The sequence below is a fragment of the Gasterosteus aculeatus genome, chromosome 18 (assembly GCF_964276395.1).
Source record: "Gasterosteus aculeatus chromosome 18, fGasAcu3.hap1.1, whole genome shotgun sequence".
In the NCBI taxonomy this organism is placed as follows: Eukaryota; Metazoa; Chordata; class Actinopteri; order Perciformes; family Gasterosteidae; genus Gasterosteus; species Gasterosteus aculeatus.
Window position 1 is genome coordinate 6,771 of NC_135706.1, and position 142,430 is coordinate 149,200.

General features: G+C 44.8%; 4 protein-coding genes and 3 long non-coding RNA genes across 10 annotated transcripts; 4 read left to right on the forward strand and 3 right to left on the reverse strand.

The window, feature by feature from the left end:
* Positions 1–45,933: 45,933 nt before the first annotated feature.
* Positions 45,934–47,206, reverse strand: LOC120814174 (uncharacterized). Its single transcript, XR_005711210.2, has 4 exons — positions 46,971–47,206; positions 46,609–46,724; positions 46,255–46,327; positions 45,934–46,037 (listed from the first exon to the last, which is right to left on the reverse strand). It is a non-coding gene; the product is annotated as an uncharacterized LOC120814174 (long non-coding RNA).
* Positions 47,207–52,936: 5,730 nt separating this feature from the next.
* Positions 52,937–59,943, forward strand: nus1 (NUS1 dehydrodolichyl diphosphate synthase subunit). Of its 3 annotated transcripts, none has more exons than XM_040160782.2 (5): positions 52,937–53,756; positions 54,398–54,523; positions 56,421–56,573; positions 57,722–57,821; positions 58,461–59,943. In XM_040160782.2, the coding sequence occupies exons 1-5, from the start codon at positions 53,357–53,359 to the stop codon at positions 58,549–58,551; spliced, it is 870 nt and encodes a 289-aa protein (XP_040016716.1). In that variant the 5' UTR covers positions 52,937–53,356; the 3' UTR covers positions 58,552–59,943. The 3 variants fall into 3 exon arrangements, 2 of the variants coding, with proteins under 2 accessions (XP_040016716.1, XP_077950171.1); XR_013453509.1 differs by having other exon boundaries at positions 52,941–53,756; positions 54,667–56,573; XM_078094045.1 differs by lacking the exons at positions 56,421–56,573; positions 57,722–57,821; positions 58,461–59,943 and adding an exon at positions 54,664–56,414 and having other exon boundaries at positions 52,941–53,756.
* Positions 59,944–60,472: 529 nt separating this feature from the next.
* Positions 60,473–83,417, forward strand: slc35f1 (solute carrier family 35 member F1). Of its 2 annotated transcripts, none has more exons than XM_040160897.2 (8): positions 60,473–60,869; positions 64,242–64,417; positions 65,054–65,181; positions 67,314–67,473; positions 67,614–67,770; positions 68,640–68,692; positions 68,791–68,945; positions 80,918–83,417. In XM_040160897.2, exons 1-8 carry the CDS (start codon positions 60,778–60,780, stop codon positions 81,149–81,151), a joined length of 1,155 nt encoding a protein of 384 aa, XP_040016831.1. In that variant the 5' UTR covers positions 60,473–60,777; the 3' UTR covers positions 81,152–83,417. The 2 variants fall into 2 exon arrangements, with proteins under 2 accessions (XP_040016831.1, XP_077950172.1); XM_078094046.1 differs by having other exon boundaries at positions 60,646–60,869; positions 68,640–68,736; positions 68,837–68,945.
* Positions 83,258–84,812, reverse strand: LOC144389441 (uncharacterized). The gene is made up of 2 exons (XR_013453511.1): positions 84,539–84,812; positions 83,258–83,969 (listed from the first exon to the last, which is right to left on the reverse strand). It is a non-coding gene; the product is annotated as an uncharacterized LOC144389441 (long non-coding RNA).
* Positions 83,884–93,672, forward strand: serinc1 (serine incorporator 1). Its single transcript, XM_040160896.2, has 10 exons — positions 83,884–84,036; positions 84,776–84,937; positions 89,239–89,432; positions 89,675–89,754; positions 90,346–90,483; positions 90,767–90,936; positions 91,083–91,173; positions 91,557–91,698; positions 91,806–92,036; positions 92,684–93,672. The coding sequence occupies exons 1-10, from the start codon at positions 83,998–84,000 to the stop codon at positions 92,820–92,822; spliced, it is 1,386 nt and encodes a 461-aa protein (XP_040016830.2). The 5' UTR covers positions 83,884–83,997; the 3' UTR covers positions 92,823–93,672.
* A 907-nt stretch (positions 93,673–94,579) lies between these two features.
* On the reverse strand, positions 94,580–114,754 carry hsf2 (heat shock transcription factor 2). Its single transcript, XM_040160894.2, has 12 exons — positions 114,305–114,754; positions 113,825–113,933; positions 111,136–111,263; positions 110,673–110,797; positions 110,408–110,483; positions 106,005–106,066; positions 105,840–105,918; positions 105,561–105,694; positions 100,252–100,491; positions 99,193–99,295; positions 98,178–98,244; positions 94,580–96,156 (listed from the first exon to the last, which is right to left on the reverse strand). The coding sequence occupies exons 1-12, from the start codon at positions 114,395–114,397 to the stop codon at positions 95,837–95,839; spliced, it is 1,536 nt and encodes a 511-aa protein (XP_040016828.1). The 5' UTR covers positions 114,398–114,754; the 3' UTR covers positions 94,580–95,836.
* A 13,392-nt stretch (positions 114,755–128,146) lies between these two features.
* LOC120807641 (uncharacterized) lies at positions 128,147–135,956 on the forward strand. The gene is made up of 2 exons (XR_005709857.2): positions 128,147–128,313; positions 135,393–135,956. It is a non-coding gene; the product is annotated as an uncharacterized LOC120807641 (long non-coding RNA).
* The last annotated feature ends 6,474 nt before the right edge of the window (positions 135,957–142,430 follow it).

Below are 142,430 nucleotides of genomic sequence, written 5' to 3' on the forward strand. Positions count from 1 at the left end.
TCCGATATCACTGCGCCGCCGACTCACGTCATTTTCGCCAGCGTGTCCGGAGGGAAAGGAGTCCCCGGCACGAGCTCCGCTGTTTTGTTAAATGCACACTTTTTAAACCTGCCTGAAGAAGGTCTAGTTGAGACCGAAACGTTGCGGTGTTGTTTTGTGCCTGTTCCCATGTTCCTGCTGGAGAAAATAAACGGTAAAGAAAACCTTTTCGCCGATTTTTTTCTAAGCTAAGTGCTTTTGTGGCTAAGTTAGCCCAAAGCTAATGAGGCTAATCGAGCCCAACATGCGGTGAAATGCTAACAAAGATGGCGGAGCAACGAGTGAGCAGATTATGGACGTGAGCGAGCCGGGTGCCATGGGTGACTGCGAGGCTGCTGATGCTGAGGTGAGGAGCGCAGTTCTTCCGGTCCACATCACGGAGGGAGAAGGCACCTGCACCAGCACCACGGCTAAGGCGAGCAGAGGTACCCGGACCCGGACGGAGGTGATGACGCGACATCAAAGTGATGGAGAAAGCGGAGGCGCCATGTCTGTGGGTAACTGGGACTAAGGGAAACTTGATTCTGTGTTTACTTTTGGGTCCTCGGAGCCGGGCCTGACGATGGACCGTGCACTGACAGTGGTCTTAGGACCGCTGTCCCAACCCCTTAACCCCTAACCAGCCTGTGCCTCTTGGGTCTAGCCCCGGGGGTTCCCCCATTTGTTTATGCAGTCTCTCCATCACCTAGCCCTAAACACAACCACACAGTTTTCTATTGTTGGAGCGAGGCTGTGACCTAATCAGGTCCCCTTCTCCTAAACACAACCACACAGTTTTCTATTGTTGGAGGGAGGCTGTGACCTAACCTGGTCCCCTTTTCCTAAACACAACATTAGTACATGTATTATTTGCAAACCTAATCTGGCCCTTTAATGCATGGAGAGAATAAAACAACACATTTTATAGCGGATCTATGACATCTCACTCCTTCACAAATCTTAATAGTCAAGTTATAATTTACTGACATGCATAGAATACCTACCTGGTGTCATGCTATTATATTCCATCACTTGTGTGTACAGGATTACAATCTTTTAAACAATGCTGACTCTTAGAAATGTATGCACTATTCTTTAAGGACGACGCTCTATTGAAGCACAATTACGGATCCACAGAAAGAAGCACGATTGAGAGTACGGCCAATATATTGTTTTATGATGTTTTGCACTGTGAACACAATAAGAGGATGTGAAATTTCAGTTTAATATTACTGACAGGCATTGAATACTAACTTTGTGTCATGCTTTGAAGGATTCCACCACTCATGTGTACAGGATTGTGATCGTTTTTATTTAAACAATGCTTATTCTTGACAATGTATACATAATTATGAATCCACGGGGATATGGACGGTCGAGAATAGGGCGGATATATTGTTTTAATGATACAATACCTGCTAACGCTAAATATCATGATGTGTTGTGTTGAGTTTGAGATAAAATAGATCCAGCGGTGCCGGATCACGCCGGTCCGCACCTCCGATATCACTGCGCCGCCGACTCACGTCATTTTCGCCAGCGTGTCCGGAGGGAAAGGAGTCCCCGGCACGAGCTCCGCTGTTTTGTTAAATGCACACTTTTTAAACCTGCCTGAAGAAGGTCTAGTTGAGACCGAAACGTTGCGGTGTTGTTTTGTGCCTGTTCCCATGTTCCTGCTGGAGAAAATAAACGGTAAAGAAAACCTTTTCGCCGATTTTTTTCTAAGCTAAGTGCTTTTGTGGCTAAGTTAGCCCAAAGCTAATGAGGCTAATCGAGCCCAACATGCGGTGAAATGCTAACAAAGATGGCGGAGCAACGAGTGAGCAGATTATGGACGTGAGCGAGCCGGGTGCCATGGGTGACTGCGAGGCTGCTGATGCTGAGGTGAGGAGCGCAGTTCTTCCGGTCCACATCACGGAGGGAGAAGGCACCTGCACCAGCACCACGGCTAAGGCGAGCAGAGGTACCCGGACCCGGACGGAGGTGATGACGCGACATCAAAGTGATGGAGAAAGCGGAGGCGCCATGTCTGTGGGTAACTGGGACTAAGGGAAACTTGATTCTGTGTTTACTTTTGGGTCCTCGGAGCCGGGCCTGACGATGGACCGTGCACTGACAGTGGTCTTAGGACCGCTGTCCCAACCCCTTAACCCCTAACCAGCCTGTGCCTCTTGGGTCTAGCCCCGGGGGTTCCCCCATTTGTTTATGCAGTCTCTCCATCACCTAGCCCTAAACACAACCACACAGTTTTCTATTGTTGGAGCGAGGCTGTGACCTAATCAGGTCCCCTTCTCCTAAACACAACCACACAGTTTTCTATTGTTGGAGGGAGGCTGTGACCTAACCTGGTCCCCTTTTCCTAAACACAACATTAGTACATGTATTATTTGCAAACCTAATCTGGCCCTTTAATGCATGGAGAGAATAAAACAACACATTTTATAGCGGATCTATGACATCTCACTCCTTCACAAATCTTAATAGTCAAGTTATAATTTACTGACATGCATAGAATACCTACCTGGTGTCATGCTATTATATTCCATCACTTGTGTGTACAGGATTACAATCTTTTAAACAATGCTGACTCTTAGAAATGTATGCACTATTCTTTAAGGACGACGCTCTATTGAAGCACAATTACGGATCCACAGAAAGAAGCACGATTGAGAGTACGGCCAATATATTGTTTTATGATGTTTTGCACTGTGAACACAATAAGAGGATGTGAAATTTCAGTTTAATATTACTGACAGGCATTGAATACTAACTTTGTGTCATGCTTTGAAGGATTCCACCACTCATGTGTACAGGATTGTGATCGTTTTTATTTAAACAATGCTTATTCTTGACAATGTATACATAATTATGAATCCACGGGGATATGGACGGTCGAGAATAGGGCGGATATATTGTTTTAATGATACAATACCTGCTAACGCTAAATATCATGATGTGTTGTGTTGAGTTTGAGATAAAATAGATCCAGCGGTGCCGGATCACGCCGGTCCGCACCTCCGATATCACTGCGCCGCCGACTCACGTCATTTTCGCCAGCGTGTCCGGAGGGAAAGGAGTCCCCGGCACGAGCTCCGCTGTTTTGTTAAATGCACACTTTTTAAACCTGCCTGAAGAAGGTCTAGTTGAGACCGAAACGTTGCGGTGTTGTTTTGTGCCTGTTCCCATGTTCCTGCTGGAGAAAATAAACGGTAAAGAAAACCTTTTCGCCGATTTTTTTCTAAGCTAAGTGCTTTTGTGGCTAAGTTAGCCCAAAGCTAATGAGGCTAATCGAGCCCAACATGCGGTGAAATGCTAACAAAGATGGCGGAGCAACGAGTGAGCAGATTATGGACGTGAGCGAGCCGGGTGCCATGGGTGACTGCGAGGCTGCTGATGCTGAGGTGAGGAGCGCAGTTCTTCCGGTCCACATCACGGAGGGAGAAGGCACCTGCACCAGCACCACGGCTAAGGCGAGCAGAGGTACCCGGACCCGGACGGAGGTGATGACGCGACATCAAAGTGATGGAGAAAGCGGAGGCGCCATGTCTGTGGGTAACTGGGACTAAGGGAAACTTGATTCTGTGTTTACTTTTGGGTCCTCGGAGCCGGGCCTGACGATGGACCGTGCACTGACAGTGGTCTTAGGACCGCTGTCCCAACCCCTTAACCCCTAACCAGCCTGTGCCTCTTGGGTCTAGCCCCGGGGGTTCCCCCATTTGTTTATGCAGTCTCTCCATCACCTAGCCCTAAACACAACCACACAGTTTTCTATTGTTGGAGCGAGGCTGTGACCTAATCAGGTCCCCTTCTCCTAAACACAACCACACAGTTTTCTATTGTTGGAGGGAGGCTGTGACCTAACCTGGTCCCCTTTTCCTAAACACAACATTAGTACATGTATTATTTGCAAACCTAATCTGGCCCTTTAATGCATGGAGAGAATAAAACAACACATTTTATAGCGGATCTATGACATCTCACTCCTTCACAAATCTTAATAGTCAAGTTATAATTTACTGACATGCATAGAATACCTACCTGGTGTCATGCTATTATATTCCATCACTTGTGTGTACAGGATTACAATCTTTTAAACAATGCTGACTCTTAGAAATGTATGCACTATTCTTTAAGGACGACGCTCTATTGAAGCACAATTACGGATCCACAGAAAGAAGCACGATTGAGAGTACGGCCAATATATTGTTTTATGATGTTTTGCACTGTGAACACAATAAGAGGATGTGAAATTTCAGTTTAATATTACTGACAGGCATTGAATACTAACTTTGTGTCATGCTTTGAAGGATTCCACCACTCATGTGTACAGGATTGTGATCGTTTTTATTTAAACAATGCTTATTCTTGACAATGTATACATAATTATGAATCCACGGGGATATGGACGGTCGAGAATAGGGCGGATATATTGTTTTAATGATACAATACCTGCTAACGCTAAATATCATGATGTGTTGTGTTGAGTTTGAGATAAAATAGATCCAGCGGTGCCGGATCACGCCGGTCCGCACCTCCGATATCACTGCGCCGCCGACTCACGTCATTTTCGCCAGCGTGTCCGGAGGGAAAGGAGTCCCCGGCACGAGCTCCGCTGTTTTGTTAAATGCACACTTTTTAAACCTGCCTGAAGAAGGTCTAGTTGAGACCGAAACGTTGCGGTGTTGTTTTGTGCCTGTTCCCATGTTCCTGCTGGAGAAAATAAACGGTAAAGAAAACCTTTTCGCCGATTTTTTTCTAAGCTAAGTGCTTTTGTGGCTAAGTTAGCCCAAAGCTAATGAGGCTAATCGAGCCCAACATGCGGTGAAATGCTAACAAAGATGGCGGAGCAACGAGTGAGCAGATTATGGACGTGAGCGAGCCGGGTGCCATGGGTGACTGCGAGGCTGCTGATGCTGAGGTGAGGAGCGCAGTTCTTCCGGTCCACATCACGGAGGGAGAAGGCACCTGCACCAGCACCACGGCTAAGGCGAGCAGAGGTACCCGGACCCGGACGGAGGTGATGACGCGACATCAAAGTGATGGAGAAAGCGGAGGCGCCATGTCTGTGGGTAACTGGGACTAAGGGAAACTTGATTCTGTGTTTACTTTTGGGTCCTCGGAGCCGGGCCTGACGATGGACCGTGCACTGACAGTGGTCTTAGGACCGCTGTCCCAACCCCTTAACCCCTAACCAGCCTGTGCCTCTTGGGTCTAGCCCCGGGGGTTCCCCCATTTGTTTATGCAGTCTCTCCATCACCTAGCCCTAAACACAACCACACAGTTTTCTATTGTTGGAGCGAGGCTGTGACCTAATCAGGTCCCCTTCTCCTAAACACAACCACACAGTTTTCTATTGTTGGAGGGAGGCTGTGACCTAACCTGGTCCCCTTTTCCTAAACACAACATTAGTACATGTATTATTTGCAAACCTAATCTGGCCCTTTAATGCATGGAGAGAATAAAACAACACATTTTATAGCGGATCTATGACATCTCACTCCTTCACAAATCTTAATAGTCAAGTTATAATTTACTGACATGCATAGAATACCTACCTGGTGTCATGCTATTATATTCCATCACTTGTGTGTACAGGATTACAATCTTTTAAACAATGCTGACTCTTAGAAATGTATGCACTATTCTTTAAGGACGACGCTCTATTGAAGCACAATTACGGATCCACAGAAAGAAGCACGATTGAGAGTACGGCCAATATATTGTTTTATGATGTTTTGCACTGTGAACACAATAAGAGGATGTGAAATTTCAGTTTAATATTACTGACAGGCATTGAATACTAACTTTGTGTCATGCTTTGAAGGATTCCACCACTCATGTGTACAGGATTGTGATCGTTTTTATTTAAACAATGCTTATTCTTGACAATGTATACATAATTATGAATCCACGGGGATATGGACGGTCGAGAATAGGGCGGATATATTGTTTTAATGATACAATACCTGCTAACGCTAAATATCATGATGTGTTGTGTTGAGTTTGAGATAAAATAGATCCAGCGGTGCCGGATCACGCCGGTCCGCACCTCCGATATCACTGCGCCGCCGACTCACGTCATTTTCGCCAGCGTGTCCGGAGGGAAAGGAGTCCCCGGCACGAGCTCCGCTGTTTTGTTAAATGCACACTTTTTAAACCTGCCTGAAGAAGGTCTAGTTGAGACCGAAACGTTGCGGTGTTGTTTTGTGCCTGTTCCCATGTTCCTGCTGGAGAAAATAAACGGTAAAGAAAACCTTTTCGCCGATTTTTTTCTAAGCTAAGTGCTTTTGTGGCTAAGTTAGCCCAAAGCTAATGAGGCTAATCGAGCCCAACATGCGGTGAAATGCTAACAAAGATGGCGGAGCAACGAGTGAGCAGATTATGGACGTGAGCGAGCCGGGTGCCATGGGTGACTGCGAGGCTGCTGATGCTGAGGTGAGGAGCGCAGTTCTTCCGGTCCACATCACGGAGGGAGAAGGCACCTGCACCAGCACCACGGCTAAGGCGAGCAGAGGTACCCGGACCCGGACGGAGGTGATGACGCGACATCAAAGTGATGGAGAAAGCGGAGGCGCCATGTCTGTGGGTAACTGGGACTAAGGGAAACTTGATTCTGTGTTTACTTTTGGGTCCTCGGAGCCGGGCCTGACGATGGACCGTGCACTGACAGTGGTCTTAGGACCGCTGTCCCAACCCCTTAACCCCTAACCAGCCTGTGCCTCTTGGGTCTAGCCCCGGGGGTTCCCCCATTTGTTTATGCAGTCTCTCCATCACCTAGCCCTAAACACAACCACACAGTTTTCTATTGTTGGAGCGAGGCTGTGACCTAATCAGGTCCCCTTCTCCTAAACACAACCACACAGTTTTCTATTGTTGGAGGGAGGCTGTGACCTAACCTGGTCCCCTTTTCCTAAACACAACATTAGTACATGTATTATTTGCAAACCTAATCTGGCCCTTTAATGCATGGAGAGAATAAAACAACACATTTTATAGCGGATCTATGACATCTCACTCCTTCACAAATCTTAATAGTCAAGTTATAATTTACTGACATGCATAGAATACCTACCTGGTGTCATGCTATTATATTCCATCACTTGTGTGTACAGGATTACAATCTTTTAAACAATGCTGACTCTTAGAAATGTATGCACTATTCTTTAAGGACGACGCTCTATTGAAGCACAATTACGGATCCACAGAAAGAAGCACGATTGAGAGTACGGCCAATATATTGTTTTATGATGTTTTGCACTGTGAACACAATAAGAGGATGTGAAATTTCAGTTTAATATTACTGACAGGCATTGAATACTAACTTTGTGTCATGCTTTGAAGGATTCCACCACTCATGTGTACAGGATTGTGATCGTTTTTATTTAAACAATGCTTATTCTTGACAATGTATACATAATTATGAATCCACGGGGATATGGACGGTCGAGAATAGGGCGGATATATTGTTTTAATGATACAATACCTGCTAACGCTAAATATCATGATGTGTTGTGTTGAGTTTGAGATAAAATAGATCCAGCGGTGCCGGATCACGCCGGTCCGCACCTCCGATATCACTGCGCCGCCGACTCACGTCATTTTCGCCAGCGTGTCCGGAGGGAAAGGAGTCCCCGGCACGAGCTCCGCTGTTTTGTTAAATGCACACTTTTTAAACCTGCCTGAAGAAGGTCTAGTTGAGACCGAAACGTTGCGGTGTTGTTTTGTGCCTGTTCCCATGTTCCTGCTGGAGAAAATAAACGGTAAAGAAAACCTTTTCGCCGATTTTTTTCTAAGCTAAGTGCTTTTGTGGCTAAGTTAGCCCAAAGCTAATGAGGCTAATCGAGCCCAACATGCGGTGAAATGCTAACAAAGATGGCGGAGCAACGAGTGAGCAGATTATGGACGTGAGCGAGCCGGGTGCCATGGGTGACTGCGAGGCTGCTGATGCTGAGGTGAGGAGCGCAGTTCTTCCGGTCCACATCACGGAGGGAGAAGGCACCTGCACCAGCACCACGGCTAAGGCGAGCAGAGGTACCCGGACCCGGACGGAGGTGATGACGCGACATCAAAGTGATGGAGAAAGCGGAGGCGCCATGTCTGTGGGTAACTGGGACTAAGGGAAACTTGATTCTGTGTTTACTTTTGGGTCCTCGGAGCCGGGCCTGACGATGGACCGTGCACTGACAGTGGTCTTAGGACCGCTGTCCCAACCCCTTAACCCCTAACCAGCCTGTGCCTCTTGGGTCTAGCCCCGGGGGTTCCCCCATTTGTTTATGCAGTCTCTCCATCACCTAGCCCTAAACACAACCACACAGTTTTCTATTGTTGGAGCGAGGCTGTGACCTAATCAGGTCCCCTTCTCCTAAACACAACCACACAGTTTTCTATTGTTGGAGGGAGGCTGTGACCTAACCTGGTCCCCTTTTCCTAAACACAACATTAGTACATGTATTATTTGCAAACCTAATCTGGCCCTTTAATGCATGGAGAGAATAAAACAACACATTTTATAGCGGATCTATGACATCTCACTCCTTCACAAATCTTAATAGTCAAGTTATAATTTACTGACATGCATAGAATACCTACCTGGTGTCATGCTATTATATTCCATCACTTGTGTGTACAGGATTACAATCTTTTAAACAATGCTGACTCTTAGAAATGTATGCACTATTCTTTAAGGACGACGCTCTATTGAAGCACAATTACGGATCCACAGAAAGAAGCACGATTGAGAGTACGGCCAATATATTGTTTTATGATGTTTTGCACTGTGAACACAATAAGAGGATGTGAAATTTCAGTTTAATATTACTGACAGGCATTGAATACTAACTTTGTGTCATGCTTTGAAGGATTCCACCACTCATGTGTACAGGATTGTGATCGTTTTTATTTAAACAATGCTTATTCTTGACAATGTATACATAATTATGAATCCACGGGGATATGGACGGTCGAGAATAGGGCGGATATATTGTTTTAATGATACAATACCTGCTAACGCTAAATATCATGATGTGTTGTGTTGAGTTTGAGATAAAATAGATCCAGCGGTGCCGGATCACGCCGGTCCGCACCTCCGATATCACTGCGCCGCCGACTCACGTCATTTTCGCCAGCGTGTCCGGAGGGAAAGGAGTCCCCGGCACGAGCTCCGCTGTTTTGTTAAATGCACACTTTTTAAACCTGCCTGAAGAAGGTCTAGTTGAGACCGAAACGTTGCGGTGTTGTTTTGTGCCTGTTCCCATGTTCCTGCTGGAGAAAATAAACGGTAAAGAAAACCTTTTCGCCGATTTTTTTCTAAGCTAAGTGCTTTTGTGGCTAAGTTAGCCCAAAGCTAATGAGGCTAATCGAGCCCAACATGCGGTGAAATGCTAACAAAGATGGCGGAGCAACGAGTGAGCAGATTATGGACGTGAGCGAGCCGGGTGCCATGGGTGACTGCGAGGCTGCTGATGCTGAGGTGAGGAGCGCAGTTCTTCCGGTCCACATCACGGAGGGAGAAGGCACCTGCACCAGCACCACGGCTAAGGCGAGCAGAGGTACCCGGACCCGGACGGAGGTGATGACGCGACATCAAAGTGATGGAGAAAGCGGAGGCGCCATGTCTGTGGGTAACTGGGACTAAGGGAAACTTGATTCTGTGTTTACTTTTGGGTCCTCGGAGCCGGGCCTGACGATGGACCGTGCACTGACAGTGGTCTTAGGACCGCTGTCCCAACCCCTTAACCCCTAACCAGCCTGTGCCTCTTGGGTCTAGCCCCGGGGGTTCCCCCATTTGTTTATGCAGTCTCTCCATCACCTAGCCCTAAACACAACCACACAGTTTTCTATTGTTGGAGCGAGGCTGTGACCTAATCAGGTCCCCTTCTCCTAAACACAACCACACAGTTTTCTATTGTTGGAGGGAGGCTGTGACCTAACCTGGTCCCCTTTTCCTAAACACAACATTAGTACATGTATTATTTGCAAACCTAATCTGGCCCTTTAATGCATGGAGAGAATAAAACAACACATTTTATAGCGGATCTATGACATCTCACTCCTTCACAAATCTTAATAGTCAAGTTATAATTTACTGACATGCATAGAATACCTACCTGGTGTCATGCTATTATATTCCATCACTTGTGTGTACAGGATTACAATCTTTTAAACAATGCTGACTCTTAGAAATGTATGCACTATTCTTTAAGGACGACGCTCTATTGAAGCACAATTACGGATCCACAGAAAGAAGCACGATTGAGAGTACGGCCAATATATTGTTTTATGATGTTTTGCACTGTGAACACAATAAGAGGATGTGAAATTTCAGTTTAATATTACTGACAGGCATTGAATACTAACTTTGTGTCATGCTTTGAAGGATTCCACCACTCATGTGTACAGGATTGTGATCGTTTTTATTTAAACAATGCTTATTCTTGACAATGTATACATAATTATGAATCCACGGGGATATGGACGGTCGAGAATAGGGCGGATATATTGTTTTAATGATACAATACCTGCTAACGCTAAATATCATGATGTGTTGTGTTGAGTTTGAGATAAAATAGATCCAGCGGTGCCGGATCACGCCGGTCCGCACCTCCGATATCACTGCGCCGCCGACTCACGTCATTTTCGCCAGCGTGTCCGGAGGGAAAGGAGTCCCCGGCACGAGCTCCGCTGTTTTGTTAAATGCACACTTTTTAAACCTGCCTGAAGAAGGTCTAGTTGAGACCGAAACGTTGCGGTGTTGTTTTGTGCCTGTTCCCATGTTCCTGCTGGAGAAAATAAACGGTAAAGAAAACCTTTTCGCCGATTTTTTTCTAAGCTAAGTGCTTTTGTGGCTAAGTTAGCCCAAAGCTAATGAGGCTAATCGAGCCCAACATGCGGTGAAATGCTAACAAAGATGGCGGAGCAACGAGTGAGCAGATTATGGACGTGAGCGAGCCGGGTGCCATGGGTGACTGCGAGGCTGCTGATGCTGAGGTGAGGAGCGCAGTTCTTCCGGTCCACATCACGGAGGGAGAAGGCACCTGCACCAGCACCACGGCTAAGGCGAGCAGAGGTACCCGGACCCGGACGGAGGTGATGACGCGACATCAAAGTGATGGAGAAAGCGGAGGCGCCATGTCTGTGGGTAACTGGGACTAAGGGAAACTTGATTCTGTGTTTACTTTTGGGTCCTCGGAGCCGGGCCTGACGATGGACCGTGCACTGACAGTGGTCTTAGGACCGCTGTCCCAACCCCTTAACCCCTAACCAGCCTGTGCCTCTTGGGTCTAGCCCCGGGGGTTCCCCCATTTGTTTATGCAGTCTCTCCATCACCTAGCCCTAAACACAACCACACAGTTTTCTATTGTTGGAGCGAGGCTGTGACCTAATCAGGTCCCCTTCTCCTAAACACAACCACACAGTTTTCTATTGTTGGAGGGAGGCTGTGACCTAACCTGGTCCCCTTTTCCTAAACACAACATTAGTACATGTATTATTTGCAAACCTAATCTGGCCCTTTAATGCATGGAGAGAATAAAACAACACATTTTATAGCGGATCTATGACATCTCACTCCTTCACAAATCTTAATAGTCAAGTTATAATTTACTGACATGCATAGAATACCTACCTGGTGTCATGCTATTATATTCCATCACTTGTGTGTACAGGATTACAATCTTTTAAACAATGCTGACTCTTAGAAATGTATGCACTATTCTTTAAGGACGACGCTCTATTGAAGCACAATTACGGATCCACAGAAAGAAGCACGATTGAGAGTACGGCCAATATATTGTTTTATGATGTTTTGCACTGTGAACACAATAAGAGGATGTGAAATTTCAGTTTAATATTACTGACAGGCATTGAATACTAACTTTGTGTCATGCTTTGAAGGATTCCACCACTCATGTGTACAGGATTGTGATCGTTTTTATTTAAACAATGCTTATTCTTGACAATGTATACATAATTATGAATCCACGGGGATATGGACGGTCGAGAATAGGGCGGATATATTGTTTTAATGATACAATACCTGCTAACGCTAAATATCATGATGTGTTGTGTTGAGTTTGAGATAAAATAGATCCAGCGGTGCCGGATCACGCCGGTCCGCACCTCCGATATCACTGCGCCGCCGACTCACGTCATTTTCGCCAGCGTGTCCGGAGGGAAAGGAGTCCCCGGCACGAGCTCCGCTGTTTTGTTAAATGCACACTTTTTAAACCTGCCTGAAGAAGGTCTAGTTGAGACCGAAACGTTGCGGTGTTGTTTTGTGCCTGTTCCCATGTTCCTGCTGGAGAAAATAAACGGTAAAGAAAACCTTTTCGCCGATTTTTTTCTAAGCTAAGTGCTTTTGTGGCTAAGTTAGCCCAAAGCTAATGAGGCTAATCGAGCCCAACATGCGGTGAAATGCTAACAAAGATGGCGGAGCAACGAGTGAGCAGATTATGGACGTGAGCGAGCCGGGTGCCATGGGTGACTGCGAGGCTGCTGATGCTGAGGTGAGGAGCGCAGTTCTTCCGGTCCACATCACGGAGGGAGAAGGCACCTGCACCAGCACCACGGCTAAGGCGAGCAGAGGTACCCGGACCCGGACGGAGGTGATGACGCGACATCAAAGTGATGGAGAAAGCGGAGGCGCCATGTCTGTGGGTAACTGGGACTAAGGGAAACTTGATTCTGTGTTTACTTTTGGGTCCTCGGAGCCGGGCCTGACGATGGACCGTGCACTGACAGTGGTCTTAGGACCGCTGTCCCAACCCCTTAACCCCTAACCAGCCTGTGCCTCTTGGGTCTAGCCCCGGGGGTTCCCCCATTTGTTTATGCAGTCTCTCCATCACCTAGCCCTAAACACAACCACACAGTTTTCTATTGTTGGAGCGAGGCTGTGACCTAATCAGGTCCCCTTCTCCTAAACACAACCACACAGTTTTCTATTGTTGGAGGGAGGCTGTGACCTAACCTGGTCCCCTTTTCCTAAACACAACATTAGTACATGTATTATTTGCAAACCTAATCTGGCCCTTTAATGCATGGAGAGAATAAAACAACACATTTTATAGCGGATCTATGACATCTCACTCCTTCACAAATCTTAATAGTCAAGTTATAATTTACTGACATGCATAGAATACCTACCTGGTGTCATGCTATTATATTCCATCACTTGTGTGTACAGGATTACAATCTTTTAAACAATGCTGACTCTTAGAAATGTATGCACTATTCTTTAAGGACGACGCTCTATTGAAGCACAATTACGGATCCACAGAAAGAAGCACGATTGAGAGTACGGCCAATATATTGTTTTATGATGTTTTGCACTGTGAACACAATAAGAGGATGTGAAATTTCAGTTTAATATTACTGACAGGCATTGAATACTAACTTTGTGTCATGCTTTGAAGGATTCCACCACTCATGTGTACAGGATTGTGATCGTTTTTATTTAAACAATGCTTATTCTTGACAATGTATACATAATTATGAATCCACGGGGATATGGACGGTCGAGAATAGGGCGGATATATTGTTTTAATGATACAATACCTGCTAACGCTAAATATCATGATGTGTTGTGTTGAGTTTGAGATAAAATAGATCCAGCGGTGCCGGATCACGCCGGTCCGCACCTCCGATATCACTGCGCCGCCGACTCACGTCATTTTCGCCAGCGTGTCCGGAGGGAAAGGAGTCCCCGGCACGAGCTCCGCTGTTTTGTTAAATGCACACTTTTTAAACCTGCCTGAAGAAGGTCTAGTTGAGACCGAAACGTTGCGGTGTTGTTTTGTGCCTGTTCCCATGTTCCTGCTGGAGAAAATAAACGGTAAAGAAAACCTTTTCGCCGATTTTTTTCTAAGCTAAGTGCTTTTGTGGCTAAGTTAGCCCAAAGCTAATGAGGCTAATCGAGCCCAACATGCGGTGAAATGCTAACAAAGATGGCGGAGCAACGAGTGAGCAGATTATGGACGTGAGCGAGCCGGGTGCCATGGGTGACTGCGAGGCTGCTGATGCTGAGGTGAGGAGCGCAGTTCTTCCGGTCCACATCACGGAGGGAGAAGGCACCTGCACCAGCACCACGGCTAAGGCGAGCAGAGGTACCCGGACCCGGACGGAGGTGATGACGCGACATCAAAGTGATGGAGAAAGCGGAGGCGCCATGTCTGTGGGTAACTGGGACTAAGGGAAACTTGATTCTGTGTTTACTTTTGGGTCCTCGGAGCCGGGCCTGACGATGGACCGTGCACTGACAGTGGTCTTAGGACCGCTGTCCCAACCCCTTAACCCCTAACCAGCCTGTGCCTCTTGGGTCTAGCCCCGGGGGTTCCCCCATTTGTTTATGCAGTCTCTCCATCACCTAGCCCTAAACACAACCACACAGTTTTCTATTGTTGGAGCGAGGCTGTGACCTAATCAGGTCCCCTTCTCCTAAACACAACCACACAGTTTTCTATTGTTGGAGGGAGGCTGTGACCTAACCTGGTCCCCTTTTCCTAAACACAACATTAGTACATGTATTATTTGCAAACCTAATCTGGCCCTTTAATGCATGGAGAGAATAAAACAACACATTTTATAGCGGATCTATGACATCTCACTCCTTCACAAATCTTAATAGTCAAGTTATAATTTACTGACATGCATAGAATACCTACCTGGTGTCATGCTATTATATTCCATCACTTGTGTGTACAGGATTACAATCTTTTAAACAATGCTGACTCTTAGAAATGTATGCACTATTCTTTAAGGACGACGCTCTATTGAAGCACAATTACGGATCCACAGAAAGAAGCACGATTGAGAGTACGGCCAATATATTGTTTTATGATGTTTTGCACTGTGAACACAATAAGAGGATGTGAAATTTCAGTTTAATATTACTGACAGGCATTGAATACTAACTTTGTGTCATGCTTTGAAGGATTCCACCACTCATGTGTACAGGATTGTGATCGTTTTTATTTAAACAATGCTTATTCTTGACAATGTATACATAATTATGAATCCACGGGGATATGGACGGTCGAGAATAGGGCGGATATATTGTTTTAATGATACAATACCTGCTAACGCTAAATATCATGATGTGTTGTGTTGAGTTTGAGATAAAATAGATCCAGCGGTGCCGGATCACGCCGGTCCGCACCTCCGATATCACTGCGCCGCCGACTCACGTCATTTTCGCCAGCGTGTCCGGAGGGAAAGGAGTCCCCGGCACGAGCTCCGCTGTTTTGTTAAATGCACACTTTTTAAACCTGCCTGAAGAAGGTCTAGTTGAGACCGAAACGTTGCGGTGTTGTTTTGTGCCTGTTCCCATGTTCCTGCTGGAGAAAATAAACGGTAAAGAAAACCTTTTCGCCGATTTTTTTCTAAGCTAAGTGCTTTTGTGGCTAAGTTAGCCCAAAGCTAATGAGGCTAATCGAGCCCAACATGCGGTGAAATGCTAACAAAGATGGCGGAGCAACGAGTGAGCAGATTATGGACGTGAGCGAGCCGGGTGCCATGGGTGACTGCGAGGCTGCTGATGCTGAGGTGAGGAGCGCAGTTCTTCCGGTCCACATCACGGAGGGAGAAGGCACCTGCACCAGCACCACGGCTAAGGCGAGCAGAGGTACCCGGACCCGGACGGAGGTGATGACGCGACATCAAAGTGATGGAGAAAGCGGAGGCGCCATGTCTGTGGGTAACTGGGACTAAGGGAAACTTGATTCTGTGTTTACTTTTGGGTCCTCGGAGCCGGGCCTGACGATGGACCGTGCACTGACAGTGGTCTTAGGACCGCTGTCCCAACCCCTTAACCCCAAACCCTAACCCTAACCCTAACCCTAACCCTAACCCTAACCCTAACCCTAACCCTGGGACTAAGGGAAACTTGATTCTGTGTTTACTTTTGGGTCCTCGGAGCCGGGCCTGACGATGGACCGTGCACTGACAGTGGTCTTAGGACCGCTGTCCCAACCCTTTAACCCCTAACCAGCCTGTGCCTCTTGGGTCTAGCCCCGGGGGTTCCCCCAATTGTTTATGCAGTCTCTCCATCACCTAGCCCTAAACACAACCACACAGTTTTCTATTGTGGGAGCGAGGCTGTGACCTAGTCAGGTCCCCTTCTCCTAAACACAACCACACAGTTTTCTATTGTTGGAGGGAGGCTGTGACCTAACCTGGTCCCCTTTTCCTAAACACAACATTAGTAAATGTATTATTTGCAAGCCTAATCTGGCCCTTTAATGCATGGATATAATAAAACAACACATTTTACAGCGGATTTATGACATCTCACTCCTTCACAAACCTTTATAGTTAAGTTATAATTTACTGACATGCATAGAATGCCTACCTGGTGTCATGCTATTATAATTCCATCACTTGTGTGTACAGGATTACAATCTGTTAAACAATGCTGACTCTTAGAAATGTATGCACTATTCTTTAAGGACGACGCTCTATTGAAGCACAATTACGGATCCACAGAAAGAAGCACGATTGAGAGTACGGCCAATATATTGTTTTATGATGTTTTGCACTGTGAACACAATAAGATGATGTGATATTTCAGTTTAATATTACTGACAGGCATTGAATACTAACTTTGTGTCATGCTTTGAAGGATTCCACCACTCATGTGTACAGGATTGTGATCGTTTTTATTTAAACAATGCTTATTCTTGACAATGTATACATAATTATAAATCCACGGGGATATGGACGGTCGAGAATAGGGCGAATATATTGTTTTAATGATGCAATACCTGCTAACGCTAAATATCACGATGTGGTGTGTTGAATGTGAGGTAAAATAGATCCAGCTGTGCCGGTCCGCACCTCCGATATCACTACGCCGCCGACTCACGTCATTTTCGCCAGCGTGTCCGGAGGGAAAGGAGTCCCCGGCACGAGCTCCGCTGTTTTGTTAAATGCACACTTTTTAAACCTGCCTGAAGAAGGTCTAGTTGAGACCGAAACGTTGCGGTGTTGTTTTGTGCTTGTTCCCATGTTCCTGCTGGAGAAAATAAACGGTAAAGAAAACCTTTTCGCCGATTTTTTTCTAAGCTAAGTGCTGTTGTGGCTAAGTTAGCCCAAAGCTAATGAGGCTAATCGAGCCCAACATGCGGTGAAATGCTAACAAAGATGGCGGAGCAACGAGTGAGCAGATTATGGACGTGAGCGAGCCGGGTGCCATGGGTGACTGCGAGGCTGCTGATGCTGAGGTGAGGAGCGCAGTTCTTCCGGTCCACATCACGGAGGGAGAAGGCACCTGCACCAGCACCACGGCTAAGGCGAGCAGAGGGACCCGGACGGAGGTGATGACGCGACATCAAAGTGATGGAGAAAGCGGAGGCGCCATGTTTGTGGGTAACTGGGACTAAGGGAAACTTGATTCTGTGTTTACTTTTGGGTCCTCGGAGCCGGGCCTGACGATGGACCGTGCACTGACAGTGGTCTTAGGACCGCTGTCCCAACCCTTTAACCCCTAACCCTAACCCTAACCCTAACCCTAACCCCTAACCCTAACCCTAACCCTAACCCTAACCCTAACCCTAACCCTAACCCTAACCCTAACCCTAACCCTAACCCTAACCCTAACCCTAACCCTAACCCTAACCCTAACCCTAACCCTAACCCTAACCCTAACCCTAACCCTAACCCTAACCCTAACCCCTAACCCTAACCCTAACCCTAACCCTAACCCTAACCCTAACCCTAACCCTAACCCTAACCCTAACCCTAACCCTAACCCTAACCCTAACCCTAACCCTAACCCTAACCCTAACCCCTAACCCCTAACCCTAACCCTAACCCTAACCCTAACCCCCTAACCCTAACCCTAACCCTAACCCTAACCCTAACCCTAACCCTAACCCTAACCCTAACCCTAACCCTATCCCAGAACGTGGTTCGAGAGCAACCACGGGAGCAGAGAACCCCACAGAGGCGACTTTCCTCTGGCCAGGGCAACACGAGCCAGTCACCTACCACCCGCACAACCCTCCTTGATGAGGAACTCAGGGTGAGCGGTGGCCAACCACGGCGTGAGGGTCCGATCATCCTGACCCCGAGGGCGAACACCAGAGTGGCCCCCTTGTTCTCCGCCTTAACAGAAGGTATTTGTCGACCGATGGGGCATGCTGACACGACCAGAAAAATTAAAGACTGGCACCTGAACATTAGAAAAAAATGGGCGGTCATCGGGGATTCTAATATTCATAGAATGCCACGCCATAGCATCACTGACTTACAAATGGACTCTTTCCCGGGTGCCACTTTTAGACACGCTCAGGGCATCCTGGAGAACACTACGGCGTCCTGTGCAGTGGAGAAGATCATATTGTCTTTTGGTTTGTGCAATAAAGATCAGAAAGCTAAGGAAACAGCTGTTAAACAACTGCAAGGTCTCCTGAGAATGGCTAAACTTCGCTTTCCTCGTGCAGAAATATTTGTTCCTCAGGTGAACTTCTCAGACGACCTGCCCATCAGAGAGAAGGCCAACCTAACGCAGCTGAACGAATACATCGGGTCCATTGGTGAGTGCATTCCCAGTTTACCTGAAGCTGCATTCCAGACACAGGCGGATGGGGTCCACTGGACGTCAGAGACGGCGAAGGCCATGTTTGAACACTGGAAGGTTTATTTAAATTAAATGTCCCCACAAGCCTGCCTACGCAGGAGGGGAATAAATCTGTTATTAATCTTACAGAACGCTTTAAACTCACCTTGGCACAAGCATCTCTGCTGTCCAAGGGACTCAATTTTATTCCCACTCAGGGTACAAATAAGGACGTTATCCCCAGAACAAAATTTGACCTCCAACAATACCATAGAAAACTCAAACTGGCCTCCTACTACGAGCATGCTCCAACTACGAAAAAGCTCCCTTTTATTCACAAGTCAGGATGGACTCCACCACAATCCTCAGTACCGGAGGAGGTGGCCAGTCTCATTAGAGCAGATCAGCGATACTTTGACGAGCACTTCAGGACACACCGAGTGTCACCTAATCTCAGCTCAGCAGAAACAAAAGCTCTCCAGGAACTGAGAAATAATAAATTTATTGTTATTAAACCGGCGGATAAGGGAAGTGCAGTAGTTCTCATGGACAAAGAACAGTATCTATGGGAGGGGTACAGACAATTAAACAACCCAAGTTATTATATTAAACTACAGCGGCCCATTTATCCAGAGACTATCCCCGTGGTGACTAAAATACTTCAATCCTTATATGAAAAGAAATTTATTAATGCGAAACAGAGGAACTATTTAATGGGGGACGGTACGCCTAGAGGGAGACTATTCTATATGCTCCCTAAGATCCATAAAGACCCGGAAAAATGGAGTATGCCGCACAAAATTCCCCCGGGTCGACCAATTGTTTCGGACTGTAGCAGTGAAACCTACTACACGGCTGAATACATCGACTATTTCCTCAACCCACTTTCCACGGTTCACCCCAGCTACATAAAAGATACTTATCATTTTGTAGAAATAATCAATAGCATCAAAATTCCGGAAACAGCCATCCTCTTCACTATAGATATAGATAGTTTATACACTAACATAGACACCAAAGAAGGTTTACGGGCAGTAAAAAATGTCTTTCAAAACAATAAGGATAAAAATAGACCAGACAAGGAACTACTACAATTATTAGAAATTAATTTGACCAAAAATGACTTTGAGTTCAACGAAGAGTGGTTCCTACAAATCAAAGGAACAGCTATGGGAAAGAAATTTGCTCCGGCGTATGCCAACATTTTCATGGCAGAGTGGGAGGCCTCTGCACTACAAGCCTGCATCAAAAGACCGTTGCATTATTATAGATTTCTAGATGATATCTGGGGTGTGTGGACCCACGGCCAAGATGAGTTTAATGTTTTTCTAAACACCCTAAACACCCACAGGGACTCAATTAAAATTAAAAGTACAAGCAGCCCAGATTCGGTAGATTTCTTGGACACGACAACGTTTAAGGGAGAGGATTTTATAAACACAAACATCCTGAGCATCAGGGTGTTTTTTAAGGAGACGGACACACATGCTCTTCTCCATAAATCTAGTTTTCATCCTAGACATACGTATGCGGGCCTTGTAAAGTCACAATTACTCAGATTTCACCGAATATGCTCCAAACAAAGTGATTTTAACAAAGCAGTTAAAACGTTATTTCACGCATTAGCCACTAGAGGGTACTCCAGGTCTTTCTGTAGGAAGATCCTCAAATCTTTTCTGGAGGAGAAGCCCATCGTAGTGACGGACGGCTTGCCCCTCATCACGACCTATTCACCATCCACCAAAATACTGGCTCACAAAATTAGGACCAATTTTGATAGATTTATAGAGGGGACCTTGGTTCTCCAAAATTTTAGGATTATTCCGGCCTTTAGAAGAAACAAAAACATCAAGGACCTCTTAGTGACAGCGAAAATCCGGCCCACAACAAAACCAAAATCTAGAAAAGCCGAGGACTATTTTAAACATAAAAACTGGTTATTTAACAAGAGAACGCAGGAGGTATTTAGATCTCTAACTCGGGGAGACGTTAACACAAAGAATTGTGTTTATTTAATATCCTGTGAGTGGTGTGACATGCAGTATGTTGGGGAGACTGGGAATGCACTCTCCATCAGATTTACGCAACACAAACACAACATCCTCAACCACAAGAAAACATACACACCATTGGTAAAGCATTTTATTGAACACAAATGGAGGTCATTGTCAGTAACAATTGTTGAGTCTCAAGCCAGGTGGACCATAATCCAGAGACGAACTGCAGAGAGGAAATGGATCGCGAAGCTTGACACCAAGCAGCCACATGGGCTGAACGAACATTGAGGGTCCTGGAGTTGGGCCTAGCGATGGACAGTACACTGGGAGCGGTGTTGCCCCGGCAACACGGCTGCCCCAAACCCCAACCCACCCTAACCCTAACCCTAACCCTAACCCTAACCCTAACCCTAACCCTAACCCTAACCCTAACCCCTAACCCTAACCCTAACCCTAACCCTAACCCTAACCCTAACCCTAACCCTAACCCTAACCCTAACCCTAACCCTAACCCTAACCCTAACCCTAACCCTAACCCCTAACCCTAACCCTAACCCTAACCCTGTCCGGAGGGAAAGGAGTCCCCGGCACGAGCTCCGCTGTTTTGTTAAATGCACACTTTTTAAACCTGCCTGAAGAAGGTCTAGTTGAGACCGAAACGTTGCGGTGTTGTTTTGTGCCTGTTCCCATGTTCCTGCTGGAGAAAATAAACGGTAAAGAAAACCTTTTCGCCGATTTTTTTCTAAGCTAAGTGCTTTTGTGGCTAAGTTAGCCCAAAGCTAATGAGGCTAATCGAGCCCAACATGCGGTGAAATGCTAACAAAGATGGCGGAGCAACGAGTGAGCAGATTATGGACGTGAGCGAGCCGGGTGCCATGGGTGACTGCGAGGCTGCTGATGCTGAGGTGAGGAGCGCAGTTCTTCCGGTCCACATCACGGAGGGAGAAGGCACCTGCACCAGCACCACGGCTAAGGCGAGCAGAGGTACCCGGACCCGGACGGAGGTGATGACGCGACATCAAAGTGATGGAGAAAGCGGAGGCGCCATGTCTGTGGGTAACTGGGACTAAGGGAAACTTGATTCTGTGTTTACTTTTGGGTCCTCGGAGCCGGGCCTGACGATGGACCGTGCACTGACAGTGGTCTTAGGACCGCTGTCCCAACCCCTTAACCCCTAACCAGCCTGTGCCTCTTGGGTCTAGCCCCGGGGGTTCCCCCATTTGTTTATGCAGTCTCTCCATCACCTAGCCCTAAACACAACCACACAGTTTTCTATTGTTGGAGCGAGGCTGTGACCTAATCAGGTCCCCTTCTCCTAAACACAACCACACAGTTTTCTATTGTTGGAGGGAGGCTGTGACCTAACCTGGTCCCCTTTTCCTAAACACAACATTAGTACATGTATTATTTGCAAACCTAATCTGGCCCTTTAATGCATGGAGAGAATAAAACAACACATTTTATAGCGGATCTATGACATCTCACTCCTTCACAAATCTTAATAGTCAAGTTATAATTTACTGACATGCATAGAATACCTACCTGGTGTCATGCTATTATATTCCATCACTTGTGTGTACAGGATTACAATCTTTTAAACAATGCTGACTCTTAGAAATGTATGCACTATTCTTTAAGGACGACGCTCTATTGAAGCACAATTACGGATCCACAGAAAGAAGCACGATTGAGAGTACGGCCAATATATTGTTTTATGATGTTTTGCACTGTGAACACAATAAGAGGATGTGAAATTTCAGTTTAATATTACTGACAGGCATTGAATACTAACTTTGTGTCATGCTTTGAAGGATTCCACCACTCATGTGTACAGGATTGTGATCGTTTTTATTTAAACAATGCTTATTCTTGACAATGTATACATAATTATGAATCCACGGGGATATGGACGGTCGAGAATAGGGCGGATATATTGTTTTAATGATACAATACCTGCTAACGCTAAATATCATGATGTGTTGTGTTGAGTTTGAGATAAAATAGATCCAGCGGTGCCGGATCACGCCGGTCCGCACCTCCGATATCACTGCGCCGCCGACTCACGTCATTTTCGCCAGCGTGTCCGGAGGGAAAGGAGTCCCCGGCACGAGCTCCGCTGTTTTGTTAAATGCACACTTTTTAAACCTGCCTGAAGAAGGTCTAGTTGAGACCGAAACGTTGCGGTGTTGTTTTGTGCCTGTTCCCATGTTCCTGCTGGAGAAAATAAACGGTAAAGAAAACCTTTTCGCCGATTTTTTTCTAAGCTAAGTGCTTTTGTGGCTAAGTTAGCCCAAAGCTAATGAGGCTAATCGAGCCCAACATGCGGTGAAATGCTAACAAAGATGGCGGAGCAACGAGTGAGCAGATTATGGACGTGAGCGAGCCGGGTGCCATGGGTGACTGCGAGGCTGCTGATGCTGAGGTGAGGAGCGCAGTTCTTCCGGTCCACATCACGGAGGGAGAAGGCACCTGCACCAGCACCACGGCTAAGGCGAGCAGAGGTACCCGGACCCGGACGGAGGTGATGACGCGACATCAAAGTGATGGAGAAAGCGGAGGCGCCATGTCTGTGGGTAACTGGGACTAAGGGAAACTTGATTCTGTGTTTACTTTTGGGTCCTCGGAGCCGGGCCTGACGATGGACCGTGCACTGACAGTGGTCTTAGGACCGCTGTCCCAACCCCTTAACCCCTAACCAGCCTGTGCCTCTTGGGTCTAGCCCCGGGGGTTCCCCCATTTGTTTATGCAGTCTCTCCATCACCTAGCCCTAAACACAACCACACAGTTTTCTATTGTTGGAGCGAGGCTGTGACCTAATCAGGTCCCCTTCTCCTAAACACAACCACACAGTTTTCTATTGTTGGAGGGAGGCTGTGACCTAACCTGGTCCCCTTTTCCTAAACACAACATTAGTACATGTATTATTTGCAAACCTAATCTGGCCCTTTAATGCATGGAGAGAATAAAACAACACATTTTATAGCGGATCTATGACATCTCACTCCTTCACAAATCTTAATAGTCAAGTTATAATTTACTGACATGCATAGAATACCTACCTGGTGTCATGCTATTATATTCCATCACTTGTGTGTACAGGATTACAATCTTTTAAACAATGCTGACTCTTAGAAATGTATGCACTATTCTTTAAGGACGACGCTCTATTGAAGCACAATTACGGATCCACAGAAAGAAGCACGATTGAGAGTACGGCCAATATATTGTTTTATGATGTTTTGCACTGTGAACACAATAAGAGGATGTGAAATTTCAGTTTAATATTACTGACAGGCATTGAATACTAACTTTGTGTCATGCTTTGAAGGATTCCACCACTCATGTGTACAGGATTGTGATCGTTTTTATTTAAACAATGCTTATTCTTGACAATGTATACATAATTATGAATCCACGGGGATATGGACGGTCGAGAATAGGGCGGATATATTGTTTTAATGATACAATACCTGCTAACGCTAAATATCATGATGTGTTGTGTTGAGTTTGAGATAAAATAGATCCAGCGGTGCCGGATCACGCCGGTCCGCACCTCCGATATCACTGCGCCGCCGACTCACGTCATTTTCGCCAGCGTGTCCGGAGGGAAAGGAGTCCCCGGCACGAGCTCCGCTGTTTTGTTAAATGCACACTTTTTAAACCTGCCTGAAGAAGGTCTAGTTGAGACCGAAACGTTGCGGTGTTGTTTTGTGCCTGTTCCCATGTTCCTGCTGGAGAAAATAAACGGTAAAGAAAACCTTTTCGCCGATTTTTTTCTAAGCTAAGTGCTTTTGTGGCTAAGTTAGCCCAAAGCTAATGAGGCTAATCGAGCCCAACATGCGGTGAAATGCTAACAAAGATGGCGGAGCAACGAGTGAGCAGATTATGGACGTGAGCGAGCCGGGTGCCATGGGTGACTGCGAGGCTGCTGATGCTGAGGTGAGGAGCGCAGTTCTTCCGGTCCACATCACGGAGGGAGAAGGCACCTGCACCAGCACCACGGCTAAGGCGAGCAGAGGTACCCGGACCCGGACGGAGGTGATGACGCGACATCAAAGTGATGGAGAAAGCGGAGGCGCCATGTCTGTGGGTAACTGGGACTAAGGGAAACTTGATTCTGTGTTTACTTTTGGGTCCTCGGAGCCGGGCCTGACGATGGACCGTGCACTGACAGTGGTCTTAGGACCGCTGTCCCAACCCCTTAACCCCTAACCAGCCTGTGCCTCTTGGGTCTAGCCCCGGGGGTTCCCCCATTTGTTTATGCAGTCTCTCCATCACCTAGCCCTAAACACAACCACACAGTTTTCTATTGTTGGAGCGAGGCTGTGACCTAATCAGGTCCCCTTCTCCTAAACACAACCACACAGTTTTCTATTGTTGGAGGGAGGCTGTGACCTAACCTGGTCCCCTTTTCCTAAACACAACATTAGTACATGTATTATTTGCAAACCTAATCTGGCCCTTTAATGCATGGAGAGAATAAAACAACACATTTTATAGCGGATCTATGACATCTCACTCCTTCACAAATCTTAATAGTCAAGTTATAATTTACTGACATGCATAGAATACCTACCTGGTGTCATGCTATTATATTCCATCACTTGTGTGTACAGGATTACAATCTTTTAAACAATGCTGACTCTTAGAAATGTATGCACTATTCTTTAAGGACGACGCTCTATTGAAGCACAATTACGGATCCACAGAAAGAAGCACGATTGAGAGTACGGCCAATATATTGTTTTATGATGTTTTGCACTGTGAACACAATAAGAGGATGTGAAATTTCAGTTTAATATTACTGACAGGCATTGAATACTAACTTTGTGTCATGCTTTGAAGGATTCCACCACTCATGTGTACAGGATTGTGATCGTTTTTATTTAAACAATGCTTATTCTTGACAATGTATACATAATTATGAATCCACGGGGATATGGACGGTCGAGAATAGGGCGGATATATTGTTTTAATGATACAATACCTGCTAACGCTAAATATCATGATGTGTTGTGTTGAGTTTGAGATAAAATAGATCCAGCGGTGCCGGATCACGCCGGTCCGCACCTCCGATATCACTGCGCCGCCGACTCACGTCATTTTCGCCAGCGTGTCCGGAGGGAAAGGAGTCCCCGGCACGAGCTCCGCTGTTTTGTTAAATGCACACTTTTTAAACCTGCCTGAAGAAGGTCTAGTTGAGACCGAAACGTTGCGGTGTTGTTTTGTGCCTGTTCCCATGTTCCTGCTGGAGAAAATAAACGGTAAAGAAAACCTTTTCGCCGATTTTTTTCTAAGCTAAGTGCTTTTGTGGCTAAGTTAGCCCAAAGCTAATGAGGCTAATCGAGCCCAACATGCGGTGAAATGCTAACAAAGATGGCGGAGCAACGAGTGAGCAGATTATGGACGTGAGCGAGCCGGGTGCCATGGGTGACTGCGAGGCTGCTGATGCTGAGGTGAGGAGCGCAGTTCTTCCGGTCCACATCACGGAGGGAGAAGGCACCTGCACCAGCACCACGGCTAAGGCGAGCAGAGGTACCCGGACCCGGACGGAGGTGATGACGCGACATCAAAGTGATGGAGAAAGCGGAGGCGCCATGTCTGTGGGTAACTGGGACTAAGGGAAACTTGATTCTGTGTTTACTTTTGGGTCCTCGGAGCCGGGCCTGACGATGGACCGTGCACTGACAGTGGTCTTAGGACCGCTGTCCCAACCCCTTAACCCCTAACCAGCCTGTGCCTCTTGGGTCTAGCCCCGGGGGTTCCCCCATTTGTTTATGCAGTCTCTCCATCACCTAGCCCTAAACACAACCACACAGTTTTCTATTGTTGGAGCGAGGCTGTGACCTAATCAGGTCCCCTTCTCCTAAACACAACCACACAGTTTTCTATTGTTGGAGGGAGGCTGTGACCTAACCTGGTCCCCTTTTCCTAAACACAACATTAGTACATGTATTATTTGCAAACCTAATCTGGCCCTTTAATGCATGGAGAGAATAAAACAACACATTTTATAGCGGATCTATGACATCTCACTCCTTCACAAATCTTAATAGTCAAGTTATAATTTACTGACATGCATAGAATACCTACCTGGTGTCATGCTATTATATTCCATCACTTGTGTGTACAGGATTACAATCTTTTAAACAATGCTGACTCTTAGAAATGTATGCACTATTCTTTAAGGACGACGCTCTATTGAAGCACAATTACGGATCCACAGAAAGAAGCACGATTGAGAGTACGGCCAATATATTGTTTTATGATGTTTTGCACTGTGAACACAATAAGAGGATGTGAAATTTCAGTTTAATATTACTGACAGGCATTGAATACTAACTTTGTGTCATGCTTTGAAGGATTCCACCACTCATGTGTACAGGATTGTGATCGTTTTTATTTAAACAATGCTTATTCTTGACAATGTATACATAATTATGAATCCACGGGGATATGGACGGTCGAGAATAGGGCGGATATATTGTTTTAATGATACAATACCTGCTAACGCTAAATATCATGATGTGTTGTGTTGAGTTTGAGATAAAATAGATCCAGCGGTGCCGGATCACGCCGGTCCGCACCTCCGATATCACTGCGCCGCCGACTCACGTCATTTTCGCCAGCGTGTCCGGAGGGAAAGGAGTCCCCGGCACGAGCTCCGCTGTTTTGTTAAATGCACACTTTTTAAACCTGCCTGAAGAAGGTCTAGTTGAGACCGAAACGTTGCGGTGTTGTTTTGTGCCTGTTCCCATGTTCCTGCTGGAGAAAATAAACGGTAAAGAAAACCTTTTCGCCGATTTTTTTCTAAGCTAAGTGCTTTTGTGGCTAAGTTAGCCCAAAGCTAATGAGGCTAATCGAGCCCAACATGCGGTGAAATGCTAACAAAGATGGCGGAGCAACGAGTGAGCAGATTATGGACGTGAGCGAGCCGGGTGCCATGGGTGACTGCGAGGCTGCTGATGCTGAGGTGAGGAGCGCAGTTCTTCCGGTCCACATCACGGAGGGAGAAGGCACCTGCACCAGCACCACGGCTAAGGCGAGCAGAGGTACCCGGACCCGGACGGAGGTGATGACGCGACATCAAAGTGATGGAGAAAGCGGAGGCGCCATGTCTGTGGGTAACTGGGACTAAGGGAAACTTGATTCTGTGTTTACTTTTGGGTCCTCGGAGCCGGGCCTGACGATGGACCGTGCACTGACAGTGGTCTTAGGACCGCTGTCCCAACCCCTTAACCCCTAACCAGCCTGTGCCTCTTGGGTCTAGCCCCGGGGGTTCCCCCATTTGTTTATGCAGTCTCTCCATCACCTAGCCCTAAACACAACCACACAGTTTTCTATTGTTGGAGCGAGGCTGTGACCTAATCAGGTCCCCTTCTCCTAAACACAACCACACAGTTTTCTATTGTTGGAGGGAGGCTGTGACCTAACCTGGTCCCCTTTTCCTAAACACAACATTAGTACATGTATTATTTGCAAACCTAATCTGGCCCTTTAATGCATGGAGAGAATAAAACAACACATTTTATAGCGGATCTATGACATCTCACTCCTTCACAAATCTTAATAGTCAAGTTATAATTTACTGACATGCATAGAATACCTACCTGGTGTCATGCTATTATATTCCATCACTTGTGTGTACAGGATTACAATCTTTTAAACAATGCTGACTCTTAGAAATGTATGCACTATTCTTTAAGGACGACGCTCTATTGAAGCACAATTACGGATCCACAGAAAGAAGCACGATTGAGAGTACGGCCAATATATTGTTTTATGATGTTTTGCACTGTGAACACAATAAGAGGATGTGAAATTTCAGTTTAATATTACTGACAGGCATTGAATACTAACTTTGTGTCATGCTTTGAAGGATTCCACCACTCATGTGTACAGGATTGTGATCGTTTTTATTTAAACAATGCTTATTCTTGACAATGTATACATAATTATGAATCCACGGGGATATGGACGGTCGAGAATAGGGCGGATATATTGTTTTAATGATACAATACCTGCTAACGCTAAATATCATGATGTGTTGTGTTGAGTTTGAGATAAAATAGATCCAGCGGTGCCGGATCACGCCGGTCCGCACCTCCGATATCACTGCGCCGCCGACTCACGTCATTTTCGCCAGCGTGTCCGGAGGGAAAGGAGTCCCCGGCACGAGCTCCGCTGTTTTGTTAAATGCACACTTTTTAAACCTGCCTGAAGAAGGTCTAGTTGAGACCGAAACGTTGCGGTGTTGTTTTGTGCCTGTTCCCATGTTCCTGCTGGAGAAAATAAACGGTAAAGAAAACCTTTTCGCCGATTTTTTTCTAAGCTAAGTGCTTTTGTGGCTAAGTTAGCCCAAAGCTAATGAGGCTAATCGAGCCCAACATGCGGTGAAATGCTAACAAAGATGGCGGAGCAACGAGTGAGCAGATTATGGACGTGAGCGAGCCGGGTGCCATGGGTGACTGCGAGGCTGCTGATGCTGAGGTGAGGAGCGCAGTTCTTCCGGTCCACATCACGGAGGGAGAAGGCACCTGCACCAGCACCACGGCTAAGGCGAGCAGAGGTACCCGGACCCGGACGGAGGTGATGACGCGACATCAAAGTGATGGAGAAAGCGGAGGCGCCATGTCTGTGGGTAACTGGGACTAAGGGAAACTTGATTCTGTGTTTACTTTTGGGTCCTCGGAGCCGGGCCTGACGATGGACCGTGCACTGACAGTGGTCTTAGGACCGCTGTCCCAACCCCTTAACCCCTAACCAGCCTGTGCCTCTTGGGTCTAGCCCCGGGGGTTCCCCCATTTGTTTATGCAGTCTCTCCATCACCTAGCCCTAAACACAACCACACAGTTTTCTATTGTTGGAGCGAGGCTGTGACCTAATCAGGTCCCCTTCTCCTAAACACAACCACACAGTTTTCTATTGTTGGAGGGAGGCTGTGACCTAACCTGGTCCCCTTTTCCTAAACACAACATTAGTACATGTATTATTTGCAAACCTAATCTGGCCCTTTAATGCATGGAGAGAATAAAACAACACATTTTATAGCGGATCTATGACATCTCACTCCTTCACAAATCTTAATAGTCAAGTTATAATTTACTGACATGCATAGAATACCTACCTGGTGTCATGCTATTATATTCCATCACTTGTGTGTACAGGATTACAATCTTTTAAACAATGCTGACTCTTAGAAATGTATGCACTATTCTTTAAGGACGACGCTCTATTGAAGCACAATTACGGATCCACAGAAAGAAGCACGATTGAGAGTACGGCCAATATATTGTTTTATGATGTTTTGCACTGTGAACACAATAAGAGGATGTGAAATTTCAGTTTAATATTACTGACAGGCATTGAATACTAACTTTGTGTCATGCTTTGAAGGATTCCACCACTCATGTGTACAGGATTGTGATCGTTTTTATTTAAACAATGCTTATTCTTGACAATGTATACATAATTATGAATCCACGGGGATATGGACGGTCGAGAATAGGGCGGATATATTGTTTTAATGATACAATACCTGCTAACGCTAAATATCATGATGTGTTGTGTTGAGTTTGAGATAAAATAGATCCAGCGGTGCCGGATCACGCCGGTCCGCACCTCCGATATCACTGCGCCGCCGACTCACGTCATTTTCGCCAGCGTGTCCGGAGGGAAAGGAGTCCCCGGCACGAGCTCCGCTGTTTTGTTAAATGCACACTTTTTAAACCTGCCTGAAGAAGGTCTAGTTGAGACCGAAACGTTGCGGTGTTGTTTTGTGCCTGTTCCCATGTTCCTGCTGGAGAAAATAAACGGTAAAGAAAACCTTTTCGCCGATTTTTTTCTAAGCTAAGTGCTTTTGTGGCTAAGTTAGCCCAAAGCTAATGAGGCTAATCGAGCCCAACATGCGGTGAAATGCTAACAAAGATGGCGGAGCAACGAGTGAGCAGATTATGGACGTGAGCGAGCCGGGTGCCATGGGTGACTGCGAGGCTGCTGATGCTGAGGTGAGGAGCGCAGTTCTTCCGGTCCACATCACGGAGGGAGAAGGCACCTGCACCAGCACCACGGCTAAGGCGAGCAGAGGTACCCGGACCCGGACGGAGGTGATGACGCGACATCAAAGTGATGGAGAAAGCGGAGGCGCCATGTCTGTGGGTAACTGGGACTAAGGGAAACTTGATTCTGTGTTTACTTTTGGGTCCTCGGAGCCGGGCCTGACGATGGACCGTGCACTGACAGTGGTCTTAGGACCGCTGTCCCAACCCCTTAACCCCTAACCAGCCTGTGCCTCTTGGGTCTAGCCCCGGGGGTTCCCCCATTTGTTTATGCAGTCTCTCCATCACCTAGCCCTAAACACAACCACACAGTTTTCTATTGTTGGAGCGAGGCTGTGACCTAATCAGGTCCCCTTCTCCTAAACACAACCACACAGTTTTCTATTGTTGGAGGGAGGCTGTGACCTAACCTGGTCCCCTTTTCCTAAACACAACATTAGTACATGTATTATTTGCAAACCTAATCTGGCCCTTTAATGCATGGAGAGAATAAAACAACACATTTTATAGCGGATCTATGACATCTCACTCCTTCACAAATCTTAATAGTCAAGTTATAATTTACTGACATGCATAGAATACCTACCTGGTGTCATGCTATTATATTCCATCACTTGTGTGTACAGGATTACAATCTTTTAAACAATGCTGACTCTTAGAAATGTATGCACTATTCTTTAAGGACGACGCTCTATTGAAGCACAATTACGGATCCACAGAAAGAAGCACGATTGAGAGTACGGCCAATATATTGTTTTATGATGTTTTGCACTGTGAACACAATAAGAGGATGTGAAATTTCAGTTTAATATTACTGACAGGCATTGAATACTAACTTTGTGTCATGCTTTGAAGGATTCCACCACTCATGTGTACAGGATTGTGATCGTTTTTATTTAAACAATGCTTATTCTTGACAATGTATACATAATTATGAATCCACGGGGATATGGACGGTCGAGAATAGGGCGGATATATTGTTTTAATGATACAATACCTGCTAACGCTAAATATCATGATGTGTTGTGTTGAGTTTGAGATAAAATAGATCCAGCGGTGCCGGATCACGCCGGTCCGCACCTCCGATATCACTGCGCCGCCGACTCACGTCATTTTCGCCAGCGTGTCCGGAGGGAAAGGAGTCCCCGGCACGAGCTCCGCTGTTTTGTTAAATGCACACTTTTTAAACCTGCCTGAAGAAGGTCTAGTTGAGACCGAAACGTTGCGGTGTTGTTTTGTGCCTGTTCCCATGTTCCTGCTGGAGAAAATAAACGGTAAAGAAAACCTTTTCGCCGATTTTTTTCTAAGCTAAGTGCTTTTGTGGCTAAGTTAGCCCAAAGCTAATGAGGCTAATCGAGCCCAACATGCGGTGAAATGCTAACAAAGATGGCGGAGCAACGAGTGAGCAGATTATGGACGTGAGCGAGCCGGGTGCCATGGGTGACTGCGAGGCTGCTGATGCTGAGGTGAGGAGCGCAGTTCTTCCGGTCCACATCACGGAGGGAGAAGGCACCTGCACCAGCACCACGGCTAAGGCGAGCAGAGGTACCCGGACCCGGACGGAGGTGATGACGCGACATCAAAGTGATGGAGAAAGCGGAGGCGCCATGTCTGTGGGTAACTGGGACTAAGGGAAACTTGATTCTGTGTTTACTTTTGGGTCCTCGGAGCCGGGCCTGACGATGGACCGTGCACTGACAGTGGTCTTAGGACCGCTGTCCCAACCCCTTAACCCCTAACCCTAACCCTAACCCTAACCCTAACCCTAACCCTAACCCTAACCCTAACCCTAACCCTAACCCTAACCCTAACCCTAACCCTAACCCCTAACCCTAACCCTAACCCTAACCCTGTCCGGAGGGAAAGGAGTCCCCGGCACGAGCTCCGCTGTTTTGTTAAATGCACACTTTTTAAACCTGCCTGAAGAAGGTCTAGTTGAGACCGAAACGTTGCGGTGTTGTTTTGTGCCTGTTCCCATGTTCCTGCTGGAGAAAATAAACGGTAAAGAAAACCTTTTCGCCGATTTTTTTCTAAGCTAAGTGCTTTTGTGGCTAAGTTAGCCCAAAGCTAATGAGGCTAATCGAGCCCAACATGCGGTGAAATGCTAACAAAGATGGCGGAGCAACGAGTGAGCAGATTATGGACGTGAGCGAGCCGGGTGCCATGGGTGACTGCGAGGCTGCTGATGCTGAGGTGAGGAGCGCAGTTCTTCCGGTCCACATCACGGAGGGAGAAGGCACCTGCACCAGCACCACGGCTAAGGCGAGCAGAGGTACCCGGACCCGGACGGAGGTGATGACGCGACATCAAAGTGATGGAGAAAGCGGAGGCGCCATGTCTGTGGGTAACTGGGACTAAGGGAAACTTGATTCTGTGTTTACTTTTGGGTCCTCGGAGCCGGGCCTGACGATGGACCGTGCACTGACAGTGGTCTTAGGACCGCTGTCCCAACCCTTTAACCCCTAACCAGCCTGTGCCTCTTGGGTCTAGCCCCGGGGGTTCCCCCATTTGTTTATGCAGTCTCTCCATCACCTAGCCCTAAACACAACCACACAGTTTTCTATTGTTGGAGCGAGGCTGTGACCTAATCAGGTCCCCTTCTCCTAAACACAACCACACAGTTTTCTATTGTTGGAGGGAGGCTGTGACCTAACCTGGTCCCCTTTTCCTAAACACAACATTAGTACATGTATTATTTGCAAGCCTAATCTGGCCCTTTAATGCATGGACAGAATAAAACAACACATTTTATAGCGGATCTATGACATCTCACTCCTTCACAAATCTTAATAGTCAAGTTATAATTTACTGACATGCATAGAATGCCTACCTGGTGTCATGCTATTATATTCCATCACTTGTGTGTACAGGATTACAATCTGTTAAACAATGCTGACTCTTAGAAATGTATGCACTATTCTTTAAGGACGACGCTCTATTGAAGCACAATTACGGATCCACAGAAAGAAGCACGATTGAGAGTACGGCCAATATATTGTTTTATGATGTTTTGCACTGTGAACACAATAAGAGGATGTGAAATTTCAGTTTAATATTACTGACAGGCATTGAATACTAACTTTGTGTCATGCTTTGAAGGATTCCACCACTCATGTGTACAGGATTGTGATCGTTTTTATTTAAACAATGCTTATTCTTGACAATGTATACATAATTATGAATCCACGGGGATATGGACGGTCGAGAATAGGGCGGATATATTGTTTTAATGATACAATACCTGCTAACGCTAAATATCATGATGTGTTGTGTTGAGTTTGAGATAAAATAGATCCAGCGGTGCCGGATCACGCCGGTCCGCACCTCCGATATCACTGCGCCGCCGACTCACGTCATTTTCGCCAGCGTGTCCGGAGGGAAAGGAGTCCCCGGCACGAGCTCCGCTGTTTTGTTAAATGCACACTTTTTAAACCTGCCTGAAGAAGGTCCAGTTGAGACCGAAACGTTGCGGTGTTGTTTTGTGCCTGTTCCCATGTTCCTGCTGGAGAAAATAAACGGTAAAGAAAACCTTTTCGCCGATTTTTTTCTAAGCTAAGTGCTTTTGTGGCTAAGTTAGCCCAAAGCTAATGAGGCTAATCGAGCCCAACATGCGGTGAAATGCTAACAAAGATGGCGGAGCAACGAGTGAGCAGATTATGGACGTGAGCGAGCCGGGTGCCATGGGTGACTGCGAGGCTGCTGATGCTGAGGTGAGGAGCGCAGTTCTTCCGGTCCACATCACGGAGGGAGAAGGCACCTGCACCAGCACCACGGCTAAGGCGAGCAGAGGTACCCGGACCCGGACGGAGGTGATGACGCGACATCAAAGTGATGGAGAAAGCGGAGGCGCCATGTCTGTGGGTAACTGGGACTAAGGGAAACTTGATTCTGTGTTTACTTTTGGGTCCTCGGAGCCGGGCCTGACGATGGACCGTGCACTGACAGTGGTCTTAGGACCGCTGTCCCAACCCTTTAACCCCTAACCCTAACCCTAACCCCCTAACCCTAACCCTAACCCTAACCCTAACCCTAACCCTAACCCCTAACCCTAACCCTAACCCTAACCCTAACCCTAACCCTAACCCTAACCCTAACCCTAACCCTAACCCTAACCCTAACCCTAATATTGCTAAAATGACGCAACAATTAGCCGCTTTCATCAAGCCTGCAATCCCCAACGCAGCCACACAGGCCCTCTTAGGGGGCAACGCCCAAAACTGGGAGCACACCACAATGGTGATCCTCCAAGATCATTATGAGACTATTATGAAAAGTGAGATTCTCAATCTCTATCGGCTTAACAGTCCCGTGTGGGATGCCCCTTTTGAGGTGGCCTCAGCCTGGGCCAGAAAAGACTTTGGTCGCAGACTGAACCCGCAGACGCTGTCGGAGGCTAAGGAGGCTATTGCTGACTGGATGGCCGTGCTGTTGGTGGAGGAACCGCAACCGCCCCCCCCTGTGGTGGCAGCGCCAGCTGCCGTGGTGGTCCAGCCCGATCCGGTAACACACCCCCTGAGGCGCCTGAGACCCGGGGACACAACACGGCCGGCGGGGGCGTCGCCCACATCCGCCGCTGAGGTTCAGCGAGACCCACAACCAGGGCAACCCACCGCTGCAGCACCACAAACACCACGTGCCGCTGTCACCCAGTCCCAGAGGGAGCCGACGCAGCTCCGCGCAGCAGCCGAGGAGCCATTGGGGCCCCCTGCAGCTGCCACGAGACCTCCACAGCCGCGCAGAGCAGCGCCGACGACAACGGCGACCCAGACCGAGGTGGCCCAAATCCACTCGGCACCGGCGGAGGCAGACCTGATTTTGGTGACGCCCTCTTCCTCGTCTGCATCACTGCCTCCGCCCCCCAGCACTCCAGAGAGAGCCTCCAACATCATGGACTCCATCATCGATCCGTGTTTCAGCCTGGGCACCCTCTCCCCTCTCTCTCCGCTTCAAGGTGAGGGCTCACAACGGGGGTCCCCACACGCCCCTGACACACAATTGCCTGCACCACTGCCACAGAGGGATCAGAGACTACGTGGTAGCAGACGTGATCCTGTGTCGAGCTCGGCTTCAGTGGCCTCATCAGAGTCCTCTCCAGCGCTCGCAACGACCCCACACCCCACTGCTTGGTCCCTCAGGCGTCACAACCCAGCTGTGGCCCCTAACGATGATGTTGTGATGGAGCTCTCTCAACAGAACGTGACTCAACTATTGCAGCAGGAGAAGCCGCGATCACTGTCCCGGATGCAGGAGGAGCTGAGCCGTGTCCCCCTGACGCCCGTCCGCAGACTTCGTGCTGCGGTGCAGACCCACCTGCTGCACACGTCGTCCACTCCGGCTCCCGGTCCGGACGCACCGACCCGGCGCCGACTACAACGGCCCACCAGGCACCAGACGACCCTGAGAAAGGCCCAGGAGTGGAGTCTCCATGTAACCAGGAAATGGTTAATCATTGGAGACTCCAATGTCTGCAAACTGCCTGCATATACAAACGAGCACCTGCAAATCGACGGCTTTCCTGGTGCTACGTTCCGGAACGTGGAGCTGCTGATGGACAAAACCACCGCTCAGGTAGACGTTGAAAAAGTTATTGTGGCTGTGGGCCTTAATAACCGGGTCCAAAAGACCCGGGAGACTGCTTTAAAACAGCTGCAAAGTGCCATGAACAATGTGAGGCGCACTTTTCCTTCTGCTGAGATTTTTGTGTCGCAGATAAACTTCTCCAGTGGTCTTCCTCAGAAGGAGAAACTGCGGCTCACACACTTGAACTCGGCCATATCCAGCAGGTATGAGTACATTCCGGCCCTGCCTACGAGTCTTTTCAGCACAGGTGGGGACAATATTCATTGGTCTCGGGGCACAGCCAGTCGCATTTTTGATCACTGGGTTCACTACCTAAACTAATAGTCCCCACAAGCCTGCCTACTCAGGAGGGGGATAAGACGGTTCTAAACCTCACCAAAGATTTCAAACTCACTGACACGCAGTTTGCTCTACTCAGCAGGGGTTTAAATTTTATTCCTACAAAAGGAATTAACAAAAATCTTTTACCACAGAGTCGTTTTGATCTACAACAATATCATCGAAAACTTAAGTTGGCGGCTTATTTCGAGCTCTCTAAGGAGTCGGAACCCCTGCCGTTTATCAATAAATCTACCTGGTCTCCTCCACTGACACATATCCCCATAATTATTCGTGACCTCATTCAAGCCGACATCACACATTTCGATAAACATTTCAGGGGTCGCCAGGTGCCTCCTAACCTCAGTAGGGAGGAAGTGAGTGCACTTGAGCACCTGTCTAATAACAAACACATAGTCATCAAGCCAGCAGACAAGGGCAGCGCCATAGTTATTCTGGACAGAGAACAATACTTATGGGAGGGTTATAGACAATTGAACGACACAAAATATTACACCAAATTGGCCGAACCCATCTATTTAAACACTATTCCAAAAGTGATCACGATAATAAACACCCTACATGAGAAAAAATTCGTCACCTTAAAACAAAAACATTATCTCATGGGGGACACGGTACCGAGGCCCAGACTCTTTTATATGTTGCCCAAGATCCACAAAGACCCTGCTAAGTGGAGCAAACCGTATGTGATCCCCCCCGGTCGTCCTATTGTCTCCGACTGTAGCAGCGAGACCTACCGTACGGCTGAGTACATCGACCACTTTCTTAATCCTCTCTCGACCACACATCCTAGTTACATTAAGGACACGTACCACTTCGTGGACATAATCAGAGGACTCCAAATTTCGGATAACTCCATTTTATTTACCATTGATATTGATAGTCTTTACACTAATATTGACATTAAAGAAGGCATACAGGCCGTTAAAAATGCATTTCGGAAACACCCCAACAAAAAGAGACCAGAGAAAGAGCTCCTACAGCTACTGGAAATTAATCTGACCCAAAATGATTTTGAATTTAATGGGGAATTTTTTCTGCAAATTAAGGGTACAGCGATGGGGAAGAAGTTTGCCCCCGCATACGCCAATATTTTTATGGCTGAGTGGGAGGACTCAGTCCTGAAAATGTGTCCCAAAAAACCGTCACAATACTACAGATATTTGGACGACATCTGGGGTGTGTGGCCTCACTCGCGAGAGGATTTTGACATCTTTCTTGGAATCCTCAACAGCTTTAATCCATCCATCACCATTAAATCCACTAGCAGCCCCACATCAGTTGATTTTTTGGACACTACAACATTTAAAGACACTACATTCAAGGAAACCCATAGACTGGACATTAAAGTTTTCTTTAAAGAAACAGACACCCATGCACTTCTTTTTAAAACCAGCTTTCATCCCGGACACACTTACGCTGGTTTAATCAAATCTCAGCTGTTGAGGTTCCATAGAATTTGCAGCAGAGAGGTGGACTTTTATTCTGCTGTCAAAGTGTTGTTTCGCGCTCTGTCCAGCAGAGGGTACTCTCGCTCTTTCCTTAGAAAGTGCCAGAGGAATTTCCTTGTTAAAAAGCCCATCATGGTTGGTTCAAGCCTCACCTTTGTGACCACATACTCACCGTCCACCAGAGACTTGGTTAGAGGCTGCAGGGAAAGATTCCTTCACCACACCAGAGACAAGGACGTCCTGCAGGATTTTAGAATTATTCCGGCTTTCCGGAGAAATAGAAATCTGCAGGATTTTTTGGTTAAAGCTAAAATAAGACCTCTATATATTCCACAAGTCAGGAACCCGGTGGACTATTTTAAGCAGCGGACATGGCTCCAGAGCCATAGCACAAAAGAGGTCTTCCACATTATGGTTCGGGGTCATGTCAAATGTAAAAATTGTGTTTATCTTATTATGTGCCAGACTTGTGGCCTGCAGTATGTGGGGGAGACGGGCAACAGCATCGCCACCAGGATGGCACAACACAAATATAACATCACAAACAGAAAAAAAGTACAGACGCCATTAGTGGCTCATTTCACAGTACATGGATGGAAATCCTTATCCACTAGCATTCTCCAGTGCAACCCCAGGTGGAGTGCTCCCCTGAGGAGGAGAGCTGAGAGGCTGTGGATCAACAAGCTGGACACCTTGCATCCTAAAGGCCTCAATGAGGGTTGAGAGGTGCAGACAGTGGGGTGGTGCTGGACTGTGCATCGATGGTCCTGTTCGCAGGACTTTCACAATCTTTTAATCCCTAACCCTAACCCTAACCCTAACCCTAACCCTAACCCTAACCCTAACCCAACCCTAACCCTAACCCTAACCCTAACCCTAACCTTAACCACTTATCTCCCACGCCTAACCCTAACCAGGGAACCCATCCCCTATTGAAAGCTCTTCATTACGGGTGATCAGAGATTTTTCTTGTGGTTTCTTTGGTAATGGCGTGAGTTTGATTTACAGCTAGTTATAACAGGTCACATTATTCCTTTTTGATTTATGACTGCCAACGTCAACAACATGTGTAAATATGCTTTTTGCTCTATAATGGGTTATTATGTACGGTTTATTTGCATAACACATGTTCCTTGTATATTATGTGTTCCTCTCCGAATACATCTTTCATGTTTGTGGGCGTTCTTGATGTGACCACTCATCTTTATATTTACATATATATATGAATAATTATTCAGTTATTTAAGTGTGGTTTTGAGAATTCTTAGTATGTACAGTTTTTCTTGAAGGGACTGAGGCCCTATTTTGTTACATACTACTCCATTCGAAATTCTAAGGGATATTTTATTTCTCAATGCTTTTATTCTGTTATGCAATGCCATTTGAGTTTATTCCTTGTTTACCACTGTGTATTTCTTAGTTCTGTTTTATGGGACGGTTCTATATTTTTATATATAATATATTATATTATATCGGGACGAGTGCTTATTACTGCGTGATAAGCGGAGGGCACCCTGGTATCCCGCCGCCTGTTTTCGCGGAGTGATTGGTCGGTAGGACCATATAAGGCAAAGTTCACGGCCGCCATGTTGGCTAACGCTAAAGGGAGCCGGACTTTGTTTTTAGCGAGAGGTCCTTAGGAGTAACACTTGCTCCCGTCATTGCCTCTCTGAACAAGCACCTTATAACAAGCCTGAAGAAGAATACTTTCGTATTCGAAACGTCGCTATTTCTATAGTTCTATTTAGACTTGTTCCGTTTGTTGTTTTATTTTTGTTACCACTTTGTTCGAGAATAATAAAAGGTAAAAAGACACCTTTTCTCTTGCCGTTTTTTTTCGTGCTAAGTTAGCCACCACGAGGCTGCTAGCTTAAACATGTACGAAGACGAGTATGATGACGAGGGGGATTGGACGGTGGTTCGCTACGGGAGACGTCGCGGAGGTAATAACCGCTTCCGTACGCAAGCACAGCGGGGACCTCCACCAGCCCAGCCACGACCGCGGGCTCAACAGCCTCCGCAGTACCGCCAGCCTCCGCATCCACAACATCGGCAGCAGAGGCCCCGTTTCCAGCGCGCTTCGTACGCAGATGCTACTCGGCCAGCGCAACAGTGGAGAGGAGGTCCTCAACGGCGCTACGACTACGGCCATAACACAAGGTACGCGGGTCGCCCCAACAACCCGGGACCCCGCCAGAGACCCCCCCAACCCCGTCTTTTTGCCTCCCGTTTCCAACGGCCCAGAGACAATGGTAACGATTTTAATTACAACGTTAGTAACTACCGTCCCGTTCAGAATCAGAACATTCAGGGCGCTCCGGAGCGACCCATGTCGGATGACCCGCTATTTACACACAAGTGTAGAATTCTGCACAAGATTATTAAAGTGGCCCATCATTTCACAAACACTGCCGGAAAAAACCCTCCGGCTAATATTGCTAAAATGACGCAACAATTAGCCGCTTTCATCAAGCCTGCAATCCCCAACGCAGCCACACAGGCCCTCTTAGGGGGCAACGCCCAAAACTGGGAGCACACCACATTGGTGATCCTCCAAGATCATTATGAGACTATTATGAAAAGTGAGATTCTCAATCTCTATCGGCTTAACAGCCCCGTGTGGGATGCCCCTTTTGAGGTGGCCTCAGCCTGGGCCAGAAAAGACTTTGGTCGCAGACTGAACCCGCAGACGCTGTCGGAGGCTAAGGAGGCTGTTGCTGACTGGATGGCCGTGCTGTTGGTGGAGGAACCGCAACCGCCCCCCCCTGTGGTGGCAGCGCCAGCTGCCGTGGTGGTCCAGCCCGATCCGGTAACACACCCCCTGAGGCGCCTGAGACCCGGGGACACAACACGGCCGGCGGGGGCGTCGCCCACACCCGCCGCTGAGGTTCAGCGAGACCCACAACCAGGGCAACCCACCGCTGCAGCACCACAAACACCACGTGCCGCTGTCACCCAGTCCCAGAGGGAGCCGACGCAGCTCCGCGCAGCAGCCGAGGAGCCATTGGGGCCCCCTGCAGCTGCCACGAGACCTCCACAGCCGCGCAGAGCAGCGCCGACGACAACGGCGACCCAGACCGAGGTGGCCCAAATCCACTCGGCACCGGCGGAGGCAGACCTGATTTTGGTGACGCCCTCTTCCTCGTCTGCATCACTGCCTCCGCCCCCCAGCACTCCAGAGAGAGCCTCCAACATCATGGACTCCATCATCGATCCGTGTTTCAGCCTGGGCACCCTCTCCCCTCTCTCTCCGCTTCAAGGTGAGGGCTCACAACGGGGGTCCCCACACGCCCCTGACACACAATTGCCTGCACCACTGCCACAGAGGGATCAGAGACTACGTGGTAGCAGACGTGATCCTGTGTCGAGCTCGGCTTCAGTGGCCTCATCAGAGTCCTCTCCAGCGCTCGCAACGACCCCACACCCCACTGCTTGGTCCCTCAGGCGTCACAACCCAGCTGTGGCCCCTAACGATGATGTTGTGATGGAGCTCTCTCAACAGAACGTGACTCAACTATTGCAGCAGGAGAAGCCGCGATCACTGTCCCGGATGCAGGAGGAGCTGAGCCGTGTCCCCCTGACGCCCGTCCGCAGACTTCGTGCTGCGGTGCAGACCCACCTGCTGCACACGTCGTCCACTCCGGCTCCCGGTCCGGACGCACCGACCCGGCGCCGACTACAACGGCCCACCAGGCACCAGACGACCCTGAGAAAGGCCCAGGAGTGGAGTCTCCATGTAACCAGGAAATGGTTAATCATTGGAGACTCCAATGTCTGCAAACTGCCTGCATATACAAACGAGCACCTGCAAATCGACGGCTTTCCTGGTGCTACGTTCCGGAACGTGGAGCTGCTGATGGACAAAACCACCGCTCAGGTAGACGTTGAAAAAGTTATTGTGGCTGTGGGCCTTAATAACCGGGTCCAAAAGACCCGTGAGACTGCTTTAAAACAGCTGCAAAGTGCCATGAACAATGTGAGGCGCACTTTTCCTTCTGCTGAGATTTTTGTGTCGCAGATAAACTTCTCCAGTGGTCTTCCTCAGAAGGAGAAACTGCGGCTCACACACTTGAACTCGGCCATATCCAGCAGGTATGAGTACATTCCGGCCCTGCCTACGAGTCTTTTCAGCACAGGTGGGGACAATATTCATTGGTCTCGGGGCACAGCCAGTCGCATTTTTGATCACTGGGTTCACTACCTAAACTAATAGTCCCCACAAGCCTGCCTACTCAGGAGGGGGATAAGACGGTTCTAAACCTCACCAAAGATTTCAAACTCACTGACACGCAGTTTGCTCTACTCAGCAGGGGTTTAAATTTTATTCCTACAAAAGGAATTAACAAAAATCTTTTACCACAGAGTCGTTTTGATCTACAACAATATCATCGAAAACTTAAGTTGGCGGCTTATTTCGAGCTCTCTAAGGAGTCGGAACCCCTGCCGTTTATCAATAAATCTACCTGGTCTCCTCCACTGACACATATCCCCATAATTATTCGTGACCTCATTCAAGCCGACATCACACATTTCGATAAACATTTCAGGGGTCGCCAGGTGCCTCCTAACCTCAGTAGGGAGGAAGTGAGTGCACTTGAGCACCTGTCTAATAACAAACACATAGTCATCAAGCCAGCAGACAAGGGCAGCGCCATAGTTATTCTGGACAGAGAACAATACTTATGGGAGGGTTATAGACAATTGAACGACACAAAATATTACACCAAATTGGCCGAACCCATCTATTTAAACACTATTCCAAAAGTGATCACGATAATAAACACCCTACATGAGAAAAAATTCGTCACCTTAAAACAAAAACATTATCTCATGGGGGACACGGTACCGAGGCCCAGACTCTTTTATATGTTGCCCAAGATCCACAAAGACCCTGCTAAGTGGAGCAAACCGTATGTGATCCCCCCCGGTCGTCCTATTGTCTCCGACTGTAGCAGCGAGACCTACCGTACGGCTGAGTACATCGACCACTTTCTTAATCCTCTCTCGACCACACATCCTAGTTACATTAAGGACACGTACCACTTCGTGGACATAATCAGAGGACTCCAAATTTCGGATAACTCCATTTTATTTACCATTGATATTGATAGTCTTTACACTAATATTGACATTAAAGAAGGCATACAGGCCGTTAAAAATGCATTTCGGAAACACCCCAACAAAAAGAGACCAGAGAAAGAGCTCCTACAGCTACTGGAAATTAATCTGACCCAAAATGATTTTGAATTTAATGGGGAATTTTTTCTGCAAATTAAGGGTACAGCGATGGGGAAGAAGTTTGCCCCCGCATACGCCAATATTTTTATGGCTGAGTGGGAGGACTCAGTCCTGAAAATGTGTCCCAAAAAACCGTCACAATACTACAGATATTTGGACGACATCTGGGGTGTGTGGCCTCACTCGCGAGAGGATTTTGACGTCTTTCTTGGAATCCTCAACAGCTTTAATCCATCCATCACCATTAAATCCACTAGCAGCCCCACATCAGTTGATTTTTTGGACACTACAACATTTAAAGACACTACATTCAAGGAAACCCATAGACTGGACATTAAAGTTTTCTTTAAAGAAACAGACACCCATGCACTTCTTTTTAAAACCAGCTTTCATCCCGGACACACTTACGCTGGTTTAATCAAATCTCAGCTGTTGAGGTTCCATAGAATTTGCAGCAGAGAGGTGGACTTTTATTCTGCTGTCAAAGTGTTGTTTCGCGCTCTGTCCAGCAGAGGGTACTCTCGCTCTTTCCTTAGAAAGTGCCAGAGGAATTTCCTTGTTAAAAAGCCCATCATGGTTGGTTCAAGCCTCACCTTTGTGACCACATACTCACCGTCCACCAGAGACTTGGTTAGAGGCTGCAGGGAAAGATTCCTTCACCACACCAGAGACAAGGACGTCCTGCAGGATTTTAGAATTATTCCGGCTTTCCGGAGAAATAGAAATCTGCAGGATTTTTTGGTTAAAGCTAAAATAAGACCTCTATATATTCCACAAGTCAGGAACCCGGTGGACTATTTTAAGCAGCGGACATGGCTCCAGAGCCATAGCACAAAAGAGGTCTTCCACATTATGGTTCGGGGTCATGTCAAATGTAAAAATTGTGTTTATCTTATTATGTGCCAGACTTGTGGCCTGCAGTATGTGGGGGAGACGGGCAACAGCATCGCCACCAGGATGGCACAACACAAATATAACATCACAAACAGAAAAAAAGTACAGACGCCATTAGTGGCTCATTTCACAGTACATGGATGGAAATCCTTATCCACTAGCATTCTCCAGTGCAACCCCAGGTGGAGTGCTCCCCTGAGGAGGAGAGCTGAGAGGCTGTGGATCAACAAGCTGGACACCTTGCATCCTAAAGGCCTCAATGAGGGTTGAGAGGTGCAGACAGTGGGGTGGTGCTGGACTGTGCATCGATGGTCCTGTTCGCAGGACTTTCACAATCTTTTAATCCCTAACCCTAACCCTAACCCTAGCCCACACTTAGCCCCCGCTAACCCTAGCCCACACTTAGCCCCCGCTAACCCTAGCCCACACTTAGCCCCCGCTAACCCTAGCCCACACTTAGCCCCCGCTAACCCTAGCCCACACTTAGCCCCCGCTAACCCTAGCCCACACTTAGCCCCCGCTAACCCTAGCCCACACTTAGCCCCCGCTAACCCTAGCCCACACTTAGCCCCCGCTAACCCTAGCCCACACTTAGCCCCCGCTAACCCTAGCCCACACTTAGCCCCCGCTAACCCTAGCCCACACTTAGCCCCCGCTAACCCTAGCCCACACTTAGCCCCCGCTAACCCTAGCCCACACTTAGCCCCCGCTAACCCTAGCCCACACTTAGCCCCCGCTAACCCTAGCCCACACTTAGCCCCCGCTAACCCTAGCCCACACTTAGCCCCCGCTAACCCTAGCCCACACTTAGCCCCCGCTAACCCTAGCCCACACTTAGCCCCCGCTAACCCTAGCCCACACTTAGCCCCCGCTAACCCTAGCCCACACTTAGCCCCCGCTAACCCTAGCCCACACTTAGCCCCCGCTAACCCTAGCCCACACTTAGCCCCCGCTAACCCTAGCCCACACTTAGCCCCCGCTAACCCTAGCCCACACTTAGCCCCCGCTAACCCTAGCCCACACTTAGCCCCCGCTAACCCTAGCCCACACTTAGCCCCCGCTAACCCTAGCCCACACTTAGCCCCCGCTAACCCTAGCCCACACTTAGCCCCCGCTAACCCTAGCCCACACTTAGCCCCCGCTAACCCTAGCCCACACTTAGCCCCCGCTAACCCTAGCCCACACTTAGCCCCCGCTAACCCTAGCCCACACTTAGCCCCCGCTAACCCTAGCCCACACTTAGCCCCCGCTAACCCTAGCCCACACTTAGCCCCCGCTAACCCTAGCCCACACTTAGCCCCCGCTAACCCTAGCCCACACTTAGCCCCCGCTAACCCTAGCCCACACTTAGCCCCCGCTAACCCTAGCCCACACTTAGCCCCCGCTAACCCTAGCCCACACTTAGCCCCCGCTAACCCTAGCCCACACTTAGCCCCCGCTAACCCTAGCCCACACTTAGCCCCCGCTAACCCTAGCCCACACTTAGCCCCCGCTGGGCACACAAAACCCCCAATAAAAAAAAAAATTCTTACCTTCTGGCAAAGCCTGTAGAGAGTTGGATTCTATCTTCCTGCAAGAAATAAGACTACATTACCCAACTCGTCTTGAAACACTGACAATGTTTTTGCACTGATAGGTTTACATGTATCAATAAAAACACATTCCTAAAACATTGGAAAATAGTTAAGGGCATACAACCAAAGACAAGAAGCACCGCAAGTTGACCCATTATGCAATCACACCACTTCAAACATTTTTCTAGACCTGTCACACAGCCTGCATTACCATTACTGGGGAAAAAAGTCTTACCGTCAGTCAAATCGCTAATTTGGCAGGAGCATACGGCATTTTCCACAGGAGGCTAAAGCTGCCTGCCCCTGAAGCAGGAGCCTGTTGTGTTCTCTGAATAGTCCTGTGTGGTAGCACAACAGTACTTTAGCAAACAAGAAATATTTAAACACTGACAAGAATGCATCTTTTTACACACTGGGAAAGCGCAGATAAAGACTGGATCAGTTCAGTACATATTAGGAGCATATACAGTTAACCAACAGTCAGGCATTCTAACAGAACATTGTATTAGACTTTCACAGCATTACATGAAAAGCACTACTGAGAAAGGGTCTCACCTCTCAATTTTCACAGGAGGCTGAAGTTGCTTGGGAGCCCGAGGCAGGACCCTGTGGTCTTCTCTGGACCGTCCTGCGTGGAATCACAGAACTACTTTACCCAACCGGAATGTTTTCCGAACATTGATTGCAGTTTCCCTGTATGAGCAAAAAGCTGCCAAATTTAAATTAAGCAGCTAAATGAGGGTGGCATAGTTCAGGACATCCAACCACATTTTAGAAGATACAGTTAACACATTATGCAACAGTCAGGCTCTTGACAGTTTGAAAACGAATGTTTTATTAGACCCGTCACACAGCCTGCATGACAAGCATTACATATCAAAAACTACTGTTACTAACTCTAACTCTTACCGTTCACTCAAATCACTAAAGACTGCGGGTAATTTCCACCGTCACAGGAGGTTGAAACTCCTCGACCACTTCTGGGGATCCTCAAGGCAGGAGCCTGTTGTATTCTCTGGACCGTCCTGTGTGGAATCACAACCCATTCTGAAAAATCTTTGAAACAGACAAGATGGCATCTTCTTGCCCATAGTATTGCTAAATAACATTAGCCTAACACATTGGCCAACAGCAAATAGTTAAACCGCAGCTAAAGGATCCAAATAGTTCTTCATGACAGGCCACAACACTCAGGCATTCTTTACAGTTAGAAAGACCTTTTATTAGGGCCATTACAGCTTGTACGACAAGAATTACATAAAAAAAAATACCTTGACGAAGAGCCCAGGCCTCACCCATCTTCTCCCTCTCCTCTAGAATACATTGACATTCTATCAATTCACTGCCAAGATTACATTCCAGGTACACAGTAAATTTGACTGAAATTGGAGTACGTTGCAACACTAAGCCAGTAAACATAAGGTCTTAACCTACAGTGTTGGGGTTACAATGAAGTGTACAGCACTATGGGCGGCTGTGGGTGAGTGGGGAGCAGGTAGTCCTCCAATCAGAGGGGTTGTGGGTTTGATCCCAGTCCTGGCTAACCCGCATGTCGATGTGTCCTTGGGCAAGACACTTAACCCAACATTGCTCCTGTAGCTGCGATTACAGCGTATGAATGTTACTGATGGGCAGGTGTCACTGTATGGTTTTCCTGTCATCAGTGTATGAATGGGTGAATGAGGTCATGTAGTGTTAAAGCGCTTTGAGTGGTCGGAAGACTAGAAAAGCGCTATATACACACACAAGTACAGTCCATTTACCATTTATGAGGTTGACTCTTTAAATAAAAATGTAAAATTACAGTTTTAATTACCGTCACAGAAATGTATTTAAAGTGCATTTTTACAGGGTACACACATAAGATTCACTTGCACTATGGAACAAACGTCACAATCACCATAAATCACCAAGCAAGTCAAACAGTTAAAACATTGTGAAAAATGCGTGCAGTTAAATATGAGTAGTGGCTCGTTAGTAGGGTACTTGTTAACAACCCAAGTCAGTCATACCTTTTGTTTGCACTCATGGCACCACAGTCTCCACCAGGTTTCTTGCCCAACGCATATTGAACCAACTGAAATGAGTAAATGACAATACAATATTTAAAAAAAAATGAAATTATCTGCAACAATTTATAAAACAGTGTTACGAAATATCCCACGGGCAATACAGAGGTAGGTCAAACATTTTACACATCAACTAACCCTCCTACTTGTCCCTGAAATTCAGTGGTAAAGTTGAGATTAAAAAGGAATTGTCAAAATCTTGGTCCATATATTGAAGTGAGGTTGCCCTTTAACCTAAAAGGTTCTCTTCATCTTGCAGTAGATATATCTGGTGACTCTGGCAAGCAATTTGGAAGTTTTAGTTTTTCCATTGGCCAGCTTGATTCTGCAGGTGTAGAACCAGCCACAGCAGTCTGAGAAGAGATCACAATCAATTAGTAAATTTCAACGTGCAAGTAAATCCCCTCTAGGGGTACCATTGGCCGATTTCCATTTGGGCTGTCGACACAGATACAAGAGAATGAGGGAGAAATTGTTATAGGGCTGTTGTATTAGAATGCATTAGTTTTAGCTGATTCATAGTGTGTAGATAAAGTCATGGGAAGTTGAGCAAATGGAAGAAAGACATTTGTAACCACCGGTAGCACAGGGTTAATATATTTCCTCATAAATTATCCAACAACCACGGATCAACAGGAAAAAGTATTCCCAGATTTCAAAATTTAGTTCAAATATAGAAAGCATACAAAACAATTAAACCAATTTCCATCAGCTGTAGGAATAACCAAATGCACCTCTACAAACAAATTAAGTGCTAAGGGTGACTAGGCTGCACCGGGGCAGGGACAGGCTCTGGCAGAGGGCACTCACCGACTCAGTTTCTCCACACAAACAATATAAAACAGGCATGCTATGTAAAAAGAAAATACAGACAAACACAACGGAAAATGGGATGAGCAGGTGAAAGGCCCAGCCACCAGACCCACCATCTGGGATGTTACTCTGCAGACAACCTCAAACACAAAAATAAACAAATTACTTACCAAAAGTCATCAGCAAACTAACATTACCAACATGAAGAAACTCCAGAGAGGAACTGAATAAGCAATACAAAATAGCAGTGGCTTCGAATGCCAGCCTGGAGTTACTTTAAGGCTCCTCCACCTGGTCCGGCTCACACATGGTTTGGGCCTCCATGACAAGCTGGGAAATACAAACAGAAAGTTAACCAATGGCCAAATCAGTTTCCTAAGAATTGAGACTAAAAACACCCACCAGCTCAGTGGATTCACCTGCCAGCCTCCAACACAGAAAGGGACAAGCGTGGTGACACTAGCTTCATTATGTGCAGCTTTTATACCCTTTCTAATAGGTGAACCAGGAAGTGGGCGGTACCAAGGCCTGCCTGAATCTACAGTAGCTCAGGAAGGACATTTTCTCACTTGCTACACATTGAAAAAGATTATTTAGTATTCAAATTATTAATTTATAATCTTACAGAGAACGAAGATGAAGTTGTCTTGCAGTATCACCATTTAGATGATTTCATCAAACTCTGGCTGTGCACCCAGCAAGCCATGGATCAAAATCATCACACACTTGTAGTTTAGTCCGTTATATGCCACACTTTTGGCCAAGCTTGCAGTATCCTTAGTTGAAGACTTGTTTTAGAGAATTGGAGATCTGGTAAAGCCACATGCATGCAAATGATTTGCAATCTGAAATTGATGTCTCAGAAAGGGGAAGAAGCACATTTGCAGAATGCTGAATTCAAAGCAAAGACTTTAAATATATATGAAATATATAGGAATGACTTACTATTATTTTGGTTGAGTATTTATTCTACTGGTGAAGCACTTTGAATTGCCTTTGAATTTGAATTGAAATGTGCTATACAAATAAAATTGCCTTGCCTTGACTTGCCTTGACAGGTTCCACTACATCAAAGTGGGTCTCAAAGTTCAATTCAATTCAATTAATTTTATTTTGTATAGCCCAAAATTGCAAATTACAAATTTGCCTCAGATGGCTTTACAGTCTGTACACATACAACATCCTCTCTGAGAGGGTGCGCTGGGAACTGCAGGGTTGGTGATTCAAGTCCCGGCTGCCCCGTGTCCCAAGTTGAACTGTCCCTGAGCAAGACACAAACCTCCTAATTGCCTCATTCCTTGATACAGTTTCTCACATTATTATATAATACATGTGTTGGTCGTTGAATTTGTTAATGTTCAGCAGCCAGTTAGTTGGAAAAATTTAAGCTAGGCAGAAGAAGCAACATGGCACACTTCAAACACATGCACCTGGGTGTTAGTAACACAGCAGATTCACATTATATACATATATATACACACACACACACACACACACACACACACTTGTCTCTTTTCATGCATAGAAGAAGACTGGTACGTACCCTCATCGTGGCTGGTATCAATTCATAGTCACTGGGACAACATCGAAGCAACCAAACATAAAGAACCAGGGACCGGAACATGGTCAACGTGAGACAGAATAGTTCATGCTTCATGTGGGACAAGAACTCACGGTCCCAGTGGTGTCCGCTGGCTGCAGGACGTTTCAGCTAAAAAAACTTGTTTTGTTTCTGGAACCTGTTGTCATCCCATGGCAGTTGATGATGATGATGATGATGCAGAAACAGCTGTTTAACACAAACAATATATTATATTTACTGAACAGAATAAACAGTTTACAGCAAATGTTTACTCACAACTCTGCACCTGTTGCTTTGCAGGAGAAATGCTCAGCATCAGCCTCTCCAGCTCCTCATCTTCATCCATCACTTTAATGTAGACAGGCAATTAGATAATTGTCATTAAATGAGCATCTTCTGCAATGATGAAGTGTGTCTCTTTCTGTGTATACAAGAGTGTATACCCACCCATGCTTTCAGCAGGAGCAGAGGAGGAGGAGGTCTGTGTGGTTGGTGAGGAGACAGAGGGAGGAGGCTGCTTTTTCTGCAGGTACATCTTGAGTTTGTACATTTTTGTACCTGGAGCACAGCTCTTCTTGAAGATGAAGGGTGCATAGCGATCCACTCTGCTGTCCCAGATTTCTCGCCAGGTGCTGTTAGCACGAGCACCAAAACCAACCAAGAGGTCATCCTCTGATGCTGCTGCTGCGATCACTGGTGGCTTCTGTTCCTCGTAGTTGACTAAAGACTGGATGTCTTTAAAGCCCAGTGAATAATTTACAAATGACAGTAGGCTGTCTTTGTTGTGCCCCGCTGCCATGAACACTCCTGCAGCCTGCTCCTTCTGCTGGTTCCTGATCCGGTAGATGGTGTACCCGATATCATTCTCCAGCAGCCAGCGGAAGGACTTCCCCTTATACTTCCTAATACTACCAAACTGCAGGATGTATTCTCCAGTCACCTCAGTGTTATCTGAAGAATCCCCCCCTCTCATGCGGACCACATGCAAAGCATTCAGCCTGACCAGCTTCTCCTTCATAGGTGCAGACTTGTCCTGCAGAGCTGGGTTGTCTTTGAGGACTTTGGCTGCATCAGTGGGATCCTGAGGAAGAAATCCCAGCGTTCCCTTCTGGAAGTTAACCGCCATCCTCCCAGGGTAAAAAAGCCATTTGCGCATTTTACCTGTTTTGACAAACAGCAGGACATATTAATAATGGTAAATGGACAGTACTTGTATAGCGCTTTTCTAGTCTTCTGACCACTCAAAGCGCTTTAACACTGCATGACATCATTCACCCATTCACACCTATTCATACACTGATGACAGGAGAACCATACACACGACACCTGCACATCAATAACTAACATTCACGCACTGTAGTCACAGTTACAGGAGCAATGTTGGGTTAAGTGTCTTGCCCAAGACACATCAAAATGAGGGTTAGCAGAGCCTGGGATCGAACCGAGTGTTAATTATGATATGTCCTTTGCATGAATCCCAGAATTGTATTTAATTTCACCCAGCATTTGGGTAGAATATATAACAACTATATGTAGTTGAAACAACTCAGAATTGTAGTTAATTTGACCCAGCATTTGGGTAGAATATATAACAACTATATGTAGCTGAAACAACTCAGAATTGTAGTTAATTTGACCCAGCATTTGGGTAGAATATTTAACTCATGTTGGGTTAAAATGGCCAACCCATAGTGCTGGGTCAAATTAACTACTGCTAGGTTGGTGCAATGGTGACCCAGCGGTTGAGTTATAAAACAACCCAAATTGGGTTATTTTTAACCCAACCTTTTTTAGTGTGTAGTTAAGCTGCTATAGGCTTAGGCTGCCGGGGGACTTCTTAGGACACACAGTGCTCCTCTCTCACTCTCACTCTATCCTTCTACAATAACCCAGGTTTTATTAATGCATATCACTAATTCAGCTTCTTCCCCCAAGTTTGTTGTGCTTTTCTCGCAGGTCTTCGTAGATCGTGGTTCCGTCTGGACCCTGGTCCTAACTCCTGCCTGGTCCGTGGACATCTACAGCTTCTAACACCATTGATGTTCCCATTTCTATCACTGTAAACATTAATGCGCATTCCTAACTGTGTGTCTTCCAAGAATTTGTGTTTTCTCGCCTCACAAGTTTCCATGGATCATGGTTCAATCTGGACCCTGTTACTGCCTCTTGTCGTGGCCCTGCTGATACCTTCTACTGCCATCATCATCATTATTACTATTTGAAATATTAATCACATTACTATTACCGTCATCATAAACCAACATTACCCTTTCCTAAAGTCTTTGTGCTTTCCCTCCCCACAGGCTTCTGTGGATGGTGGTTCTATGGGATGATGGTTCTATCTGATGGTGGTTGTCCCTGCAGTGGTCCTGCCGTACACCTACTTACTACGCGCAATTATTAGAATCATTTCTGTGTAGGAATTGAATGTATTGTAGATCTTTTACATTGTTCATTCTGTACACTTGACATCCATTGTAGTCTGTCCATCCCGGGAGAGGGATCCTCCTCTGACGTTCTCACTAAGGTTTCTTCCCCTTTATCCCCATGGAAGGGTTTTCATTTTTGGGGGAGTTTTTCCTGTGCCAATGTGAGGGTTTCGGGACAGAGGATGTTGCATATGTACAGACTGTGAAGCCCTCTGATGCAAATTAGTGATTTGTGATTTTGGGCTAAACAAAATAAAATGAATTGGATTGAAAAAATGTGATAATAGTGTAAGATTTTAGTTCCGGTGTAGGTGCTTTTATTGTGAAGGGGGAGATGGAAGGAGAGGAAAGAGAAGAAGTGTTCAGCTGGGGGTTTATTTTTTGGAGTGGAAATAAAGTTGCTGCCAGTTTGTCGAGGAAACGGAGCACCGTGTTATTGTTTTATTATCAACCCGAAGTATGGGCGCACCGTAAACCCATATGCATAAACCCTCGGCTGCAATAGTAAACCGGGGTTTGACAGTCGGAAGGCGGCTCCTCCTACTGCGTCACTCCTATCTCATCCAATCAGGTAGCTACGTGTATCGCAGTGAGGGTTCATAGGTCAGGGGTTGACAAAGAGGAGGAAAATGGCGGCGGGCGAACCGACCCGCTGGCTCCGATGAAACAGGTTTAGCAGGCAGCCCATACTTAAAGCGTAAAACGCATGAATCGCACATTCGCACCACTATCATTTAAGGCGCTTTCAAGGAATACGGACACAAATGGCACTGCTCTATGGCTTGTTATGGCGGCTACTCCTGCTTCTCGTGCACATCAACAGAGCGCTAGTCGTCTGGCTCCGTGTCCGGCTTCGGGGCTGGAAGAGGCGAGTGTGGGAGCGGGCGATGGCCGGGCTGCTGCTGCCGGTAGCCCTGGCCGGATTCCCGGACCACCAGAAGACAACGAATCAAAACCCCGATGCTAACACCAGTCCGGGGACGGTAAAGCGCCTCGCGTGTCGCCGCTCGCGGTTGCTCTCTGACGGCAGGTCTCTGGAAAAGCTGCCTGTGCACATCGGCCTTCTGGTGACCGAAGAAGAGCCCAGCTATACGGACATCGCGAACCTGGTGGTGTGGTGTATGGCTGTGGGCATTTCTTATGTCAGCGTCTATGATAATCACGGTAAACATCTTTGCTTTGACTTTTCGACTCTTCGCTTTCATCTGCTAGTTATTGTTCCTACAACAATTTGTGCAACGTAACTCCTGCCAACTAACGTGTTCAATCTTCGTTCGGCGTAATTAAAACATTTCTATTTGTATATATTAACAAATTCATAGTACACCGAAGCTGTTCTCACGCCCCCACCCCTCTTCTTTCTGTAATGTCATGTGATTTTAGAAGTTTGTTTCACTTTATGATCTTCAGTGGTAAACTTTTGCAGAGACGGTTCTCCCTACAGGATATCTGCGCAAACAGAGATGACTTCATTAATCCGTTTACTATTTGAGTGAAAATTACAATCCAGGTTTACTTTACTGAACATCACAGAATCATTAGCACTGTGACATACATTCATGCACCAGGACCAGAGGTGTTTACTATTTGCTTAAGAAAGCTCAAATTTAGAATGTGACAAATGAAGTAAATGGGTCGTGTGAAAGCCTTTATGACTTTGCACATTTACATATCTACATTCCCTGCATGCTCACCTCTTCAGAGTGAAAGGCTCCTCTGTAACTGATTCATCTCACTAGCAACAGTCTTTGATTATGTGATCGAGCAAATCAACGAAAAATATTTCAACGAAAAATGTTTCTCAGGGATGTTTCGCAAGAACAACTCCCGTCTGCTGGAGGAGATCGTAAGGCAGCAGCAGGACTTGCTGGGTGGGGATGGATCCAAATGCAATGTGGAGTTCCTTAGCAACGGTGCTGACAAACACCACGGTAAGGATTCAGCACAGCTGACTCTGCTGCTGCTTTGCTGTTTGCACACACGTTGGTAAAATTGAGGGTTCTCCGGTAAACTAATTCTGTATTGGAGAGAGATGTTAACCAGCTCTTTAAAAGACAAAACTCCCATAAAGCAGCTGGCCTGGACTCCGTCTCTCACCGCACCCTGAAGCATTGTGCTGACCAGCTGTCTCCGGTGTTCACTGACATCTTCAACACCTCCCTGGAGACATGCTACGTACCAGCCTGCGTCAAGGCCTCCACCATCATCCCTGTTCCCAAGAAGCCCAGGATCACAGGACTATATGACTACAGGCCCGTCGCCCTGACCTCTGTAGCCATGAAGTCTTTTGAACGGCTAGTCCTGACCCACCTGAAGACCCTCACCGACCCCCTCCTGGACCCCCTGCAGTTCAGATGCTGTCAGCATCTGGACTCCCCAGGAACCTACGCCAGGATCCTGTTTGTGGACTTCAGCTCTGCTTTCAACACCATCATCTCGTCCCTGCTGCAGGACAAACTCTCAGCTGCACGTGCCCGACTCCACCTGCAAGTGGATCACAGACTTCCTGTCTGACAGGAAGCAGCATGTAAAGCTGGGGAAACATGCAGGGAAACCCCTCTCAACCCGCAAAAACTGTTTGTGCCCCTTCCATCTGGCAGGAGGCTGAGGTCCATCAGGACTAAGACCTCCCGCCACACCAACAGTCGGCAGTCCCGTCGGCAGTCAGGCTCATCAAGAGCCCGGTCCCCCACTGTCTGATTCTGTCATTCCACCAGTCGCTTTCTTTCTCACTGCACACGTCACTTTCACTTCAGTATTTCTTTCTGTATTTTTATGTTCTCAAATTCAGTTTATTATCCAAGAATTAATATTGTGGGGAAACCAGGTAAAGTAGCACTCTCCTCTCCATCAAAAAAAGAACAGTGCCCTCTGAAGAACAACATTGTTATTATTATGGTGAACTAGTTAAAGCAATAACATACGAGAGGCTGTACTTTATCGTCCAATAATGTACCAGTTCGGGGGTGTTGTTAGGCAACCCTCACACTGTTACATGATTGAAGATAAAGTACTGCCTCAAGTACCTTATTGCTTTTATAATATACCAGCGAAATTCTAAATAGTAAGTAAATAGCTGCCTTTTTGTAGCCACGAAACGTTTTGTATTGCATTTCAGTAGTCTAGAGAAAAATAGTCCCCGTATGTGCATGTAAACAGCATTGGGTCTCCTCGCACGATCTCATTCATTCACATCACTCATAGTGTCCACTTTAATTGTCCGGTTGAGAAATCTCTCATTGCCCCAAACCGATCATTCGTGGTGTTTCTGGGTCTTTTTTCGGGGATCGCCACCGAGCTAAAAGCTGAAATGTCAAATAGCGGTCACGCAAAACCGGTGAATGAGCCAGTATGTCGACTTTATTTAAAAACAGTGGGAACGAAAAGAGGCAACACAACTAACTTAAGACACTAGCATCCCACAAGGCTTTCAACCTGGAAACAACTGTCTGTTCCTCCGGACTGCGGGTCCGCCTCTCTGGCCGGAAGGGATATGCGCTGCGTTCCTCCCGAGCCGGCTGATTGGTAGCGGGACTGAGAAGCCCCGTCTCCCCGCCGCCCTGTCCCGGGCGGTTGAAGCCCCCGGGCCAACCTCCCCGGCTAGAGCGGCACACCTTCCCAGTGAACACATTTTCTTTTACCCTCCTGCGTCGCACTAAGCCGACGATTCTAATGTCTAAAAATTGAGGAATAGAATGTTCTTTGAAAGAGCGTACTTGTGTAAAAATATAGTAGCATAAGAACACAACTAGCAGTACTGGTTACTGTGATGGTCTATAATGCTCTGACCAAGGGGCCGTGGAAGTTGATTCTGTTTGTCTCTCTTAGTGATTTCCTGCAGGCCCACTGTGAAGGTCTTGTCTCCAGAGGATGGGAAGCAGAGCATCGTCCAGGCGGCGCGGCAGCTGTGTCGCTCTGTGGAGAACAAAGAGAAGGGCTCCAAAGACATCAGCGTCTCAATGTTGGACGTCCTGCTCAGAGGTACTAGTTCTTATATGCTCATCTGCCAAACGTGGTTAGAGGCAGTCTGTGAAAACGGTGTGATCATATTCCTACCTAACCCAACACCTTCACTCTCTGTCCCTGAAAACATCAAATAAAGCCAGAAATCTGGGGGTTATTATGGATTCAGATTTACACTTGGAGAGTCACATCAAATCAGTAACAAAATCGGCCTACTACCACCTCAAAAATGTAGCACGACTTAGAGGGCTCATGTCAGCTCAAGACTTAGAAACACTTGTACATGCCTTTATAACTAGTAGGCTAGACTATTGTAATGGTCTCCTTGCAGGTCTTCCAAAAAAAATTGTCAGGCAGCTCCAGCTTGTTCAGAAAGCTGCTGCTAGAGTTCTAACAAAGACCAAAAATGTGAGCACATTACACCAATTCTTAAATCCCTACATTGGCTCCCAGTATGTCAGAGAATTAATTTCAAAATCCTACTGCTCACATATAAATCACTACATGGTTTAGGGCCAAAGTATATCACTGATGTGCTTCCACTACATAAGCCTTAAAGATCACTAAGATCTTCTGACACCAATCTGTTAGTGATTCCCAGAGTAAATACAAATCATGGCAAAGCATCATTTAGTTACTACGCAACAAACAGCTGGAATAAACTTCCTGAAGATTTAAGACTTGCCCCAACTCTGACCACGTTTGAAACAAGACTGAAAACTTTTATGTTCAGCTTCGCCTTCTGCTAAATTTGACCTACATTGCACTTTTAACCTCTGCTTTTAATTAAATAATTTAAATAAGATTTTAATTTATAATTTTATTTGCTGTTTTTAATTGTCTTTTAATTCCTGCATTTTATTTCACTTTATTGTATAAAATGTTATAATGTGAAGCACTTTGAGTCTGCCTTGTGTATGAAAAGTGCTATACAAATAAAATTGCCTTGCCTCGCCTCGCCTACCTCCAGAGGGCGCTCACGAATGTATTTCACACTGGAATGTCGCTGTGTATCCTGGTGTAAGGGTAAACACAAAGCGGTTCTTAATTCAGCCTCCACAGTGGAAGCACTGGAGAGACTCTGTCAACATGCTTTATAAAATAAAAAGGGGTGCCGATGGCTTGTGCTGATGGCGTGCTGTTCCCCTTGCTGCCGTTTGTTTCAGAGTCAAGGAACGTCCCGGACCCTGAACTGGTGGTGAAGTTTGGTCCTGTGGACAGCACGCTGGGCTTCCTCCCCTGGCACATCAGACTCACTGAGTTCATGTAAGCAGCTATTTGTTTCTACATGTTACACTCTTTTAGCATCGTGGAGCAGAACATTCAGGTTTTATGTTTTTGTTCCATTAAAGCTACTGCAGGGATCTGTTGACGGAAACGTTAGGGTTTTCGTTGTCTGCTTGGCTCAGTCCTGGGGGCTATTGGACAAAAGTAGAATAAAGAAATCCAGGACAAGTGAAAGCGCAACGATCGGCTCATCGCGGCTTAATCGATTTGCACGTTTGCTGAGCCAGGATGAGGAGGGGGAGCTAAGTCAAGTTTCAGAAATGGGCATGCCATGGTGCAGGAACACGGGAGCTCCCCCGTTGGATCGGTCGACCTGCAACGACTACTTTCCTGGTCTGGAGCAGACTAACATTCATCCTGGATAAATTGAATATCCCGGCTTTATCCCTTATCCTGGTTTCGTGCCAATGGCCCTCTGGTTTTCCCGTGTTACCCTCCTCCCTCCACCGAACCAACAGCGGGGATTCTGTGTTGTCTCGTTTACTTATGTAGGTCATACGGAGACGTTGGCATAGTTCCAGCCAGTAACATTAATATTACAAAATGAAGGCAAAAGATGCCATCTTTAACATGACCCTGATTTGTTCAAAGTGTGTGTGTGCTGCTGTGTGTCCTCAGGTCCTTGCCCTCCCACAGAAATGTCTCCTATGAGGACCTGCTGGGTGTCCTTCAGCAGTTTGACTCTTGTCAGCAGCGGCTTGGTCAGTGATATGCCGCCCCCTCCCTCTGTCAGGCGCTTGGAACAGAAATATAAGAGGTGTAGGGGTGCACATAGTCAAGACGAGAGTTTGGCCAGGCGGTGCCTCCCTCAACTCCCCCGCTTTACCTCACTCTGTCCATCTCTTGGGTCTTTGACAGACTCAAAAGACAAGCTCTAGCAGGGTCTGGTCCCGCTCACTTCTTGCCACCACTCTCGACTCCCATTCCAGGACTTCGGCAACACACTGACTCGAGCGGACCGGCCTGTTTCCTGTTTTCCAATTTGCTCACTGTTTGCCATTCAGTATCCAGCTGCTGTTGTCTGCCGTGGTTCAGAACATTTACCCCCGCCCCCTTCACCCGGCCAGACGACAGAGGAAGAAACAAGGCTTTGTTCTCGTCTTTGCACGGGAAATATGTTTGGGTCTTGGAGAAAGACGCTCGATTCCACCAACCACACAAGAGGCGCTGCTTGAGCTTGGGGACGGAGGGGTTAATAATGTGTTAATATGAGAAGTGCGTGTTTGTGTTTGTTGTCCGGGTAGCGTGTTGCTTCAGACACACAGACGTTTGTCGAAGGCCAGTCGGCCTGACCAAACTGCAATACAGAAATGCTGCCTTCAGTCCCATTCTACGCCACTTTACAGTCCCTGACAAAACTTATCTGAACTGACGGGGTTTACTTAAATGAGTTGCCACTCAAAACGGGCTCATGTTTTCATGAAAATCAATAACAACTTTTATTTTCCACCTCAAGTTGACATCAATTTGTCAAACTTATATTTGAGCTATAAGTTATACGTTCCTCTAGTTCAAACTGCTAGACAACAAAAGGCTGACACATTTCTACTTCCATCTTGTTTTTATTTTTTTATTTCTCTTGCGATAGTGCCCCTCCCCCTTGCCTGATGGAGGGGAGGTGTTCATGTATTTTTTTGTGAACGTAATTAACGCCTAAAAGGTTTTTTTTTCCCCCAAGTTTGCTGCAAACGATCAACTTGGATTCAAAGATGACTGATTAACTGATAATTTGTAGGTCACCGTGGCTTCAGTCTGTCCCATTCTTGTGTCTATAATCATTTGGAAAGGACCGGCTTCAAATATCTAATTAAAATTTTCAGCAATTTGGCACAATCGTTCACCTGGACCCAAGGTCAACTTATTAGAATTTTTCAGCATAAAGATCACTAACTTCACTTTTTCAAGCCATAATTCAAGGATGTGCTAATTGTGACAATTTCACATAAATGTCTAATGCATATTGAAGGGGCTGACCATTTTGGAATAGCCTGGATGTGAATTTCAACATGACTGGTTGGCGGAAGCATACATCTGCAAGGTGATTATTGTAGTTAATTTGCCCGAAGAAAATAAATGAGAAACATGTTGATGCTCTACATAATGCTTGACTCCTTCAGTTATTGGTTTCTGTAGTATGTATGTATTTACACACACACACATTTTATATATATTTTTTTTATATATATATATATATATTCAGACTGCATATATATATATATTATATATATATTATATATTACATATATATTATATATATATTATATATATATTACATATATATATATATATATACGTGTGTGTAGTTGTGGAATGGAATGCCGTGTGCGTGTTACATTTTATGTTGAGTAATGTGAAAGGGTTTGGGGGTTTGGATCATGCACACATGGACACTTATTTGATCGTCATATGTACTTACCTTTTAATTTGTATCATATATACTTTGCTATACGTTTGTTACATTTTAAACAAATCAAATAAATACTACTATAAAATATAGAGCAACATTATACAAGTAAATGTATCAAAAAGGAATCTGAACTAATACTATTATTCAATTATGACACTGGCCTTTCACACACACACCATTTTGATGGTTCTGAAGGTAGTTCATTCCTGACGTCGATACACCTGCTGAGGTATTACGTCGTCATCCCGGGAGGGGGGCTGGCTGAGAAGGACGCCACCCTGTGGTCCAACAAGCGCAGAACGTGGTCCTGGATCCCGTGGCTTCTCTGCAAGGGGGCGGTGCATCCACGCCGGGGGGGGTCAGAGCAACATGAACAGCACAGTGTTGCCTCCCACTGCCGTGTAGGGTCCGCAACACGGAGACCCAGGAGTGTCCGCTGAGGTGTGCCCGCTCCCAAATCTCCTCCTCCGGTCCTCCCCAGGAGAACAACGCCGATCTCTGCCGCTCACTCTCGGGTAAAGAAGCACGATGCCTGTCGTCTCCACTGTGGAGAGCGTCCCTAGAGTTACGGGCACCCCCGTGCCGAGTCTTTACCAGCGGATAAGAAGGCGCCTAACCAGGTACGACGATGACGGCGCTGATCCGTGCCAAGCATCCCCTTTTTCCTGCGTTCAGCCCGCGCGCCACACGCGGTCATCACTGCGGACACCTTTTGTTTCAACCTCTAAGATCATATTTAGTGTGGAGCTGTTGCGGGGAGCAGAAGCAGCAGCACGCTGCGCAACAGATGTGTCAACGTAACCATGCAGCGTGTATCTGTACGAGAATGACACCATGCGTGTTGCTGTTTCGGTGCCCGCTGGCTGCTATGGAGGACTGGGAGTGGGGGGGTCGGTGGCAGGTTCCTTTGTCATAACGGCAGGTAGCGGTGGTCGGATCATTTTTCAGAACGGCATAATCCGATCTCAGTTGGGTATTTGGCGACATGCAAATACTATGTAGCGTTAAATGAGTATCTTCGTGACCGTATAGCATTATTTTAGAGGTTTAAAAAGAAACTGCGTCCACATTTGTAAGTTTACCACAGATAAGTATAAACATGAACGTCTTTAAAAAAAACTTTAAAACCAATTTGCAACCTCTTTTCAAGATCGGGCCATAGACGTCTTTTAAACGTCTTTTCAACGGATAAATTGCTCGCTGGAAAGTTACATACTTAATCACACTTATGTTAACAGCCCTTAAAAAGGACAAACACATTATTAGTTTGTATTTATTATAAATATGACACATACATATAACAACACTTTTCCTAAGTGAAAACAATCCAAAAATCAAATATATTGTCTAAGAACTTGCGCATTTATTTCACTCTGGGGGGGGGGCATTTGGTTGGGATAATATAGCTGACAGGGTGGATAGAAGGGATTTTCGGGGCGGGGAGAAATGGGGGGGGGGGCTTATTTGAGGGGGATGGATAGAAGGGATTTTTTGGGGGGGGCTGGTTGAAAAAAGAAGGGTTAGAAAGGGGGGGGTAGCAGGATGGGGGGCATGTCAACAATTTGTCAACATTTTAAAGTTTAAATGGTGTCTGTAGCTGAAAGATTGGTGAAGCAGAGAAATGTTAAAGTTGATTGATGAAGTTTGAGAGGATTTTAAAATTGTAGTATTAATCATAATCAGCATAAATACTAGTACCTTTTGTTGCAGTAGTGTGACCCGGTGATATTCTACGCACAAGAGCCAGAATAAACTGGAGCCAGATACTACTATTGTCACGACCAGACAATGGCCCTGAACCCAAATTCATAACTCTGGAGACAATGTTCAAAATCAAGTTTATTAGTAAAAAGGCAGCTGAAAATCACTCTTGGTAAAGGAAAAAGGCCCAAGAAAGGATACTCAACTGAATCAACTGGAGAGGCTTAAGAGATTTACAAGAGCAGCCCGATAACAAAGAATTACAGTAGTCCGGTCTGGAAGTGACAAATGCAGTTGTATGGCTCTGGGGATGAATGATTTATACAGTCTATCAGTCCTACATGGCAGCGAGCGCAGTCTCCTACTGATAAGACTCTTCTGTCGACTGATAGTGCTGTGGAGAGGATGGTTTCCATTGTCCATGATGGTGAGCAGTTTGGTGAGGGTCCTTTTGTCGGCGACTGAAGTGATGCACTACAGTTCAGCACCAACCACAGAGCCAGCCTTCTTCACCAGCCTATTCAGTCGCCCTGCATCCTTCTACTTAGTGCTTCCTCCCCAGCACACCACCGCGTAGAAGAGGACGCTGGCGACGACAGACTGGTAAAACATCTGGAGGAGTTTGCTGCAGACGTTGAATGACCGAAGCCTCCTCAGAAAGTACAGCCGGCTCTGCCCTTTCTTGTAGATTGCGTCAGTGTTGGCAGACCAATCCAGTTTATTGTCCAGGGTTACCCTAAGATACTTGTATGTGCCTACCACCTCCACATTGACCCCCTCAATGGAAACTGCTGGCATGGTGGGCTTAGACCTGCGGAAATCCACCACCATTTCCTTGGCCTTAGCAGTGTTCAGTTGTAATTGGTTGTGCTTGCCCCATTGCACAAAGTCCCCCACCAGGCTCACATACTCCCCTCCCTGGCCATCCCTGATACACCCCACTATTGCAGTGTCGTCTGAAAACGTCTGCATGTGGCAAGACTCTGTATTGTAACAGAAGTCAGAAGTGTACAGGGTGAACAGAGCAGGAGAGAGCACAGTTCCCTGTGGTGCTCCGGTGCTGCAGACCACAGTGTCAGACAGGCAGTCCTTGAGTCTGACAAACTGTGGCCGCCCTGTCAGGTAGTTCGTAATCCATGATACGAGGCGATCGTCCACGCCCATCTGCATTCGTGTGGAATGACTGACGGTTTTTGCCAAAAATCGTAAAAACCCGAGCCAAAAAGCTCCATTGGAATGAATAGAGTTAAAAAAGAGGCAAAAAACACTCAAATTTGCAGCCCCACTGCCTTGCTATACTTAGCAAACGTAGGAAATGGTCTTGACTTTATTATGCTAATACGGCATATGCATACCTCCAACGGCTTTCTTGTAATCATAGTGCAAGTTCTTGGAAAATGGAGAGCCCGTTTCTGCGTTTACAGTGTGTGTGTGTGGGGGGGGGGGGGAATAAGTGGGCAGAGCTGGATTGTTAGAGGGTGAAACAGCGTCAGAATCTGGTACAAAAATAATTTATACTTTGCCACAATTTCCACAATATTCACTTTTCAGGCTTCATTTGTGGACAAAATGTTGGGCATGTCTGTGGTGTTCATACTCCTGTGTCTATAGAATCCCAAAGATGTTTACTTTTGGTGCTCGACCACCGAGAGCAACACAAAGTCTGTCATAGGGTCCAATGCTGACTTATATCTTTGAAAAAAGGTACACGTTTTGTAAACTGCCATTAGAGCCGTATTTATTACCGCAGCGATATAAATTGCATGCATTGTTCGTCAGAGTCTCGCAACATGTCCTTATTTTTTGGATTGGTACTGAAGTTTTGCGGTTACTTTTTTGAGGTGGGAGTGGGGGACGGGATGATACGGCCAGCGGCGTGGGGGGCGCGCACATTGTTGGCTAGCCTTTGTGGCTAGCCTTCACTTTTGTGGCTAGCCTTCACTTGCCTGCTTGGCCGAAAAAAGGAACAGGCATCTGCGGGCAGTCTAGGCCCCACTTAAAATTTCTGTGGAATTTTCTAGTTGAGTGTGGCCTGCGAAGCTGAGCCAATTTATCTCACATACTTCTTAATCGCCTTATTCTCTTTTGTACAAAAGTTTGGCACGCTTCTCCCGCAGCGTTGCTCGCACATGTCTCAAAACTTCAAGTGTCGGGACCCATCGGGAATGTGAAACGTTTGGCACTTGACCACAGAGAGTGAGACAATGACTGGCTCAATATCGCCTCAGGTTTAAAGTATTTTTCCCGTGTAAAATCCTTCTTGGTACACTGACGACCCTTTGCCCCTGCAGGGACCTGCTGGTGACCCTCGCTCTGGGTCAGGTCCTGTCCCTGTTAATCTGTGCGATCAGTCTGACCAGCAAATACCTGGCTGATGACTTTCACGCCAACACGCCGGTGTTCCAGAGCTTTCTCAACTACATCCTGCTGTTTCTGGTTTACACCACCACACTGGCGGTCAGGCAAGGTACAGTACCCACTAAACCTGAGCGGAAAAGTGTGTGGTACCGGGGTCCAATTTAAAAATATAAATTTTGCTGATGGTACCAAGTAACAATTATTATTATTATTAAAATAATTAAGTTGATGGGCGCGAACATGTTGTATGAATTTAATGTATTGTACATCTATTACGCTGTTCATTCTGTACACAAGACATCCCTTGCAGTCGGTCCATCCTGTGAGAGGAAAGATTACGATCGCATTTCCGTCTGCATTTCGGGAAGTGGATCTGCAATAGTCACACGTTGGTGCAAAACTTTAGCCTTTTTTATGGCTATTTTAACATGTTGACTTTAATATGCAATTTGTTAAATCAACAGGGATTTTGACAATGATCTTTTACCAACTAAAGTAATATGCAATTGATATACTCTCCTCACTCCACTAAAAGTGTTTATCAGCCTGATGTCTGAAGCTAAAAACTATTTTAAAAAAGCACATAGATGTTCAAGAACAGGTGGAGTCTTGTCGGGCCACTGGTTTCCTTCCGCTGGTGGTTTTCTGTAATAAACGGGGTCGTCCTCGCCTCTCTTTGCATACTGTGTCTGTTTATTTATTCTTTGACTTTCCAATAGTGTGGCCTGTTTCTCTGTCGTACCAGGGGATGGGAACCTGCTGGCCATCCTGAAGCAGCGCTGGTGGAAATACATGATTCTGGGTTTGATAGACATCGAGGCCAACTATCTGGTGCTCAAAGCTTACCAGTACACCACACTCTCCAGTGTACAGGTGAGTTTGTGTGTGTGAAAAACATTTTGTTAAGTCTGACCAAATAACCGCGATGATATCTGCGATAAAAACTCAGTGTGGAAACTCAGCAGTGGATTTGTATTGTGACTGGCGGAAGTGTGCTCACTTGTAAATGGTAAATGGACTGCACTTGTATAGCGCTTTTCTAGTCTTCTGACCACTCAAAGCGCTTTAACACTACATGACATCATTCACCCATTCATACACTGATGACAGGAGAACCATACACAGTGACACCTGCACAACAGTAACTAACATTCACACATTGTAGTCACAGCTACAGGAGAAATGTTGTGTTAAGTGTTTTGCCCAAGGACACATCGACATGCGGGTTAGCAGAGCCTGGGATCGAACTGACAACCCTCTGATTGGAGGACGACTGTGCTCCCCACTCACCCACAGTCGCCCAGACTTGTGTGTTTTTTGTGTGCTCTTCTGGGCGGAACTCCGTGGAGGACTTTAAACGTGCAACCATGTAGAGACAGAAACAACAGGCAATTGTGTAAAGAAGATCAATAACAGATATATTGACAAAATAATAGATGGTGACATCCATAAAATCACAATACTTCATTTACTATTACAATACACCATACTGTATTCAGGCTGGATGCTGGGAGTGATTGGAAGGAAGGAATCAGCTCACATTCGTGGATCAAAATTGGAAAGAAATGAATAGACCTGAAAATGTATCAGGACTGTGTGGATCTGACCGCATCCCTGTAGGACTGGGAGACCAGGCACAAGGCACTAGAGTGGATATAAACATGGCTATCAGGAACACAGGGAGATGATACTGTTTCACTAAGTTCATCTACAGGGAGTTCTTTCAACATTTTATATAAAAATCTGCACCAAAAGTCCCTTTCCTTATTTAGGACAATCCAAATGGTATGTTCAGATCTTCATCATTCCCAGTTATCCTTCATGTCCATGTTAATCTTAATCTATGGTGTTAATCATAAACCTAAAATGTCTACCTGCCCTCTTGTGGGTTTGGGGTAAGGTTGAGAGGTGAATGATTGTATTAGATTTGTAAATTAAAGTTGGAGCGTAAAAGGTAAAATCGCTCTCGCCTCTGTTCGATGTTGGGCATGGGGTTGGGGGATTGTTTTGGTTAATAGCTAGTGTGAAATTAAATCATCGATAGAATTATTTATAATCACTAAGGTAATTCCTAAAATAAATATTAGGGCACCACTCTAAAAAGGGCTGACTAACCAACGATAAATCAAGTCTCATAATTGATATTCACTCCTTGAGACGAAGGAAATGAAGATTGCAGCTCGTACACTGGCTATGTTTCCAGCCAGCACTGCAGTACACATATGCACAGAGAAATGTGTGGCTACAAGCTGGCAGAGGTGTTTGTACACCACGTGTGGTCCTTGCATAGTTAACCCTCTGTCTGTATGTAAAACTGTGTGGAGGGACAGGTGTATTGGTTGGTAAATGACAAATCAAAGGAAAGACTCAAAGCAGATCTTATGCAGTCAGACACGATAGCAGTTAACTTCATCACACAGTTCATAAACATACACCATCGCTCACAATGCAGTAAACATCATCATCATCAACAAAAATAACAACACATGCTGATCTAACTTCTGCCCAGACATAGCCTTAGTGTGCGTTGATAGGGTTTGCTGTGTTTCCTCGAGTCTTGTTTAACTCTGTGTCCGCTCTGCCCTTTGGTGAGGGATTGAGGTTTTTATGAACAACAGAGGAGGTTGTCCTCTTTGGTGAGCTGCTTGGGCCTGGATTGAGGACTGGGGGAGCCGGAGTTCTTTGGAACAGCTAGAAAATGGGTCCCACCGACGAGGTTTGGTCCATTGGTGCGTTGGAGAGGCCTCAGGGAAATATCTCGCGGGGGTGTTTTGTATCCTGTGTCGCGCCATAATGCGGGCCTACTTCAGCTGTTCTGTTTTCCCACTGAAATATGTCACAATACAGAAGTTAACTACGCCCTGCCCACTGCTGCTACTGTTTAAAGTGAACATGGTCTGAAGAGATGGACCCACCCAGGGGGAAGAATCTTACTGAAAGCATAACCAAATATAACTCTCCATGTATGTATGTGTTTGTCTCTGTGTGTCTGTCCTTCCGCTCAGCTGTTGGACTGTTTTGTCATCCCAGTGGTCCTGCTGCTGTCTTGGTTCTTTCTTTTGGTGAGGTACAAGGCCGTCCACTTTGTCGGGGCGGGACTGTGTCTGCTGGGTGTTGGCTGCATGGTGGGAGCTGACATCCTGCTCGGTCGACAGCAAGGCCTTGGTGAGTGCCCCAACGTGCTCCTGATCCACGCACAGCAAGCCAGGTTGCGAGTACATGTGGAGGTTGCCAGCTTTGTTCGACTTGCAGTCTTCCCTACCCTTTTATCATTTCCCACCTATGTTCTCCTTCATCTGTATCAGGAGAGCAGAAGCTCTTTGGGGACCTCTTGGTCGTGGGTGGAGCGACGCTCTACGCGATCTCCAACGTCTGTGAGGAGTTCATTGTGAAGAACCTGAGCCGTGTGGAGTTCCTTGGCATGATGGGACTATTTGGATCCTTCTTCAGTGGCATCCAGGTGTAAGTCTATGAGCTACGAGTTATGGAGAGAGATACGCCTTGTAACTGCAGGGAATTGGTGGAAAGTAACAATACTCTAGTACTGTACGGAAATACAATATTAAGGTACTGGACACTCCGTATTTGATTCATTGTCTACAGAATAATGTTTGAAATATGTTTAATACAAACAGATCTTTAGATATCAGTCGAACAAGGACAACGTCACTGTCTTACAGATGATTTAGCATGCTCAGTTTTAAAGTTAGATGTCATGTGAACTTCATAATGGCCAATGTTGGTTAGGGAAACACTGGCACGGCCATATTGAAATAGAAACCTGTGGATTCCATCGGTACTCCCGATGTCCCATGTTTGCATGCAGTGTAAATACTTTTCTAAAAAAAGGGGGGCATTTGAACATATCTGCACACTAGAGTCCCTAAACATAGACTAGAAAGCGGAGACCCTTGTCGATCCAATGAGTCCATCGTTTGAAGATTTAAGTCCCCCTAGTAACCATTTTAATTTTGCAAGACCATAGTTTGAAATTTGACTTCACAGTGTAAAACAACCTTTTGTGCTTTGTATGGTACTCAGAGGATGTATGGCTTTCCTAGGTTCATCGACAGAGAGGCAGTTTCTTGCCATTCAATTGCCCTTTTGTTCGGGCAGGAATCTTCGAATGTCAAAATTTTTAGACGCAAATATACCGATTGGGATTTTTTATGAAGTTCCTTGAGTTCTTGGTGTATCAGTGCAGTGGAGGTTTTGTTTTGTTTTTCTTTTTTTATGAAGGTTTTAAACCCCAAGAATTGCTGCAAGATGTTGTGAGAAACAATTGGAAATGGCCATCAGAGGTTGAGCTCTGCATTTGTGCTCTGTTGCAGGGCCATCATGGAGCACAAGGAGCTGCTGAAGGTACCCTGGGACTGGCAGATAGGTGAGAATGCACTTGCACCCAGAAACTTGGATTCATACACACAAGTAAGTAAGGGAAATGTGACTAGTTCAATCATTGGCTCGCTCGTGTGTCTGCAGGTCTTCTGTATATCGGTTTCAGTGCCTTCATGTTCTGCCTGTACAGCTTCATGCCGGTGGTGTTAAAGAGAACAAGCGCCACCTCAGTCAATCTGTCTCTGCTCACAGCAGACATGTACAGCTTCTTCTGTGGCCTCTTCCTCTTTCACTACAAGGTAAGAACAAAATGCCAGGAAGCTTTCATTTGGATACATCCAAAGATGCCTCAGACACCCAAACCTCAGACCATATCACCATATCATTCTGCTTCATCGATTTTTCTCTCTGACACATACAGTATTTGTTATCTAGAGGGTCTGTCGACCGGAGACAGACACTGACAGTCCCTATAATGTTATAGTGAAATATGGTCAAAGTTTATCGCAGTGATAAAAAGGCTATTAATGGCCCGTCTTTCAAGTCTTTACTTTAATTTAGTAAAGTGATTTATATGTGACCATCTATCTCATCAACCGCTTATCCACGGTCGGATCGCGAGGGCAACAGTTCAAGCAGGGGACCCCAAACTTCCCTTTCCTGGGGCACATCTACCAGCTCTGACTGGATGATCCCAAGGCGTTCACAGACCAGTGCAGAGATATCTATTTATTTATTTTTCAGGGACAATGTACACTAATCAACAGGTGTACTGTAAGTGAGCCAGAGAGGCTAATTTCCATCTGCTGTCCCTGGCCAGACACCCTAAAATAAAAAAAACTCAAAAAGAAATGTAATTAAAAATCATAGACAAATGGACACAATGTATGCACAAAACCAATACACAGGAACCATGCTGCAACCATAACAGGCTGCAGCAAGCGTCAGGCAGAACACACACACCTACAGTGGAAGCACATATACAGTATACCGCTGAAGCAGATCTCATACACAGAGAGAAAAAAAGAACAAGAGCAACACTGAGCAAGACAAATGCACATAGAGGTGAATCAAGCAGGCAGAACAGACAACACATCAATGCTTGCAAACCCGATTAGCAACAAGCCAATCCTTAAGGTTGTATTCGAAGGTGTTCTATGTGTTTTGTGCACGAATGTGTTGCGTCAGAGCATTCCACAAGCTGCCTTCACAGAGAATATAGATTTTCTAAAGGAGCTTGACCTGTGTGAAATAACACAATCACCTCTTGAAGCAGATCTATTTGGTCTGCTGCTTTGGCTTATTTGTTTAGCGGGACAATTCCATGTAAAATTAAAAAAAACAGACACTCATCAGTGAATTTAATGCGGTTCTCCCAACTCAGGATATGGTGTTTGGTGACAATATTTCAGTGATGGTGACTTCTGTTTGTTTAGGGATTTTTTATGGAGGATGTGAATACAGTTTAATGTTGTGCTGCTGTCTTATGCCCAGCTGGTTAAGCAGTAGGTCAGATGGGGGACAGTCATTGCATTAAAATACAATTTTGCAGCCCACTTGGTAAAACAATGTCTTACATATCTAAAATATCTAATCTCTTCAGCTAATGATAGTCTCATAATTGATATTCACTCATTAAGAGCAAGGAATTGGAGCTTTGAGTTTGTACCCCGGCTATGTTTCCAGCCAGCATTACAGTACACATATGCACAAAGAAATCACAGAAAACTCCTCCCTAGCGTACAACAGAGTTTATTGCCTTCCAATAATACTAATCAGATCAATACCATGTAAAATCAACATGTGTGTGTGTGTGTGTGAGAGATAAGGGTGAATAAGGCAATGAGACTTTTGACTGTGGTGCATGGAATAGAGACGGTGCGCCGGCAAACGCAAGGTTGGCGGTTCAAGCCCTGGCTGCACCATGTCGCATGTCGAAGTGTCCCTGCCCAGTGAGCGTTTTTTCATGGAAAAGACGTCTATACCCGACCTTGAAAAGATGTTGCAAAATGGTTTTAAAGTTTTTTCAACGTCTATTTGTAGACGTCGAAAAGACGTCTATGTTTAGACCACATTTCAACGTGATTTTTTATACGGTAATATTTCGTCCTCTACTTTGTGCTATATCAGTATTTTAGAGGTTTAAAATGAAACTACATCCACATTTGTGAGTTTACCACCGATATTATAAATCACGTTGAAAACGGGTGTGAGGTCTCAACCCCAGCGTGACGGCAGGAGGCCACTAGGGGGAGCCAAAGAACGCGTCCTCCGGAGTCAATCACCGGAATTCTAAACACCTGCGAGAGAATTCCGGTGATTGACTCCGGAGGACGCGTTCTTTGGCTCCCCCTAGTGGCCTCCTGCCGTCACGCTGGGGTTGAGACCTCACAACGGGTCTAAACGTGAACGTCTTTTCAACCTCCACGAATAGACGTTGAAATTTGCAACGTCTTTTCAACGTCCGGCCATAGACGTCTTTTAAACGTGGTTTCAACGGATAAATTGCTCGCTGGAAAGTTACAAGTAACAAGTTACATAGTTAGTCACAGTTCTCATGTTAACAGCCCTTAACAAGGACAAACACATTAATTTGTATTTATTATAAATAAATAATACTTTTATAAAATATATTTCAGGGAAATAAACTATGGTATTAAAAGTGCGGAAACATCATAGACAAGTTAGTATTTTCAGATTCTGTAACCAGATCTGGCTCTGAGTCACTTGAGTTGGGATAGTATACCTGAAATCAGCTGCATCTCCCTCATCCTCACTTGATGATTCCTTGTGTAAAGGGAGTCAGTGCACAGAACACCCCTCAATTGCAGATTTCTCTGGTCAACGTGTTTATTCAATTCAAATCATTTTATTTTGTTCAGCTTTGAAATCTGTAAACATGCAACACCCTGTCCCCAAATGCCTAAAATGTAAAAACCTTCACCTTGGATAAACCTGAGGGGAAAACAGCAGAGAAGTAGATGTGTAGAGTATGAACAACTTAAAGCTGTACGGTGCATTCAAATTATTATTCTAATATTCACACTGCAGGCACAACCACCATCAGATGTAACCTCTATCCACAGAAACCAGTGAGGGAAAGCACAAAGACTTCAGGGAAAAGGCAAAGTTGGTGATTTGGGTTCATGGTGACAGTAATAATAAAGTGACTAATAATAATAATAATGATGATAACAGCAGCAGGTGTGTTATAACCCTCATGTATAGATGTCTCAGAACCCTTGTGTGTAAAAGATCCTTCGGGTCATCAGTTGTGATCAAAGTAGCTACAGCATTAAGCTCACTCCATCTTTAAGTCCTAATATTGTTTACTCATAACATTATAAACAATGTAACAATTCATCTGCTACTTATTACATTTCTGGAGTAACATTTCCAGGTATATTACACAGTATCATGCTAAAGCACACCGTAACTTACAATGTTTTGGCCCTCTTGTTTACAGACCACAACTTGTTGAATTCAGCCCTTCACCCGTGCAATCTGTATTTACAGAGCTGCCAACTTTTCAAAAAACCTTGGAGTGAGATTTTGTCGGGGGTGACCAAAATTTTGCCGCGCACGCAGCCACACACGTTGGTGGCTCAAATATCAGGAAATTGGAATTCATTTGGCGTAGTACCCATGTTGTACCCTGCATTCTGGTGGTTTGTGGGGCCCAAAGTCGTTGATAGGGGCGGCCTACTGGAGATGGACAACATTGGTTACATTCTGTGAAGCAAAGACATAGCTGATGGTCCACCCCCAGGACATTTTGGTTTAAGTAGATGTTATTTCATGCATTCTCGTGGATTTTTGGGTGGTATGCCTGAACTTATTCTGATTTATGTTCATCTGCTCATGACTTGTTGGGCCTTCTAGACTTGAGCTGAACATTCAACCAGAAAACTATTGCTGTGCCTCAATGACTGTCTATGTACCACAATATAGCCTAATTAATAGACCTGTGTTTAAGATTAGATTAGCAGCAGTGCTGCTTGTTATGACAGCTGAGTTTACATTCACCACTCAAAATCACACGCACAAACACAACAAATAATTTCTTTCAAGATTTAAAGTTTAAGAGAGTGAGTACTTAATTGAACCACATGTCATTAACGTACCTTAGTCTTTGCTCCTCCTCAGTTTCTCCCGCGGTTGTGTCTGTTTGAAAATCTTCTTCTGTTGCTAACTTCGGGACTCTTTGGGGTAAATAGGATGTCTATGCAGCGAATGGGTTTACAGATGCGCTCCTTAGCGCCATCTATTGTCGGGGAGTTTGAAAAGGAACGAACGCGCTTCGGCCCAAAATCAGATTTTTTTTTTTGCCGTGAGAAATTGGTTGTGTGGCGTGAGTGCGTGTGAAAACATGCAAAAGCGTGTGTCACACGGCGAAACCGTGAGAGTTGGTAGATCTGGTATTTAGCCCCCAGTGCTTTAAAAACGTGCATTTTGAATAGGAAAGGCAATAATACGTTATGGGTACAGCAACAACCTAACGCATTAGCAACACCAAACACACACAAAATATTCTGGGATGTTTACTTTTGGTCCAGGTCATCATGCTGAACATGCTAGCATGCTCCAAGCTAGCATGCTAACTAGCAAACTACCTGCGCTAATGCTAACTAGCTTACCAAAAAGGACAGTCTTTCCCGTATCGAGTGGGCAGCACAAGTAAAACAACTGGTTATAGTTCCAGGTGTGCTTCATTCAAACACTCCCGTACTTACAGAGTAGTGGAGCCGGTAGTCGTGGTTCTATCAGCCCGTTCATGTCGCTCTGCTGCGTACAAACTTCGCCTCGTGCTGCATCCGGTTGAAGCTCTGCAAGCGACTAAGAACTTGCGCGTTACAGATGTGAGCGGAGTTACGTGTTTACAAGTAATGTTTGAAACTGCCCACATTACTAGGTCTTAAAAGCATCTTATTAACAGCACGCAGTCTGTAGTTTCATATTTATGACATTTTAAGTGCAATATTAAATACGTTGAAATCACGTCTTCGCATAGACCAAATTTCGCTGACCAGTTCATTAATTATTATGAAAATCTTAACGTTAATATCGTGTCCCTTTCTGCCTTACGTTACAACGTGACACATTTATCAACAAATTGACATTTTCTGGCACGCTGATGTTTCATCCAATTTTTAGCCAGTTGAAAATACGAGGTCTTAGACATTCAGACCTCATTTCAACCCGATTTCAACCATATTGCAACGTTGAAATTTTTCCGCTTTTTAGGTAACCTCAAATAACGTTACTTTCTTTGCTCTCAACTGACTGACGAAAAAGTGATAGGTAACCCTGAGAACGTAGAACGACGCAGTGTACAATTAGGGGGGAGGGGGGATCACACACATGTTTTTCTTAACAAACCAAAATAAGTTTAAAATAAATAAGACATAACAAGACACCGATCCATTGACAGGGTTCATAAAAGGAGAACATATATTTTACATATTTTCTGCTGTATATTGGGGGGCAGGGGGGGTCAGATTGGTATTTTCTCAATATATGGGGGGGACACGATCCCCACGGCCAGTTCGGAAAGAAAGTTTGCAGAGGAGGAGCGCACAGAACATAGCAGAGACCCCTGTGGTGTCTGTGGCTTGGCCAATCACATCTCAGCAGAAATGCATTCGAAAGTCAGGTTTTACGCTATGGTGGAGCCCAACAGGAGCTTCGTTGTTTTTTATATCCACTCGTTTTTTAGTTCATGGCCAAATGGAACAGCGCTGTTAGGGTTACACCACCCATCTCCCGTCGGCCTCGGAGTGGGGGTTGTAAATCGCCATTACTTAGTCAGTTGAAAAGCAGCTGGAAAAGTGTGGGCACCCCTGAGGTTCTTCTTCTTCTATTTAATGGCGGACTGCAACCACCATTTAGGTGCATGCCGCCACCTACTGTACTGGAGTGTGTATAGTCATGTCATTTAAATTCTACTCCATATCCCTGAGTCTTTTAAAAAGGTAATTAGAGCTTTCCTTGTAGTTCTTATTCCTTCTTCTGATCCCAGTATCCCTACCAGATTCCACTCCCTCCATGCCTCCTGAACCTCACTTTTAAGCACCTGCCTTTCCACTTCATTCAATTTACAGTTCAGTATTACATGTTCAGCATTTTCTTTAACCCCAGTTTTCACAGTTCTCACTATTCCTTTTCCCCATTAAAAATAATGTGCCTTTCAGCCCTGTGTGATCCACTTTGTCTTGTCATTGCAATTTCCTCACGCCTGGTATTTTCCATGTAGTTCTTTATACTGACACTTTTTTGTATTTTATAGGATCTCCTGGCAGAAACGATGGGAGGAAGACAGGAAAGTCTTCCTCCCATCGTTTCTGCCATATTTCAAGACCTTTCCTTTTAACCACTGCTTTACCTTTTCCTTTTCCTAGTGGGATTGTAATTATAATTGCTTTAAGCAGTGCCCTTTGGCCAGTCTATCTGCCATCTCGTTCCCTTTAACTCCCTCATGTGCTGGTACCCAACAAAACTGAATCTCTATGCCACTTATCATTGAAGAAGTTCATGAAGTCGTTACTAGTGAGGTCCAAAGGAATACACGGCTCGACAGAGCTGTGACTCTCTGTCAGTCGGGCTACAGTGCTGAAGAGAAACCTGGAGTTGTTTTTATTTTTCTCTATTAATGATGAGTAATAAAATGCTCTTACGTTATGCAGAGCCTTCTTATATGTTTTAAGGCTGTCTTGGCAAACTAGCCTAGATCCTTCTGATTTGGTGGAACGTTCACAGACTTCCTTCTTGTTGCTATTCTTCTTTCCAGAGGAGCAATAGCGTCCAGCGCCACTCTCAAAGAGCCTGTATCAGTATCGACAAAATTATCGATCTGGGACAGACTGAGGTTCTCACAGGAGTCTTCTTGTATCTTGAGGCAGGGCACTGAACTTAGAGCAGAAGGAATGGCTTCTTTAAATGAGGTTACAGCGGTATCCGATAAGCGTCGACTGTAGAAACCCTTGGCAGGAGGAGGTGGTTCTGATAGTAGAAATTCAAAGGTTATCAGACAATGGTCCGACAGGAGAGGGTTCTGTGGAAAAATTGTTAAATGTTCAATCTCAATCCCATACACAAGAACCAAGTCGAGAGTGTGGTTAAAACAGTGAGTTGGTTTATTTACACACTGACAGAAACCAATTGAATCTAACAATGAAAGGAATGCAGTACTAAGGCTGTCGTTGTCGACATCCACATGAATGTTAAAGTCACCCACAATAATTACCTTGTCCGTTTTAAGGACCAAACTCGTTAAGAACTGTGAAAATTCAGAAAGAAATTCTGAATAGGGACCTGGGGCCCTGTACACTATTACAAAGAGAACCAGCTGGATTATTTTCCAGGTCTGTTGCGAAAGACTGAAAACCAGGCTTTCAAATGAGTTATAATCCACCTTAGGTTTAAAGTTTATTAAAAGGCAGGAGTATAAATAGCTGCCACCCCCCCTCGGCCTGTGCCTCGGGGAATATGAGTATTAACATGACTCGGAGGAGTCGCTTCATTTAAACAGAAATATTCCCCATTCAACAACCACGTTTCAGTAAGACAAAATACATCAACATGGTGATCTGATATTAGTTCATTTACCAAAACCGCTTTAGATGACAGGTCTGATATTCAAAAGACCCCCTTTAATTCTCCTATTTTGTTGCACTATTGCATTATTAGTTTTAACTTTAAGTTATTTACTACAACTCCTGTGTGTTGTTTACCTTTAACTTAGATAAGTGTGTCCGTGGGGCAGACAAGGTCTCTATAGGGTTCATTATGCTGAGTGACTGCTCAGATGGAAGCGCAGAGAAGTGTGTAAGACTGCGACTCTGCTCCCTGGTCTGAACTCTGGGTCATGGATTAAGTCCACTAAGAAACTGGGTCAGGTTCTTAGAAAGAAGTTCAGCTCCGTCCAAAGTGGGATGGATGCCGTCCCTCCTAATCAGACCAGGCTCTCCCCAAAACGTCTTCCAGTGATCAACGAAGCCCACATTATTTACTGGGCACCACCTCGACAACCAGCGGCGGAATGACGACATGCGGCTGTACATGACGTCACGGGTCCAGTTTGGGAGGGCCAGAGAAAACTACGGTGTCCGACATTGTTTTAGCGTATGTACACACCGATTCCACATTAACTTTAGTGACCTCCGAGCAACGTAATCGGGAGTCATTGCCGCCGACATACATTACAATCTTACTGTATTTACGTTTATCCTTAGCCAGCAGTTAAAGATAAGACTCAATGTCGCCCGCTCTGGCCCCCGGTATACACGTAACTATGGTCCCTGGTTTCTCTTCACGTTCCTCAGAATGGAGCTACCGATCACCAGAGTTGGCTTCTCAGCGGGTGTGTCGCTGAGTGGGGAGAAGCGGTTTGAAACGTGAAGTGGTTGGTGGTTAACCGTGTGCTTGGACTTAGACTTATGCTTACTCCGGACAGTCACCCAGCCTCCCGGCTGCTCGGGGGTTGCCGGGGGACGGCTAGCAGGAGCGAACGCTACGTCTATGTGGGCCGCACCGGCTACGGGGGTGGGCTGGGTAACTACAGCGGCTAACGACTGAGCTTCCATGGTGCGGAGCCGTGCTTCTAGCTCACTAAGCCTCGCCTCCAATTTATCAAATACACTACACTTCTTACATGTACCGTTATCCGTAGGGGAGGCAGAGGAATAGCTAAACATGTGACACACCGAGCAAGAAAGAGCAGGAGAGGTAGGGAGGGAAGACATCGCCAGGTTAGCTGCTAAGCTAATGCTAACGCTAATAGAAGTAACGTTGACGCTAAATAACGTCTAAGCAACTATTCGATGGAGCGAAAATTTGCTAGACGGTGAGGTGTTTAACAAAGCCTCACATAAATAAGAATTCACTGTTTGTGATGAAAATTATCACGCTACAGTCAACTCAGTATAGCTAGAGCTGTGAAAAGTTCGATGACATCAAACACGCTGGCAACAGGAAGTGACGCAACACGCTTACCGTCAGCTGATCGATACAGAGACAGACAACGCACAGCTGCTCTACTTCCCTGATTGCTTTCCTTATGTTACCTAATACGTATGACACATTCCTTCCTCTCATCCAAATGGCCCCATCATCCGCATATAGTGCTGTTTTTATGCGTCCATCCATTTTTGAAAAAATATCATTAATCATTATGTTAAACAGTATCGGACTAATTGCACTCCCTCGGGAATACCATTGTCTACATCAAATTCTGTAGATACCTCTGATCCAACTTTAACTTTAATTTTCCTACCTGTTAAAAAGTCCATAACCCAATTATATAACCTTCCTCCTATACCCATACTACTTATCTTAATAAGCAAACCTTCCCTCCACATGGTATCATATGCCTTTTCTCTGTCAAAATATACAATTGTCATTAGTTCTTTGATTTTAAATGCCTTTTCCACATCATTACTTACTCTAACTAGAGCATCTTTTGTGGAGCGCCCTTTTCTAAATCCACTTTGTATATTGGTCAGTAATTCTCTCTGTTCCAATATATGTGATAATCTACGAACTATGATCCTCTCCATCCATTTGCACAAGTGGGATGTCAATGCTATGGGCCTATAGTTATCGGGATTAGCTGGGTCCTTACCAGGCTTGTTGAATGGTAATATTACTGCACTTTTCCAACTGTGTGGTATTATTCCATCCCGCCAAATTTTATTGAACAGTCTTAATATTAACTTAAATGATTCGCCTGGTAACTGTCTGAACATGGCATAACATAATTGCTCTTGCCTGGGTGCTGTATATCCAGTGCCCAGCAGAGCTATGTTGAGTTCTGATGTCGTAAAATCCACATCTAGTATTGACATGCCATCCTCCTTTTTTAACTTCACTTCCTTATTCTCTCTTAATGCCCGTTCTTTCTGCTGTTTATGTATGTCACTAAGGTTTTCACAACTATGTACTGCCACAAAGGCCCTCCCTAGCACTTATGCCTTTCCTTTATCTGATTCTATTATCTTCTCTCTATCAAAGCTGGAATTTTACCAGACGTCCTTTTCCCATTCATTCTCTTGAACATAGACCATATATCCCCTAATTTTACTCCTCTGCCTATGGTGGAACAGAATTCTCTCCAGTTTCTCTTTTTGTTATACTTTATTGTCCTACGTAGTTGTTAGGCCTATCATATCTAATAGAACTAAACCCTGGTATAACAAAGTCCAAATGTGGTTGTAACCAAGCTTCTTGTACACATACTACATCTGGAACAACATCTAATTCATACATATATTTTTTTAATTCTTGACCATTAGCTATGAGACTTCTGGCGTTCCACTGTGGTATGTGCATTACCATAATTAGTCTTCTAACCCTCACTTTGTGTATTTTCCCCGTTTCCAAGTGCTGTTAACAATTCATGTATCTGGTCTGCTTTAACATCTATATCAAGAATTCTTTCTGCTGCCTCCACAATAGCCTTGATTCTATCACTTTTCTTTTTCAACTGTGGCGTAACATTGATAGTGTGACAAATGAAAACCACAAAGTTTATCTTCTTAACTACCAATGTTTCCTTATCAACTTCACATTTGTGCTCACATGTAACCTGAGTATGAACAGGAGTCTGCCTTTGTGTTTGGGTAACTGCTACCATATTTCTTTCTATCTCTTTGTACTTCACATCCTCCAAGCTCAGCACTATGCTCACCACCACAGTTACAGCATTTAATCTTCGTATCCTTTTCACATTTACCGTACTCATGCTGACCACCACATCTAGCGCACCTCATCTCTCCTTTGCATTGCTGTGCTGTATGTCCCATTCTTTGACATTTATAGCATCGAATGGGTTTGGGAATATACTCTCTCACACTGTAACTCATGTATCCTATTTGCACTGATTTAGGTAGAGTTTTCTCAAATTGCACTACAACCGATCCATCTCATTTGCTTTTAATCCGTGTGGCTTCAATCACTTTACCTCCCTGAATCTCATTTTTGACATCTTCCATTGACATACTCACTGGTACACCGGAGATCACTCCTCTCACTTTTGTCATTGCTCCTGGTATATGTGCTTTCATTCTTTCCCCTTGAAGTGAGGACATTTTCATTATCTTTTCTTGTTGTTGTTTGCTAGTTGCATGTATCAGTATTCTTTTATTGCTCATAAACCTAGCAAATATGATTTTACCAATCTCTTTCTCAATCGCCTTAGTAAGTTTCGGGTGGTAATGTCCACCATCCTGTTTAAACTCAATAATAACTTTCCATACGATTCCTTGCCCAATCTCCATGTTGTCAGTTTTCTGTTTCTCCGACTGATTAGATTTCAATTTCTTGCTCGTACTTCCCTCGCCAGTCTCGCTGTACTCTGACCAACTTTTCCCTCTATTTCTTGTTTATAAAGCCCTTTTCAATCTGTTTTGGGTATCGTCCAATCCATTTCATCTCCATCTGAACTAGTTGACATGATATACAGTCACAGTACAGTTTATGCAGATCCGCCAGATAACTTGCTCAACCAGTGATCCTACCGCATTTCCACTTCCGCTTTTCCCAGTCCTTCCCGGAACAGCTGAAAAAACCACAGAGCGCTACGACAACCTGCAAACTTCTGTCCTGAGGTGGGAGGTCTGAGATAGGATACAATTTGTCTTTGTGGTGGCGGGCGTGGTTTGGCTCAGCTGCAGAGGGGACGGAGAAGGGATAAACGGTGGGTTCGGGGAACGGTGCCGGGGAGGCATAATTGGCCTCAGGTGGGAGTAATCAGGGTGTGTGTGTGTGTGTGTGATCCTTAAGAAGGAGACAGCGGGGAGACTGAGGCAGGCAGGCAAGGAAGCTGGAGCCGGACGCTTGTGTGATTAAAACGGACAATAAAAGACTGTTGGCAGAAACCCATTGCTGTATCCTCGTTATTCCACGTTCCCCCCAAGGACTGCACTTCACAGTCTTGTCTTTGAAACTTAAGTCAAGAGCTTTTCTGTAATGAGGCCTCATGTTTAAACCGCTCCCAAAGGCTAGGACAGATCTGTTTAATTTGCATGCTTACTTTGGGGTTTTTAAAGCAGAGAGACAAGATTATAGTATAGTTGAACATCGTTCACAATAGATGCTATTGGAACATCATGAATGCATTCCGAAATAGGACCCTGAATTGATCCCTTGAGGACACCGATATCACATCTTTATGTCATTGATCATTACACACTGATGTATAGGAAGAAAATATGATTAGGCCTGCATGAAGTGTAGAAATACAGCTTCTATGTTTAAGTTGTTCTCTGTGTTACAGTTCTCTGGCCTCTATTTGTTGTCATTCTTCATTATCATCTTGGGCCTGGTCCTTTACGGCACCTTGTCCACCTACGTGGGTCAGGACCCGCGCGTCTACAAGCAGTTCAGGAACACTGGCTGCCAGCTGTCCGCCGACCAGCCTCCACTCAGCGCCGGAGTCCTGGAGCCCTCCGTCACCTACACCAGCCTGGGTCCCGAGGCAGGCGACGACATTCCCGTACACGTAGCCTAAGATCTCGGAGGGAATTCAGTCTATCAGGCTGGTGAATTGGCAGGCAAGATGTAGCCTACAGTTTCTGCCCAAAGTTGTATAGAGGAGAAATGTGCCGGCTGTACCTGGTGTCTTGAGCAGGGCGGCTGGATGATCATCCAGGTAGGTCCTGCTTATTATTTGATGACCGTTATTGGGGAACAAAGTCTCCACCCGCTCAGAGACTAACACTGAATGTTGTAAAAACAAATATCCAAGTGAGTGAAACTCACTTTGGTCAAAGACTGTGAGCAGACACTCATTCATGTATATAGATAGTAGATTAAATACGGTAAAAATAAGATACCATCTTCTTTACATCTGTAAAGAATGTTTGTGCTTCACATATGTATGTTTAAGCTGTATCAATTTCATTTCTTATGTTCTATAAATATACTGTGTTAGTGGTGGTTAATCCATTGCTTGTATCACTCAAAGCTACGCTGGTATGTAAATATCCTCCATCACGTACTGAATGTTTGTAGGCTCATATTTAAGTTTGACTACTTTCACACTTGAAAAAGTGAACTTGACTTGAGAAAATGAATCATTCAACTGATGAAAAATGTAAATATTTAAAGTTCGGAGAGTAGTATGGTCAGGTGGAGGAGGTGGGTGCTTGCGTATTATTGTTTTGCGTTCAGTTATCTGGATATACACTGAGGCGTTTATGCCCTATTTGGAAATTTAACAATCAAATTTGTGGATGGAAATGCACCCACCGGCTCTAAAAGGAATATTACCAGTAATATTTCCATAGACTGTATTACATGGCTCACAGATGGAGCCCCCTTCCTGCTTAAATCCAACTTATCGAACCACTTGGCAACTCTATTAAACTCAACCTTCCTGGTAAACCCTAGTTTTCCAAATTCCATTTGTATTGCAGACTTTTTGGTCTCCTAATCTTGGACAACCCTGATGATCACAATGATGATATTTATTTTCTCAGCCTGGACAAAGCTCCTCCTGAGCCAAGACATAAAACAAGAAAGAAGCTGAATCTAACCAATGTCAACAAATTACCATTAGCAAACAGCTGTGTTACTGGTTTTGGCTTTGATGAGATGCAGTCAGTGATCAGGAAGTAACAGAATGGAGGTGTGATATGCTCACATATTCAACCATAATCCTCAGGAAACTGCTGTCTGCTAGGTAAAATACAAATAAAAAACAGATGTTTACTGTTATGTTTTCATTGTTTTTGCCATTTCACTGTGGTTCGGACAATACGAAATCACTGCTGTAAACTGAACTGTGTTTTCCACATTTTCAGATGTATTATGAGTAAGGCCTCGGCACTCTTAGTGTTGGTTTGTATGAGACAGATTGGTGAGATGCCCTACAGCTCAAATCCAACCTACTGGTTCTTCTTACTGCTCAGCAGTGGCGGCTGGTCCACAGAGGGCAATGGGGCATGGCCCCACCATGAGCGACAAAAGCAAATTTGCTTTAATTCATTTTCGTTGTTTATTATATTATATTTTACAAACAGTCAATATTTGTGTTTTTGTGCTTTTGAAACGTGGATTATATACTAGGTATTATTTGTAAATTAAGATATCTGTGCAAAATCTATGCTTTTCCTGCACGTCCTCTCCGCTTGTCTCAGCTGGGTTCCAAAGCGGTGGGTCTAAGAAGCAGTTACCAGTCACTGATAAAGTTAATGAGTGACATTATAATTTCAGTGTCCTAAAATGCATTGAGTTTGGGGGAAGTCTCCGATGCGTCTTTTAACAACATAACGAGCGACCATCGGCAGCGTCCTTCAAGAAGACTCGACCCGAACTCTGTAGAGAGAAAAACTTTTCCAGACAAAGTAAACAGCTGGACCAGATCAGACAACGGACCTGCGTGAAAGGGAAGCACCCTTATATACACATACATACACACATTATTTATGTATATATATGCACACCATGAGAAAGGTGAGAGTTTAATGAAAAGAAAAGTCTACTCCAGATCTAGTAGTATTATTTGACCTCTATTTCATAACTCTGTTTGAAAAAGCAATATATGTTGTTGTCGATGTACAGGAGAGACGTAACAGGGTTATTGAACTGACTGAAAAAGCTGTTCACTTGGTTTGGTTTACTCATTTACTCATTTATTCACTTTCCAGATAGCTTTCTTGATGCTCCTGTTTCAATGGCCTTTTGTATCCTGTTGGATGTAATGCATCTGGGTTACTGTCTACGATATGCTTACATCGATAAATAAAGCTTCTTTGTCAGAACACCCAGCCCCACACGCTTTGTGAGCAGTGTCCAATTTTAATAGTTTTTTTTTAACACCTGAGCTTTCCGATCCCAAAAGGAAGAACCATCTAAATGTCAGAATATTGAGTTAGAAGATGTTGCCGAAAAAACTTGCTTTACATCCAAGTGTTGAAAATCTGATAACCTCTGGAAATACTGATGGCAGACAGTGAAAGAAAGTGTCATGGGCAACCAAAGGTAAACTGCATATTTCTTATTGTCCACAATCTAGTTATCTTTTATTGTAGGACCCCTGATGCGACGCCCTGCATGTCAAACAGAATAATGGTCCAGAGTCTTTTGTTGCTATTTTACTAGATTTTAAATACTATAAAAAGCCAATAGACTACTTTCGTTTGTTTAAATTGTTTTACTGATTGCTACGAATACGTCCGGTTGACATGTGTGCGATGGAAAGGAGCGTGTTGCCCTGTGGGGGGCGGTAAAGCTGCTGGACCTTCCACCAGAAGAAGAAGAAGTCCGGTGAAGCGCATCATCCATCTTCTGGGAGAGAACGAAAGCACCAGCCATCTGACGACCGACTAGAAGAGAAGAAAAACATCCGCCATCATGGGAGCCGTTTTGGGATTGTGCTCCATGGCGAGCTGGGTAAGTTCCACACCTCGCTGTGTGTTGTTTGTATGGACTCCGTTGTCAGTGAAAGCAGTGGATGTGTTACGCTGCTGGTTGAGGACAAGCGGCGTCGTGACTGCGCAATAACGGCGGCGGCCGTAAATAAACACGACGAGGCTAGTTAGCATTCGCTAGCTAATCTTCTGTCAGGCTAATACAGAGTTAATACAGATTAGTTAACGTCACTCATCTATAGCAAATTGTAAATTGGCTTATTCGAGGAAATTGCACTTTCTTGTTTCTTGTTCTCCTGAGTTTGTACCCTATGGTTGAATGAAGCATATTGTACGTCGCTTTGGATAAAAGCGTCAGCTAAATGACATGTAATGTAAAGTTAATGACGTCGACGGCTTGTTGGGTGTTGTGGTTGTTGTATAAGCTAACTGGCTGAGTTACATGCCTTGTGTTGTGCAACCAGCTGACCTAAATACACAAAGGCCGTTGGGCTGCCGTCGCTCCGTCACGGATCTGTACTCACGCTCTATTTGGTCACATCTGTTAGTTTTTCTGACGATGGTGAACATTGTGATCAAAACACGTCGATGATGTCAACTGAGCAGGCGGTGCTGTGACGTCATCGCCAGCTGTTGCGTCACTGAGGCTGTAAACAGCGCTCGGGTATCGGCTGGTTGCGACGTGTGGAGGCGGACCGGAGGCAGAGAACCGATCAGATGAGCGACCCGGTAACTCAATCGCCATGTCGGTGTGTGTGCAGATCCCTTGTTTGTGCGGCAGCGCCCCCTGCCTGCTGTGCCGATGCTGCCCCGGTGGGAACAACTCCACGGTGACTCGTCTCATCTACGCCTTCTTCCTGCTGCTGGGAGTGGGCGTCGCCTGCATTATGTTGATGCCCGGCATGGAGGGTCAGCTCAAGAAGGTATGGAACTTAATAGGATAAACGGTGGGTTATTCATTATTACAGTGCCAATCACCAGTGCTGGAAGCTGCAAAACGTGGTGGTCAGGGGTTCCTTTTATTGTGATGTTTGAGTGTAAAGACACAAGAATAATTGGATATTGTGAAATGTGTCACACATATAAAGGATCCACTTGTATCTTATTGGGACACTAACATGAATGCAAACACGGTCAGAGCTCCATTCCAATGGTTAAGTATCTTATATAGGACAGTTATATTACAAAGGAGATGATTCACTTGTACTGGCTGGCAATTAGCTTTGTCATTTTCAAATAAAACTAACAATCACAGATTATTCCGTATTCAGACGTCCTTGACTAAAGAAATGCTTTGCTAAGAATCACACGACGGGTCCATTTTCAAATCCTTAAAATAAGCCTTTCAACAAGAAAAAGTATAAATGAGTAAAGATATCGTAGCCTTCCAGGACCAAAAAAACAAGCGTAAGAGCGAGTTCAACCGGGCGGTCATTATTTACTGGTGTTGTCCTCTACTTTGTCTCATTGAGAAGAGAGCAAACATTGGAGATTTGATTTTTCATTAAATCGCAAAAAAACAAGTATTCAATTTTTAAAAATGATAGCGATAACACATAGTAGTTGAATTATTTACCAGTTACTGTATATCAAAAGTAACTTTAAACTCTTATGTCTGCTTTTTAAATTTAATGAATATGAACAGTACTGAACAGTCAAACACAATAAACATATTTTTTAGACTTATTTATTGTAATCAACAGGCCTTCAAATCAAGCAGTAGTACAAAAGTCCCTTTTAATTCTTAACTTAAAACAAAATAACTGTCTCAGTATAATACTTACATATAGTATATGTAATTTGCCTGAAGGCAACTGACTTGACAGTTGACAGAGGATGCATGTCATCGACAGCAATCAATTTATTTAGGCTTTATCTTCTGCCTGGCTTATCGGCTGCACTGCAGTCCGTGTCTAGCCGTGGTTGTTTGCATGGAGCGGCGCCTTCAGCATCCGTAGCGCTGCGGCCCTTTGCTACTAGCTTTGTTGAAGGGTGTTGTTTCAACAGGTGCTTCATAATTATATTATCTATAATATGGGTAGATGAAATCCAGCGTTCTGATTGGTTGGGGGTGAGTCACGGTTTGTACATTATTGAGCAATAATGTAGAGTTGCTGTTCACATTGACCCGAGCGTTCCATATCACTACACAACCCGGAAACACCACAAATGATCAGTTTCGGGCAATGGGAGCTTTCGCAACCAGACAATTTAGGTGGACGTCATGAGCAATGTGATTGACGTCCCGGATGATGCGGGACCCAATGCTGTTTACATGTACGTACAGGGACTACTTTTTCTCTAGACTACTCAAATGCTATACGCAACATTTGGTCGCTACAACTATTTTCTGTTGAAAGGCAGCTATTTACTTACTTGCCAGCCCTCCGCTGCTCGTTGGGCCTAACAACCCCCCTGAACTGTTACATTATTGGACGATAAAGTACAGCCTCTCGTACCTTATTGCTTAGTTATTTAATTTATTGATCGATTCGATTGGTGTATCCACCAAGGTCCTGTGACGTCAGATCAGAAGCAGCTAGTAGGCCTGTCTTGTCTTCTTGTCTGCAAGTGTTCATTTTTCACAAAATAGAGTAATGAACTCATTTGAATTTCAGTAATTGTAACTGTGTGGAAGTTGCATTTGAACATAAAAGGCAATTCCTCAAGTTGAGAACACAAGCGTGTGTCTCGTTTATTTTTCCACAACAACGAATTTCATTTTACTTTATTGTATTACTTGTGCACTGCTGTCTTGTTGTCTATTGTCACACTGTCTACTGTCACGCACCGACCGCCAAGACAAATTCCTTGTATGTTTGACATATTTTGGCAATAAATGTTTCCTGATTCCTGAATGAATAAACAAGATGGCGCAGCCCTGTATTCTCCCTACGTCATCAGCAACAACAGAACATTTAAAGGGACCGCGATCCCGGAACAGTCGTAATTACGTGTATAACACATTACCTAAAATGTAGGTAATGACCTAGGTAGGTAAAAACGGTCATCCATTAAACCTGTACGGCTAACTAAAAAGCCTCTAATTCATTTATTTATAAATGCCATTTTAAATTCCTCTCATAGCATTTACTTAACTTGCACTACAATGATGGTAATAATTTAATGAATAAGCTTCAAGTGAACATGGATGAGTGTGGGTTAGCGTTTGAGTGTAGTATAGAGAACAAGTTCTGACGTTAAAACACATCCTGTTAAACTTTCTGATTTGTATTATGTTCAAGGAGCAACCTGTACTTTCTGAAGTATTTTTGCAATGTGAATTTGCAGTTCTGTTTTAGAATAAAGGGTTGGAAATTAAAGATTTTTAATGCTATTCTTTTATCCGATTCATTGATTAATCAAAGAAATAATCGACCGATTAATTGATTATCAAAATAATCGTTAGTTGCAGCCCTAGACAACCACCATCCACAGAACCCTGTGGGGAGGGAAAGCACGCTGTAAGACTTTAGGAAAGGGTAATGTTGATTTATGATGACAGTAATAGTATATGATTAATATTTAAAATAATAATGAGGATGATGGCAGGAACAAAATGTATGCTTTTGTCTCAGCTGGTCTCGAGCACGGTCCCAAAGAGGCGGGTCTAAGGTTCCTAGGTGCATCTCAATATATACATATACATGTTCTAATGATTTAGGAAGCATATAGAGAGTATATAAAACTGGTCCAAGTACAGAACCTTGGGGGACTCCGTGACCAACATTGGTGGTCTTCGAGGATTCACCGTTTACAAGCACAAACTGGGATCGATCCGATTAGTAGGATTTAAACCAGCTGAGTGCAGTTCCTTTAATACCAATCAAATGTTCTAGTCTCTGCAGCAGGATACAATGGTCTATGGTGTCAAATGCGGCACTGAGGTCCAGCAAGACAAGAATCCCCAAACAAAGCACTGGCGTCGCATTGTCACATAATTGATTTGAAGATATGTTTTTATCCTACATTTTAACGCCTTATGGGATTTCTAGGGCAGGTTTATGACATTTTCTGTGTGTAATATTGATATATATTTTTCAACAGTAACATATAGACTGATTGTCACACATTATAGAACTCAGGGGTTTCCCTTTATCCCCACAAAAAGTTATTACACTTTTTATCAAGAGTGCCATTTTCGGAGCCCATAGTAGGAGCCCACATGAGTCCATAAAAGAGGCAAACAAGATTTCTACATACATATAATGTGGCCTTGGTCAGCATATTGGACCAGGCTCTGTTGAAAGCGGTAGTTTGTAAAGTCTGTAAAGCTGCACATTTAAATCAAATCAATTCAGCGGTTCATGAATTCGAGCTACAGCCGCTGAGACTGGCTGATAATAATTAATGGTGATTCAGAACGAATAATGTCTGATTACTATCCCTAATTGTATGGAGTACTTGGAATGTTCTGTATTACATGCACATAATAATGAAAATAGTATTAGAATACCGATTGGAAAGTTGATTAGCAACAGTCAAAGCTTTGAGGCATCTGGGTCAACCTTATCAAACTTAGATATTTTATTTTATTGCATGAGACCCTCCATCTCACTTTAGGATTTGGTTAATATAAGGGTTCACCTCATGCCCTTGGGCTTTCTAGTCTGGGAGACTACCCTAAAAAGACCCATTAGGAGCCAAGTCTTATGCTGCGTTGACACCAAAAGCCAATCGGCGTTGAGACGCTCCGCTCGTCATCACCGCCGTCCTGCTGCCACAGCGTGAACACACTTTATGAAACTTCCGCTCACCGGAGACACACACAGCTGAGACTGAACGCCTGTAGGTTAGTTTGTGTCTGAGTCCGTGAGACTCACCGAGCCGAGACATCAGGTCATCAGACCGGCTGCTGGTCCGCCTGAAGCCGCGCTGGAAGCCGCAGTCATCCAGACGCACTTCCTGGAGGAGTCGGTGACATTCCAGCTGTGTGCGGCGACGGATGACATGTGTAATTCACACAAGAAATAACGAGCAGAAATCGTGGTTATTTATTTCTATGGTGGATAGTGGAAATAATATATAACTGTCTTTACAAAGTAACAGAGATAAGCCACGCCCCCTTCTAGGCGCGCATAAAGCGGGATGCAAATCAAGCGTAATAACTACAACTAGTCAGGCGAGTAAACTCGCGTTTTGGTGTGAATGCAGCATAAAACCAGCGGCTCTGCGTGAAGCGTCTTCCCAGTCACAGCTCCCGTCCCCTTGTGTGCCTCCCTAGATTCCAGGTTTCTGTGAAGGCGGGACAGGATCGTCCATTCCTGGTGTGGAAGGACATGTGAACTGCGACGTGCTTGTCGGCTACAAGGCAGTGTACCGCGTTTGTTTTGGTATGGCCATGTTCTTCCTGCTCTTCTCCTTGCTCATGATCAAAGTCAAGAGCAGCAACGACCCCAGAGCGGCGCTGCACAACGGGTGAGTCAGCGTCCAGCCGTCGGCGAGCAAACAGACCCACCACTTACCGCCGGCATTATGCAAGAAGGATAACATGTTTCCTTTCATGGGTTACTTCATTGTATAATCCAGTATCCGAAGTGTAAATGTGATCAATTCTCAGATGATAGACTGATCGAGTCGCTGCTAATCTGTGCAGCAATTATGTTTTGATGTTTTTTGACTGCAACTGATGTAAACTGAACATTAACTCTCCCCTCCAGCTTCTGGTTCTTCAAGTTTGCTGCAGCTGCTGGCATCACTATCGGATCGTTCTTCATCCCAGAAGGTCCCTTCACTACTGGTAACTGTTCTAGTCTGTAGTCTTTAATCTACGTTTGAAATGAAACGCACCCTTCAACAATCTGCACAAGTGTTAAATGCCAAGAATCCCTGGTTGCATTATAGCCTTAATCAAGAAGGCTGATGCGTACAAAATGTAGGCTAATCTTAGAGACGGTGGATTTCAGTTCTTATAGAGATTGGTCTGTGTGACATCATGAAAGAAAACAACACTGTATTCACTGTGTTCTGTTTAAAAGCCACGTATCTCTAAACTGTCAACAAACAACTAGCCTTTAGTTGTCTCCTAAATGCTTTAATTAGCTCAAAGGCCTGCATATACCAAAGGTTCTTTTTGGTGCTATTATTTTGCATGTTAATATATCTTTCTGTCGTTTCTCTCATGAGTCTTACACAAAACATGAATAAAATGAGAAGACAAGGTCTATTTTTGTTGGCTCAATGAACGAGTAGAGCTCTGAAAAAACTCATTTCTTTACTGGAGGTCATTGTGGTTGATCATTTCTGTCCTAACAAGCAACTGGCACAGAAGAAATGGAGATAGCTCTGAGTCCTCACTCTGCTTTCTGTTGTCATTCTGCCCTCCCCACAGTGTGGTTTTACATCGGCATGGCCGGAGCCTTTTGCTTCATCCTCATCCAGCTGGTGTTGCTCATCGACTTTGCCCACTCCTGGAACGAGTCCTGGGTGGAGAAGATGGAGGAGGGCAACTCTCGCTGCTGGTACGCAGGTATGGTGACAGTTGTTCTTTTGACAATTTATGTCACAGAGAACAACTTGATGAATCAAAGGAAAAAGCAGGAAAAAGCTGCACTGATGCAGACAAGACAAAGAAAAATGGAGTCTTGAAAGCCGTCTCTAAGTTTGACGGTGTGTCGTTTTTTGTGCGGGGAACCCACATATAGATTAAAGACCATGTTGAGAATATATTCAGGCTTACATCAAATATTGATTCAGATGATCCTGTCGCTCTCAGAGAAAGGACATTTATTCCTGCTATTCTGTGTTCACAGCTCTGCTGTCGGTCACCGCGGTGAACTACCTGTTGTCTCTGGTGTCTCTGGTCATGTTCTACGTCTACTACACCCACTCCGACAGTTGCACTGAGAACAAGGTCTTCATCAGCATCAACATGCTCCTGTGCGTGGCGGCCTCCATCCTGTCCATCCTGCCACCGATCCAGGTACTCTCTTTCACGTTCATGGGACATAAAGCCAGAATTCAGCCGTGTGCTGTTCTCTTTCCCGATTGTGCATGTGCTTCTTTTTAACTTGCGAGTCGGTCTTTAATTGATTTTCCCACTAATGCCTGTTTATCCTCTGTGTGAAGGAGTCCCAGCCCCGGTCTGGCTTGCTGCAGTCCTCCCTGGTCACCCTGTACACCATGTACCTGACCTGGTCCGCCATGACCAATGAGCCTGGTAGGATCTCAGGAATTTCCATAGGCCAGTTATATCAGTGATGTCGTAACTTCCTGAGCTGCTCTTAGCGGATAAAAGAAACATGTTTCTTCTGGTATCTGTTCAGAGATAAAACAGATTTATCAATTTTAAGTTGCTCAGAATGTAAATGTTGTAATGGAACTGGTTCTTCTATAACAAACTAGATGAAAAGTTAATAAGATAGCTTTGGTTTTATAGTTGAGATTCACGAGAAACTGTTACGGAAATACTGCCTCTTAACATCACCTTATTTGTTTAAAGTATATGCATCGACTTTTTGTCACTGAAGGCTTTATGTGTCTTCTATTGTTTTGAAATGATACATAATCCATAATCCATAAATATTTTCCCGTGGCTTACAGACAGGAAATGCAACCCGAGCCTTCTGGGTATTATCGGGCTGAACAGCACCAGTCCCGCAGGTCAGGACCACGTGGTTCAGTGGTGGGATGCCCAGGGCATCGTGGGCTTGATCCTCTTCCTCATGTGTGTCCTCTACTCCAGGTGAGGAAGTCCGTTTTTTCAGTTGTTCTCTTATGGCCTTGTGGTGTCGTCGTCGTTCGATAAGGCGGCCAACCTTCTCAGTGTCCTCTCTCCGGTTTCCCCATCAGTATTCGCAACTCGTCCAACACGCAGGTGAACAAACTCACCCTGACCAGCGATGAGTCCGCCCTGATCGAGGAGGGGCCGGCGGCCGACGGCTTTGAGGAGGGAGGCGGCGGCGGCAGAAGCCGAGCCGTGGACAACGAGAGAGACGGCGTCACCTACTCCTACTCCTTCTTCCACTTCATGCTCTTCCTGGCATCGCTCTACATCATGATGACGCTCACCAACTGGTACAGGTAGGCAGCGCGGAGCTAATGAAGAGTCAACATTAGGAAGAGCTAGAAATATTATTTGAACCGGATTCTGACGGTTCTCTACACTCTTAACATTCCAATCCGCACTCGCCCCATTCCCACCCATGTAAATCTCAGAAACATAATCAGTTATATTGAAAAAAAGTTGAATACATTGAAAAAAGATGAATAGTTTAGGCTTTTGTCAAGACTTTACATTTTAAACGGTGGCTGTAGTTTAAAGATAAAAGAATTCCAACAACTCAACTGTGTGTTGATTTTTAACAAAGTAAAAAGAATTTCCAATGAGTGAGAGACATTACTCCACTATAAGCTCACATAGCTAACGGGTGTTTGATTGCAATATTAATTGACTGTTAAAGCATCCTTATCAAATGCTGTTTGACAAGAGATGTGCTATCAGGACGAGTGTCGTTTTTTTTGGGGTTAATTATTAGTTAATTCATTTATTCGTTTTTTGGATGGTGTCAACTATATGAGGGTCTGTAAGGGACACCTGATTATTGCATATCATGTTATTTTCTTAAATGGTTACATTCCAAATTTCTTGTGAAAGAACATTGGTCTGTTTTACGGACAGAGACCGAGGGCCTGCTGAGTGTAAATCAGCTATTGTGTTTCGTCCACAGCCCTGACTCCAACTACCAGGCCATGACCAGCAAGTGGCCGGCGGTGTGGGTCAAGGTCTCCTCCAGCTGGATCTGCATTGCCCTGTACGTGTGGACGCTGGTGGCCCCGCTGGTTCTGGTCAACAGAGATTTTGAATGAAACTGCCGTCTCCACCGCTCTCCCACGTGCTCTGCTTCACCTGTGTTTTTGTTTTCACCAAAAAATGTCAACAAAAAAAAAAGAAAAGTAGCTAGCTAGCCCAGATTCACATCGTTCTGCAGCAGAGGGGCCGGGGGGGACCGTATGGTTCCGGTTAGGGGCCTATGGGCTCATCCCTGCTCTCAGCTCTGACTGCAGCCTGGCTCCTCTGCTGCAAAGTCATGGTGTCTCCACGGCAGCCTGTTGAAGAACCCCCGTTCATACCGTTCGCCATTGTGAATACGTCCCTTGTTTTTCTTTCTATAAAGGCAAAGCTGCATGTTTTTTCTCTTATCAAATGAACGTGAACATTAACTGAAGCTTGCGTGAGGACGGTGATGGCTCCAATTGACGCAAGGTCTAACGGTTGGCTCCACGGACTGCAGGGTTCGTGGGGACGCGTAAATGGAGCGTTCTGCTCGGGCTGCCGCCGTCCTCAGGTGGATTCAGTTGTGTATGAGCAGGGCGGAGGCACGAGCGCAAACGGAGTGTGGTATGGATAACACTCCCGGATGACCACGAGCAGCTCCGTGTAGGGTTGTGTGTAGGTGTGTGCACGCTCACGGTATTCTAGTATTCTGCTGTCATGTATTAAAGATCTGCCGGCTGCGTGTGTCCTCTGCAGCTCGTACAGGACAAAAGGCATTGCTGATTTTAATTCTTTGAACTTTAAAAATAGATAAATAGTTTGGTAGCGTTTACTGTTTGCATGTCGTTTCTTACATTGTCTCCTGTGCTATTATTCTAACATGTTCCACCTGACGTGCAAAAGTATATTGTAACTCGTTTAATAAAACTGAAGGGAAAATTAGTGCTGAGTGTTTTTATCTACGACATGTGTAATTTAACTAACCCTACCCAGTGAGCACTAGACGTAATTTCAACATTGAAAGGCTTGGAATCATGTTAAAATTAGGTCTCAACTTCTAAGACCTTATTGCATGGTATTTTTTTAAAAAGTGGATGAAACTTCAAAAACATTATTATTACTAATACTGTCATCTTAAACAGACATCTCCAACTTTGCATCTTTCCCGAAATCTTGCTATCCCTCACAAGTTTCTGTGGATGGTGGTTGTTTCTTCAGTGGTCCTGCCTTACTAATCTCAATATTTGAATCATTTCCGAATTGAACATACTGTACATTCTTTAAGTCTTTCATTCTGTACACACCTTCTCCCGCAGGTTTCTCCCAGTTGTTTTTTAATCTTGGGGGACTTTGAGTTTTTTTTTGTGCCGATGTGAGGATTTCGGGACAGGATGTTGAATGTTTACAGACTGTAAAGCCCTAATGCTAATTTAGGATTCTGGGCTATACAAAATAAAATGATTTAAACTGAATTAACACATTGGTATCAGAGGACATATCTATACTTGAGGGGTTTACGCATTGTGACTTCCCTACACACAAAGAATCATCAAGTAACAATGAGGAAGATGATTTCAGGTATACCAAAGAAATATTGTATGGTATCCCGATTGAAGCAACTCCGAGCCATTAGAGAATTAAATCCATTGTGGAAAAAGTGAACCGCTGAATACTTTCCGACTTTCTGAATTTGGAAATAGGTGGATATTTGGTGGCGTGTAACTTAATACAGGTGTGGTTAGATTCCAAATGAAAGCAGAGCTTGAAGTCCAAGCTAAATCTATGTTATGTAGCAATCTGCCAGCTGAGTGTAAATCAGTTGTTGACAATACAATAAACGACAAATGAACACTGTAGCATTTGCTTTTATTGTCTAACTGCGACAATGACAAACCACTCGTGGGAAGTGTTCCTGTCACAGAGAAGTCACGAGACGTTGGTGATTAAAATAACCAGTATCTGACATGTAAAGTGTGAAGCAACCCAAAGACAGGGGCACTTTCTTTTCACCACAGAAGTGCACTGAAGTTCATTTACAGATTAGACTAAAGTACACACCACTCCCTCGGTTTCTGAAGAGGGAGCTTTGGGGTTCACAAATGACGCATTGTAACAAAATGTGCTGAATCCATGTTTCTGGCTGATGTGTAATCCTTGAGAAGTGGGACTAACAGGTCTCCTTATTACTGTTTAAGTATGCTGAGAATTGCTACATGGAACACCAAAAAATGGGGCGAGACATCAATTGGTCCCGAATGTTTTCTTACTGGACGGCAGCATCTCGTAGTCACGGTTTTGAAGCTCTTTAACAGGGTTTTAGTTTGTCCCAGGTCTCATAAATGAGCCCGGGTTGAACACGAGCCTACATTGACAGTGTCCCAGCTTTCTGGACAGAAACGTAGCAAAAGCTAAAACACATATTAAAATAAATACATTTCTCAAAGTACAAACAAAAGGTGTTCTTACAGGTTGGTCAGTGAAGGTGAAGATGAAGAGGAGACTAAATATGAATCCAGGTGAGTTTGAGTGCTCGTTACGCTGCATCATTTATACATTTGAGAGCTTTGCATTTAGGAAAACATTAAGTCACAAATACCCATTTGCCCCCTCGTGTGTTCATGCAGACTTTACCTCTATGCAAAGGCTGATGGATAAAAAGGCAACGTGTTTAGGCAATTCTTTTTCCCCTATTTAGAGTCAAAATATTTATTGACCAACTACAACAAAAAAAGTTATCAAATTAAATTTTTTTAGTTTATGTACTTTCATGAAGCTGGCTGAAGTTGCCAATACGTACAGATGTTCCTATGAGCAGTTTGATTAATATCGATGCAAAGTGGGTGAATTTTCCCACGCAGAACTTGTAATTATATTAGTTTTACAAACTTAGAACCCTACATTTGATGAGAATGTGCCTTATTTTTGTCCCTCAATTGTTATCATAAATGCCAAAGCCTTAAATGTAAAAATGCGTACATGGGAGTCGCTACATCGATTCTTCAACCTGGTGTTTCCGTCTTTGATTCTCAACGTGCCCCCCCCCCAACAGAGGCAAGGGGAATATCAACACTCCATGGCAGCACTGTCCATGACGCCACATCCCTTCTCACACTCTGTCCAGCGCGGCCGCGTCGCCCTCCGCTCCCGCGGGACTCAGTTCGCACAGGTAGAAGAGCGTCTCGGCTGTGGCCTCTGCCTCGGTCAGAGGCTCCAGGCGGATCAGGGAGCTGCGGGCTGGCTGCTTCAACTCAAGGCCAGCGTCCAGCAGTTCTGTCGGTGGCTCAGCCTCCACACACGCGTCAGGGCTGGGAGGGGCCTGGAGGCGGGCGGAGGAGGTGCTGGGACCCGGGTCCAGCTCTTGGTGGGTCATGCAGCCATCGAGGATGGACAGCAGGGGGCAGGAGGTGTACTGGATCAACTGCTTATCTGAAGACACGACACCAGAGGAGTGTAAATAAAGTGTTACCCTCCACCCCGCCCCCTTGACTGTGAAGTTGACTTTGTATAAATATGTTTATAGACAAAGGCAAACCTGTGTGAGTGCTATGATGTGTAAAACTGACTTCATATTTTTCTGGTGAAGAAATAAATCCATTTTAACACCGACAAAACATAATTGTAAAAATGGTAAATTTCCTTAAATATCAGAAACGGGCTTATAAATCCTATAAACATGGAGATACCAGGCTAAAACCTCATCTACATGATAGCGCCGTGAGTGGACAGTACACATGTAACGTTTCACGTTGATTGAGGATAAACTACTCTGGAGGAGGCTTAGGTGAAGGCCTCGTGGCCGAGATACTGGAGAGTCACAACCATGATTTTTGTCTATCTCGGGTTCCCGGGGGCGACTGTGGGTGAGTGGGGAGCACGGCCGTCCGCCAATCAGAGGGATGGCGGTTAGATTCCAGGCCCGACTAACCTGCACGTCCATGTGTCCTTGGGCAAGACAGCATTGCTCCTGTAGCTGTGACTACAGTGTGTGAATGTTAGTTAGTTAAACATATATTGCCAAAATATGTCAAACATACAAGGAAACATCAGGGTGTAAACGCTGACGAAAGTGCTAAAGCGCTTTGAGTGGTCGGAAGACTAGAAAAGTACAAACCATCTACCATAGTTTTATGAATCATCTGATCCCAATGGATAGGACTAAACTCACACGGCTATGGCTATTCCTTAGCCACTCAGAAGCCAGTAGAGGGTAAAATTACGTTTGAGTGAGGATTGGCTGTAAAAGTGGACCACCAACGTCATTCCAAATCAGAATTTTCTTAAAAACATCAAAGGCAGGGGATATTTATAATTCATATGCTTCAATGGCTTAGTGATTTTTGTATTCTCGATTTGGTTTGTCTGAGAGAAACTGCGATCGCAGCTGGCTGTTTGCCGTGTGGTTTTCTGTGATAGCATTTAGCTTCGAACGATTGTTCAACTTTTGCATCACAGAGTGCACAATTTCTGGACTAATTTGCATAGGATATTTTAAAACTCTTGTAATACTTGTTATAAGTTGTATTTGGAGTATTTTCAAACAGATGAGTGAATATCGTAGCCAAGGCTCTAACGTTTGGAACGAGGTGAAGCATTCATATATTTGTTTGTGATGAGTAGTAGGGCTGTCACGATATCAACATTGATTGCGATATGCGATATTATTGCAATTTTCAGACCACTTGATCTGATAACATAATGACAATATAATAGCATAGTAATAAAAGTACGCGCTTTCAAACATGTACATTTATAAAATTAAGTTAAAGAACGTTTTGTTTGTCAGAATAGTTAGAAATTAGGGTTCATTAGGGTGAATCGGAATGTGAAAAAAGATATCCTATATAAAAACAAAAAATAATAAGTGCAAGGGACACGGCGAACGGGCGAAGCATCGTCGTGTTTGAGAAAATGTGTCTAGCGGAAAGGCGCCGCAGCAGTCGGGGAGGTTTAACGCAGGACGGCGGAGCAGACAGTAGTTCTGGTTAAAGACGAGCGGATGGTTGTTGTGTTGGGTGAGATTTTAGCGTAGTTGGGTTCACTGCTTCTCTTCACCGGTCGGTGTCGCTCTGTGTCTGTGTGCGCACTGCCTGAGCCCCGCCCCCTTTCCACAAGGAAAAGGGACAGAGGATCAACTTAAATGTTGGTGACGTTCATTTATATGTAAAATTAATATCGCAGCACCAACAATTATTGTGCGTGATTTCAGAGTGTGTGCGATATGTCCTTTTATCACATATTGTGACAGGCCTAATGAGTATACGATAGTTTGGTTCTGTCTCGTCACCAAAAGTGTGTCAGATACTCAGATTTCAGGTTTCAGGGGCGCACATTTATTCCGTTGAGTTTAAGAAATGGCGTACACCCTCTTTCATGCCCCACTGTTTTGAATGGGAAGCCGGGTAAGACGCAGCAGGATTGCGAGGTGCAAGTTTCCAGCGCTCACTCACCAGTGTTGGCTTCATCCGCCCTCCCTCTGTTTGGCTGGGTCGTGAACTCTTTGGAAGACACGCCCTCCTGCGAAACAAAAGTCACCGAGAAGGAATGATGGAGAGGAGAAGCCAGCTTTGGCACTAAATAGGTGGATTAAAGTATAGATCCATCAACAATATTCACCCGGCGTTATGTACAATGAGTTATTGGTCACTGAAACCCTTCCATCCGTCTTCAACGGCTGTATGGATCAAGAACAAACGGAGGGAACCCAGAGCTTTAGGGACCACAGATGAAAAATAGCCTCTTGGAAGCGTTTGGCCCATTTACAGGAACTTCTTATTAATGTGCATTGTCCTTAACCAAATAAACCAATAAATTGGTTACCAAGTTAGCAGTGGCTGCCTGCGTCTTTTTCAAAACACTGGTACTTGCGTACCAGGCGGCCAACAGATCAGGTCCTGTCTACATCCAGAATCTGGTCAAAGCTTACGTCCCTACCCGCTGGCTCGGCATCTGTTTGTTGCTCCCTCACAAAGAGCCTAACACTGAAAAACATCCCGACTGCCTGCTGTCCTGGCTCCTAAATGGGGAAATTACCTCACCAATGACATCAGGACGGTGGAAAACTTGCGATGCAGACTGTGAACATCTCTACCGACAAAACCAATAGTTAGCACTTTATTAGCACACGGCAATGCCACAATGGCAGTTACCTATAGCACTTTGGCTTTTTCAAAGAATTTGTACATGGTTGTTGTTCTGGTTCTGTACCCTCTTGATTGAATGCAGTTATTGTAAGGCGCTTTGTATAAACGTCTCAGCTAAATGATTAGACCAATGTGAGGATTATGTCTCACCAATCTTGTAGGTACATTTTGCTTTCCCACATGAGCTCATGCATGCATTTAGTGTATTTAACCATTACTGTAGCGCCCTTGCATGTTCTAACTGCTCTCATGTTATAATTGGCCGTTATGGATGAACAGTCAGGGGACATTAAAACGTTTTTTTAAGTCTCATTCATTTTACCTCGAAGGCATCAAAGTCCAAGCCAAATTGTTTTCCATAAAGCACGGCCTGGAAGTCCTCAAGACTGCAGTCGATACTGTCCAGATAGTCCATCAGCTCCATCCTGACAACACACAAAATACCATGTTCCACCAACAGCCCAAAACTGCTCTTCTTAAACACGTAGAATACTTCAAAGTAGCGTCCCCACAAGACCGTCCTGGCTGTTGTATAAATGGACATTCTTTATTCTATGCTGGTTACTAGTTTGTTACAGAATAACGGTGAAAAAACATATTAGCACTGTCGTTGTTGGCCTCAGGGACCTTCATACATATTAAAAAAACAGCCACATTATAAAATGAGTGCAAAATGGAAATGAAGGAATTGGCCTCAGTATATCAGATGGGAACCATAAAGCCTTCACACGCTCACACCATGACGATAAGGTTTTTGGGTACCGTCCACATTTCTTCATTAACATGTGAATATCTATATGTTAAGGGTGCGCTTATCTTTTTTTAATTATTATTTTGGGTATAAACCGCTGGCGACTAAGCCCGCTAATTACAGGCCCCTCCCAGCGGATGCCCCGCACCCTACACCACATCAGGGTCAAAAGCCTGAATGTGAAAGAAAAGATCTGAAAGTGAAGATGTAAGTTTTGAATCTGAATCCTCTTCTGCAACCGAAAAATATGATTGGATGGAAAAATATATATATAAGTCAAGATTAAAAAAATATATTTTATTTAAAAAAAAGTCAAAACTATATTCAACCAGAAAATATTTTTCATCCACTTATTTATATTTTGAATACATTGTTGTATTTTTTTTCAAGTTCACATTTGTTTCTCAAATGAACAAAACTTTTGACCTGGATTTGGCTCCATACTCGTGCAGGAGACCCAGCGCTCTCCAGCATACTTTGGAAATGCAAAATTTAGCTATAGCCAGCTGCTGTAAAGCTAAACAGAAGAAGAAAATAAGACTTCTTTAACCCCAGAACCCCCCAGAACCCTCAATCGCCGGGCTGACACATTTACACTTTTGTGAAAGAATTATGATTGTTGGCACTTACTTGCCCAGCAGGTTGATATTCTGCGATATTGCCCCGTTTTCATTCAGTATGGAGTCCATTATCTTGAGGGGGTCCTCCAGACTCGGACCAGATGCTTTGTTGAGCTGCAGGGCGCTGCTGTCGTCTGCTGATCCACCGGCCTCCGCGTGTCTGAAGTCATCTGTGGCCGAGGCGCTCCCCTCCGACTCAGCCGTTAGCAACGCACAGCTGTCCAGCTCCACTTCTACGATGTCCATGTCGCTGAAGGAGGACGTTTTCATTGAGAAGAAAGGCTACTGGCAATGTCTTTAAAGTCAACTTCCTTAAAGTAATGGACATTTTCATTTAGTACACAGCGCCACCTGCCAAAAGCAGCCTCTCTCACTAGCTACTTTGTTGAGTGGAATTCTACGTCAACAAATATTCAATATTCAAATATTTTGTTTATTTGTTTATTGTGGTCGTTCATTTAAACCGCTATGCAGAGAGTGCGACAGTGCGAGAGAGAGCGAGCGAGCGACTGAAATAGAGTGCGTGTGTGCGAGCGAGAGGTCTGTGGTCTTGGCTATTAGTTCATTTACTTAACTTTGTGTAGGTAATAAGTTGTTAAATCGGTTTAAACTTAAATAAATTACCTATACAAGTAGTTATGCGTCGTATTAATTTGTCCTGTTATTGACGTGTCTAATGCGCAACCAGATATTCAAATATATTCGAATATCTGCAAACTTCATCGTAAACATTATTAAGGTCTGAGGTCTTTTCTGACAAAATTTAAGAGGGATCTGATTAATTTGCGAGGAGAATGGTATCTATCAATAGTTACATAATAATTCCTATTCAGATTGATACTACACATCCCCAAGGTGTCACTCGGTGATAACCAGGACATTCTGATGTACCATTTCACAAATTAAAGCCTCTCAAAATGCCACCTTCGATTTTTACTGGATACTAGAAAATTTGACTTCTTGTTACCAGTAGGTGGCGCTATGACTTGATTAAACTTTACATCTCTTCAGGCCCAGAGTCTCATCAAACATGTGTAAATTGGAAAGAATCCGATGATGTCCAGTAGAGTTACAACGGTTTAGTTGTTCTTGGCGAAGGATCAACTTTGCCGATGCACCATCTCACCACCGATTATCGGACTCTTATAATATTCTTATAATATTCACAGTGAAGCATTATCAAGGTCTTACCTCTCCGCAAAGACATTTTGAGAGGGATCAGATTAACCTTTAAGGAGCATAACCTATGAGGAGCAGGGTGTAAAAAAAAGAGGAAATTCATCTTCCTGTTCTCTCCAGGTGGCGCTATGACTAAGGTTAAAAAAGGATCTCATGTATGTCTACAGGGTGAGAAGTTCATGCCATATGAGAAATATGGAGCAGATTATGGTCGAGTTAAAACAACTTCAATTTTCATGGCAAATGGTGTTTTTTTGAAAATGCTCCCTACACACATAGTTTGGAATTTCTTCCGGCATTTTTAGAGCTAAGGTCCTCAAGATCACACTGCGCGAATTTGAAAAGAATCGGGTTTAATCCCGGGGAGGAGTTTGGTCTTTTACTCTTTTACAATCATGAAAATAGGCCAAAGGGGCAGATTTTCAACCATTAATTGCAGCGCCCCCTATTCTTCAAATATTCTCAAAAAATTTGGGTGTGTTCAGTGGTTCAATGTTCACAGAGGTTACAATTTTGATGAGTCATTTGGAAGTGATATGTCTTGACAGATTAAGCCACACCCCTTGCAAAATTCATTAGCCCATATCTTCTCAAAACAATACGGTATCGATGGATCAGCGGGGCATAGACCCAATAATGATCCACAGAAAATTCCGTGACAATTGGACATTGCATTTAGGAGAAATGTGTTTTTCACAAAAATCTGAATGGCGGAAAATCTAGTTAGGCGCATTTGCAAAGCATGGTTGACTTTTTTGTAGAGCATGTCCAAGAGCACATGTGTGCCAAATTTCGATCGGACATCAGGGGGAAAAACTGGCCAAAAGTTTCACCAGTTCTGATATGCATGCCAAATTTAACAACTTTGTGAATATGATAATGCCCTCAAAAAGGGGAAATTCCATAGAGAAAATAATAATAATTCTATGAAACACAATAGATTCCTCTACGACATTAATAATAAAGTCTTTGCAGGGTTCACAGGCCTCAAATATTGACCGTGACACACATGCATTTCAACCAGTTCCCACGCCACACCATGAAAAGGCACCACCAATCAGGTTGTCTTGCTAACGTTGTATCGTGCACGTATCGTTTTTCCCTCTCGGCCACCGTACGCTCATTACCAAGCAACCTAGATGCGCAAGCACACGTGCCAGGTGGAGCCCTTGGATGAAATTTGAGGAGACCTGCTCAGTGCAAGGCGAGGTGGTGGTGTGGTGGCACATACCAGGTGTAAGAAAACACGAAAATGTAGCGGAGACAACGAAAAAGAAGTCCAATGAAAAGTGGAGGTCCAGTCGAGAATGGCAGAGTCATGATCTAGTCAAGAAAATTATGTATTGCACCGATTGTAGGACAGAGGGCAGTGGAAGGTTAAGAGGGTCTCTTTTGTAGTTGTAGCAATTCAAAGTTTAAACAATAAAAAGGAGATTTCAAATGGCCATGTCAAACGCATTGCGACTAAACAGATGAAGACAACAAAGTCGTCCTCATAAAGTCGGCAGAGCTTTACACCTCAGACCCAGTTATATGCAATGAGCTACTCTTTACGTCTTTGTCTTGATCAGTTGCAGATTTTTTCATACAAAAGGAGCTTTACACACAGAGCTGAATATTTGGTGACTGCACATTTACATTTTATGTAGTCTTGATTTGAGTGTTTACAGTGGTCATTTACACTTGAAAGGATTATAAATCTAGTTCAAGTAAATTGTAGAAAACCATAGTCAACTATATTAAAATAAATTGAATTTACCAACAGTTGTGGCTAATGAAATTGCTTACTGCAGTGGTCGCCAACCCGTTGATTGTGATCGACTGGTCGTTCACGGAGACTTTCCTGGTCGATCTCCAAAATAAAACAAATATAAATTCATAAACACATGTCGAACATTTTCTGCAGTGTCTTCTGAAATGTTTTCTCCACTGCTAAAGCTAGCAGTTAGCAAGCATGCCGGAGACTATGCGAAAGAAGGCGAACACCTACCATTTCGAACTAGAAGGAAGGAAAGGAGGAATTTATTTTTGTGTGTGTGTATTGTGCCACCAGTCGCAGGCACTGTTTTAAGTGGAATTTGGAGCGGCACCACACTAACCACCGCATGCCGCGCTGTACTGCTTGGTCCTGCAACAGTGACACGAAGGGTTGAGTTACTGTCGGAGGACGTAGAACAGGTGTTGAAGGACTTGCCATTTTTCACTGCAGTTTGAGGAATCGCTGGATGCAATGAACACTGGTCAGCTTGTTGTGTTTGTTGGAATTGCTTTGCAGGACTTCCTCACACTTCTCCATTTAAAGCAGAGAACGAGAGGTGAGGTCCGTGGAAATAACATTCCCATTCATAAACTGGTGGCAATCACTACTGACGGGGCCCCGGCAATGTGCCGTGCACACGCTGGTTTTATTGCACTGTCCCGTAATGATCCGGATTTCCCCGACTTCATGAAATCTCACTGTTTCGGGGCGGAGGATGCTGCATGTGTACAGACTGTGAAGCACTCTGAGGCAAATTTGTGATTTTGGGCTATACTAAATAAAATGAATTGAATTGAAATGAATTGAATCACTGTGTGATTCATCAGCAAGCCGTGGCTGGAAAAGTTATTTTTCTCACTACTTTTCTCACGTAACAACACTGGTGGTCAAAGCAGTAAACTCGATTCAAGCAAAAGCACTTCAGCATCGCTTATTCAAGGCTTTATTGGATGAGTTGGATTCCACGTATGGAGACCTGCTTCTGAAAGCTGATGTCCGGTGGTTGAGTGGCGACAAAGTGCTGCAGAGGTTTGTTGACCTGCTGCCTGAGAAAGGTGTTTCTTTCAAAAAGGAACAAGGAGCACGAGGAACAATGCTACTGGACCTGGGGTTTCTGACAGAATCGGCAAAACTGAACTTCTAACAACGAGCTCCAGGGAAAAGATTGGCACCTGCCCCACATGATACGCGCAGTGAATGCATTCAAGGCCAAACTCGGTGTCTGGACCACACATTCCTTCAGAAAGGGAGGCTGACACACTTTAATAACCTGGAGAAAATGTCAAAGTCCATCAAAGATGATTATGACTCTCACCCTGAGCAGTACTGTGTGCAGCACAACATTTTGGGGAATTAGACGTCATGGAGGACATTGCTGCATTTGTTTCCAACCCCTTCCTACATATTGACACAGAGGAGGTTGCCGCCAAATTCCAGGAAGCATTTGCTTTGCCAGATGGAGTGGACATGGAGATGGCTGACATGCAAAATAACATAGAACTGAAGGCCGAGTCAAGGGACCGTGACTTTTGGGAACTTGTCATCAGAGAGAAGTTTTCTCTGCCTACTTTGGCTCAACGAACCTCTGTGAAATGGCATTTTCACAGATGAAAATCACAAAATCTAAGTACAGGAGTCGGCTAACTGACAGAACCTCACAGACTGCCTCAGACTGGCTGTGCTTACGAGCCGAACTACAAGGCACTCACAGGCAGTGTTCAGTCACAAGCATCCCACTGACTGGAGTGACTTCTGATGGTACTGTGATCGGACACAGACCTGAACTGCACTCGTTAGTTGCACTGACTAATGGTACGTTCACACCGAATGCATGGCCAGCATTTTGAGCCACCGGACTAAATACAAAGTCTATGCATAGATGCAATGAAGCTGGAGGGTTGCCAATCTGCAATTTAGCGCCACGTATCTCACATTGAGTTTGCGACAAAGTCGCTGCTATTTCGGGCAAAGTCGCGCCAAATTGCCAAATGCAGCAAACGCAGCAAACGCAAAAGTTGAAATATTGTATCTTTTGCGAGAAAATAGCGTGACGCTGCGGCACGACATTTTAACAGTGATGAGATCGTCACTGTAAATTGTGAACGTAGCATTAGAATTTTGTCGGCAAATTGTTGAATAAATAGGTTTATCGAATAGCGCATGGAATGTACCTTTAGCTTTAATATACCTGTATAAAAGGACTGCCTAGGTGTTGAACTGAACTTTAAGGTTTCTCTAGTCACCAAAGCCCTTTTTAACAACTCCCGATATCCTAGAAAGCAGCTTCTAGTTACTAGTTCACCCTCCTCATGTCATTGGCAGTCAGAAAGCAGAAGACGGTGTGCGTGTCATGTGAGGAGTCAAAAGATGAACAGTCTCACCCTTGCTCGTGGGCTCTGGGTAACTCGTCTGCAACTTCCGCCACCACCTCGCCGTCACTCTCCGTCAGGTCACAGATGATGACATCATCCGATACCTTGGAGCCTTTCGAGCCGCTCAGACTGTTGACAGACATCTGAAGGGGACACAGTGACCCACGTTGCATATTCAAGATCAGCTCTTTGAAAGGATTTATATATCTGGGCATGAGAAGTCGCTTCAGGAGTGCACTAGATCAAACTCTTCCCCGTTTATGTCACTGAATACTGCGGTTTACTGACCTGCTCCTCGCACACTTTGTCATCGTAGATCTGATGAATATATTTGGGCTTCTTTCCATTACTGTTCATAAGAACTGGCCTGTCAAAAGGACAACAAAACAACAATTAAAGCTCAAACATGCAAGGGTTTGTATTATATGAGCGATCATATCAGCCTGAACTCACATTTTGCGTTTTAAATTCAGGATGCGGTTGTTCTGAACCAATGTGACGATGAAGTGGATAAGCTGAAAAGACAAGAGTCAGTCAACAGAAAACTGGATTTGCCACTCAGATGCAAACAATTTTTGGGTGGGCGCACGCCTGACTACTGACTATATTGCATGAATCAAATAACATCAGCACCCACCGACCCACCAAATCCGAGAGGAATTCGGCTGTGGCGAGAAAAGCAGTATCTCTCTAACTGGCCACTTTGTAATTCTATATCTCTCTATATTGATTAACAGCGGTCATTAACGTGTCATGATTACATCATCCACGAACCCAGAACGTTCGGTTGCATCGGTGGTTCTTGTGGCTCTTGAGACAGATGTGCGTGCAGGTGAAGACCCGTTTAACAGCTCGGGGCTGTTGGACCTGCTCCAATCTATGGTGACGGTAGGCAGCTTTTCCTGTAGCGGTCCGTTACAGGCTTCTCTAAACATGCTTCTCCAAACACGCCTAACATAATAAACTCATTGCAGGTTCTGAAGCCTCACGCATTTCAACTATACTTCGCACGCCACATCGTGAGAAGACGGTGTTAAACCGTCTGGGCCACCGTACGCTCGTTACTAAGCAACATAGAGGCGTAAACACACATGACAGGTGGAGGCTTTTGATAGAACTGCTACAAGATGGCTATTAAATGTGACTAAAATTAAGATTAGTCGCTAAAATTAAAATAACTAAATCTTTCGACGAAAATGCATAAAACTAAATCAAAAATAGCTGCCAAAATTAACACTGCAGCTCGCTCGGAGCGTTCAATGTCGGTACTGTAAAGCTTTCAGTTGAATCACTGAATGAAGCCTGACTTATTTGGGACAAGAATCGCGACCTTGCTTGCACAAAACTCTTGATCAGCACTTTGTTTATTGTTGTCGTTCATTTAAACCGCTACGTGCTTCATGAGAGAGAAGCGAGAATTCTGCGGTCATTAGTTCGTTTACATATTTTTGTGTAGGTAATATGTTGTTGAATATGTTTAAACTTAAATAAATTACCTATACAAGTAGTTGTATCTCGTATTAATTTGTCCTGTGATTAACGTGTCTAATGTGCAACCAGATATTCCAATATATGTGTTTTTTTTAAGCGAATATTCGAACGTCCTTTTTGAGCAATTTTGACAGCCATAGTGTGTGTGTGTGTATATATATTATATATATATATATATGATATATTCCCTCTCTGGGAACCGTCACCTTATCGTGGTGGAGAGGTTTGTGTGTCCCTATGACCCTGAGGGCTGTGTTGTCGCCGGGAGCCTTGTGCTCCTGGTAGGGTTACCCTTGGCAAAGTGGTCTCAGGCGAGGGGCCAGACTAAGAATGGTTCAAAAAGACCTTATGAAAAAACGGAAGAGGAAAGGAGTTATCCGGCCCGGAGGAAGCCCGGGGCCCCCATTTGGAGCCAGGCCCAGATGGGGGGCTCGACAGCGGGCGTCTGGTGGCCGGGTTTACCGCAGAGCTCGGCCGGGCACAGCCGGAAGGAGTGACGCGGCAGCCCAAGACTCTACTCCCCATGGGCTCACCACCTGTGGAGGAAACCGGTGGGGTCGGGTGCGCTGCTAAAAGGGTGGCAGGGACAGTGGGGGGTCTAGACGGAACAGACCTGGGCGGCAGATGCTGGCTCTGGGGACGTGGAACGTAACCTCTCTGGGGGGGGGGGGGGGGGGGGAAAGTAGCCGGAGCTTGGGCGGGAGGTGGAGCGTTATCAGTTGGATCTGGTGGGGCTTACCTCTATGCACAGCCTCGGCTCTGGAACCACACTCCTGGATAGGGGATGGACTCTATTCTACTCCGGAGTGGCCCATGGTGTGAGGCGCCAGGCGGGTGTGGGGGTACTCATAAGTCCCTGCTGCTACATTGGAGTTTACCCCGGTGGACAAAAGGGTCGCCTCCCTACGTCTTCGGGTGGTGGGGGGGAAAACTTTGACTGTTGTCTGTTCATATGCATCAAACAGCAGCTCAGAGTATTCAGCCTTTTTGGAGACCCTGAATGGAGTCCTGCATGGGGCTCCAGTAGGGGACTCCATAGTCCTACTGGGAGACTTCAATGCGCACGTGGGCGACGATGGAGATAACTGGAGAAGCGTGATTGGGAGGAATGGCCTCCCTGATCTGAACCCGAGCGGGTGTTTGTTACTGGACTTCTGTGCTAGCCACGGATTGTCCATAACAAACACCATGTTCGAACATAAAGATGTTCATAAGTGTACGTGGTACCAGAGCACCCTAGGCCAAAGATCAATGATCGATTTTGTAATCGTATCGTCTGATCTGAGGCCGCATGTTATGGACACTCGGGTAAAGAGAGGGGCAGAGCTGTCAACTGATCACCATCTGGTTGTGAGCTGGGTCAGAGGATGGGGGAAGACTTGGGACAGACCCAGTAAACCCAAGCGTGTAGTAAGGGTGAACTGGGAACGTCTGGAGGAGGCCCCGGTCCAAAGATTTTTAACTCACACCTCCGGCGGAGCTTCTCTCACATTCCTGTGGAGGTAGGGGACATTGAACCAGAGTGGTGTATATTCAAAACCACGTGGTGGACACCGGTGGTCAGGGAAGCCGTCCGACTGAAGAAGGAGGCCTTCCGGGTTATGATATCTGTTGGGACTCCGGAGGAAGTTGCAGTGTACCGACAGGCTTGAAGGGCAGCAGCCTCTGCCGTGATGGAGGCAAAGCAGCGAGTATGGGAGGAGTTCGGGGTAACTATGGAGAAGGACTTTCGTACCCCTCTTCAAAAAGGGGGACCAGAGAGTGTGTGCCAATTACAGGGGTATCACACTACTCAGCCTCCCGGGTAAAGTCTACTCTAAGGTGCTGGAAAGGAGGGTTCGGCCGATAGTCGAACCAAGGATTGCAGAGGAACAATGCGGTTTTCGTTCTGGTCGTGGAACAACGGACCAGCTCTTCACTCTTTCCAGGATCATAGAGGGGGCTTGGGAGTATGCTCATCCAGTCTACATGTGTTTTGTGGACTTGGAGAAGGCGTATAACCGGGTCCCCCGAGAGCAACTGTGGGAGGTGCTGCGGGAGTACGTGGTGAGGGTGTCCTTGCTTGGGGCCATCCAATCCTTCTACGCCCAAAGCGTAGGGAATGTGTCCTTACCTCAAATCGAGAGCTGCGTTCGGGTGCTCGGCAGTAAGTCGAAGGCATTTCCGGTGGGGGTTGGCCTTTGCCAGGGCTGCGCCTTGTCACCAATCTTGTTTGTGGTGTTCATGGACAGGATATCGAGGCGTAGTCTGGGGGAGGAGGGTCTACAGTTCGGGGGGATGCGGATCTCTTCGCTGCTTTTTGCAGATGATGTGGTCCTGATGGCATCTTCTGTCCGTGACCTCCAACTCTCACTGGAGTGTTTCGCAGTCGAGTGTGAAGCGGTCGGGATGAGGATTAGCACCTCTAAATCTGAGGCCATGGTTCTCAGCAGGAAACCGATGGATTGCCTACTCCAGGTAGGGAATGTGTCCTTACCCCAAGTGAAGGGAATCGGAGCAGCAGGGGCGGTATTGCACTCGCTTTACGGCACCGTTGTGACGAAAAGAGAGCTGAGCCGGAAGGCAAAGCTCTCGATCTACCGGTCAATCTTGGTTGCTACCCTCACCTCTGGTCATGAAGGATGGGTCATGACCAAAAGAACTAGGTCACGGGTACAAGCGGCCGAAATGGGTTTCCTCAGGAGAGTGGCTGGCGTCTCCCTTAGGGATATGGTGAGAAGCTCAGCCATTCGCGAGGAGCTCGGAGTAGAGCCGCTGCTCCTTTGCGTCGAAAGGAGCCAGTTGAGGTGGTTTGGGCATCTGGTGAGGATGGCCCCTGGACGCCTCCCTAGGGAGATGTTCCAGGCACGGCCAGCTGGGAAGAGGCCCCGGGGAAGGGGAAGGGGAGACCCAGGACTAGGTGGAGAGATTATATCTCTGCACTGGCCTGGGAACGCCTTGGGATCCCCCAGCCAGAGCTGGTAGATGTGGCCCGGGAAAGGGAAGTTTTGGATGCCCTGCTGGAGCTGTTGCCCCCGCGACTCGACCCCGGATAAGCAGTTAAAAATGGATGGATGGATGGATAATATATACACACAGTGCCAGCGAGTGTCCGTCGTGCAGTGGGTGGCGATGTTAACTTTGCCTAGTACGGCCAGTTATCCGTGTGTGTACGGTGTTCTCTTATCGTTTTCTTATTTCTTCCCGTCAAGTGCTTCCTGCTCACGTATCAGTCCATGTGGGATCTGTCCCCGTTGATTTAAAGCAAAATATGGGGTTGGCACGACTGGCTCCAGCTAGCTAAACTTTCCGGGTGTAACAGTCTTTTTTTATGTGGGACCAGGACACTTTAAGCTGTTAATACAATGGCTGGGTGTTGTGCTCACCTTTTTAATGAGTTGCTGTTGGTGGGCATGAATCTGTCGCAGGTCGGAGATCTCCCTCCACAGAGCTTCATTTTCCCTGAAAAAAAAAAAAAAGTTGACAGACTGGTAAGCAACTCTAACGCTGTCTCCTCTTGAGTTCCTGTAGCTTAATTTAGAATGAAAATGGTGGGAGATAAAACAGGACGTCTGATTAGTTCTTCAAAAGGGTGTTTTTCCAATTATTGGCAGTAATGTTGAAGCTGTAAATTAGGAGCTTTAAGTTCACCTCTTGAGTGTTCCTAGCCTGGCGTCGATGTTCTCCTGTTTGCTGTGAACACTGTGAACAGTTGCCAGGATCTGGGACAGGTCTTCCTGTCGAATCTTGTTGTCCTCTGGTCGAGTGTTGGAAACCTGACGGACCGTAATTGCAATTAAATCTTGTCTTTGCAATATCCTAACCCTGGAGGCCAGACAGTAATGGAAGGAATATTGCACAAAACACGACACCAGCCAGCAAATGAGAAAAGGAACCAGATACGGTGGTCTTAATGTAGAAAAAAATCTCAGAACAAAATTTACTTAATGACAAAATGATTATAATTGAAAATGCATCTTTTCTCAGTCCTAACTTTGTTTATGAAATGCAAAGAGAGATGACGGCGGTTTTGACTAGTGTCTGGTCTGTCTGCGTTCTCCCATGTTCAACCTCAGTGTACGTGAGCATGCAGAATACACAGAGATGTCTCCACCTTCCTCTTGATGTTCTCCAATAGGTTGTCCTGTCCATGTTTGAAGTAGGGGTGCTGAAACTCCACCGGGCCGTCTTTCTCTTGTTTCACGATGCCTGTGTCAATGTGCATCACTTTACGGAATCCGTCTGCGCAAAAAAATAAACAGATTTAACAGATATAAAACCTGAGCCAGTTTGTATGGGCTATCTATGGGGTCAGATACGTCTGAATAATTGCAAATGCACATGAACGACTCACAAATGAATTCGATGCGCACAAAACAATTCACAAATATATGCCCACAGAAGGATTTACAAATACATTTCAATGCGCACATAAATAAATTAAAATTTATATTTGCGGATAGCACTGCATTTGTGTGCGCATTGCTTCACATTGAGCTTTTTTGAGAATCAGATGTCGCCCTCATTTTCAACCAATCACATGAGTGCAGCTCGCCCCTCCCCACGAGCCTGCCAGCGACACAGCAACGCAACTTGCGATGCAACGGGTTCGAAGTCAGTAAACTATGGCGTCTGGTAGCGACGACGCGCCGCGTCAAGTGAAACATGGTTTCATGGCGTGCATGATTGACGTTAATTACGTTCGAGTTGTAAATTATTGTTACGTCAAATATGTTGCACCATGGACCTGGATGTGTATGTCAAAAAGACAAATCAATTACACTATTTTTTGTCTAGTGCTATCTAACAAAAATGCTATTTATTGGATTGATTTGTTCCATACTGTGAAATATGTGCATCTCATCAGTGATCTTGCATCATGATTGTCATTATTCAGTCAGTTTAAAATCATTTGTGTTCGTACGAATACGAATATCCAAGTCGTGTTAAGGTGTGGCGCCTTGCTTTGACTTACACGTTTGTAAGAAAGATCATCTTTTGGTACGGACCGTCAGTTGGGTTAAATAAGTTATTGGGCCACATCAACTTGGACTGTTGAAACACATTTTCCTCCATTTTCTACTATAGCATAGACAAATAACTGACCAATTGAAAGAACTACATGGAATATACTAGTGGCAATGACTACCTGGTTCGTTTTCTGGTTCAGCAGAAACCACTGCAAAGCAATCACTAGCAACTAGATCAGGGGTCCCCAAACTACGGCCCGCGGGCCGCATACGGCCCCCTGAACAATACAGAGACGGAAAAAAGGCTAATGGTTATGGTAAAATGGTTGTGTCATACAAGTAATTACGACTGCTCGACGGATCGCGGTCCCTTTAAATGTTCTGTTGTTGTTGATGACGTAGAGCCCGTTGATGGGGAGATTACAGGGCTGCGCCATCTTGTTTTTTCATCCGTTGTGAAAAATAAACGAGACACACGCTTGTTCTCAACTTTCTCTGTGGAATGCAACTTCCACAATAATGGCAAAACGGTGTGGTAAGAGAACAATTGATTCAGAATGCAGGGTATTTAACCCGCAGTGGACACATGATTACTTTTTTGTTCAGTTGGGTAATGTGTATGCCCAGCTGCAGCAGAAGACTAAAGATTTTCAGTTTTTTTCATTAGCACTGGATGAGAGCACGGACGTGCAGGACACCGCGGAGCTTCTTATTTTTATCCGTGGAGTTAACACAAACTTTGAGATGTGCGAGGAGTCTTTGTGGCGGGATTCATAATGTCGGCGCAGGTTGTACTCTTTGAATACCGCCACCGTCTCTTGACAGACGAGACAAACAGCCTTTTCTTTCAACTGAACAAAAAAGTAATCATGTTGCCGACATCGATGAAGCCCAGCCTTCGTATCAGTTTGAGCTGGCCGAGTTACAGAACTGTGATGTTCTGAAAGACGCATTCAAGCCCAACAGTCTCATTGACTTCTATGCCGCCCTCCCAAATGACACCTACCCTAACATAAAACAACACGCAATGAAGATGTCCACACTTTTTGGCAGCACGTATATCTGCGAGCAAACCTTTTCACGCATTCCTGAAAACTCCAACAAGATCAAGATTGACAGATGAACATTTGCATCAGTGTTTGAGACTGGCTGTGACTAGAATGGAACCGGACATTCAACTTCTCTCCAGCCAGATGCAGGCCCACAGTTCACACTGATGAACACACAGTACATAGGTAAGCTCACTTTTCTGACTTATATCAGTCATTCTGTGTATCAACAAATGTAATCCTAATAAAATCTATTGGGATAAAAATCCATCTCCACAACCATACTGGTATTGAAATGCATTGTGCTGTATCACTTAGTTTGGTTTCTTAGCCTGCTTGCTTTGTGCTTTTCAGAGGGAAGTTGATGAGAGGGAGCCTACAGTGGTGTCTACTGGGCTAGCCTATGGAACCTACAAAGAACACAAGAACTTTGAGAGACATTTGAGATTCTGCTGTGACAAGTGAAGTTTACCTTTTATCTAGGATTGTGCATGGCACAGCATAACTTTCTTTCTGTGAAGAACCCAGAGAGGGTTATTTGATCTCAGAAAGGGTTATTAATATTTGGATATGTGTGGTGCGCTGGAGTGTCAGCATGTTTTCTGGAAAACAATAAATTATTACATTTAGGGACCCCTGCGAATGTCACACTTTTTCTGTTAGAAACTGACCCTGGCCCCCCATCAGAGAAGGGAAAAGTTATGTGGCCCTCACTGGAAAAAGTTTGGGGACCCCTGAACTAGATGTATCACAAACCACAACAAGTTGATTAAAGCGGTCTTACACATGTTCAGCTGCCTGATGAAACTGGCCATGTTGTTGTGCTTGAAGAACTTGGGAAGGATCTCCTTGGCGAAGTGCTGCTCATCCAACACAAGGAAACTGTTGCCCTCCTGGAAACAACCAACACCCCCGTGACAATCACAAAACAGCACACATCGCTTTACGGCGACAAATCCTGGGGGACCAGATGCTGGCATGACCCCCTGACCATCATGACCATCATGCAAGCTGCCGTTACACAGTTAAAAAGAACTGATTATTAGTCTGACAGTTAGCTCGAGCTAAAGCTTGCCGATAGAAACCAGCTAACTGGCCGTATTACCTCAACAGTTATTAGCGGAGGAAATGCTACATTTACAGCTTTGCCTTCCAGCTAATCCCACTGCCTATTTAACATTGGTGCTCTGCTTGGTGTTAGCTTCCAGAGCTGGAATGCTAACCAACGTTAGCTAAAAAAAAGCAGCTGCTACGTTGGCGTTACCTGGCTCCAGCAAATAAACTCATTGGTGTCGGCGTCCTCGACGAGCGTCCACAGCTTGGTGAGGAAGGCCGGCACGTTCGAGTTGTGCTTCATTTCGTGAATCCAACGACTCAAACGGTTCTGTTGAAACGCTGCTTGAGCCTGTTGCTTTGACAAAATGTTATTGCTTACAACTTCCGGTTCAGTGAACGAGCGCGGATTGGTCGAAAACAGACACCTCCGCAACACTTGTCACGTGTGTTTTACTTGTATGTATGTATATACACATATACACACATGTATATATACATATATATACATACATATATATTAGCAATAGTAATACTTTGAACCTGGTTGTCTTATGTCGTCTGCAAGACTCAACTGTAACAACACATGAACATTGATGATGCTTCTTTGTAGTCCATCTTCGGAGAAATTGTAGTTTCGCCGCTGCACACTGTGTCTCCCGTCGCATCAGAATTACGTAGCTTAGTGAAAGTGGGGTTGGATTCCCTAAACACGGCGGTTGTCTTTTCCTCACTCCTCAGGAATTGTCCTAAGCGTCTTTCCTTGACCCTGTGACGTTCTCCACAGAGGTCAAGGAATAATAATAAGAAGAATAATTATACATTTTCATTTATAACGCACACAGAGCTAGCAAAACATAGGTAGAACATATTTAAAATAAAGTAAAGGCTAGTAAAAACATAGGGGGAAAGGAAATTTAAGATTTAAGCGAAAATTTCGAGAAGTAAAAACGCCTTCCTAAATAAGTAGGTTTTCAGGCCAGTTTTAGTCCAGTGACCGTCACAGGTGGTCAGAGAGACTGATCCATTTGCGTGGCGCTGCCGAGCAGAAGGCCCGGTCACCTGTGGTGCGGAGCTTGTTGTTGGGGACCCAGAGGAGCGAGCTGCTTGCAGATCTGAGGGTGCGATGGAAGTTTGGGGTGTAAGTAGTTCTTGCAGATAGGGAGGCGCATGTCCATTTATGCATTCATTAGTGAGTAGTAGAACTTTGTAGTCAATCCAGAAAGAGAGAGGGAGCCAGTGTAGTGAGTGTAGGACAGGTTTTATGTGCTCATATTTACAGACTGTCATCAGGATCCTGGCAGCGCTGTTTTGGATGTATTTCTAGGATATTCTATCCTGTGATTCCAGTGAAGAGTGAATTACAGTAGTCCAGTCAGAAAAGTGGTTAGGAATTGTGGTGTATTTAGTACTATTTAATATGTCCATTAAGTTTGTCATCAAGACTTGCCGTTGTTAGTTAGTGGTTTTATGCGCATGTCTGAGGAAGTAAAAAGATGGACAATGCCCTCATGCCGAACCTCGTGTGTTGTATCCTGACATTATTTATTAAACAGTTAAACGCGTGCCTCGTCTAGTTATTTAGTACACCACAGGAATGGTCACAAGACCTTTTTGTTTTCTTTCCTGCGAAACCTGGTTGAAAGGAGGGTGGGAGGTCAGACCTATAAATGCCATGTCATCATGTGGCCACTAGATGGACTCCTTAGCATGTTGCAAAACCTTACCGCTGTCAAACCAGCTTGCTGCCAGCACCAATGCATCCAATAAGTTTATTACTTCATTGTTACATACAGCCTGTCTTCTGTAAATACAAATGAACTCATCTGACTTTAGCCCTGCTATTTACAACCCGTCTGCTTTTAGTACTAAACCTTTTATAAGAACCATCCCTGTTCTCTGGCCTGTTTCCGTTTAACTCAACACTGCCTCTGTCTGCTTCACATTAAACGTTTTGTAGCAGTATCATGATTAAATCATTTAAATATCTATCAGCCTTTATTTGGTTCCACGCCGTCCGTAGAATTTCACCGAACCAAGAAATCAAATGTACCCTTAAATTAATTACCTTCTACTGTATAAGTAAAACTTGTTTTACGATTAGATTAAACTTTAACAGAGTTTATTTTGTGGTTTAGAGCAGTGTAGTCCATCAGCAGATGCATGCAATTTTCCTTTTGAAAGGACAAGTATGTTTTCTGTGCCTAACTTTCAGGCTGGTGGCCATGACTGCTAAGTGGAGTTGACATGTGTTGGGCTAATTGGATTGGAGGATAATATTACATCAAAAGATGTCACCTGCTCCTCTAAAATGGCTGTAATTAGGACATTCTGCAACGTCAAGCACAGGGGAGATTATGGAGGAGCAGGAATCAGAGCACATTACAGCCACCCAGGTGACACATTCATTTCATTCTGCACCATATAAATAGTCATCACACTACAGTGCCAACAGGGTTGTATCCCTTTCATCTGCAGAGTACATTATACTTCCTGCAGAGTTTAAATATTATATTCATACATATATATATACAAATTCTCTGATGACTCTGCAGTGGTAGGGTGTATAAGGGATGGACGGGAGGAAGAGTACAGGGCAGTAGTGGAGGACTTTGTGGTGTTGGCGGGCAGAAATCACCTGCTCCTGAACGTGGCCACGACCAGAGAGATGGTGGTCAACTTTGGGAGGAAGACGATGGCTCCACTACCGCTGAGGGTTCTGGGAGAGGAGGTGATCATGGTCGAGGACTACAAGTACCTGGGTGTCTCCATCGACAACAGATTGAACTGGAAGACCAACATCAACGCCGTCTACAGGAAGGGGATGAGTCGACTCTTTTTCCTGAGGAAGCTTCGATCCTTCCATGTGTGCAGCAAGATGTTGGAGATGTTCTATCAGTCTGTTGTGGCCAGTGCTTTGTACTTGGCCGTGGTCTGCTGGGGGAGCAGCAGCATTGGAGCCGGTGACACCAACAGACTTAACAAACTTGTTAAGAAGGCCGGCTCCATCATTGGCTGCAAACAGGACAGCTTGAATAAAGGTGTTGGAGGGGAGGTCACTGAAGAAACTGCTATCCATATTGGATAATGTGTATCTTTTTAATCTATTTTCTTTCCTGTACATGCTGCTGTGATACCAAAATTTCCCTCTTGAGGGATCAATAAAGTATCTATCTATCTATATACAGTATAGTAGATCCAACCTTTAGGAACATTTCAGCAATATGCTTGAAAGAATAAATAGAAATAGAAACTACCCTTTATAAAGCAGGTTTAGCCATCATTCTGATCTCCCTTTGTAAAGAAAAATGGCAACCCAATCTTGTAAAAATTACATTACATTTACATGGCACAGTTAAATTCTAATGGAATTGCAATTGATATAATAATGTTAAACAAAAGATTTGTCAGCACACGCAACACTACATCCGTAAAACATCAAGTTGAGTATTTAAAAGGAATACGACTGTTAGGCCTCTTGGACGGTCTCGGTAAATGGTTGTAACTCGCTGTGGTCAAGACAGGAGAGAATCGACCATAGCATAATTAAGCGTTATCGTACAATAATGTAACAATTCGGGTGTGTTGTTAAAGATAAAGTACTGCCTCAGGTACCTTATTGCTTTTATAATACGGTTACCAGTGAAATTATAAATAGTAAGTAAATTGCTTCCTTTCAGCACAAAATAGTTGCAGCCACCAAACGTTGTGTGTCACATTTCAGTAGCCTAGAGAAAAATAGTTCCCGTACGTGCACGTAAACCGCATTGGGTCTCCTTGCAAGATCTCGCACCATCTCATTCATTCACATCGCTCATGACGGCCACCTCAATTGTCCGGTTGTTCGCATTTTCCCAAACCGATCATTTGTGTTGTTTCCGGTCTTTTTTCGGCGATTGTCAACTAACGGTTGTGCAAAATCTAACCTATTACGTTGAGTGCGCAGTGATATGGAACGCTCGGGTCAATGTGAACAGCAACTGTACGTTATCGCTGACACCACGTGTCTCACTCTCAACCAATCAGAACGCTGGATTTCATCTACCTTACAACATCTTTATTCAACGGTTTCCAGTTTAATAAACAAATGACATCAGGGTCTCAAAGGCCAAAACAATAAACAAAACTCCCCCCACTAACTAGAAAAAAAGCTCAGCTTTCCTACTCGAAATAAACAGAAACAATACTCTGTCTAGCTCCCTGTCTAGCCACAAAACAGGAGAAAACAAGCATGTTAAAATAAATGGCGGAGAACCCCTACAGAGCCTCACGGTGGGTCTCAGCCCCCAGAGGACACCGCACCAACAGCAAATGGTTTCAGAGCAGGTAAGATTCTGCGTACTGAACTGTGGACTTGGAACACAGAGTGGTTGGAAAGAACAGACATTTTCCATTGGATGGAGAACATTGGATTTATGGTTGTTGTTCTCTCTCATTACTTGATTAATATTGAAGTCTAGCAAGGCAAAAAGACCCAGAACAAGAAAGAAAAAAAAAAGAGCGACGTTACAGCTGACCTCGGCAGATTTATTTTTTTGCCTAATGGGTAAATATGTCTCGGAGTTTGCCAAGCGGGTATTAAGCGTTGTAGACTGCCAAAGCATGGATTTTACTGCATTTTCAAACAATGTTTGATTAAGTGTAACTCAATAGGTATTCCACTCTCCATAAACTAAAGCTGTATTTCACTGCCCCCGCCCGCTAAACACCAAACTGAAAATAAATGATCTCACCAAAGAAGTAGTTATTTTTAAGAGCTCTGTATTATATTGTAACAATCAAACACACCTTGACTTTATCTCTGTCTCTATTCCCTAACAGGAAGCTATTTTTCAAAATGTTCTAAAACCCAATTTGTCTCTGTCTTTCATTCCTCTTCTCGCAGAAGTTATTATTATTATTAAGAAATGTATTTATTTGGAGATTGGAGATGGAAATGATTTGACACTACCTGCAAAGGAGCACTTTAAACCAGAGAGTCCTTCCTAGAATCTCAACAGGTTGAAATAATGAAAAGGTTATTTGAGTCCATAGAAAACAAATTAGCGGAAGAGGACACGGCTCACATATCATATGCGTGTGTGTGTGTGTGTGTGTGTGTGTGTGTGCGCGTGTGCGCTTCGACTGTCTTCGACCACATGCGGCTGTTATCTGGAAGGCAAAATCATTGCTATTTCAATTGTTTTACCAATGAGATTTGAGACCAGGTGCTGAATTCGTTGCCACAACAACGCAGATATCTCCTTCTCCTCCAGCTGGGGGGCCTAATGAGGGTGATAGCTTTTTGCAACAATGCTTGGCAGCAACAAGACTATCAGCCCTCACATTTTGTGTATATTTCTTAATCTCTCCTCTACTGCTAGGATTTCAAAAGCATCTACATTATACACACTGGAAATATCTAAGATCCGAGAAAAATGATTAAATGGTGAACATGTGCAGTCCCTTGGAGTGTTCATGCAGTTCATGCAACAAAACTATCAAATATGAATTCATTAACCATCTTTTAATTGAAACCTATCGAAATCGGTGAAAAATATTTATTCTTGATCACCCTCCCTGTGGATCCGCGATGGTGACACTGGGATGTATGACAGACAAATGCTTGTCTGAACTTTTGCGAAACTCAGTTTAAAGCAGGTGATACTTCCACTGAGCTCCAGTACTCAGCCACAACCCTATGCCCCTGGAGCACAGCATGATTACAGCCTGAAGGGCTGAATGACTTATAAAGTGTTATTAACCATCAGCTGATCTTTCACTCTTCCTGTTCCCACACAACTGATAGAGTATAGCACACAATACCAAAAGTCATAGCCATAAAATGTTAATGTGATTGCTTTAAAACCTGTTTGCCATCTGCAACACACTTTGTTATTGTATACTTTAATTTCGTTTTTTTCTTGTGCTTTTCTGACGATGTGAGGCCCCGGGAGACACAGAGCCCAGTTACTTTTGTCTAACAACCAGGTGCCCAACCAGTGAGTCGGGTACATTTTTGGACATTTTGGACAGAGCTAATCTACCGGACAGGATATCAGTTATATTTGTTGGACACAGAGGTGTGAAGGTTATATAACGGCTTATGACTTCTTATGTGGTAATGTATTCATGTGTCTTTGTTGTGTCTATTTACTGGCATGTATGTGTGTGTGTTTGTATGTGTGCATGGGTTTGGGGGTGTAAATGCGTGGGTGAAAGTAGCAGAGGAAAAGCACATGGAACCAAATGTGGCATTGTCTCATCTTCTAATTGAAAGTGAGCTCGGTCAGGTGGCCGACAGGATATCGTTAGTGAGAGCTGAAGTCACAGCTATGGTATCAGCACTGTGTGAAATGAGGTCAGTCCTGTATGCAGATGGTGAGAGTGGAGCTCACTATTAAATACAAACACAAACCCGAAAAAACGGAGAATGGTCCAAGCTGTCCAACCCACTCGCTAGTGTGAACACTCATGTCCAATGACGACATTTGAGCAAGTCTTTCTCATTATTGTCCTCCCAATATCTGTGCATGGCAACTACAGCATGGGTAAAGAAAAAGACGGTTTTATAAACCTGAACCGGTGTGAAACTGGCACATACACAACTCAAATTTCCACTTTGTGAATTAACAAGAACAAGTGGTTTGGTCCAGAGTATGGGTCCAGAGTATGGGTTTGCCAGTATGGGATAGTAAGAGCAATTTCATGCAATGTAAAATGATAGATGTTATTTAACTCTATTTTAACTATTGAACAGTTAAACAATTACTGCGGAGTGCGTTTTTGTCTTGTTGGGGGCAAATCTGTTCTACTTAGAAAAGCACATTTTGGATTATCTCTTGATTAAGCTTCCTTAATACTGGAACTAGAAAAATTCTGCATATATGCAAGACGGTTACAGCCTCATACAAGTTAATGCTAGTCAAACTGAACTAATTCACTGAAGGGTGGCCTAGCTTCCTCCACATTAATGGTCGGCATCTTCGGTTGAACTAGAAAGCCGGGATAATGCTGGTTTAACGTTTACCTTTCTGTTTTCTGTGATTTTGTACCTGCACATGGAGGCGGAATGTATGTTTTGCACTGTAATGTTGCATGATGTTTGAAAATAGAAAACATCTTAATAACAATAAAGAAAAAAGGTTATAAATGTGGTAAAACACACACAATCATTTAAGATTTAAAACAAAAGGTTTCTAGATCCGTTGAAGTTTTGATGACTGAGTGCCAGCTAAGGGAGCAAGCTTATGATTGAGATGCTTAACAACATGCCGAGAAAGTGGATTTCAACAAGTTGTCATTCCTAACCTGGAAGACTCTTATTCCAGGGGGGGGGGCACAACACATGCACTGAGGCACAGACAGCATATACGATAGAGTACAGTGAAGCCTTTCATACAACGACCTTCAGCTCACTGTGTTGTCAGCATAAAGTGGGAGCTGCTCGATATAATCATATCTCAAGTTTGCTTACCCTGAGGCTGCGACCAGCTTTATCCAGGTCGTAGGGACACAATTCCCAGTGCCTAGTTAAATCAGGAGAGAGAGTCGCATAACGAAAAAGATAATTGTTTATCATTGACAGATGTGATGATAAAGTCTTCACACATTTTTTACCGCTTTGACTCTACAGGGAAAGTTGTAATCGATGGGCGACTGTCTTGAGCAGCAGTAGGATCCCCCCAATCAACATGCACACACATGTACGCTGGATAAAATTGCGATGTTTGTAGTATTGTCTTGTTTGGGTTCCACCATGGGTATGGCGTTTTTTAGATGTGTTACATGGGTCTGACCATCAGTTTGTTTTGGGTATCATTAGATAAATGGTGGAACGAGCTCTCTGAAGACACCAGGACCACAGAGAGCCTTCACATCTTCCGCCGCAAACTGAAGACACACCTCTTCAGACTCTACCTCGACTAAAAGACTAACAAATTGTAGCACTAAAAATTGTACTTGTAACGCCACTTATCTATAGCAAATTATAAATTGGCTTATTTGATGAAATTGCACTTTCTTGTTTCTTGTTCTTCTGAGTTTGTAACCTATGGTTGAATGAAGCATATTAGCACGTAGATGTTGTGTCTTCATGAGGGAAAATAAGGGAGGGGGAGGGAGTCTATCAGTCATTCAAAAAAGAGGAGCCGTATGACCTCGTATATAGAAGCTGTTCTTATGACACAAACATGAAACAAAGCAGTGTTGGCAGACCATTTTCACACACTCTGGCACTCCACTTAGATTTCTGTGCATACCCTCTGGACCGAAGACAACTACTTGGTTTCCAAACTTATGTTCCTTTTCCCCTGCCCTGATTTGCGTGAGCCTCGAGTGATTTCTCGCATCGACAGGCTCCATGGAAATAAGTACCACTACACGACTTTACTGCATTCGCTCCACTCCCACCCCCACCCACGGATGCACTTCAGGCGGCCAGGTTCCCTCTTTGTCCGGGCTTTGCTCTGCCCTTCCCACAGGGCAACTCCTCATTGTGTAGTAACTTGGACATTCTGGATACATCTAACATACACAACCTCTTTCACCACACACACACACACACACACACTCTAACCCTAGGAGATAACCTTTGTGGAGTTACTCAATGCATTTCACTGCAGCGTTAGGGTTAGTTCAATCGACTTTTACAGCCAGACTTACACGGCTGAAGCATGCAGAAATAGCAAAGCCGCGGCAGGGCCTCAGATCAAGAAGATTTCAACAATGGGCTTTTCTTCTGTGGCCCCGGGAAAGGCCTCTCCAGCAGAATTGTGACTTCTACTGAAGCAGATTGAGTTATCAGTGCTATAAATGCTCACAGTGGATAAGGGAGGGTCTGCTCACTGTGTGCAAGTGTGTGCTTCCATTGGTGTTTTGTTGTAAGTTTAGGAGGATCTGAAGTAATCAAGCTGTTAGCAGTTCTAATAGTAGCTTTGTCCTACAGAATGATAAGCAGTCACTGTTGTAATATTTGCTGATATTGTTGTCTCTATTCTGGGCCATAAATGCTAAGTTCTGTGTTACATCTCACCGTTACGTTCCCTGCTAGGGTCAGGCAATGTAACAAAAACAAACGCAAGGGAAAATAAGGAAAGTAGAGACAACACGGATAGGGCAAACAATAATCAAGAATGTATTATCCTTAAATTAACTCCCCAAAAACTCAAAGTGCCAAAGAAACAAAGTCAAAACAAAACAGGCCTCCAGCAACAGGCCCTAACGTGGTTCCCTCTCGGACTCTCACGCCGAGGCTGGTGGAATGGGTCTGTCTGGTGGCAGCCCAAACCAGCCAAATGCCTCTTCCCCTGCACAATTCCCTGGATGATGTGTTCCAAAGCTTTTTAAAGGGGCCGGCACGGGATGTCTGCTGGGGTGCCTGCAAAACATGGAAAACAAATATACAAGGGTCACCAACAATGGTCAGGGATTTAACACTCACCTGTATTCTATTATTCAACCCTTTGACATTTCTTGTTCCAATGTATGATGACATTGATCACCGTTGGACAGCTAAAACGACATCTGATGGTCTTTCATGAAAATGGATCATTAGTCATCATCCAAATTAAGTACTGTATGGACCTATAACATGATGTATAACTTTCTTTTCATGTGGAAAAAGTCCACTGTTCCAGTAGTCTCTAATGGTCAAATTATAATAAATGCTGAAGAAATGTGTGTGTTGAATGGTTGGGAGTGAGTGCTTAAAGACTGGCTCCTTTTAAGGATGAAGACCATGACATGGTAGTTTCAATAAATAGACCTTGATGTTTTGATGTTAGGACAATAATGAATGATTTTACGTTGTTTTTTTTTGTTATAAAGGCAAGCAGTTTACCAGTCTAATGATAGCTAATTAGTTGCTCATTCCACCACTTATGATGTAGAAATATCCTCACATCTATAGGATGGGTTAGCACAAAATGGAGACCACAAACTCAAAGTTCCCCAGAGGATATATTCTCTGGACTTTGCTAATTAATTATATTTATGGCCGGCCCTCTGCTGCGCGTCAGGCCTAACAACACTTTTTTGGTAGGGCCAGCCAATCAGTTTCAGTAAACATCCCAGTTTAATATAATAAGGACATTCATACAATTCAGTATATTATATATATATATATAAAAAACAATATTTTGTATATGATATACCTATGATATAACATCATAACTATTTTATATAAATATCATTTTTGCAAATCTGTTAAAAATAAAGAACGAAAACATAACATGTACGTAAGTACGTGAACCACATGAACATAGAAATAAAACAAATTTCCATGACTTTTCCAAAACTTGAGATTTAATTTTTTTCCATGACTTTTCCAGGCCTGGAAATTACCATTTTAAAATTCCATGACTTTTGAGCTGAATGTATATTTGTGCAATTTGCATGTGCTATGCATCAGGTACAGCTCAGCTTATCACTGGCGTTTCAACTTTTAATGAGCCCAACTTTGCAAGCCAGTTGACTTCACTCACTTTGTGTTTAGTCTGAATAAACTTCCACACAAAAACTTTGTAGGCACTTCAATTATTCCAAACAAACTAGAACACTTAAACATCTCAGAACAGTGTTCCATTTTATTTTATTTTGCACAAAAGTTCCATTCTCTGCAGCAATGATTACAAGACTTGCAAATAAATTGGGGATTTACAGGTTTGGCAGTGACATCCCTAACTCACATTAATGTGTTATGTGGCTAAATCTGCATCAATAAATGAAGCTTGAACATAATGGGGACCGGTTAAAGGAAGTTTTATGTTTCTATTTTTAAGTCAATGTAATTGCCCTCAATTTAGCTCCCCCGTTAAATGGCAGCATATGTGTTGAGATGTTAATCCAATTACAGCAGCAAACGCAACTGAGAATGTCACATTGGGACCACAATTAGGGCTCAACACTAATAGTATAAAGTGATTGCATATTATCGCTGATCTGGGTTGGCAGGTACAAGTCCAGAACAACTGGATATCACCTCACAAGAGGTGCAGCAAGAGGGGATTGCATTATCCCACTCAGGAAAAGTGGTTTCAGTCATCGACATTTTCAGTACAAAGTGCACCACAATGGAGCTCAATCCCAATGACCATTGGACCAGAACGACAAATATGCAGTTCATTTAAAGCTAATTTGAAAAAGTGGTCGGTTTATTACCCAGCGCTGTCAGCCCTCCATTTCTCTGCTGTCACCTGTCTGTCTGTCAGGAAATGGCTTGTCGGCCCTCATCTACCCATGTCACATTTGTAATTCTGCCTTAAGGTTTATTTTATGATCTTCCTCTTGGGACTACGGCTGTAAATAAGCCTTTTGGCTAGCTCATTTGCGCATTTACAGAAATGGTTTATTAATATGCCCTGTCTCATATCAAATAAACAAATAAAATAAAGTAGCTGATTTCAATAATCTGATGTTGACCTCTGGGAAAAACATCACAGTCTCAAGGAAAGATGGTTGGAAGAGTTCATGAGGAGTTAGGAAAGGACGAGGTGGTGTTTAGGGAATCGATTCCACTTCCACTAGGCTGCGTAGTTGTGATAGACGGAGACGCATGTCAGTGACGTCAGTCTGCAGCGACAATAAAGAAGCATCTCAGATGTCTTCATGTGTTGTTACAGTGTGAGTCATGCAGATGACAGCCAGGTTCAAAGTATTACTTTAAAGAGGTTGCAACATAAATTATTTATGCTAATGGTTACTCACATGATCTATTTACGTTCCTTGGTCATGATCGTTAACTCTTGGGAATGGCCCAATGATACAATCAAGTTGTAGAAACATCTCAAGGATTATCAGTGGAAACTGTGCCATGACACTGAAATTTTCAGTGTCATGGCTGAAATTTTCAGTGTCATGGCAAAGGCTGTGAATACTTACGTACATGTTATGTTTTCGTTTTTTATTTTTAACAGATTTGCAAAAATTTGCAAAAAACAGTTTTCACTTTGTCATTATGGGTTGTTGTGTGTAGAATGTTGAGGGAAATAATGAATTTAATCCATTTTGGAATAAGGACGTAACAAAAAGTGAAGCGCTGTGAATACTTTCCGGATGCACTGTACGCTGCTTAAATCTCTACAGGCACTCATTATCTGTCTCCTTGACTATTGCAACAACCTTCTGGCTGGGTAGTGCTGGATCCACCTTCAATTTGTTGTTCTTGACTTGGTTGAGGGAGCGGTCTGCTTTTTACTCTTCAACCCGGGGCTTTAACTAATCAGGTTGTTTCCAGTAACCAGAGCAAACTGTCAGGAATGTTAATATTCCGATGTATATCCTTCCTCATGGCGTCTGCCACATGCAGCACAGCCTGCGGTCATGCAGAACAACTGGCAAGACGAGGAAAAAAGAGAGGAAGTCAGGGCTTCGGTCAACGAGGTGTAATTGCATGTTTTCTGGGCAGCGGCAGAGCAACATGCTTGTTTAGTGGTGGGAGGGTGTTGAATGTGTGTGTCTATACAATATGATCCCTGTGACTTTTTCCGTACGTTGTGCATGCATGTCTGTGGGCAGTGAGGCAGTTGGCTTGTTTTATATCAAACCAGCGAATGCATGCACTTATTAAACTGTAAATGGTTGTTTATCCTCAGCAGTATAGGAAAACAGTGCAGTGCAGAGTCCTTTAATGGTTTCTGTAAATTTACATAGGCTCTAAATACTAAACAACTCAACATTTGGTCCCACATCTCACAGCTTGGCTGCGCACATTGTCCCATCGTACGAGGCAGTGAACCACAATACCAAACAGGGGCATTTTATCTTTTTGCTTATGCCCAGATAAATTCTCAGGATTAGTAGATATCATACAGAAGACTACTTAACTTTAAGGCTTTTGAAATTACACTGAAGAATCCTTTCCCTAGGGATGCATTTCCCTTAAGGAGAGGATTTATTCCCTCTGTGACAGCATTAGAGTAATGAGTAGCTCCCACAGAAAGCCACTGTGTTGAATGTAAACACTAAGGGAATGTTAATTAAGCCACTCACACACATAAACACATTCAGTGGGTCATTTTGTGCTCTGGGGATACAGAGAAACCTCAGCTCAGGGTGTAAAAAGCTGTTACTTAAAGTAAAATGTGCTAAAAGTAATCTAGCTCCTTATGTTTCCATCAGTGTGGACTGCACAGTGGTGGTCCGTTGAGAATTACCAGAGGGAATAATGACAGTTCTTTTTTAGCAAAGAGTTATTTACTCAACTAGGGAATAGAGCTGCCAGATTAATGTTGGTAACAAACAAATTTCACTTACTGTGAAAGATTGGCCTCACTAGAGGCCTAAGTTATTATGAAAATACCTTGTCGCGTCATTCACATGTACTGTAGGCTACTACTTCATTAGTAGGATTCATGTTTACCGATTAACCATGTTCAAAACAACAGAAATAACTCAAAGTTCTAATATATGGGAAATATCTTTCAAGGTTTTTAGTTGCTAAATTCAGCATTCAAACAAACATAGCAATATTTGAATGAACCATTCGATTGCATTTCTGTGATGAGTGAAGCAGCTGGATGATGTATTAAAATGACCAGCTCTGCGTGGCCGACCTGGTTCCCGCATTGGATCGCTCTGTTTGGGTTCAGGCTCATTCAGACTCCTTACTCACAAACTTATTCGAATGTTTGTGTGTGTGTGTGTGTGTGTGTGTGTGTGTGTGTACGTGTACATGTGTGTTAAACCAGAGTTTGTCAAAAGCAGTGTCCAGCAGAGGGCCTTCTTTTATCATTTAAACATAGGAAGTCATTAATAGGGCAAAGGGGTACACAACTTGTGCAGACCAACACACCACACACAAACAAAGAGAAACCAATAACAAGCCACCTTTTCCTGTTCTGGTAGAGCCAACAAAAAAACAAGTACTTCTGTGAAATTACTCTTCTGACGAGGTGCATTTGTAGAATGAGCTAGTAACTAAACGCTAACTATGTAGCGTTTATTCAGCGTCGCTCTAGTTCGAGAGAGAGGGTGCGTGTGTGTGTGAGTGAGTGAGTGAGTGAGTGAGTGAACTTTCTATGAATTACAGTAGGCCTTACCAGTTCCCGACTAATGTGTCTGAACTTCTAGGAGGAGAGAAGTTTGTGTCTTGCTCAGTGGTCCTGCCAGCGTTGTGTCTTCTGTCACGAGTGATGGAGGTCACTGAGGACGACCCAGCTTACATGATCAAGCACACATGGAGGGTCGTAAAGAGAAGACTAACATCACATGGCAGAGAGTTGCAACAGCACTTGACCCAAGGTCAGATTGTCATGCTTCATTCTTTCTCATACTCTTCCTCATTCTCTGAATTGTTTTTCTCTCAGTGTGTTTGTTATGTTGCTTGCTTCTTTACTTTGTATTTTCTTAAATTACCACTGTAAAGACAGGGGTATTGTCGCAATTTTGTTATACCTGCACCTGTACTTGTGTTAAAAATGCCTTTAATTTTATTTTAAGGTTTAACGACCTCAAGTGTATGAACAAACAGCCATGGTCTTCCTGCCATATTTGTACATAATGTCTAAGACTACTGTATGTATAGCTTTCTTATTTACAAATATATGAACTCAATGGAGTAGCGTAAATTCCCATTTCATTGGCAGCTTGCACATAGACCATGATTGTTTTCTTATCAGCATTCTTCTCCCACACACACACACACCCATACGTTTGATTCCACTAGGAGCGTGTGCACCTCTATCTGTATGTGACCTGGCTTAGCTCCGTCCTCCGCCTTGCCACCTGCCCCACGGGGAGCGTTTCTGAAGCAGAGCCCACGAAAATGATTATAAATTCAGAGAATCTTCCATTTTTGCAGTCAAAGCTAAGTGTCAAAGTGCAACTGCAGAAAGTCAACCTTTGGGCTCTTGTTTGCCTCCCTCTGCTTTTTTACTGCAGTTTTATGTCAGATCAGCAAGCCTCATATAAACATACTAATACAATACTAATATACTACATCGAAAGAAAGGCCATAGAATGAAAGTGTCTACAAATAACAGTGGTGACAAACATTGAGAAGGCAAAAGGCATGCGCTAAACCTGTGAGGGATCGCTCAAACTGAGATGAGAAACAGACAGTCGCTGCCGATGTTTTAACAGGACATGTACAACTCAGCTATGTTGATTATAAAAATGTTTAAAATGATACCAAAATGACTTATAGCGTGTATCAGTAGAGTAATATTCAAACAGAGACCTGTTTTCTAGGAAAGTTCCTAAGGTAAAAAAAAGAAATCATTGTTATTACTTTTTCTTACATTTTTGCACATCTTTCATTTAAAATCCAATGTTTTTGTTTGACTTAAAGCATACCTGCACTGGTAACATATCACCCCTCAGACTACGGATTCCAGACAAAAGTCAACTCGAAACTTCTACCTCTAAAACATCACTTTAATTTCCTGCAACCATAAATCAGCAGTTACCAGACAACTTCAATAAAAACAAACAAATCCCCCGGAGATTTGACTGAAAGCATTTTACCCCCTAAGATAAAACAGACACACATATACACACAGAAAATCCATTGCTCATGAAATGAAAACACATGACATAAAGTTCTATATCTATACGAGATCATGGTGGACAAAAGAAAGCCATATTTGCTTTATCTGGCCTTTGTCCACAAACCACAAAGGCTCAGATAAGCTGCAGGTGAATACTGGGTTATTCTGTGTTTTTATCCGAGACACAGAACAGTAAAAAGGTTGGCAGAAAAAAGCAAGGTCACAAAGATGGAGGTGGGCAAGGGTTAGGGGAGAGGAAGAGTAAGAGTGAACTCATGGACATAAACAATGTGCAGATGAAGTACAGAGCAACATGTACACAGCAAACAAACAAACATTCAGATGTATAGTCCCGTCACTGACCTGGTATTAACTTTTAGGGTGTTCCGATCACCAAAGTGTATGGCTCCCTGTACCAGTGGGAAGGATACGGCGCTTTGAGAACATGATCAGTACTCCTTGTCGTCGACGCTGTCGGAAAAAAGTGTTGTAAATAATATTTAATATTCAGTTGGAAATTGAGATTCTATCACTATTGGTCACTCAAGCCACATGTGGAGATACATTCGAATGCCAGAGCTGTCAACTTATGGTCAGATCACCCAATGCATAGGCTTCTGGTAGGGAACCATAACATCAAGCCAACCATCACACTGGAAAGTTGTAATCATACTAATTTCCACTATATTCATCTTACCATTCCAGTTCAGGCTACTACATAATAGAAACCTTTAAATGGGATTCATATTTTTGATGCAAAAAACTTTTTTCCATTTAATCATTGGCTTTCATTTAATATCTTGGTGAGCAAGTTCACACCTAGAGCCTTACACAGTAGTAAGGCTCTAGTGTGAACTTGCTCACCAAGATTCACAATGACGAGAAATATCCTGGTGGAGAGCAACTACAAAGAATTCTCAACTTTTTCTTTATGCTGACTGAAATGAGGAAAGCCCGGGGTTGTAAGCATTTCACTGAAAATCAATTCCTTGAAATCTTTTTCTTTTCACCTCCTGCTGCAGCATCTTAATAGCTGGTCTTACGCAACACCCCCTGGTATTCCCAGCTTTTATCAGCTCCAAGAGTCCATGTGCTGTTTTATACATGAAAAGCCTATCATTGGGACTATGGATAATGTGTGTGTATTCCCAGTGCATCTGTGCATGTGCGTGTTGTGCTGTTTGAGTTTGGCTAATAGGACAGAGACAAAGCTGTTGCTAAGCTGGATCTTTCGCTGCTGAAGAAATGCAGTGTTTGTGCTGGGTTGTTTGGGTGCCACCTCCCTGGAGATGCCCTGAGCTCTGGCACCCTGACCAGGACTCTCTGGCTGTGTAGTGCCTGGATCAGTGGGTGTTCTTTTACCTAGGCCCTCATCTACTGCAGATTTGTTTTGAAGACGTGGGTTAAGTTGGAAATATGAATTAGAATTAGACGAATCTTACTTCAGAACTGTTCTTAAATTTGAGTTGAATTTAAAATCTGTTCATAGGTTCATGATGTGTGTGTGTGTGTGTGTGTGTCCAGAACACAATGGCAGTCAGGCTCATAATGAGGCTAAGAGGCCCTCTGACCAGGCTTTTGAAACACTGGGCAGACACTTGGCACCCACTGGGTACTACATCATTTGGACAAAGAGGTATTCATGGGCACATATATGCACAGCCATAGACATCAACACACATTTGACGCTGTTATCATTCACATGAGTGAAAAAAAGTTGAAATTGGTCGTAACGGATGATTTAATGCCATATATTATGTAAAACTTTACTTTCTCTTCCCTTGTTGTTAAAAATTATTTATAATGGGATAACCGGAAGTGAAGCAAAATGTATACTTTAGACCAGGGGTCTTCAAGGTTTTTCAGGCCAAGGTCCCCCAAACTGATGGCGAGATGGAGCAGGGACCCCCTATTCTACGGAGTTTGGTCCGCCATCTTTTATTTTTGCGCTCTTTAGACGTGAGCATGAACGCGATCTGATTGGCTGGTGTCTGTGCTGCCGTATTTACATAAAAGGTGCTGTGAGTGTCCAGCTTGAGAGAGCTGCTGTGGGAAGATGAATGTGTGTCTTGCGGACTGAAATATGACGTCTTCTCCATCAATTTATCCGTTCGCTACAATATGTTAGATTCATGTTAATGTGTATTTAAAGACAATTCTGATGCTGAAGACATTTAAATTTGTGAGAAAAAAATTGGTTGAAAAAAAAAAAAATCAACCAAAGATTTCGCGACCCCCCTGCAGTACCTCCGCGGACCCCCTGTTGAAGACCTCTGCTTTAGACGTTCATTACTTCTTTTGGCAACCAGGCAGCAACTGCTTAGAAAAAAGACGCCTGGTTCCCCTAATTATCCCTTGATTTATTCCTCTCGTAAACATGAGTTTATGGTCTCAATTGCTAGTTTCAAGTTTTCTTCAATAAAGCATGATGCTCATTTAGAAAATGATGGTCCAATTAGAGTCAACTAGATCATAAAGCAGTGCATACTTTAGGACGCTGCTACCATGTGATCAACAGGTTGAGCCCTGGCAGTTGCCTGTGTTTACTTTAACTCTGCCCAGTGTGTTCTTAATTCCTGAAGATAAATTATAAGATTTTAGCTTTCAATTTTACTCTGATCCTTTTGTGTAGCTTGAAGTTGCTTCCATCACACGCTGTGTCCCAGGTAGCCGAAATTACCTGGCCCAGATCCAGTTTAGCTCGGCACCCCGGAAAAAAGACGTTGGGACAAGTCCGCTTGCCGAACCCGGCTAAGACTCGGGATGAATGACGCCCCAGAATTGGGCCAAATACACTGTCCCGATTCTGTCGGCCCGGAATGGGGTTGAATATATTCTTAATGTCACAAAAAAACACTTACTTACAAAAACAAGCCACTCAAGATCACTGTTGATGATCTGGTGATGCACTGGTTTTTATCACTGGTGATAAAAATAACACATATACACTACACACTATGTTATAATATTATTTAATATTACTCAAATAAGACAGACCAACATGTTAGTGAATTTATAGAAAGCACACTGTTAAAAGGGTCAAATTATATTAAATCAAAATAATTAAAACTCATACATCAACACTGGTAGCAACCTTTCACTCCGGCCAAGATCCAGAGGTTGCAGTCTGGTAGAAACTGAGACAAGAAAGACTGTGGGTGACTGACAGTGGTGGTACTCTTCAGACAGTGTGCAGCGCAGGGTAGATGTTGACATAGGAGGTAGCCTAGCAGCTAGCTTAGCCTTGCAGCTAGCTTACTCTATCAGTGTGTAACGTGGTCTGTTTGCCACTCATCCCCATTCTGTTTGAAACTTGGAGGAATTCCTCTGCACAGTTGTCCGCTGTATTTTGCGCCTTTGTTTTCCTTCCAATGCAAAAAGCTTGGCCTCTGACTCCTCGTACTACAACTAGCGTCGGTTTCGTTTCCGGGGTCACCCTCGTTTACTTCCGGTTTGCCATAAGTAAACAAAGATGACCCTGCTGACGAGGATTAAAATACCAGAACCTGTTTCAGTGCTGGTTGTCGGTAAACCCAGCAGCCATGTCCCAACCAGAATAGGCCCAATTCTATAATGCCAGATCCCACACAGGTTCGGCAGCCGGCAATGGGCCAGAAACGGCTTCAGTGCTGGTTGCGGATAAACTCGGCTGCCATGTCTCAACCAGTAATATGCATGATTCTCCAATCTTTCCACAGAACCCTCTCGTCAGACAATTGTCTGATAACCTTTGAATTTCTACTACCGGAATATCCTCCTCTTGCCAAGGGTTTCTACAGTCGATGCTTATCGGTTATGGCTGTAGCCTCATTTAAAGAAGCCATTCCTTCTGCTCTAAGTTCAGTGTCCTGTCTCAAGATATCAGAAGACTACTGTGCGAACTTCAGTCCATCCCAGATCGATCATTTTGTCGATGCTACTACAGGCTCTTTGAGAGTGGCGCGGGATGCCATTGCTCCTCTGGAAAGGAGAATGGCAACAAGGAGGTTTGCTCCTTGGTATAACCCTTAAACACGGAACGTAAAGCAAACTGTGCGGAAACTTGAACGGTTATGGCGTTCCACCAAATCAGAAGGATCTAGGCTAGTTTGGCAAGACAGCCTTAAAACATAAGAAGGTTCTCTGTAACTCAAGATTATTACTCATCATTGATAGAGAAAAATAAAAACAACTCCAGGTTTCTCTTCAGCACTGTAGCCAGACTGACAGAGAGTCACAGCTCTGTTGAGCCGTGTATTCCTTTGGACCTCACTAGTAACGACTTCATGAACTTCTTCAATGATAAGATTCTGACTATCAAAGAGAAAATTGATGGTCTCCTGCCTTCAACCAGTGTCGATCTGTCCTCAGATGTAGGAACCTTGGATGCAGCAGTGGGCCCTGATGCCTGCTCGGATGCCTTATTTCTCTTCCATCAACCTTGATCAACTGACTTCTATCATTTCAAAGTCTAAATCTTCTACTTGTCTCTTGGATCCGATTCCGTCTAAGCTGCTAAAGGAAGTTTTTCCTTTAGTTAGCACATCTTTACTAGATATTATGAATCAGTCTTTGTTGACAGGACATGTACCACAGTCCATGGTAATTAATTAAACCTATATTAAGAAACCTACTCTTGCTCCAGAGGTGTTGGCTAACCATAGATCTATCTCTAATATTCCCTTTCTCTTGAAGATCCTTGAGAAATCCGTCGCAAATCAATTATATGGGATTTTGAGTGCATCATAGCACAGAGACAGCACTGGTGAAAATTAGGAATGATCTTCTACTTGCATCGGACCAAGGACTTCTTGCTGGACCTCAGTGCCGCATTTGATACCATAGACCATTGTATCCTGTTGCAGAGACTAGAACATCCTCGAAGACCACCAATGTTGGTCACGGAGTCCCACAAGGTTCTGTACTTGGACCGGTTTTATTTACCCTCTATATGCTTTCTTTGGGCGATCTTATCAGGAAACAATGCATAAACTTCCTGTCTCAAAGTAATGCAGAAAAATTAGTTCATGCATTTGTCACTTCAAGACTGGACTACTGTAATTCTTTGTTATCCGGCTACTCTTGTAAATCCCTTAAGCCTCTCCAGTTGATTCAGAATGCTGCAGCACGTGTATTAACAAGAACTAAGAAAAGGGATCATATTACTCCTGTATTAACTTCTCTGCACTGGCTCCCTGTTAAATCAAGAATATATTTTAAAATGTACTTCTCCTCACCTACAAGGCACTTGCTGGTGAGGCACCGTCGTATCTTCAAGAGCTTGTAACACCTTATTGCCCTACAAGGCAGCTGCGCTCAATACATGCTGGGTTACGTGTTGTTCCTATGGTTTTAAAAAGTAGGCTGGGGGCCAGAGCCTTCAGTTATCAAGCTCCTGTTTTGTGGAACCAGCTTCCACTTTCAGTCCGGGGGGCAGATTCGGTCAGCTCTTTTAAAGTAAAGCTTAAAACTTTCCTCTTTTATTTTGCTTATAGTTAGGGCTGGCTCAAGTTAGCCCGGACCAGCCCTTAGTTAAGCTGCTATAGGCTTAGACTGCTGGGGGACTTCTTAGGACACACTGAGCTCCTCTCTCACGCTCTCGTTCTACAATAATTCACATTTTATTAATGCACATGACTAATTCAGCTTCTTTCCGGGAGTTTTTTGTGCTTTCTCCCCTAGCAGGTCTCCATAGATTGTAGTTCCTTCTGGACCCTGGTCCTGACACCTGCCGTGGCCGTGCTGACGCCTGCTGCTGCAATCATCATTATTATTTTAGATATTAATCATATTACTGTACTCGTAAACCAACATTACCCTCTCCTTAAGTCTCTGTGCTCTTCCTCCCCACAGGCTTCTGTGGATGGTGGTTCTATCTGATGGTGGTGGTCCCTGCAGTGGTCCTGCTGTGCGCCTGGCTTACTACTCACAATTACTTGAATCATTTCTGTCATAGGAATTGCATGTATTTTACATTGTTCATTCTGTACACATGGCATCCATTGTAGTCTGTCCATCCCGGGAGTGGGATCCCTGCTCTGACGTTCTCCCTATGGTTTCTTCCCTTTTTTTCCCTCTTGGAAGGATTTTTTCATTGTTTGGTGAGTTTTTCCTGTGGCGATGGTGGGTTTCGGGACAGAGGATGTCGTATGTGTACAGATTGTAAAGCCCTCTGAGACACATTTGTAATTTGCGATTTTGGGCTATACAAAATAAAATGAATTGAATTGAATTGGATGAGACCATGTCCTGAATGTAGACTGGACCCAATCCTTTCACAGCATGGTACGTGAACTGTAAAACCTTTTACTGTAAAGTTACAGTAATTTACTGGCAGTAGTTTCAGCTGTAAGATACTGTCAAATTTACAGTGACAGAGAAATAAAGTCCGTTATTGTAATAGAAATGTAAAATGGTGTAATTACAAAAAAGTACAACACATTACTGTTAACAGTTTCACTTGTAAGATGCTGTACAATTTAACTTGTTGATTCAAAATGGCTTCCAGTGTCCGCTCGTTACCACATAACATTAACTGTGAGGCATCTCTAAAATTGAACAAATATGAAAAATAATAATTTCCAACAACAGCCTATTTACAACTTGTTTATAATTTCCAACAACAGCCTATTTACAACTTGTTTATTAGAATAGTATAAGTTTGAAAAATAATATCCAAATAACAAATTCAAATATTCAAGCCAGAATAACATATCCAATCCATTTTGACTTATATAAGTTGAGAAATTATGAAGAGAATCAAATAAAAAATATCCCATATAAATACAAAAAGCAATGTGAATGAGTGAGACACAGACATAGTTGGGTGGTCAGTGAGTGAATAACTGAAATATGGATAAGGATTTGTGTGTGTGTGTTTGAGGGGGTTCTGAACTCTATGGACTGAGTCAGGGTAGTCATACATAGTCACACTCAAAATCCATGAGCTTCCTTAAGAGGGTGTACACATGGGGATTCAGGAATGTTGGTTATTTGGACCATTTTACCGCTCCTTTTGCTGTCCCCGTTCCTTAATGTGCCTTTGTACCTCTCTCCGGGTTAATTCCACGACAGCTTCTGGCAAATATATGTGAGAATGGTGCTATATTTATTGATTAAAATGCTTACTTTCCCTAGGTTTGGTCACATCTTGTGCAAATAACATTCAGGACACTACTAACAATGTACTCCTCTATCAGTACTTTCAAGTAAGCTATCAAATTAGCTCAACAATTTGTCTAAGCTGTAATACAAGTTGCCACACTTCCTTTTCAACTGGACTTTGAATCTTGTCCCCTATCAAGACTGGCAGAACCCTGAGTAGCATTCATTTCTGGACAGAATGTCCAATTAACTTCACAGGATTAACAACAGACAGTAATAACTTTGCTTTATTTTACCTTAAACTTCAAGCTAAGTTCTTCAGGAAAAGTGGCCCATCTGTGCTTTCTGGAAACACTTCTTTCTGGTCTCTTTCTAGGTCATCATAAACATTGGAAGCCTCTGCTTCTTCATGAGAGCACCCTGCTTGCTCAACAGTATTCTCTCCATTAACATTTCCTCTATCTGACGTTGTCGGGCTTAAAACATTATCAACTGCACGTTTATGTGTTAAAGTCTGATGAAAATGGGGATATCACAGTAAAAACTTTACCACAGTTTTGGAATGGACATAAGACTGGTCTTCCCTCTTTAATATGAGTCTTCAAGTGAGATAAACAAACTGTCACACTTTACGGTACAGCGCGGGGGGGGGGGGTTGTAAGTGGCATAAGTGTGCTGCTCTCCACACAACCAAAGCCACTCTTTTCACTCCCGGCTCTCTCTCTCTCACTCACTCACTCTCACACGCACACGCAAGGAAACCAGAAAATCATAACATTGTCCCACACAGCAGCTAACAGCGGGGTTTCTACAATATAAAACTCATGGGGCCGCACTAACATTAAACTTTCATATTAAGGTGGGGGCAACAAAATATCGTCCCGAGGGCCACAATTGGCCAGCGGGCCGCGAGTTTGAGACCCCTGATCTAACGTGAATGTCCTGGTGCCGGCAAGGAAGGTTGCTTCCTTCAGTCTTGACTCCCTCTGACCTGGATAATCTCTATATAATTGACATTTTAAAGCCAAATGAACAGCTGCAACATTTTTGAGGAATTGAAAGGGATTGCAAAACTCAGCTCTGGCACCTCATTATTTAAGCTTACTTCAAAATGAATATATGTTACTTTCTTTAGATTCTTAGCAGTACCCAGCCACACTTAGCTGTGGATAATGGAAGCAAGCGTTATAACTCCCAGAATGCCTCGCTTTTGCAGCAGTATACTGTAATCTCACAATACAGTAGGTAACGGTTTAAATTTCACTGTAAATTTACATTAAAGTCTTACAGTGTGAGTACCAATGTTTTGAACTGGATGCGGGCAGCCACTGATAGCCGCATGGTAGTTTGAACAGCCTATTAACACTTATGGTTATGGGACTGCAATTCAATAGCCGATTGTAGTTTTCAGAAAGACAGAATTTAAAAGTGTGTAGCTACTTAGTGGACTTTCAACTTTTGTGGTCTTAAAATGGTGTCTGCTTTTTGTAGAGGAATTACTGATATATAGCACCAGATAAGGTTAGGATTAGGCCTAAAGCTGGCAGTATTTGTCAGTTATTGAGCTCTTAAAAGAAGCCTGTGAGGAGCATCTCATGATATGGGTCATTTAGTTCGGAATCTACTATAACCAAAGTTTGAAACATTGATATATTGGATTTATGTCAGGCAGTCTTAACCAGCTGAGTATTCTGGAAAAAAACTGACCAGCTAAGCTGTAACCCAGCTTCTCTTTTCTTTCCAGTCATTAAATAGGCCTCCCGTTTCTTGGAGAGCTTGTCCACAAATGTACAAACCATCGTGTTCGGTCCTCAATGAAAAAGGTGAAACTGCAATGAATGGTCCAATAAAAAAGTATTCTCAGCCCAATCTAAGTGTTACGAAGGACGCTCCCGCACCGCCTCCCTCTCGCCATCGGAGGGACCCCTCTCCCGAGTACTAACTGGTTTCGAACTCCATCTCCCATCATGCTTCACACCTGGGACTGATTCCACAACACCACTGATGACACACACACCTGCACCTCATTGACACACACACCTGCACCTCATTGACACACACACAAAAGCCACTGACACCCACACACTCACTGCGAAGTCTTGATTCTGCCCCGGCTGTCATTTCTGAGCGTTTTTTCCTAGTCTTGATCCCTGTTTAGTGACCCCGGACCGTACTGCTGATTGCTCTCTGCCTGCCCCGACCCCTGCCTGCCCGCTGACTACGATCCTGTCTGCTCTACGTTGCCCTGTCTGCTGTCATTGACTCTGCCTGTCTGATGCTCTAATAAAAACCTGCGAATGGATCCCTCCGAATCCGGCGTCTCCTTACAGAAGACTTCGCCACTCACAGATCCAGCAGGCCTCGTACACCTGTCTTCGGAGCTCTCCGCTCAAGCCACCCAGCTGGCCCAGCACCACCATCAGCTACAGCGTCTGACCACCCTCACCGAGGAACTAGTGCACGCACTACACGGGCTACGGGTATCAGCAGACGCCACGCCACCGAATCCTCCTCCCAATGCCTCCCCAGCGACCGTAAACCATTCTATTAATCCTCGTCTGGCTCTTCCGGAAAAGTTTGATGGCACTGCTGTAAAATGTAGAGGCTTTCTTCACCAATGCACACTCTTCGTCGACCAACAACCCTCGATGTATCCAACGGATTCGAGTCGGATAGCTTTCATCAGCTCGCTACTCACCGGGAGGGCGTTGGAGTGGGCGACCGCCGTCTGGAGACCCGACGGATCCGCGTTCCCCACGTTCACCAACTTCCTGCTACAGTTCCGCAGGGTGTTCGAACACCCCACTGAATGCGGGGATGCCGGGGAGCAGCTGCTCGAACTGACCCAGGGGAGGAGAACCGCAGCTGAGTATTCTTTATCTTTCCGCACACTCGCTGCGCAAACCAACTGGGTCGAGGACACACTGAAGACCCTGTTTCGCAAAGGTTTGTCTGCCGAACTACAATCGGAGCTGGCCTGTCGGGACGAGGGAAGAGGGTTGGACGAATACATTAACCTGGCCATTCAAATCGACAACTTGATTCGTTCACGGCGTCCTAACCGGTATCCACCCCGGCTCACACGGGAGACCTCCGCCACACCTGAACCCATGCAACTAGGCGTCACTCGCCTCACTCAGGAGGAACGTGAACGCCGCTTGCAGAAACATCTGTGTCTCTACTGCGGACAGACCGGACACCTGCGGGCCGCCTGCCCAGTACGTCCTCCTAACGATCCCCAATCGGTGAGTGCGATCCCCAAATCTAGCACACTAAATTCCTGCTTCATTCTCCCCATTCGTTTGCTGGTTCGGGGCAAAGTTATCCCAACCACAGCGCTACTGGACTCTGGGGCCGCGGGGAATTTCATGTCACGTGAGTTTGCCACTAACCACCAGTTGAGGTTTAATTCTTGTGGTTCCTCCCTCACAGTGGAGGCGCTAGACGGCCGACCGCTAGGGGAGGGGAGAGTACAACACCTCACCGAGGAGATCAACATGCACGTCGGTGCACTACATTCGGAGAGGATCAAGTTCTACGTTATCCAGGCTCGCAACCACTCTGTGATTTTGGGCCTGCCCTGGCTACGCACCCATAACCCACACATCTCCTGGAGAGAGAATCAGATCACACAATGGGACACTTCATGTCACAACCACTGCCTAACCAGGGTACCCCGTGCACCCCATCACCCTCCAGAACCCGTCAACCCCGGGTCAACAGAACAGAATCTGCCACCCGAATACGCCGACCTCGCTGAGGCCTTCTGCAAGAGGAGGGCTGCTCAACTCCCCGAACATCGTCCAATCGACTGTGCCATAGACCTACTGCCAGGCACCTCTCCCCCCAAGGGGAGAATATTCCCTCTGTCACAACCCGAGTCACAAGCGATGAGGAACTACATCGAGGAGGAATTAGCGAAGGGGTTTCTTCGACCATCAACGTCACCGGCAGCGGCCGGGTTTTTCTTCGTTAAGAAAAAGGATGGATCCCTTCGCCCCTGCATCGATTATCGTGGACTTAATGACATCACTGTCAAGTATCGATACCCTCTGCCTCTCGTCCCAGCCGCCCTAGAACAACTCCGTCAAGCCCGATACTACACCAAACTAGACCTACGCAACGCATACAACCTGATTCGCATCCGTGAGGGTGACGAGTGGAAGACGGCATTCTCCACCACTAGCGGGCACTACGAATACCTGGTCATGCCGTTCGGCCTAGCGAACAGCCCATCCGTGTTCCAGTCCTTCATGAATGACATCTTCCGTGACATGCTGGAGAAATGGGTCATCGTCTACATCGACGACATACTGGTCTACTCCACCTCCATGGAGGAACACATCCAACATGTCCGACTTGTCCTGGAAAGACTCATTCAACACCAGCTCTATGCCAAAGCAGAGAAATGCGAGTTTCACCAGACCAGAACTGCATTCTTGGGGTATATAATCAGTCAGGAGGGGGTGGCCATGGACGAGAGGAAGGTTACGGCAGTGGCGAACTGGCCAGTGCCCCACACGGTGAAGGAACTGCAACGATTCCTGGGGTTCGCGAATTTCTACCGAAACTTCAGCACAGTGGCTACTCCCCTAACCACCCTGACCAAGCACAACACGCACCGCATCAACTGGTCCCAGGAGGCACAACACGCCTTCGACGAGCTACGGTCACGGTTCACCTCAGCACCCCTCCTGCGACACCCCAACCCCGAGCTCCAATTCATAGTGGAGGTCGACGCCTCCAACACCGGAGTAGGGGCCATTCTCTCCCAGCGTCAAGGCACACCCGCCAGGATGTTCCCATGCGCCTACTTCTCTCGCAAACTAACCCCAGCCGAACGTAACTACGATGTGGGCAATCGTGAGTTACTGGCCATGAAACTGGCACTCGAGGAGTGGCGGCACTGGTTGGAGGGAGCGAACCAGCCATTCATCATTCTAACCGATCACAAGAATCTCGAATACCTTCGCTCCGCTAAACGTTTGGAACCCCGGCAAGCCAGATGGGCCCTCTTCTTCACGAGATTCCAGTTCACGGTAACCTATCGACCAGGCTCCAAGAATACGAAGGCCGACGCCCTCTCTCGCCAGACCGAGGGAGTTCCACCCACTGCAAGGGATAACATTATCCCGGAAAGCTTGCTCGTGGCGCCGGTTCAATGGGACATCATCACGGAGATCGAGCAGCTGAACCTTCGTCAAGCACCTCCCTCCGAATGTCCCGCAAATCTCCTCTTTGTCCCCGAGACGCTACGTTCACGACTCCTCGATTAGGTGCACTCGACCCCAAGCTCCGGACACCCCGGTATCACCGCCACAATTCAGCTCCTCAAGAACCGCTTCTGGTGGCCCACTCTGACTCCTGACACCACCCGACACGTGCAGAACTGCGCAAACTGCGCCACCTCCAAAACCCCCAGACAATTACCAGCCGGCCTACTAACACCACTACCCATACCCCAACGACCCTGGTCCCACATTGCCATAGACTTCATCACCGACCTACCCGCATCGCAGGGACATACCACCATCCTCACCATCGTAGACCGATTCTCCAAGGCCTGCCGACTCGTCCCACTACCCAAACTTCCCACAGCACTAGCCACTGCGGAACTGCTCTGCAACCAGGTCTTCCGTTTCTACGGACTACCGGAGGACATAGTGTCAGACCGGGGACCCCAATTCACCTCCAGAGTATGGTCCGCCTTCTTCCTACGCCTCAACGTTAACGTCAGCCTCACCTCCGGTTACCACCCACAATCCAATGGGCAGACTGAGCGTCTGA

Coding starts and splice junctions, on each gene's coding strand:
- slc35f1 (XM_078094046.1), top strand. CDS start 60,778: ATGCCTGTCGTCTCCACTGTGGAGAGCGTCCCTAGAGTTACGGGCACC. Junction 64,418..65,053: donor CACACTGGCGGTCAGGCAAG/GTACAGTACCCA, acceptor CTGTCGTACCAG/GGGATGGGAACCTGCTGGCC. Junction 68,737..68,836: donor ACTTGGATTCATACACACAA/GTAAGTAAGGGA, acceptor CTGCCTGTACAG/CTTCATGCCGGTGGTGTTAA.
- serinc1 (XM_040160896.2), top strand. CDS start 83,998: ATGGGAGCCGTTTTGGGATTGTGCTCCATGGCGAGCTGG. Junction 90,937..91,082: donor CCATCCTGCCACCGATCCAG/GTACTCTCTTTC, acceptor CTCTGTGTGAAG/GAGTCCCAGCCCCGGTCTGG. Junction 92,037..92,683: donor ACGCTCACCAACTGGTACAG/GTAGGCAGCGCG, acceptor TTTCGTCCACAG/CCCTGACTCCAACTACCAGG.
- nus1 (XM_078094045.1), top strand. CDS start 53,357: ATGGCACTGCTCTATGGCTTGTTATGGCGGCTACTCCTGCTTCTCGTG. Junction 53,757..54,397: donor CAGCGTCTATGATAATCACG/GTAAACATCTTT, acceptor AATGTTTCTCAG/GGATGTTTCGCAAGAACAAC. Junction 54,524..54,663: donor CGGTGCTGACAAACACCACG/GTAAGGATTCAG, acceptor ACTCCCATAAAG/CAGCTGGCCTGGACTCCGTC.
- hsf2 (XM_040160894.2), bottom strand. CDS start 114,397: ATGAAGCACAACTCGAACGTGCCGGCCTTCCTCACCAAGCTGTGGACG. Junction 111,264..113,824: donor CATCAGGCAGCTGAACATGT/GTAAGACCGCTT, acceptor TTTTTTGCGCAG/ACGGATTCCGTAAAGTGATG. Junction 105,919..106,004: donor CTGAATTTAAAACGCAAAAT/GTGAGTTCAGGC, acceptor TCCTTTTGACAG/GCCAGTTCTTATGAACAGTA.